Source organism: Piliocolobus tephrosceles, chromosome 11 (genome assembly GCF_002776525.5).
Source record: "Piliocolobus tephrosceles isolate RC106 chromosome 11, ASM277652v3, whole genome shotgun sequence".
In the NCBI taxonomy this organism is placed as follows: domain Eukaryota; kingdom Metazoa; phylum Chordata; class Mammalia; order Primates; family Cercopithecidae; genus Piliocolobus; species Piliocolobus tephrosceles.
The window spans coordinates 102,581,206-102,725,384 of NC_045444.1; the positions used below are offsets into that span (position 1 = coordinate 102,581,206).

Genomic DNA, 144,179 nt, shown 5'->3' on the forward strand with positions numbered 1-144,179 from the left:
GGCAAAACCTTACTCAGAGCTTTACTCCCTCAGACCTTTCTGAGTATAACCACAGACATGATCTTTGCTGTGCTGAGAAACTTGTGTCTTCCTGGCCTGCAGGGAGTGTAAACCAGATTAATCCAGATTAACAGACTCTGAACTTAAAAAAAAAAAAAAAAGAAAAAGAAAAAAAAGTCACTCCTAAGGGTGTCCTTCTAATTTCAAAATATCAACTCCTTAGAGGTCAGCAGAATTGGGAGATTTGGGTCCTTATAAGAATAGCTGGTGCTCTTTAGTTCATATCTCAAAACACAGCTGTTGAAAGAACTGCTGCGATGAATCAAACCACAGGAGTTGGTCATGCTCCCCACAGAGAGCCCAGGACATTTGCCTGATGTATGGTGCTGAGCTCCACCTTCAGAGGAACTCTCTCTTTTTTTTTTTAAATAATTATTATTAGCTTGACAAGAAAAAAAGTGCCCAACAGTTTTAATGTTAACTTTGGTGCTCTATGGTGCATTTGCAGAGATATGAACAATTAAAATGAAGACAAAGAAAATAAAAATAAAGTCTGATTATCATTTGCTCATTTTGTCTTTGAAGCTCTTCAAAATTGCTTTGAATGCTATGGCTTGCAGAAAAAGGGTGAGCATGATGGCTGTCCTATATGTATGTTATATATGTAATGATCTTAATATGAGTCCTCATGTTTGGACTCTTTCCATGCTTCACTAATTTTGGGGAATTCTATTTAGGTGGACTATTTTCACAAACCACACTAGAAACTTGCAACCACATTGGGGTTGGGGAAACCAAGGGGAAAAGCCAAAAAGTCATGATTAGGACACAGGTAAAGTGGCTGCGGTGCCATGGAAGAGTGTGGGATGTTGATGAGATCACACCCAAGAGATACCTAGATAAAGTTGACATGGCCTTCATCTAGCGGAAGAAATAGGCTCATCATCTAGTGGAAGAAATAGGCTTGTAAATTAAAATCATTTCAGAGGGGTTCTATAGAGGTATGTAAAAGCCTAGACTAGAGGAAGGAGAAACAGAACCAAACAGAACCAAAGTGTCTCATCTTTACTCTAAGCAAACACCACAGAGACCATTAGAGGAGAAACTGGAGAGTTCAATACCATATTTGAACAATTCTTTTGGCTCATAGTTACCTAATCCTCGTGGTGAATGCCAAGGAGGAGGACTCTATTTTCCAGTTGCTTAACAGCCATAATGTACTGAGCTCAATAAACCATGTCTGGCCCATAGGGTGACAATGATGTGTTTCCAAGTCATCTTGTCTATTGACATTAGGTAGCACCCTTCATTTCACTTCACATCCAAGAAGGATAAAACGCATGATTTTCTATAAAACAAGATTCTAAATCTTAAAAATAACAAATTTCAGATGATGTGAAAGTTTCATTTTGCCATTTCGGAATGGCTACCTGAAGCTTAATTTGTGCAATGCTGAAAAATATTAGTGGACATCTCACTGCTCACATCTGTTTGGGATACAAACTTTTTTTTTTTTTTGAGACGGAGTTTCACTCTTGTCTCCCAAGCTGGAGTGCAATGGTGTGATCTCTGCTCACTATAACCTCTGCTTCCTGGGTTCATGCGATTCTCCAGCAGCTGGGATTACAGGTGTGCCACCACCATGCCTGGCTAATTTTTGTATTTTCAGTAGAGATGGGGTTTCACCATGTTGGCCAGGCTGCTCTCAAACTCCTGACCTCAGGTGATCCACCTGCCTCAGCCTCCCAAAGTGCTGGGATTACAGGCATGAGCCACCATGGCGGCCAGGATATAAAATTTTATTTCATATCTGTACTCTGTTAATAGTCTACCTATTTTCTCAGTTACCCATATAACCATTGTAACAGCTCTCTGTCAGAGCAAAAAGCCTGTACATTTTAATTTTTTATAATGCTCACGAAGTCATTACTCATATAGTTCACTTTCAAGGTAATATCAAATGCAAACATATTCCAGCAACTTAAATTATAATTACAAAATAAAAATTTTATTTGCCTTTGTTAACTACCTGAAGGGAGCACATTGTCTACATTGTAGCAATAGTTCAAAAAAAAATCTCTGTTGTTTCAGTTATTTATTACTGCTGTAACACCTAAAACAAAATGGCTTAAAATAACAGCATGGTGTGCACCTGTGGTCCCAGCCCCTTGGGAGGCTGAGGTGGAAGGATGGCTTGAGCCCAGGAGGTGGAGGTTGCAGTGAGCTAAGATAGAGCTACTGCACTCCAGCCTGGGTGACAGAGTGAGATCCTGTCTCAAAACCAAAACCAAAAAAAAAAAAAAAAACCCACCAAAATAGCCATTTGATTCCTTTGCTCACAGTTCTGTAATTTGTGCAAAGCTTGGTGGAAACTACTAGTCTCTGCTCAATGTTTCTATTGCTGAGATTGCTTCCTAGGGAGGATCTTCTCCCTAGACAGCCTCACTTGCATGGCTGCCAAGTTGGTGCTGGGTGACATCTAGGTTACTCTTGGGGCTGTTGGTGCTCAGTGCTTGTAGTAGTCTGCTTGGGCTACCATAACAGACTTGGGTTGTCATAACAGATAATACCATGGACTAGGTAGCTTAAATGATAGAAATTAATTTTCTCACAGTTCTAGAGGCTGGGGGGATCTCTTCTTGGGTTGCAAGTGGCTGTCTTCTCATTCTGTGTTCACATGACCTCTCTGTGTGCATGGGGAGAGAGGCAGAGGCAGAGAGAGAGAGAGAGAGCACGAGAAAGAGTTCTAGCATCTCTTAGGCTCTTGTTTCTTTTCACAGAAGCACTAATTCCATCAGGAGGGCCACTCTCATGACCTAAATCTGATCATCTCCCAAAGGCCTCATCTCCAAATATCATCACAATGGGGGTTAGAATCTCAACATATGAATTCTGGGGAGACACACTCAGTCCATAATAGGGCTCCTTCCTGTGGCTATGTTGGGCTTTCACAGCATGGCAGACTTCATACATGGTATCTGGGTTCACCAGGGTACAAAAGACAAATCTGCCAGGTATTCTAAAGGCTTCAGCCCAGAACTGTCTACTGTCACTTCTGACACATTTTACTGGTTATACCAGGTCATAAGGCCTGTCCAGATTCAAGGGGAAGGAAATACATAAGGGTGTGAATGCTGGGAGGCATGGCTCACTGGGATCACCAAAATAACATTTTGTCATTCCCCATCTCTACTAAAAATACAAAAATTAGTCGGGCACAGTGGTGGGTGCCTGTAATCCCAGCTACTTGGGAGGCTGAGGCAGGAAAATTGCTTGAGCCTGGTGGGGGGTGGGAGCAGCAGAGGTTAGCAGTGAGCCGAGATCATGCCACTGCACTCTAGGCTGGGTGCAGAGTGAGACTCTGTCTCAAAGAAAAAAAATAAAAGAAAAAGAAAAAGAGGATATCAGGGTACATTATATCCAACTGTTGATAAGTTATTACATAAGTCCCACCAATTCACAATTTAATATCATATACTCTACACACTCACATTTTCAGTATTTCACAGGACATTAACAAAGTTATCAGGAAAATTGAACTAGCATAACCAAAGATGTTATAGAGTGCACCCAATTTTGACACGGATAGCAACGTGATCAAGGAATGGTTTTCTTCAGGAAACAATTCTAAACAACCATGAAAATAGAAGTTATTTAAAATTTTTTAAGACACATTAAATGCATGACTGTGGTTCTATATTGCCATTTAGTAGGCTTTGTACTATAGGAAATAAAATACGCTCTCCCTAGGGAATGTTAAACTGACTTCCAAGACAGTGAAAGCCTCCCATTATTCACTATTCCACTGTTTGCTAGTTGTACCAAACAACAAACAAGTGAATTATTTCACCTTTTAAAAGCTACACTTTAAAAATGGGATGAAGCAGGTGGGATTCCCTCCTTAAAAATGTTTCAGCCGGGCGCAGTGGCTCACGAGTGTAATCCCAGCACTTTGGGAGGTCGAGGTGGGCAGATCACCTGAGGTCGGGAGTTTGAGACCAGCCTGACCAACATGGAGAAACCCCATTTTTACTAAAAATACAAAATTAGTCGGGCATGGTGGCGCATGTCTGTAATCCCAGCTACTTGTGAGGCTGAGGCAGGAGAATCGCTTGAACCCGGGAGGCAGAGGTTGTGGTAAGCAGAATTCGAACCGCTGCACTCCAGCTTGGGCAACAAGAGTGAAACTCCTTTTCAAAAAAAACTGTTTCTAGGGCTACTAAAAAACTTGCATTTAAAAATAGTCGATAAAAATATTCCTTATCAAAATAGTTGATAAAAATATTTCTCTGAGGCCAAGTGCAGTTGCTCACACCTGTAATCCCAGCACTTTGGGGGGCTGAGGTGGGAGGATAGCTTGATCCCAGGAGTTCAAGACCAGGCTGGGCAACATAGGAAGTCCCCGCCTCCACACACACAAAAAACCCCACAAAAATTAGCTGGGCTTGGCGGCACACACCTGTGGTCCCAGTTACTTGGGAGACTGAAGTAAGTGAATCGCTTGAGTCCAGGGGTTTCTAGGCTGCAGTGAGCTACGACTGTGCTATTGGACTCCAGCCTGGGCAGAGTGAGACCCTGTCTCTTTCTTTTTCTCTCTCTCTCTAGCTCTGGATTGTACAAGAAGGGAGACAAGGACCACTGATAAGATATGGTATGTGATACTAATCAGATTCGGCTTCTTTCTGTCCTGCTTCTCCAGAGGCTGAACTCTCCTTGTTTTAGTTTCACCGTTTTCCACAGAGAAATATTTCATTTCCGTTAGCCACTTGGCCTGTTTGCCCTTTGCTCCCATTTTCCCTTGTTTGCTTGTCTGAAAATTTATGCTGTCCTGCTGCCTTCGTTGGGCTTCGTTTCCCCTTTTGCTGGAGCAGATTTAGCTGACAACGTCGCAGATCTTCACCGCCCCTTCTGCTGAGCTGACCTTTCTCTCAGGAATCTTACCCGCAGGGAAGGGCGAGTGTCCGTGCCTGCCTGCCTGCCGCAGCCGGTGTAAAGCTGAGCGGCCAGGGCACTGCTGTTCCTTAAAAGTATTATTCAAAATAATTATTTCAACTTTTAAATAACTCCTTGAGTTTGAATCAAAAGCTGGAAGAGCCGGGGCTCTATGTGCACGTCTGAAAATGTCTGACTCTACATTCTAGAGGTTTCAATATATTTATAATTTTGGCTCATGGATTCTCCACATCTTTTCAGCTTCGATTCTTGGTTTTCCCAGAAACAATTTTCAAGCAGGAGAGAATATTGATTGGACTTGATTTTCTCAGTTTGGGCAGAGGTTTGCAGACACTGCAGGTTGCCAGACCCTTCGTCCAGCCACCTGTCAGCCGGGTGTCATTTGGTACAGAAAGCAGTCATTTCTATGCAAGATACTGCTTCGGCCTGCCTCCCTCAAATGGGTAGGGGCTGCGGGCTGGACAGAGGGCTCCTAGTCAAGTAAAGCACTGTGATGACAGCTGCTATTTCTATAATATCTCCCTAGACTTGTCTCCTAAATGAAACCTCGACTCCTCCCTTTCAAGCTGCAGCCACTGCTACCTACAGAGAGAGCCTTAGCAGATAACGTTTCATGCCTCCAGGCGTTTGTGCATCCCATTTTCTCTGGAAGAATTTCCTTTTTACTTTTGTGCTCCTGGGGAAGTCCTAGTCTTCTTCCCCAGTTGGTTCTAAGTTTATCACATCGGTGAAGTGTTTCATTAGCACACATTTTAGAAGAAACTTTTCTGCATTCATACTCAAGAAAATGTAACTCCAAAATAACCAAAAATAAAATAAAAAGTAGAAAAGAACCCACAAATGATGAGAGAACAAAAAATCAAAAGTTAAAAAAATAAATGGGCCGGGAGCGGTGGCTCAAGCCTGTAATCCCAGCACTTTGGGAAGCCGAGACGGGCGGATCACGAGGTCAGGAGATCGAGACCATCTTGGCTAACACGGTGAAACCCCGTCTCTACTAAAAAATAAAAAAACGAGCCGGGCTAGGTGGCGGGCGCCTGTAGTCCCAGCTACTCGGGAGGCTGAGGCAGGAGAATGGCGTAAGCCCGGGAGGCGGAGCTTGCAGTGAGCTGAGATCCAGCCACTGCACTGCAGCCTGGGCCACAAAGCGAGACTCCGTCTCAAAAAAAAAAAACAATGAAAAAATGAAATTAAAAAAAGGAAAAAAGATTTTTTTAAAAAGTAGAAAAAAGAAAATCTAACTCCACAGCTCTGACACAAAATGCCGTAGGTGTTTTTCTCAGTGGGAGAAAAGGGAAGTGAATCTTTAAGTGATTAACCGTATCGTTAAGTAAATTTGTCGTACTAGCGTTTCAAAAGGCTCAAGGACCACACGCGCCCGAGTAGGCCGGAATGGAAGGAATCTGCGCATGCTCGGCGGGAACCTGCGCATACTCGGCGGGAATCTGCGCATGCTCGGCGGGAATCTGCGCAAGCTCGGGGGGAGTCTGCGCAAGCTCGGCGGGAATCTGCGCATGCTCAGAGCTGCGGGGCACGGTTTCCCCGCCCCTTTCAGGCCTAGCAGGAAGCGAAGCGGCTCTTCCCGCTATCGGCCGCTAGTCCACCGGAAGCGAGTTGGGAGACGGCAGGTTCCCGCCCGGAAGAAGCGACCAAAGCGCCTGAGGACCGGCAACATGGTGCGGTCGGGGAATAAGGTATAAAGAAAGCCATGGGCTTGGGCCTTACCCTTGCGGGGGGATCCGGAGAGGGTGGTTCGGAAGCGAGAATCGTGGGATCACGGCCATGCCAAAGAATGGGGCAAGAGAAGATCATGGTGGTGGGCTCAGTCAGGAGGGCCGGGACCGAGGGATGCGCTCTGAGAAAAACTGGGGATTTGGGGTTCCAAGACCTGAATTTGAGCCTTACTGACTCCACCTCTTACACTACCCACCCATCCCATCCCTTTTCTCCCTCTCTATCTGCTCTTTGTCTCACCTCCCTCCCCACCCGCCTCCCCTCTCTCTCCCTTTATCCCGTTCCACTCCTTAACCCCACTTCCTCTATTACTTCTGAGCCTGGGTTCTTAAGATCGCTATGAGAATGAAAATTAGCTGTGATAAAGCAACTATCCCACAGGGCTTGTTGTAAAACTTAAGAGAGGGACTATCAGTGACTAAAATAACTTAAAATGCAAAGTGTCGTATTATTACCTTTATAATAACGTAATATCCCGTATTTATTGAAAGCCTACTCTGTGAGGGACGGATGTAAACCTTTTATTCCTATCTCATTTAATCTTCACAACCCCTTGAAGTGAAAACTACCCCCATTTTGCAAGTGGGAAAATCGAGGAATAAAGAACTGTGGGCTTTTAGTGGTGAAATCCGGATTTGAATCGAAGCAGTCTGGTTTCAGGGCCCTGGAGAACCCCTGTGTTGCTAGAAATCTATGACCGTTGGCGTCCCAGATCAATAACAGAAATTACAATGAATTTTAAAGTGATTTTTTTTTTCAACATAAAAGAGTGGCAGTTGTCTCTGAAGGGTCACTAGAGGGAGATGTAGTTCCAGGGATTAATGAATTCATTCACTACAGATAAACAAGAAACGAGTTTGAGCACTCGTCATTGAGAAATGTTGATTAAAACGATCATGAGCTTTTAATAATGCCACTTACCTCCTTTGTTCCTCCTCTTTCAGCTCCTGAAAACTTTGTAGCTCTAGTGGAGGAGCTGTTTGTGGCAGATGGACTGGAAGTAAAATTCTAACAGCCTGTATTGCTTTGGTATAGAAATGAAGAGTTGCTATGCTGCCCAGTTTCTCTTTCTCAGTTTTCTTACTGCTGCCAGATAGGAACTCGGATATATAGACCATTCTGCTTCCAAACAAGAGGTTCCGTATTTGAAAACCTTTGATGGCATTTTCTGCATACCTAATTCATGACAAAGTGCTTTAGTCCGCTATAGAGTTTTCTGGTTTAAAAGTAGCTTTTCTGGATGTGTATCAAATAAGTGCAACAGCATATTTTGTGACTGAAGTTTTTTTAGGTTATTATGCCCCAGGCATTGAAACTGGGATGTACATTTTACTGTTCTCAAAGGAATTTTGTGGTTTATTAGCATCTTTTTTTTTTCAAATTATCTATTTTTACTTCAGAAATCTCTTAATATTAGTGCATTGTGTTGTTTGTAAACTAGTGAAAAATAATCTTTCCTTTTCATATGTTGCCTGAGATACAACAACATTTAAAATCATCTGTAACTTTCCTGAAAGAAATCCATTCGGGTTTTTAAAACATGTCTGGGGTTAAGAGGTCACTTAAAAAAGAGTAATTTATTTATTGATCACTTCTAAATGTTATTTTTTATCCCTTGTATGGAGTTGCACCAGTTTCCCTGTAACTTCCATCTGTTGATCCTGTTGTCTTTCTTGCAGACCAATCCTTTTATACAACAGCTGTCAAATATCTTGGGGGAGGCCAGACACGGTGGCCCATGCCTGTAATCCTAGCACTTTGGGAGGCAGAGGTGGGAGGATTGCTTAAGCCGAGGAATTCGAGACCAGCCTGGGCAACACAGTGAGACCCCATCTCTACTAAAAAGAAAAATTTAAGAATTAGGTGGGCATGGTGAGGTGAAACTGTGGTCCCAGCTATTTGGAAGGCTGAGGTAACAGGATCACTTGAGCCCTGGAGATGGAGGCAGCAGTGAGCCATGATCACGCCACTGGACACCAGCCTGGGTGACAGACCATGTCTCAAAAAAAAGGGAAAAAAATGATGGGGAGGAAGACTATTATGTTTCCTTTAATCTTCTCATCTGCCTTAAATATCTAGTTTTTTTTCCTACTGTTCTTTACATCATGTATTCTTCATATTCTTCCCTAACCTGCTCGTTTCATGTTCATTTGTAATTAATTTTCCTGGTAAGATGTTAGCCCAGAACTGCTCACAGTTTGTTTGATCGGTACAAAGCACTGCTGGGACTATCAGTGAGAGTCAAGGAATGTTAACTCCAGAAAGGACCTTAAACCTCATCTAGTCCAACAGTTTCCTACCTTTTAGTATTATTAACAGATTAAGTGACATTCCCAAGGACTCAGAACTAATGGGTAGTAGAGATGGGACTAGATGCCAGGTCTCCCGATTGCTATTATCTTTTTTCACAGGAAAACCCTTCTTTTCTCTTTTCGAATTCACTACACTGTTGATACAGACCAACGTATTTAGGCGATGAAGTAAGATAGGTGCGGGGAATGTGGTGCAAAAAACATTTCACATTGTTGATTGATTTTATAACTCACACTGAAATTGTGAGTTGCCATCAGTCCAGGTCTCTTCCAGCTTGTATTCAGGTAAACTTTGGAAGCCAGGTATAAATAACTTTACATGTATTGCATTTAGTTTATGTTTCTCTTGTTTTCTTAGTCTCCTACATACGTGATTGCTATGTAATGGCTTATGCCTTAGCTTATGTGATTCCCTCTGTCTGTAACTTCCTTGTTCACATGATTGACTCCTACTCATTAAGACTCACCAAAGGAAGTCCACATTCAGGAAGCCTTTTCTGCCCCCTTACCACTCTGGTAATCCCCTCCACCAGTCTTGAGTGGATGCTCCTCTTGTGTGTCTCAGTGCCCAGTGCATACTTCTATCATGGAACCTTGTTCTGGTATTATTTGTTGTCTGTCTGTGTCCTTTACTAGAATAGATTTGGTGTCTTTATTTTAGATCATGAGTTTACAAACTGACTCAAATTGTCAGGGTCTACCTCTTAGCATATATCTAGATTCTAGCAGTTACTTGTAACAAAAATGCTTCATAACAAATTATGCCCCAAATCAGTGACTTACAATGAAAACATCTGTTCTCATGTTTGTAGGTCTACAGATCAGCTTCAGTTTGTCTGATGCATACTGGGCATAACTGGGTTTAACTCTGGCCTGCAGGTTGGCGTCATATCTACTCATCATGGATTTATTCTGGGGCTCAGGCCAAAGGAGTGGCAGCTATCTGGAGCATGTTGCTCTCCGGGTAGAAACTTCTGTAGCTTTTAGAAAGTACCAGGACTATTTAAGCGTTTTCCGTAGTGAAAGTTTATATGTCTTACAAACATTCTTATGTAGAACATATCCCTTTCTCACATCTTTCCTAAATAGTGATACAGGTTCGTGAATACAATAAGCAAGGGACATTCTGACAGTCTTTTCTCATGACTTCTTTTCTCAAATACTCTTTGGAACTTTGTTTTCAGGCAGCTGTTGTGCTGTGTATGGACGTGGGCTTTACCATGAGTAACTCCATTCCTGGTGTAGAATCCCCATTTGAACAAGCAAAGAAGGTGATAACCATGTTTGTCCAGCGACAGGTAAGTTTCAGATTGACACTGAGCTTGTAACCCATATTTCAACTGCTTGTTGCCTCTACCTTACTAATGCAAGATACCAGCCTCCTTATAGTGTCCAGCCCTCTGTTTGGGGGAATCTGGGGAGTTTCCTTATGTGTTCTCACATACAAGTTCACCTCCCACTACAGTCTGATATTTTTTCTTCCCTCATTTTGGCCCCTTCACTATTACAGTTTTTATCAGAAACAAGAGGCAGTAAAAAGTAATGTTTAAATGCACAGTCCCTAGAGACAGATGACTTGGGTTTGAACCCTTGCTCTGCCATGTTATTTACTAACCTGAACTTGAACAAGTCCTTCAACTTCTTTGTGACTAGTTCAGTTATCTTTTGCTGTGTAATAAACTACCCCAAAATATAGTGTCTCACATTTTAAAAAATCATCATTCGTGATTCTGTGGGATGATTGGGTTGCTCAGTTGGGTGATTCTCTATTGAGGCCCCTTACGCAGTTGCAATCAGATGGCACCTGGGACTGGAGTCATCCAAAGGCTCAACTGGACGAGATGTCCAAAATGGCTCACTCACATGGCTGGAAGACGATGCTTTCTAGTGACTGCGAGCTCAGTTGGGGCTGTCCATTAGAACCTCTACATGTGGTTTCTGTATAGTTTGAATTCTCACATAAAGCAGCTGGTTCTAAGGAGTATCCGTTCTGTGAGACCCTGCCTATGTGGCTTCTTATGACCTATTTTTAAAAACCTCAGAAAGTCATTTGTTTTTTATTAGTCAAACAAAACACTAAGGCTAGGTCACATTTAAGGGAGGAGAATTAGACTCCCTTTATCAAAGAGTAGCCTGCAGATACAGGGAGAGAAAGAACGAATGCTGGCTGTCTTGGAGGTTAGCTATTACAGTGCCTCAGTGTCCCATTTGTAACATGAGAATAATAATACCTGTCACATAGGGTTGTTTTGAGGAATAAAAGAATCAATGTAGATAAAGTGCTTAGAACAGTGCTTGGAATTTTGTAAACACTATGTAAGTATCAGCTATTTTTATTTCTGCCCCTTCTACTTGGTATGACTGCCACTTTTGCTAAATCCATGAGTTTCTGCTGCTTTCACTATCTACTGCTGCTCCTCCTGGACACTTCTGTTCTTCTGTGTGTTTCCACTTCCGTTGGGCACTAGTACGTCCCAACTATCATTCCAGATTTTTAAAAATCTTGATAACCTGGAGTCCTTGAGGTGTTGTGTCGAGGAAGGTGCTCTAACCCTGTTCTTGGTTATAGTTGTATTGGTAGAATTCAGGTAGCGTGGCAGTACCCTAGTATGCTGTTAGAGAAGGTAGGTAGACATGAGCAGGGCAGGAGAGAGGGCCTCCGGGAATGTTGGGCATTTGTGAAACCATGGTTAGGCAATTAGAAATCTGTCCCTCTGAAGTGATGAGCAGGGCAAGGGAGGGGCCCCAAAGCTGTCAGGTTCTCATTGAGGGTAAGACAGGCGGGCATAAAATATCACTCTAAGGTAATAAGTGGCCATGATTGGCGCCAAGTATTTTAACAACAGACAGAAACACCTGGAGTTAGCAAGCCATAATCCCTAAGGTTTCGAGCATGCGCAGTAAAAGAGCAAACTGGTGCAATTTAACCAGTATAAAAGCTTCCTGTGGGGGCGCTCGACCAAAAAGGGCGAGTTGCCTCTACTGAGCATGCGCATGACTAGTAAACACACTACGCGTGCCGCCCACACCTAAGCAGGGCTAGTGCGCATGCGTTGATTAATTCGGCCTGCTCAAGGGAGGAACAAAGGAAACTGGAAGCTCGGGAAAAGATGGCGCCGGGGGCGGGGGGCGGGGCTGTCTAAAAACTAAACAAAGAAGGGCGCAGCGCGCTTGATATTTTATGTCGCCCTCTTGGTTCTCTTCCAAGCGTACTCTGCTTTCTCCAGTAAACTCTGACTTTGCTAAAAATAAATTTTTCCTCCTGCTTTAACTCTTGCCTGTGTCTGTCGTTTGAATTCTTTACTTCGAGAAGACCAAGAACCGAGATTACTGCAGAGTCGCCACTCCGCAGTTTCTCTGGATAACTGCCGACTCACACCCCAGTAACAAGAGTATAGGTGTTTTTTTGTTTGTTTCTGTTTTAAGGAGAAAGAATCAGGAAGTCAGAATCAGGAGCTTAGTGCCAGTCCCTTAGTACATTCTGAATTTTCTCCCCTCCCATGACAGATTTTCTCTAGGGCAAGATTCCCTTGCCTTAAGATGGATGCTTGTCTAGGCGGCAGATACCTGCTCAGCCATTATGCTAGACATGTTTGAATCCAGCAGCAGACACCTTTACTCCCATGTACAGCTGGGAATTGTAATTGTGTTATTTACAGACTAAACGATTAAACAGACTCTACAAAAATGAAGAATGACAGAATTCAATTATCTATTCATACAGCACTCTTCCCCATCAATGTAAAAAGGCCTATGTTAATAATTAGATGGGGACAGGCCTGTCTTTTGTATCAGATACTATTTTTGGTTTTTATATTTTATTATGAAGTATTTCATAAAAGAGGCAAATGCAGAGAGTATACAGGTAACCAATTTTTCCATTGTCTTATTGCTATAAATCTTAATGTTTTACCACATTTGTTGGATTTTTTTTTTTAAATAAAGTGTTACAGATAAACTTGAAGGCCCTTGCTAACCCTTTTTTTCTCTTCTCCTTTTCTCAGGATTTTGGTAGTTAGTACCATGTATATTTTATACTTGGACATGAGTATATACTCATAAGTACTTAGTATTGTATAAAGCTGTCAAAAGTGTATGTAAATAGTTTTATATGATACATGTAATTCTGTAGCATATCTTTTATCAACTTTTTTTTAGATCTTTTCATGTTGATATGTGTTGCACAAATTTATTCATTTTTACTGGAGTATGGTATTTTGTTGTATAAATATTCTGCAATGTATTTTTGCATTCTCCTGTTTATTCATAGTTTGCGTCCAGTTTTTGCCCCATTATAAACGGTGCAGAAGTGTAAACTTCCTATCTGTACATAATTTTTCTAGGGTATACTGTATATGCCTGCCAGTGAAATTGCTGGGATGCAGGCTATCCTGCATTTTTTTTTTTAACCTCTGGAAAATTTAAACCTTAGACATTCTATAAAGACATACTAAAATCTTTTCAAATTATTCATGATTGGTTCTCTAATTGAGAATTAGAGTTTGATTTGGCTGGAAGTCATCAAGAGCACTTAACCACCCTCCTATTTCCACACCCCAACTTCTGCTGAAATGAAGGGTGAGACTTATAGTCGATGAAAAAACCTGTTTAGAACCTAAGAATTGTCATTGTCCATGAGTCTCATGTTTCATCCCGCCCAATACTTTATGACCCCAGGGATCTGCCTTAGGGAGGTCTGGTTTTCCTGCTCCCTGAAGGGTAGGTATTTTATTGCTTCCAGGTGGTTCTAATATAGTTTTCTGCCATCTGACGTTTTTTTCTAGGTGTTTGCTGAGAACAAGGATGAGATTGCTTTAGTCCTGTTTGGTACGGATGGCACTGACAATCCCCTTTCTGGTGGGGATCAGTATCAGAACATCACAGTGCACAGACATCTGATGCTACCAGATTTTGATTTGCTGGAGGACATTGAAAGCAAAATCCAACCAGGTTCTCAACAGGCTGACTGTATCCTTTTTCTGCCAGAGAAGACTTTAAGAAATTTCCTTTATTCCGGGAATCGTAAAGCAGTTTGATGAGACACCCCCGGAGTTTCAGCTATGAGTATATGGGTATATTTTGCTCTGAGGAGGGGGAGGTAATGTGTTAATAGGGTTTAATGTGAAATTAATCAGTTTAAAACGGTGCCTGGGTTCCCAGCCCTCCACTCACTTCCCTGTTCTCTGCATGGGTGATGATATTGAGAGGTTGGGAGGCATAGGAAGAGGGAAGATCCTAGGGAGTACATGTGAGCATTGACTATATGCAGAGGGTTTTAGGGGTGCTCGTTAGAAATGTTTGGAGGTGGATAAAAGATATTTTTAAAAGAGCATCCTCCCAGTGTTCTCTACTTTTTTTCTGGGTGGAAGATGTTTTTGTGCCAGAAATCAGATTGATACCCAAAGTGAGATTTACAGGTCCCCTAATTTTAAGGGATCACTCTTGTTCTTTTTCTAATCAATTAGTAGTGCTATTCCTGATCACTGGGAAGTGCTGTTGTGTTAGGAGTGACTTGCAGATGCTACATTATAGTTTGCTTCGTATTTAAAAATGAACTGTGACCACCAAAAATGGGTTCTAGATACTATTAAATGACATAATTTTTGGTTAAATGAATGCAATATGTTAGGTTACCTTTTGTTTATATTTCTTGGTTGTTTTTGGCAGAATATGTACTTTGATATATAGAATGTATGAATATATGTTAGTGAACTTTGGAAGAAGGACATTCAGGCACGTACTTTTAAGTCATCACATAGTTCAGTGTCCACAATTTTCAGCACAGTGGACTTCATTGGAAAGAGTTGCGTGTTCATGGCATGAAGAGACTGTTTGGTGATATCCCTGTCCTTAACTAGCTGAGTCCTGGATGCACTAATCGTGAGCATGGATGTGATTCAACATGAAACAATGTAAGTGGTCCAAGGAAGAGAGCTGGAAGTGAATCTTTCTGCAAAAATTGTATGGGTTAATGTGTTGAATGTACTTTGATTCATTGTTAATCAAGCAACATGTTTGTGTGGCAAAAGAAACATTTTATAGAATTGAATGGTTCAGTCCAACCTCTGTTTTATAAGAGTTTTAAAAGAGGAAGGGCTATACTCGGTGAGTATTTCTCTGGGAGAAGTAAAACATTTGACTTATTTCAGTTTACTTCCTATTAGATTTAAGCTGATTACCAGGAATTTTTAAAAACACTAAGTGGTATAAGCCATATGTCGTTAAGTGCATAGTAACTCTGGCCAAATTCCCTTTTTTGTTGTGTGTGTATGTTGGTGTTTTTGTTTTTTTTTTTTGTTTGTTTGTTTGTTTTGGAGTTGGGGTCTTGTTCTGTCACCCAGGCTAGAGTGCAGTGGTGCCAATATAGCTCACAGCAACCTCAGCTTGATCTCTTGGGCTCAAGAGATCCTTGCATCTCAGCCTCCTGAGCAGCTGGGACTACAGGTGCATGCCACCAAGTCCAGCTAATTTTAGAATTTTTATTTTTGCAGAGATGGTCTCACTATTTTGCCTAGGTTTTCTCAAACTCCTGGCTTCAAGCAGTCCTCCCATCTTGGCCTCCTAAAGTATTAGGATTATAGGCATGAGCCTCTATGCCTGGCCTGCTTCCTAATTCATTATTTAATTATTGTGCCTTGAAAATGTAGCTCTGGAGACATACATGTACATATACACATACCTCTTGCCTGTCCGGAAAATGATTTGCACTAAAATCCCGGGCCTAAATTTGTATAATCATTTCTCAGTCTCTATATATCCTCTGCTGAATCTTGCCACACAAAATCTGCATGGAATCAGAGCAGGATATTTAGAAAGTGAACCTGAGCAAGGCTGAAGTTGTAGTATGCTGGGATAATTCTTTGTTTACATTCTGCCTGTGTGGAGCCTGGGAAGGGATATTTTTTCATCACATTTGAGTTAGGAATCCAGAAACATAATATTTCCATAATACTCAGAAATTTTGGCCAAGATGTTCAAAGTATAAAGTATATCAGGTTGATTATGAATTTAATAAGAACTTCATTGGACTACTAGAATGTAATCACATTTATTAACTTTATCCAGATCTGTTTCTAAGCTTCTGTCCTCAGTGACCAAGTATATTTGAATTTGTAGAAAAATAATAATTCAGGAGAATGATTTCTTAATGTAACTCTCTCTTTTAGAGGAAAGAAGTTTGAGAAGAGGCATATTGAAATATTCACTGACCTCAGCAGCCGATTCAGCAAAAGTCAGCTGGATATTATAATTCATAGCTTGAAGAAATGTGACATCTCCCTGCAATTCTTGTAAGAGCCTAAGAATAATGCATGTAGACAAATCCTGTGATTTCCTAATGCAGTGAATGGGACCTCTTTATAGAGTACTTGGTTTATGGGAATTTTCACTTTCTGCTCCAAGGCTGAATCTGTCAGATGACTGACTACTCAGCAAACATTTGCTGATTACTTTCTGTGTTCTAGGAACTGTTCTGAGTGGTGGTGACAAAAAGATGAAAGTCAGTGATCCAGAAGAGTTGAGCTTAGTGGCAGATCGTTGTTTAGTGTTGTTAGACTCAAAGAATTGAGGATTAGAAGAACCCTTTGAGGATATCCAGTTTGTCTCCTTCCTGCATAGAAGGCTTTACCCAAACAGCAGATTGATGGATTTTTTTTTTCTTTTTTTAAACAGCTCTAGAGAACTATGTCCTATAGAGAGTGGATGTTTTAGGGTAGACAGGAATGCCAACTTGGGAATCATTCTAAATACATAACATGTTTATATTTAATTCTTTACAGATCCAAAATATATAGACACATACATAAAATTTGATTTGCTTATGTTTATTCAGAGATGGAGTATAAAACTTAGGAGAAAAATATGTATTTCACAATTTGTTAGGGAGAGAATTCCTCCTTACACAGTAACTTGAATTTTCCCTCCAGGATTTACTTTCTCTGTGTTATATCCCTAACAAAAATTTCTTTTCACTACAGTAACCCTTCCTGCTGCATTTGGAACTATTTTTTCTTGTCCTATTTTTGGTGACAGTTGAGTGGTGGTATAGGATGTTGAATTATTAATCTTCTAGGAATACTTGTTTTTCAAATTGAGAGCTATGCCAAGAAGCCTGTAGCTTAGAGTGGTAAGCCTTTGGCTTCATAAAATGCCAGGGGACGTGAAGAACTTGTTTTGCGCGTATGAGTAGTCTTCTCTTAAAACTACTGAGTGACATCTCCTTTCTGTATGACTGGAAAAAGAGTTCAGAATAACCCATCAAACCAGTACTTGTTAAGATGGTACTTCAGAGAAATTAAGTGCTTTTAAGTGACACTTCTTATTGAGTTGAGGTTTTTCTCAGTACTTCAGAAGCCCAGCTCAGCTTCTGGTCCCTTTTCATAATCTTAGGATGCCTTTGCATGTTAGAAGCTTACTGCATTTCTGTGAATGTCATTCGAAAGAGTACCCATTTTTTTTGATGAGCAATACAGAAAGGTGTGCAGAAGAGAAAGCATAACCTTCTATCTGCTTTTTATTTGGTTGTATTTTTTTCTTGGTAATATGCTTTCTTCCTGTGCTACAAACCTCCAGCATACAAAGTAGAGTTCATAGTTTTACTGTTTGATGTATTCCATGTACAACTGATTGTTGTAATTGGACTAAAAAAAAATACCAGCAGCCCAGAGAAGCACTGTGTTCTGTTTTTAATTAATTAATTAATTTATTTATTTTTAGAGATGAAGTCACTGTAGCCTAAAACTCTTGGGTTCAAGTGAACCTCCTACCTGAGCCTTCTGTATAGCTGAGACTACAGATGCATGTTACCCCACCCAGCAGATTTTAGTTTTTTTGTTATTGTTGTTTGTTTGTTTTTGAGATGGAGTCTCACTCTGTTGCCCAGGTTGGAGTGCAGTGGCGTGATCTCGGCCCACGGCAACCTCTGCCTCCCAGGCTCAATCAGTTCTCCTGTCTCAGCCTCCCTAGTAGCTGGGATTTCAGATGTGTGCCACCATGCCCAGCTAATATTTGTATTTTTAGTAGAGATGGAGTTTTACCATGTTGGCCAGGCTGCTCTTGAACTCCTGACCTCAAGTAACCCACCTGCCTCGGCCTGCTAAAGTGCTTGGATTATAGGCGTGAGCCACTATGCCTGGCGTAGTTTTTAGTTCCTTCTGCTGACTACTGAGGAAGCTTATTTCTGATCTAATGCAGAATAGCTAGAACTGTTACTGTAATTTCTTTTTCCAGGATAACTTCTTTTCTCTTCGCTTTTATGACATTTGTCCTTTTCTGTTTGTTGCTTTGGAAACGGGAGTAACCTGATGCAAACCCTGTGTGTCACACTTTCCTCCCTGGAAACTTTTTACCTGATAAATAATGTGGGACATGCAAATTACATCATGCTGTGTTTGCTAAGTATATGAAGAAAAATTGCAAACAGAAAGTCCTATTTTAAGTGTAGCAAATAAAATGAGAAATCATGTTAAAAACAAATTTATTTCTCATAGTTCTGGAGGCCAGGAAGTCCAGGATCACAGCACTAACAGATTTGGTATCTGCTGAGAGATCTCTGCTCTCAAGATGGTGCCTTGTTGCTGTGTTGTCCCATGTCAAAAGGGCTAACACTGTTCTCACATGGTGGAAGGACATAAAAGGCAAAAATGGCAAAAAGCCTCTCCAACCATTTTTTTTTAGGTTCGCTAATTCCATTTATGAGTTCCCCACCCTTAGGATTTCATTACCTCTTGAAGGGCCTCTGTCTTAATGGTATCATATTGGTGATTAGGTTTCAAAATAATGATTTTGGGGGACACATATAGACCCTTACAATGTGGAAGAGGCCAGTCTGAGAGAGTGAAGCCAGCATAAAGGCAAATGAAGGTAAAACAGAGAGAGAGGGAGGGAAATCCTTGCCACAATTGAGACCCTGGGTCTGGACTTTCTAAGGCCTTGTGCCACCGTGCCCTTTCAATTACTTGGTTATGTAGTAGCCAATGATTTTCCCCTTTTACAAATCAAAGAGGTTTCAGTCACTTGAAACTGGGAGAATATTGGCTAAGGTAGTTAAGAGTCGTTTGACAGCTGAGAAATTCAAAACTTGGTAAGGTTGACTGATGTGCTCATTTTCTCATAGCTGATGAGTTACAGTTACAGCATTAGAACACTACTGTTGATCTTTCTTTAATAGCTTGCCTTTCTCACTTGGCATGGAAGATGGAAGTGGGGACAGAGGAGATGGCACCTTTCGCTTGGGTGGCCATGGGCCCTCCTTTCCACTAAAAGGAATTACCGAACAGCAAAAAGAAGGTCTTGAGATAGTGAAAATGGTGATGATATCTTTAGAAGGTGAAGATGGGTTGGATGAAATTTATTCATTCAGGTAAGAATTGAAAAAATTGATGGGAATTTTTAATTGTACCCTCATAAATTGCTGTTTTGATTAGAGGTCTCCCAAATGTTTCCTTTTTCTGGGCCACTCTTGAATTAGTCATTCCTTAATATTCTGAGTTTCATTAAATAAATAGTACACCCACCCTTAATCACCCTTTTTAAAGTTTGTGTTCTTGGCACGTGTTTCTCATTTATTTCCAGGACCTGTGTCAGCAAAGTTCAGGAATATATAGATACCATGAGAAATTAACAAGTCAAATTGCAAAAGATGAAATAGTAGATTTCTTCATTATGCCAAGCTTGGGATGCATTTCTTGGGCCCTTTCTTTTTACACATCTACAAAAAACATAATTATAGAACGTGGTCTCAGATCTGAGATAGTCACTATCTTCTTATCATCCATTTAAGGTTTTAGAAAGTAGCATACTATGGTTTAGTGAATTTTTAAAAAACTTTTGATCACAAAGCAGTTTGATTGAGTGAAAAAAAAAAAAAACCTACAATGTAAAGAGTTCATGGCCTACTTACTTTATATGAGCGTTGGAAAGGCAGAATGATTTAAGACAAGTGAATTCATTGAAGTACCATGTGACGATAAAGCAAACTGCTTTTTCAACCATCCAGCTAGAGACTATGGAAGAAACCATCTCCTTTCTCTTATTCTTGGTTGGAATTGGACATACATGCATTTTGAGCGAAGAACCTAAGAAGGATCGGTGGCATCTAGAATAGTGTGTGTCTGTGGGGTTCAATTTGGTAAAAGTGGCAATAGAGTACTTTACATAGCAGTATGGCTTGGGTGGTTCAAATCATCAGGGATAATACTGCTTGATATTCATGAATTATTTCCAACTTATCAGTCTGTACACAAAATACAGGCTGTTTAAGCACATTGAAGTAATGATTCAACAACTGGAATTTTTTTAAGTAGCTACAGTGTATATCTCCTTAATATTATTTCTCAATGACCCATTTTTAATATTTCTGATGAGCTATAATTGACAAAAACTATACTCTGATTTTCTAAATACAGACAGCCTTGAAAAATGATAGGTAAATGGAAATTTAGGAAACAGAATTGTAATTGCCCACAGGATTGCCCTAGGAATCAGTGAGGAATCCTGTGAGGTGAAGTTTCTTGGCATAATGTGTTCTTGTCACAATATGTTTGGATATGTGTTCCTAAGTTGTTTCTCTTTCAAATTTGCGAATAAATGCCTTAAGCTAAACATATTACCCATGATATCATAAAGAAAAATCAGGCTGGACATTGTGGCTCATTCCTGTAATCCCAGCACTTTGGGAGGCAGATCACTTGAGGTCAGACGGAGTTTGAGACCAGCCTGGCCAACATGGCGAAACCCTGTCTCTACTAAAAATAGAAAATTAGCTGGGCATGGTGGTGCATGCCTGTAGTCCCAGCTACTCTGGAGGCTGAGGCAAGTGAATCACTTGAACCTAGGAGGTGGAGGTTGCGATAAGCCAAGATCATGCCACTGTACTCCAGCCTGGGTGACAGAGCGAGACTCTGTCTCAAAAAGAAAAGAAAAATTAGAGACCAATATAGATTATTCTTTAAAAAGTGTTTTTGTTTGTTTTTTAACTTTTTCTGTAGCATATCAGGTAGGGAAATTATTGACTATGCATTATTTTAGCATTTCGAAGCTTCTTTGATTTTAGGTCTGCAATGAAGTGTAGACCACAACTTTGCATCCAGTGCAGTAGCCATTAGCTATATGTGGCTATTTAAATTCAAGTTAGTTAAAATTAAATACATTTTAAAATTGAGTCCTTAGTCATAGTATCTGTGTTTAAAGTGTCTATTGGGCTAGCATGGTTAGAAATAGAACATTACCATCATTGCAGAGAGTTGTACTGGACAGCACTGGACTGGATCTATCTCCATATAGATCTTAGGAACAGAACTTGGCATCTACTTGAGGAGATTGAGCTCTACTGCAGAACTGAGTCAGTTGTTCTCAGATTTTTTTTTGAGACAGGGTCTTGCTCTGTCACCCAGGCTGGAAAGCAAGTGACGTGATCTCGGCTCACCACAACCTCTGCCTCCCGGGTTCAAGCAGTTCTCATGCCTCAGCCTCCCGAGTAGCTGGGATTACAGGCGTGTGCCACCACGCCCAGCTACTCAGATCTTATATATTGGATGCTGGTCTTTAGAATTTTCCCTGAAATAGAATCTAAACCTCATGGTGATTTTAGGCCATGAGGTTTATATTCTGTTTGACTAGTCATGTTGTATGAGACAGGTTAGACCTGGTTCAGACCCATTCATTCCTCAACAAATCCAGAGCCATTGTGCACCGTAGGCTTTGGAAGCTGGGTGTCAGGTAAGATACCTACTATTCGTTGTAAATTATTTCTGAAAATTGGAGTCTCTTGAGACCTCTCTGTCCATAACGCTGTGGGTAATGTAAAATAATTCTCTTTACCACTTTGTAGATCTGTTTTTTATCTATACCAAGGAGTTCAGCCAGAAAGTCTGGACTGTATGCTTTGAGTGTATTTTGTCATTAATTCCTTTGCTGCTGATTTTAGTGAATACCACAAATTCCACCTATGTCCTGTCATCTTCCCTGTCGTGTTTGATTAGGGGCCAGATGAAAATATGATTGATCTTCACTTTTGTTTAAATGAAGCAGCACCCCACAACACTGTTTACACCTCTCCCAGCCTTTCCCACCAGTAAGAAACCTAGAGTTAACCTGTTTTACCGTAAGACTAAATGTGAACTAAATTCCTTTATTCCTTGGAGAGTCTTTAACTCTCCCTATTATGTACATATAAAAACATATCTTTAATATTCAGAATTGGAATTAATGAATTATAGAGTTGTAAACAGTGATGTGGGGTGCTGCTTCATTTAAACAAAAGTGAATATTAGTCATGTGTTTCTTTTTTTTTTTTTCTTTTTTGTTTGTTTTTTTTTTTTGAGACAGAGTTTCATTCTTGTTGCCCAGGCTGGAGTGCGATGGCGTGATCTCAGCTCACCGCAACCTCCGCCTCCCAGGTTCAAGTGATTCTCCTACCTCAACCTCCACGAGTAGCTGGGATTATAGACATGTGCCGCCACACCTGGCTAATTTTGTAGTTTTAGTAGAGATGGGGTTTCTTCTCCATGTTGGTCAGTCTGGTCTTGAGCTCCTGACCTCAGGTGATCTGCCTGCCTTGGCCTCCCAAAGTGCTGGGATTACAGACGTAAGTCACCATGCCGGACCTGAGCAGAGGTTCTTATCCTCAGGTCCATGGTTTTCAGGGAGTTGGTGGTGAACCCTTTATATTGTGTGCAGACTCATTCATGAATGTGCTTTCATCACATCCTCAAAGATATGTCCTTGGTCCTGAAAAAATGTTAAGAACCTCTGGCAGAGTTGAAAGAAAATATTGAATAAGGGGAAGATAGGGCTGTTCATTTTCACCTGTTAGTGATGTAGCTCCTATTTCCTTCTAAGCCAACTCATTCATGCCCTGGCTATCTCCCAACTTGTGGTTGTTGTTTTCCTGCCATCCCCTGCTGTTTCTCTCTTTATAATTAACAACAGCTCGCTTCTCATTCTAGAAAATCAAATGCATCATCCAGAACAAGTTAACATTTAAAAATTGTTGCTTTCATTTTATATTTTTCTTTATTAAGTGAGAGTCTGAGAAAACTGTGTGTCTTCAAGAAAATTGAGAGGCATTCCATTCACTGGCCCTGCCGACTGACCATTGGCTCCAATTTGTCTATAAGGATTGCAGCCTATAAATCGGTAAGTGGCAGGTACACATTTTTAACAGAAATGTTAGCAGGCAGATAAATATGTGTATATAAGGAACAGACAATTCATGTGTGTATTACTCGGAACTATAATTGCTGCTTTTCTAGTTGTTCTCCCTGCTCATTTAATCTCTGTGTTTAGCTTTTTATGTAAAAGGCAGGCTAGGAGAGGAAGTTTAAAAAATTGCCTATAATAGAGTTTGATTCCCTCCTCTTTTACTTTCTCTCCATTGGTAATTGATTGTTAATCATAAGTTCTAGGCCTCTCTCTTTCTTTGAAAAGAAAGAAAGTGAAATGCGTTAAGCTGTGTTATTGTAGTATCATAGCAGAAATGTAGATGTAGATAATGCACCAAAGTTGAGTTCAGTTTTAGAGCTTCAGTCACACCTAATTCAGTTATGAATGATCTGATAGTAATAACATCTGTGAAATGTAAAAAAAGTTTTGTTACTGTAAAATTGCATTTTATAATATATGTACATTTATTTACAATAGCACACTTTAAAAAATGAATTGCTTTTGGTGATTATTTGATGAAATTCTAGTTTGAGTAGGAATCTGATTGGTGCCTTCATATGAGCCTCCTTGCCTTTTCACTTTAAGTGTTCAAAATACATAGGAACATTTTAGACATAAAATAAATATACAAAAACATGTTTTTATGTATTCAGTTTTTTTCTTTGTATATTGAAGAGTTTAATTCCAAAATACATGATATATCCTTGAGAACCTTGGGGTAGTTCTTTATTTATTTCAGCTTCCATCAAAGCTTAGAATAGTGTCCCTAGGAATGTGAATACAGTCTCCCCCCTTTCTTATTTTGGCCTCCTTTTCAAATTTCTTTGTTGATTTCTGACACAGATATATTGCTTCTTTTTTTTCTATTGAAAACTATGATAAAATGTGTAGTCCTCTTTTTATTAGACGGTCTGCCTGGGTGCAGTGGCTCATGCCTGTAATCCCAGCACTTTCAGAGGCTGAGGTGGGCAGGTCACTTTAGACCAGGAGTTTGAAACCAGCCTGGTCAACATGGCAAAATCCTGTCTCTACTAAAAATACAGAAATAGTCAGGCGTGGTGATGTGTATCTGTAGTCCCAGCTACTTGGGTTTCTGAGGCATGAGTATCGCTTAATCCCGGGAGGCGGAGGTTGCAGTGAGCCAAGATCACACCAGCCTGCACTCCAACCTGAGCGATAGAGCAAGACTCTGTCTCAACAAATAAAAGTTAAATAAATAGGCCGGGCACGGTGGCTCATACCTGTAAACTCAGCACTTTGGGAGGCCGAGGTGGGCGGATCACAAGGTCAGGAGGTCGAGACCATCCTGGCTAACACGGTGAAACCCCGTCTCTACTAAAAATACAAAAAATTACCCAGGCATGGTGGTGGGCACCTGTAGTCCCAGCTACTCCAGTGGCTGAGGCAGGAGAATGGCGTGAACCCGGGAGGCGGAGCTTGCAGTGAGCTGAGATTGTGCCACTGCACTCCAGCCTGGGCGACAGAGCGAGACTCCATCTCAAAAAATAATAATAATAAAATAAATAAATAAAAATATTAGACAGTGTGAGGTTTTGTATAGAAAGTGTGAATGTAAATATTTGTGGATTACCTTTGGGAGAAAATGAAATGTGGAGAAAGTTATCCAGTATATTTTGTTATGAAATAAACTAAAAATTTCATAATAGGCATGAGCAAACAAAATAATGTAGCTAGAGTAATTGTTCTGGATTTTTGTCTGTGCCAGAGGGTGTATTAGGTTTTTCATCTTCTATCAATCAGAATCCCAACTTCCCTTGCTTTCCCTTTGTGTTTTGGAATGTAAGATTCTACAGGAGAGAGTTAAAAAGACTTGGACAGTTGTGGATGCAAAAACCCTGAAAAAAGAAGATATTCAAAAAGAAACAGTTTATTGCTTAAATGATGATGATGAAACTGAAGTTTTAAAAGAGGATATTATTCAAGGTATGTCAGTAAGAAAGAGTTTTCACTGTTGCCTAAAAGACATTTTCTTTAACGTGATACGATGCCGGCTGGGGTTTGTATTATTATTTGTTTAAAGTTGTGTCTTTGAGTTATAGAGATACAACAGTTTGAAAGGATAATGAGACCCTAGGTCCTTTAGCTCATTTGTTGGGTCTTAGGCAGGTTGGTTCTCAGGAGTACGCTTGGGTGTTCCATCTCTGAGTTTTAAATGTCCTAAGTGATAGTACTCAATACTTGGCTTTATTTTAAAGTTTGAAACTCACTAGCTAGGAAAATGTTTAATATGGCTGAACTAAGGTTTTTTTATTTTATTTTTGACTTTCATGGTGATTATTCTTCTAAGTGCCAACTTCAGGTTTTATATCCTACCAGATATGCTTCCTTAATTTAGGGGCCAAAAATTATTTGCATTTATTATATTGCTTCACATTAAATAGGATTTTTTTAAAAGTTGTACTCCTTTATCATACCCATTTGGATTGAATAGTGTGTCTAGATGGCATCTTTATCCAGAGGACTTAGAAACTAGCTGAGGATATCTGTATGTTCAAGACCTAAAATTATTAAGATACCAAATGATAGTTCAGATAGAAACCAGAGTCCTTAAATAAATGTTTTGCCAGGCTATTCACTACCTAGTATAGTTTTGATTTGCAAGTCTTGAAAAGAATTCTTTTCCTCTGTGACACTGTATTTCATCTTACCGTGTATGTTTGTGTGTGTTGGAGGGAGGGGGTTATTTAAAAGTGGTAGTGATTATGATTCCTTCCTTTCTCCTGATGGATTATGTATAGAATGTAATTAATACCCTACAATTTCTACTAATTATTGAGTTCAGTTCTGTAGCGTAGAACATGAATTTTGGAATCAAATCTGGGTTAGAATCATGGTTCCATCATTGGTTAATCATTTGATCCTAGTATAATGACTGGCTCATAGTAGGAAGAATAGCATGATTAAAGGCACAAGACCAGGAAAGTAGGGGGACTTCTCAGAGATACTATGTAGTCCAGTTGGGTTGGTGTATTGAGCATGTACAGGTTAGTACTTGCGGGTAGCATCTGATGGACAGCCTGCATTTTCTCTTTTAATCATCAACGACCATCTTATAAAGCAGGCATTCTTTGTTATTTCCATTTTATAGATAAGGGAACTGAGGCTGAAATACACTCATTCACATATTCAAAGCCACACAGCTCTCAACTAGCATGACTTGGATCTAGGCCTGTACTGCTTCAGAGTCTGTGTCTGCATACTATTCTGATTTTGGACTGAGTAATGAAGGGCTTTGGATAATAGGCTAAGAGTTTATGCATAACCTTGAAAACAACGTGGAGCCACTTACTAGTTTTGAGAAACCATTGGGGCTATGTTTTAGGAAGATTAATATGACAACTGGTTGTAGGGTGGATTGGAAGGAGAAGGATCTAGCGATGAGGATGAATGCCAGTTCTTCTGGTTGTTAGCAAAGAAGGCATCCCTGGTTATCTTAAAGGAAATTTATTGCTGGGGCAATGGAGAGGGAAGAGTTAAAAACTGCTTGGGTTCAAAGAGCGTAGAAGTGAATCTTTTCTCCTGTACCTTTTTGCGGTTACCAGCTTACTTCCTTTGCCTATCCTCCAATTTCCAGCCCCTAATCAGCTAGCGGTTTTTTTTTGTGTGTGTGTGTGTTTTTTTTTTTTCTTGAGCTAAGGTACCAGTATACACATGTGTGCAAAGGAATATAGTTAAATGTTGTAGTCTGTTGTAAGTATACAGTGTACAAAAGTTGTAGTTATATGCCCTTTAAGTAAATGAACAAGAAAATATAAAACAGTTTTAGTTAGAACGTTCGTTACAAGTTACACAATTCACACGATTCAAGTAAGAAGATGACTGATGACAGAGATAAGTTAAGACAAACATTTGGTTTAGGTACCAGTGTTAATCATGTGCCATACATTTCCCTGTTAATTTTTGTTGGAATTTTTGGTTTTGTCACTAGCTTTTTAAAAAAGACATAAATGGAAATAAAAATGTGTTTCTTTTTTGAGATGGAGTCTTGCTCTGTCACCCAAGCTGGAGTGCAGTGGTGCGATCTCAGCTCACTGCAACCTCCACCTCCGGGGTTCAGGCAATTCCCCTGCTTCAGCCTCCTGAGTAGCTGGGACTACAGGCGTGTGCCACCATGTCTGGCTAATTTTTTTTGGATTTTTAGTAGAGACGGAGTTTCACTGTGTTAGCCAGGATGGTCTCGCTCCTGACCTTGTGATCCACCTGCCTTGGCCTCCTAAAGTGCTAGGATTACAGGTGTGAGCCACCGTGCCCGGCCTAAAAATGTGTTTCTTTTTAATAAAATAGATGTCATCAACAGACTAACACTAGATCACAGAATCTGTCCCTGGATATGAAAGTTTTATTGTGTCTTGGAGTAAAGATGCATGTGCTTTTCCTTTGCATTTATCCAAGGCCAGAATCCTTGGATTTTGATGCTCCTTCTTCCCACAAAACATATACTGTGTATTGAAAGGGCGTGATTTTCCATAGAATACAGGCTACAGAACAAAGTTGAACTTTTTTTTTCTTTTTTCTAAGAAGCCAAAAGCCTATATTTATGTAAATATCCTATGCAATTAAAAAGAAAAAAATACAATTAAATCTCAGAAATAAAAGAAATTTAAATATAGAAAAATATACAACTTATCAATTACATGTATCCAAACAGAAGAGTTTTAGCTTCTGTCAGGCATTGCATATCTCTAGCATGCGTTTTTGAGACCATTTTGTGCTGAAAATTTCCTGTTGGCATTTTTCTCTGTAGGTCTCTAGGTTTCTGAATAATGCGTTCTTATGTTTACAAGTCATGCTGTACTTCAGTCAACCACGGTTTATCTTGGGAGGATAACTAGTACGTTATGTTTGCCAGATGTTTTCTTTTAGGCTGGGTAATCATTAAGGTAACTAGACTGCGAAATATGCTACTTTAAAAAATGTAATTAGATTTTAATCATCTCTATATTGTATATGTGGTTTGTGTATCTGTTGCTGCTTTTTCACCGTTCATCACAAGGGGCAGTAATCTGATTCCAGGGAATAGAAGATGGAGGCTTGGTCTGGCATGTGCGTGTATTGTTAATGTATGCATAGAGCTAATTTCAGCTTGTAGAAAAGGAGGCCCCATATGCTTAACAGATGCTCTTCCCTTTTTCTCCAGGGTTCCGCTATGGAAGTGATATAGTTCCTTTCTCTAAAGTGGATGAGGAACAAATGAAATATAAATCAGAGGGGAAGTGCTTCTCTGTTTTGGGATTTTGTAAATCTTCTCAGGTACAGTTGTGAACAAAATGAATGAGCTTTTTCCTAGGTGTTACTTGAAATGGTGTGCTTTTGATTGGTCATTTTGTTTGTAAGGTATATTTATTTCACTTATTTTTTTTTTTTTTTGAGATGGAGTTTCGCTCTTGTTGCCCAGGCTGGAGTGCAATGGCATGATCTCAGCTCACCACAACCTCCGGCTCCCACGTTTAAGCGATTCTCCTGCTTTAGCCTCCCAAGTAGCTGGGATTACAGGCGTGTGCCACCACGCCTGGCTAATTTTGTATTTTTAATAGAGATGGGTTTCTTCATGTTGATCAGGCTAGTCTTGAACTCCTGACCTCAGGTGATCCAACTCAACCTCCCAAAGTAGCTGGGATTATAGGCGTGAGCCACTGTGCCCGGCCTTATTTCACTTTTAATCTTTCTGAAATGTAGTCTGGGGTTTAATGTTGCTGTGGTATGTATTTTATACATTAGGAAATTGAGGTTCAGAGCCATTAAGTAAATCTATATGAGCATAGTAAACTAAAAATATAGGATGGTTTTTGAATGGGGAATGGAAGTGGAGATGAAGGGTATTTGAATTATATGGGCCTAACCCTCATCCCTTTGAGACTCAGTCTTCTTGAGCTGGTATTATGGTGAAAGTGCTCATAATGTCTCAACTCTAGAGGTGAGAGGGCATAAAAGATACGTGAGAAACATTGCCCAATACAGCACATGGCATGTTCCTACAAATCAACCCCAGGCTCCAGATTTCATAGATGAGACAAAGTTCATCCTGGTAGATAAGTGCAGGTGGTTATGATTTTCAGAACTCTTTCAATACTCGTTTTCTAATCTGATATTAGTAGAGCTGTCTTGACCCCTCTTGATACTGTGCTAGATAAGTTAATTTAATTTAAGCGGGTGGGGGGAGAGACATGCAGTACTCATTTTCGATTTAATTTCTCTTTCAGCCCTTCCCCTCTAATTCTTCATTCAGGCCTCTGCTGTTCATCAGTGCCTCATTGCTACTCTTAGGAGGAAATGCAAACCACTTAGCTTTGTTCTTAGGAGACTTCATCATCTGATCTTTGCTAATCTCTCTAATCTAATTTTTCACCTTTCCCCTCACACAGTGGCCCTGTACTACTCCAAGAGCTATTCTCCAAGTGTACCATGCTTTTACAGCACTCCAGACTTCGATTCTTACTGTTTTCTCTGGAACGCTTGTGCCCAGACTTAGTTCCTTTTTGTCCTTTTAAATCTCGACTTACGTGTCACTATTTGCAGAAACCTTCCCTAATCCCTCATGACCAGGCTTATTGCCCTCCTTATGTGCTCTTATAGCACCATGTAACCTGGACTGTAATACTGCACTGCAGTTAATTTCATATTTATCTATCGAAGCGCCTCAAGGGCAAGATTATATTCTGTTCACTGTTGTGTTTATAGTACTCAATGTTGGATGTATGCTAGATGCTCAGATATTTGTTGTGTTGAATTGAATTAAAATTCAGGTAATAAGATGTTTTTAGTATCAATGTTTTTCAGTAAGAGGATTTTGAATGGAATTTCTTAGCAATGTGTGGCGTTATGGTTATACATGTTACTTATTTTGGATCAAAACCAATTCTTTTCCTCTCTTGTAGGTTCAGAGAAGATTCTTCATGGGAAATCAAGTTCTAAAGGTCTTTGCAGCAAGAGATGATGAGGTGAGTTGGCAGCAGGTCTTTGAGGTAGTGCTACAGAATTGAATTGTAAGTCTGTGAAAGCAAGTTGTTTGGGGCTTTTATAGTTTAAAATGACATGAATTCTTGCAATAGGAGTGGGAAAATCCAGTAATCTTTAACTGAAAATGGAGATATGGTAAATGAATTTGTGTTAGCATGGGCACAAGACCCAAGGACATGGAGACCAAGGAAGTATTAAAAACATTTTGAACAAGTGCATTTAGGTATGGGAATTTCACAGTCAATTGTTAAGGAGGGTTGGGGTCAGGTTGACATTTTGTGTTGTCATAAGCATCCTGGATGTGCACTTCAGTGACTCACTAGACTGCTTTCGTCATTGAGGAAATGTGTCTTTTCTCTATTCCTCTCTCAGCGCTCTTTTCCTGCCTCCCCAAGATACTTTGTTTTTAGGCTGGTTTTGCTCTCGCTAACAGCCCATGACCGCTGCATTCTGCACTCACATCTGTCCTTTCTGTAAATATTTTCTATTTGATCTCCAAGTCAGAACTAACTTTGTTGGAGATGTTGATTTTAACTGGAAGTTTGCAGTCTACTATCTGTTTAAGGCAGCTTAAGCAGGTTTCCAAGATCCTGAAGTATTTGCATTTGCAATTAATAAACTGGATGTAGAAGAATATTTTTTGTTGAGGTGGGGGTAGGGTGGTGGTATAACTAGCTTAGTTCTCTTTTTCTCCTCACCTCTAGAAGGTAGCTGATTGCTGATGTAGTGAATGAGTATGCCATTATTATCTAGGAACAGTTAAGGGAAGAAAATGTTTGGCTTCTACCCTGTTCTGAATGAATTATTAGAGCAGAATATTAACATACATAAATCTTCAAGTTTGAGAATCCTAGTTCATGGATTTCTCTTGAGTCAAATCCTGTTGGGAATCATGGAAGTCTGGTATATACTGTCAAACCACAACTTACTTAAGTTTTATTTTGTTTTGTTTTTTTAAGAGACACGGTCTCACTATGTTTCCCAGGCTGGCCTGGAACCCCTGGGCTCAAGCGATTCTCCTGCCTCTGTTTCCCAGATAGCTGGGACTGTAGGTGTGCGCCACCATTCCTGGCTTCTGCTGAAGTTTTAACTTCCACTTACTGTTTCATTACACAAAGAACATCTGATCACTTCATGAGACTTGCTGGGTATGCAGTGAGGAATCACAAAGCTGTGTTGACACACACATGTTGGGTAATTATGTAGACTTGCTAGCTAAGGGCAGCCTTGTGGATTGCATAATTTGAATCTGGCCTTATACAAACACTAATTTCTGTATATCATAGGATCACTTTGAGGTAACTCAAGAAAAAAAAATTTGTCTTCTAATGGCAAAGGGATACTGTCTAGTGTCAGTTTTTGATGTAGTAAAAAAATGAGAATATCTGATTGGAGCTTATCAGATAAGCAAGGGAGTAAGGAAACAATGTCATATGAGGACTTCCAGTTAAAAAAAAAATTGCCTGGAGGAGACTTGTGTAGGTAGGCAAGTGTAGGAGGGATGACAGACATAATAGCACTCTTCGTGCATTTGGAGAATTATCCTGTAGAATAGAAATTAAACTCTGCTTCATATCAGAGGGGTGAACTGGAAACAGCAGGTAATGGTTTTTGTTCAAGATGAAGAATTATTTTGTCAACAAGAATTACTATCCTCACTGGATTGTTTTCTTGTAAGATGGTCAGATCCCCATTTCTGTAAGTTTACAGGAAAAGTCTTTATCACTCAGATACACATGTGGGTTGCTAAACTAGATCAATACTGTTGTTTTTTAGCTCAAATATTCTGATTCTTTGGATAATTCCCTCTTACAGTTTTCTCTGGTCATTAGCATATAATTTTTTGTGTTGAGAATCTATACTTTTATGTGCTGATTTGCACTGTGTGTAGAAAACAAGGGGGGAAAAGAAAGGAAGGAAATGGAGCTTTAGTTGAGTTACACACAGGTGTAGTACTGTCTTACCATGTAGCAGTCATTCACAGCCCCATCCTTCCTTTTTTTTTTTTTTCTGATACGGAGTTTGGCTCTTTGTAGCCCAGGCTGGAGTACAGTGGGGTGATCTCGGCTCACTGCAACCTCTGCCTCCTGAGTTCAAGTGATTCTCCTGTCTCAGCCTCCCAAGTAGCTGGGATTACAGACGCCCGCCACCACGCCCGGCTACTTTTTATATTTATAATAGAGACGGGGTTTCACCATGTTGGCCAAGCTGGTCTTGAACTCCTGACCTCAGGCGATCCGCCCCCCTCGGCCTCCCAAAAAGTTGGGATTACAGGCATGAGCCACCATGCCTGGCCCCTTCCTTCTTTTAAACATCCTAATTGGTGTTATCAAAGACATATAAATAAAAAAACTTCAAACAAATTGAAAGTAATCTCTTCCTCAGATTCTCATTGTGTTTATCTAGCCCTTTCTTATGGGACTTAACTATTAGAACATACATGTTCCATATTTGCTACATACCTACATAGCTCATTTCTGCTAGTAAAGAATGTATTACTTAAGTGAGGTCAGGGACTCATCTTTGTTTTTTCACAGGGCTCAAGACAGTGCCTGGCAAAGAACAGGCACTGAGTAAAATAGCCTTTGAACTGAACTGAAAAAGTAATGATTCTGTTATGAAATCTGTACAGGATTCTAATGGCCAGGTCTTGGGGGTCATAGGTTTTTTGTTCGTTTGTTTTGTTTTTACAACAGCATGGCTGAGAGGTCATAGGTTTTTAACTTTGATAAGGTTAACCATGATAGTGAGAAAAGTACATAGTGTTTGGGGAGTTCTACAGAGAGAGAGAGAGAACTGACTAAGGTAAATCTGGAATGGAGAAGGTATCAATTTACTAAGCCTTGAGAAAAGGTTAGAAGCTGGAGAGCCAGAGATTAGTAAGGGGGCATTCTAACTAGAAGGAAATGATATGAGCAAAGGCCAAGTATGAGACCTGCCCCCAATCAGTGATAGCTTGGTAAGGCCAGAATAGAGGAACCACTGGAAGGGAGTGACGTGATGAACTCTGTGAACAGAGGAGGCTGTGAGGGAAGAGATAGATTTGAGAGACAGTGTAGATGTAGAATTGGTAGAGTTTCGTGAACACTTAAAAGGTGAGGGATGAGGCCCAGCAATTTGAGAGGCCGAGGCAGGTGAATCACTTGAGGTCAGGAGTTCGAGATCAACGTGGGCAACATGGCAAAACGTCATCTCTACTAAAAATACAAAGAGTTAGCTGGGCATGGTGGTGCATGCCTGTAATTCCAGCTACTCAGGAGGCTGAGGCACAAAAATTGCTTGAACGTGGGACATAGAAGCTGCAGTGAGCCGAGATAGTGCCACTGCAATCCAGCCTGGGGGACAGAGTGAGACTGTCTCAAAAAAAAAAAAAGTGAAAGATGAGAAGGGTGTGGTGGCATTATCAAAGACTGGGGTTTCCAGTTTGGTTGATTGGGCAATGACGTTAATGGAAATCGGGAATCCAGGAGGAGATTGAGGGGGAAAGATAGTAAGTTTAGGTTTTGTCTTGTCGTGGTGAATGTGAACCGTTCATACTGAACAATTTGAGATAACTGAGGATGCCGTGTGAAATATCCACCAGCTAGTAGGCAATCTAAGTCTAGATCTTAGGAGAATTTTAAAAATGAATATACAGGCCTGGCACGGTGGCTCATGCCTGTAATCCCAGCACTTTGGGAGGCCAAGGCGGGCAGATCTCCTGAGGTCAGGAGTTCGAGACCAGCCTGACCAAAATGGAGAAACCCCGTCTCTACAGAAAAAAAAAATTAGCCAGGTGTGGTGGTGGATACCTGTAATCCCAGCTACTTGGGAGGCTGAGGCAGGAAAATCGCTTGAACCTGGGAGGCGGAGGTTGCGGTGAGCCAAGGTCGCACCATTGCACTCCAGCCTGGGCAGCAAGCGCGAAACTTTGTCTCAAAAAAAAAAAAGGAATGTACAGATTTTTGATTCATCAACTTGTGGGACTGGATGAAATAATCCCCAAGTAGAGTTTTAGAGTGAGAGGAGGAGAGAAAGGCCTAAAGTAGAATTTACAAATTGGGGAAAAGAGAACAATCAGGAGAATGCTGTTTCTGAAGCCAAGGAAGGAGAAAGTATAGAGACAGCGGAATGGTGAGATGCTACTGTCAAACAAAAAAATCAGGAACCAAGGAGTTGGCAATTAGGAGGTGATGGGTGACTTCAGAGGATAATTTTAGTAAGGAAGTGGGGGCAGTAGCTGGACTAGACTGAAGAATAGTTATGCACTAAGCAGTGGAAACAGCGTGCCTATTATTTTATGAAATTTAGAGGTAAAGACAGGAAAGATACTGATAGCAATTTATGGAGTGGGAGGGACAAAAGATTTTGTTTAGGAGGGCTGAGACGAGTTTATTTTTAGGGTAAAGATAAATTTAGAGAAGGAAGGTTGGAGCAGTAAGATAGGATTTAGTTAATGAGGTTAGTCCCAGAAGAGCTGCAGTAAATGTAATCGAAAGCAAATGTGTGCAGTTCGTCCTTAAAGTAAGGGGGCACCTAAAAAATATAAAATGGAAGGAAAGCGTTAACAGTCGTAAAGTATTTAGTTCTGTTGTGAAAACTCTCACATGTTGAATATGTGTTAATACATCCATGTTTCTTACCAGGCAGCAGCAGTTGCACTTTCCTCCCTGATTCATGCTTTGGATGATTTAGACATGGTGGCCATAGTTCGATATGCTTATGACAAAAGAGCTAATCCTCAAGTTGGTGTGGCTTTTCCTCATATCAAGCATAACTATGAGGTAAAACCCAAAGTCTTAATGTTTTTTTTTTCTTCAGTTCCTTTAGTCTAAGCAGTGTTTCTCAGCTGCTAATGTTCATGGTAATTACTTGGGGGTCTTGTTAAAATGCAGATCCTGATTCTGTAGTTCTGGGGCAGGGCACCGATTCTCCGTTTCTCTCGAAAAGTGCTGATACTGGTTTGTGAACCACACTTTCAGTTGGAGGAAAAAGTATACATTATAAAGATAATATAAGAATCTTTTAATTATAAAGTATTATAAGAGTCTCTTTACTAAGTATTATGAAAATCTTTTTAGATTAAAATAATCTAATCCATAAAGGTTCACCATGGCCTTTTCTTGGTTCTCATCCTTCTTGACTTATTGGAACCAAATAGAAAGAGAAATTACCTCCATTTTTACAAATGAGAACTATGAATACAGGTTGAGGATGTGATTTTGTTGTGATCCTTGTGATACAGTTTATTTAGGGCTCTCTTGTGTAAAATACAGTTCTAAATTCCTGACTGTTTTCTCTGTCTCAGAGAATTTACTGTGGCAGAACTGGAAAGAGAAGGCACATGTCTTGACATCCAGGTCAATCTTCTGCACCCCAGTCTTCTCATTTGTTGTATTGGTCATGCAATTTATAGCAATCCTTTAGTAGTCTTTCTTTTATGCATTTCTCTTATGTTTAATATTCTTCATACTGTTTGCAATTGTGAACAGCCAATAGCAGAAGTCAAAACACTTCAATTTTCATGTGCCAGAATTGGGCTGTCTGATGTTTGAAATATTTCTGTTATGCTACTTTCACAGAATTTGGGATCAGTTTTATATTTTTTCATTACTTTGATCATTTCTGCATTGACCCCCTTTCTTTCTCATTAGTGTTTAGTATATGTGCAGCTGCCTTTCATGGAAGACTTGCGGCAATACATGTTTTCATCCTTGAAAAACAGTAAGAAATATGCTCCCACTGGTGAGTTTGTTTTCATTTAGATCACTCATTTACTCTACACACACTGTTCTTGGGAAATCACCTGTCTGCTAGTTATTGGTTGGGGCCAGGTATTTACAGGGTTCAGTTAGTTGGATTTCCAATCATACATTTACACACAGTAATGATGAAGGTGGTTTACTTGGTGTTTTTCCAATAGTAGGGATAGGTTTGCCCTAAACTCATCCAACACTGTCCAGTTTTTGCCTTGGAGCATGTATCTAGGGGAAAACTTGATGGTAATGGATGTCCATCTCTAGTTGTGAGCAGAGTTTGCCCCTGCTGAAGTGAATCTAAGTAGTATCAAACCTGTGATTTCAGTGTTCTATGTAAAGTCTGATGTAGCTTTGAAATGAAAAGTGACAGTGCTGAAGATTAACTTTTCTCTTTGCCCCGTTTTTGTAGTTTGCACCAACAGTCCACGTCTCATTTTTTCTTATTTCTGGCTTTTAGGAGTTACTTCAGACTTGGTATGAAAGGCCCTTATTGAGCATCTGGCTGCAAATGTCAGGGTCCTATACAGAATGATTCTTACAGCCACAGGTCCAGTCTTTCAGAGAGTCTATCATTTAAAACAGTTGTAATAAAATATAATAGGGGGCAGAAGTAGAAAACATACCAAAAAGAACAACAAATGATGCGTAGATGTTTTAGTTTACAAGTTTAAATATACTATCTCTGTCAGTGCAGGATTAGGGAATTGTGAGGTGGGTCTCGGAACTCAATTCTTGTTATTTTGGCTAGACCCTTTGGAAGTAGTGTGCTGTCAACAGGCCAAGAATCAGTTGCTTCCCTAGGGCCTGTATCTTTACCTTCCTTCTACAAATGAGTCTGTCTGCATCACGGTGGAGGCAGGCATGGACCTGATTGTATGGAAGTTGCCACTGTGTTACAGTATTACCCTGTCTCTACTTCTTGATAATTCCAAAACTTAAAATGAGTAGAATATTTAATTTAATTACTTACTTATTTGATACAGGGTCTCACTCTGTCACCTGGATGGAGGGCACTGGCATGATCCTAGCTGAAACTCCCTGTGCATTAGTTTGTTTTCACTCTGCTGATAAAGACATACTGGGAAGAAAAAGAGGCTGGGGAGGCCTCAGAATCTTGGCGGAAAGCAAAAGGCGAAAGGCACTTCTTACATGGTGGTGGCAAAAGAAAATGAGGAAGAAGCAAAAGTAGAAACCCCTGATAAACCCATCAGATCTGAAGTGAATAAATCTAGAGACTTATTCACTATCATCAGAATAGCATGAGAAAGATCAGCCCCTCTGATTTGTTTACCTCCCCCAGGTCTCTCCCACAACATGCGGGAATTCTGGGAGATACAATTCAAGTTGGGATTTGGGTGGGGGCACAGCCAGTTCTGGCTCCAGCAATCCTCCCTCCTCGGCCTCTCAAATAATTGGGACTACAGGTATGCACCACCGTGGCTGGCTAATTTTTAAAATTGTTTGTAGAGATGGAATCTCACTATGTTGTCAAAACTGGTCTTAAACTCTTGGGCTCAAACAGTCCTCACATGTCAGCCTCCCAAAGTGTTGGAATTATGGGCATGAGCCATCACTTCCAGCCCAGAATATTTTTAAAAACCCACTTTGTTAATAGTTTATTTCATCGACATAAATCACTCAGGATCTAAAACATTAAATATCTTCTGTTATCTATTTTCTGTGAGTTAGCATTTGTTTACATTTTCTCCATTGGAAAAATGGACCATTAAAGTTATTTCGTGTATTTCCCAGTAGATGTCTATGTAGGGATGCAATGCCAGGATGATCTGGCCTCCTACTACCTTGTAGTAGTAGGTGAAAAATCACTGAATGTTCACATACACACGCTCTGCCTCCTACCTGTTGCTGGTAGGGCCTTGAATTAGCAGGTTCAAGATGGTGTTGGCTGTGCCATTGCCTAAAACCTCCCCTGAAAAGTCCATAAACAGGTAGAAAAGAAATATCTCATGATAAATATCTGTATGCTCTTTTATTTTGTTGTAGCTGTACAAAAGGGATATTTGAAAAGGTGAAGCATAGAAGTATAATGTACTTTTTAGAAACTGCTTACTCTCTTCCACCGTTTGCCTGGTGACTGGATGTTCCAAAAATAGTGCCTCAGGTTCAACAGCTGAACTGCTGTATTAATCAGCAAAATGAAAGTTACACACAGTAGTTTAGGCAGAAGTATCTTTGGGAGCATTGCCTTTCATCCATATTGCTTTGGGCTGTGCCATTTTTATTGACTGAGTAGATTTTTATTGAGGAGCACTTATTTTCCATTAGTATTAGGAGAGACCTAAGGAAAGAGGATGTCATATTTCTGCTTTCATGGAGCTTGAGAGTTTGAATGGAGTAGGATAAGACATGTACACAGGTGTGATTAGTTTCATGGAGGCATTGAGAGAGGAGAGAGCTTATTCTGCCTTGGTAGATTGTGAAGGAATCAGCTCACCCTGATCCAGTGGTATCTTCCTGTTAAGGTACTGTACTCTGATAAAAGTTATATTAAAGTCCTTAAACTGCTTATGCTTCATTACCAGAGAGATTTTTTCTTTTTAATGTTTTTCTTCTTTAACTAATTACTAGTTTTTAAAATATTAGCTCAATGAATACTAAATATTTTGTTCCAATCTCCATATAGGGATTGGTTTTTATATGGCTGTATTCCTCTGAAACAAACTCTCTTGCTTTTGATCTGATACTCTGTTGTCAAAGGCTCACTGAATGGTAGAACTGGAACCTAATCAATCAATCACTCTAAATCGATCTTTTCATGGATAAGAAAACCAAGACTTGAGTTAAATGCGTGCATAGCTAGAGAATACTTTGTCAGGGCCAGGACTGTATAACCTACCGATATTGCTGTGGATAGCTCTACATAGAAAGCATTTGTTTTCATGGAGAATAATGAAAATAATACTTTTTCTTTCTGCTTCTCTATCTTTAAGAGGCACAGTTGAATGCTGTTGATGCTTTGATTGACTCCATGAGCTTGGCAAAGAAAGATGAGAAGACAGACACCCTTGAAGACTTGTTTCCAACCACCAAAATCCCAAATCCTCGATTTCAGAGATTATTTCAGGTGAGAGAGGAAGAATGAACAAGTCTTATTTCTTTTAAATGAAAGAGAGCTCAGTGCAAAGTTACAGTCATTGGCCAGTCCTAAGTAAATGTCTTTATTCTCTAAAGGCCCCATTTGCTCTATTTAATGGAAGAATAACATCTTCCTCTCTTACTTCAAAAGGTAAAAGTATTCTGAGCTCTTAAAAAGAAAAATAAAGTTAAAATGTTTACTTTCTTTTCTTTTTTCTGGAAAAAGGTTACTTAAACAAAAAAATACAGGAAGGCGGGTTGCCCATGCTGGAATGCAGTGTTGTGATCATAGCTCACTGTAGCCTCAAACTCCTGTGCTCAAGCACTCTTCCCACCTCAGTCTCCTGAACAGCTGGGATTGCAGGCACATGCCACCATGCCTTGCTAATTTTAAAAAATTTTTGTAAAGACAAGTTCTTGGCCGTTGTGCGGTGGTTCACTCCTGTAATCCCAGCACTTTGGGAAGCTGAGGCAGGCGCGTCACTTGAGGTCAGGAATTCAAGACCAGCCTGGCTAACATGGTGAAATCCTTTCTCTACCAAAAAATGCAAAAATTAGCTGGGCATGGTAGCACACGCCTGTAATCCCAGCTACTCAGGAGGTTGAGGTGGGAGAATTGCTTGAACCTGGGAGGCGGAGGTTGGCGTGAGCCGAGATCACGCCCCTGTACTCCAGCCTGGGCGACAGAGTGAGACCCTGTCTTTAAAAAAAAAAGAAAAAAAAAAGGTTCCTAGGGTGGTCTTTAACTCCTGGGCTCAAGCATTCCTCCCACCTCAGCCTTCTGAGTAGATGGGACTACAGGTGTGTACCGTTGCCCCCGCCAGATGCCTCTTTTATATTTTTTCAGGGTTTTCTCCTGTATTGTATGTAAATAACACTTTCTTCATTTTCTGTATCAAAATAGTAGGAGAGCTTGTGTGAACTCTATAATAACATTGTTAGAGAAGAAGTGTTCTAGTGCCACATTTCTCAAAAATTTCATAATTAAAGGGAGCATAGGGGTCAGATAAAGAGGTTATACTGTGAAATTAGTAAAGAATAATTAAAATACAGAAAATATAAAAAATGTACTTCTGAATCTTAGGCCAAAGGAATTGGAAGGCAGAGATTGGATTAAGGTAAATTGGGGAAGCTGACAAGAGAGCTGACTTATGCTGAGGAAGGTGAGGGCTAGACCATGGTTGAAGGAGAAAGGAATATTCCCGTCCTGGATTCAGTTGATGACAGCAGGACATAGGCTTCTCTGAGCCTCACAAAACTGAAAAAAAGATTATAAGCAGCTTTTTTAGGCAAGCTGTTGCTCACAGAGGAGTAGAGGGCCCTCTTCTGCAGCTTGGGAGTAACAGGGCGTGTGCTGGAGAGACCACAGATTCTCCCTTTTGACTCACTTCATGAAACATCTGTAACTAACTTAAGTTCGTATTGGGGCTTGCGATTTGAGGGATCCTCTACTTGAAAGAAACTGCCTGTATTTTTGATGCTTTTAATTCTTTTAAGTAGTGAAAAAAATCTTTTGTTCTAAAATTAGAAATGTGAGGCTTAACATGTGAAGACTTGACTCTGAATACTCATGCCCCTCAATTTATGATGGGGATACATGCCTGTAAACCCATCTAAATTGAGAATATAAGTTGAAAATGCATTTACTACACCTAACCTACCGATTGTTATAGCTTAGCCTCACCTACTTTAAATGTGCTCAGAACTCTTACATTAGCCTACAGTTGGGCACAATCATCTTGCAGCCTAATGCACTGTAAAGGTTGTCTACCCTTGGGAGCTGCAGCTTGATATCACTGCCCAGCATTGCGAGTGTCCTACTGAGTTCTACTGAATGAGTATCGCTTTCACACTATTGTAAAGTAGAAAAATTGTAAGTTGAACCATCATAAACCAGGGACCATCTGTACTGCGGCATGCTAAGTGTAATGAAGTATAAATTACAGATATAAAAATCCTTTGGTGTTTTTTGGCAAGTATACTTGAAGACCTAAAGCCTTGTGCCATTTGTAGGAAAGGTAGGAGCAGACCAGTTCAAAGCTTACCAAAATGGTTCACTATGGAGAAAAAGAGAAACTTCTATTAATACTATTTTGCACACTTATCTAGGGTAGGTTGTATTTATCTTTAATAAATGTTTCTTGGAATAACAGACAGATACAAGCCATAAATGTGGGCATTTTTATATTCCAAAGTGGCTGCAAGCACAAGTTTGATTTTTATTAGTTTGTTTTGTGGGGGAGAGCTTTTAATATGGCTTATCTGTATAAAAAGTATCTTTACTAGGACATATAAACTTAAAAAAACTTACTTATTGAGTACTAACAGTGGACCACATGCTAAAGATACTATAAGCTTACTTTTTTTTTTTTGAGACGGAGTCTCGCTCTGTCACCCAGTCTGGAGTGCAGTGGCTTGATCTTGGCTCACTGCAAGCTCTGCCTTCTGGGTTCACACCATTCTCCTGCCTCAGCCTCCGAGTAGCTGGGATTACAGGCGCCCACCACCATGCCCGGCTAATTTTTTTGGTTGTTTTTAGTAGAGACTGGTTTTCACCATGTTAGCCGGGATGGTCTTGATCTCCTGACCTTGTGATCCGTCCACCTCGGCCTCCCAAACTGTTGGGATTACAGGCGTGAGCCACCGCACCCAGCCAGGCTTACTTCTTTTATGGACCCCTCTAGAAGAATGAGAAAAGTATAGAGATAAAAAACCAGTAGTTAAAACAGTGGTTGGAAAACACCATGAGAATAAGAAGGAAAAGATTTTTGCAAGTGGGTGACTTAAGGAAGGCTTTGCTGAGGAATGAGCATTCAGACAGAGTTCTAAAAGAACAAAGGGGATGCATGTTGTAAGGAGAGCATGCCATGCAAAATAAATGATGTGGAAAAGCTTGAAAATAGGAAGAGCTAGGATGTGGATCCCTTTGGCTGCAGTATAAGTTCTGTATGGGAAAATAATGGAAAAGGTGACAGAGAAGGTAAGTTGTAGGTAGGTTGTGAGTACCTTATATGCCACATTCAGTCATTTGGATTTTACAGCAGTGGGTAATTATTAAAGAATTTTCAGTGGCCCACTTGAAGGCTTAAGAGTTAAAGCAGTGATGGAGAGAGTGGAGACGACAATCGATTCTTAAGGCATTTAGAAGGTATAGCTAGAACTTGAGTGATTGATGGAAAATAAAGAGGAATTGAAGATAACAGGATCCTAGCTTGGGTGACTGAAAAGATGATGTCACCATTCAATATGATAAGGAATACAGAATGAGCAGGTAGAAAAGATAATTCATTTGTTTTCACAAGAGTTAAATTTGAGAAAATCTATTGGATATCCTGGTATAGTCACTCAGTGGGAAGTTAGAAACGGTTGCAGAGCCCAGAAGACAAGTCAGGTCTAAACACACAGATTTGAGAGTCCTCCTCATTGAGGCAGAAAGACAAGTGAGTCAGATCATCTGAGAGAACACATTGGGTGAGAAGAGAGAGAACTAAGTAGAGAACCCCAACATATGAGTGAACAATTAGACATGTAAAAAAGGGCTGTTACAAAACAAAACCAAATGCTCCTACCTCCATCCCCCAACAAAAATCAGCAAGGTACAAAATTAGGAGAAATGCATCTTGGAAGGCACAGAAAGAGAAGAGTTGGAGAGGAAAGAATGCCAAGTCAGATGCACAGTGGCGAGTAGAGGTGAGCTTAGCAAAGGGTCTTTAGGAATTCATAGTCCAGTTTGAGGACTTTGGGGACACAGAATCAGTTGAGTAGTGATGTGCAAGCCAGGTTACAATGCCTAGATGAGAAAGACTTCCTGATGAAGGGAGAGAAAGAGAGGACACAGTAATCTGTAGGAGGTTGTAGGACCCAAGAAGGCTACTTTTTTCTTTTTGAATGAAATACCTACAGCTAAGGGTAAATGAGCTTGGAGAAGGTGAGAGAGATTAATAATCAATTTGTTATCAAGAGATTAATTCTAATTTTGGAAAGAAATGCTAAAGATATATAACGGTTAAAACCACCTTTTAAATAATTGATGCAGTGTTGCTAAAATCAGTATATTAGTAACTTCTGAGCTACTGTGGTCTGTAGGTTTTTCCTCTAATCTTTTTCAAATTGTAAAAATCACATCGAGTAACAGTTGTTTAAAAGAGAAATAAATAGGTCAAGAACTGTGATCTCAGCTTCCCAGCCACTCAGAAATGTCACTTTCTCATAATCTCTTTTTTAAAATGCATTGGGAATTTTTACCTGAATGAATTTTGTAAGTATCCCGCTTAGCTTAATTTGCCTAAAATGTGACCTTTCAGAAAATACAAGAGGGAGGTTGGTACTTAAGAACATCTCTTGTAGATCCTTTATTATTGATTTACGGATGATGACTCTGAAAAGATTGCCTGGAGTTTATGCTGAAAATCTGGAATGTTTTTCAGTAGGAAGGCTGGGTAGGATACTTGTCCATTGGTTGTTCTAGCCCTTTTCCAAGACATGTCAATTGGATATCACAGACAGAATCTTTAGAAGTTTATGAGAGGCAGTCCGCTATGTTGGGTGTTTGATTACTGCTTTACATCTTTAGGACATTCTAAGCTGTTGAGATATTTTAATGAACCAAGGGAGAACAGTATGAATAAAGGATTATGCATAATAAGAAGGTGGAGGGGGTAGATTCACAGAGTTTGGGATCGTTTGGATTTGCTTAAACAATTTTGGGATTATCTTGCTTTACATTGAATAGGCCTGATGTTATTGATGCTCGAGGGAAAGTCAAGTAATTAGGAAAGAAAGCAAGCATCAAACTCAGAGGAATGAATATGTACTATGGAGAAGGAAGAGCTATGGTTGGTGGTTGAAATGGGGAGAGAGCAGGGAGAAGCGCATGGAATTTCTGGAGGAAATTGGTACTTAATTCCTACCTCAGGGTTTTTGAAACTTACAGGACATTGACTCTTGGATGATACTCACTATTAAACCTAAGCATCTTTTATTTTTTTAGAATAGAAACTTTCAGCTTACATTTTCCTCAGTGTAGGAAAGGAGTCCATGGGATAGTATAAATCATATACTTTGTGATAGGAGTAGTATTTTGAAATTACAGGAGCTCTTCAGCTCCCTGGTGGTCTGTTTGTTTTTCTTAGAATTACAAATTTATAAGTTGTTTAAAAGTGGGAATAGTTATACTTTAATTTTGGAATTAATCTTTATCGAAGGAAGGAAAACATCAATCAATGGATAGTTTCATTTCTTTCTTTGTTTTTTAATGACATCTAATGTTACTGCTTACTTTTCTACACTCCTTTTAGAGCATTACCTTTGCTGGGCAGGCCAAGGCCTGGCATACTGCCAAGGCCTGGCCCAGTAGACTCGAGGCAGGATAGGTGGTTGAATGAGGTGGCATGCTGTGCAGAACTTCACTCATATGGGCAGTGGAGAACCTGCCCTGGCCTTGATCTTGGTGCCCCTCCCCCTTGGTGTTGCTTCTTGACACCACTGTCAACAACTAGAGCCCTGGAAAAGAGCACTTTATTCCTTCAGCCCTTATCTGCCAGGTGCTTATTATGTGCCAGGTAGTATTTTTGATGTTTAGAATTCATTCAGCAGTAAAGAAGAGAAGAGCCCTACTTGTAAGGAGGAGGGTTAGATAATAAACAAGTAAACTAGAAAATTGATAATTTTAGATAATGATAGAGGCTATAAAAATATAAAATAAGGAAAGTGACAGAAAATGACTAGGGTGGTAGGATGGGGTGGAGGGGCTACTTCATATAGAGTGTCAGGGAAGTCCTCTCTTTGGAGATAGTATCTCAGCAAAGACCAAAATGTTTTTTTTTTTTAAAAAAAGGGATGGGGGTGGGGCTAACTCCTTCGAGGTTTAGGGAAAGACAGAGGAAGCAGGGGTAGCGTTAGGTCCAGGCCCCAAAGGTAGGATGAGCTTAGTGTATGAGCGAAGCAGGAGGAGCCCAGCCTGTTGGGATTGTGAGTGAGGAGAACAAGTGGCTGGCGATGCAATCAAGGAGGCAAGCAGGGCTGTGTCACAGGACCGTAGGGTATAGTGAGCAGTTCATTCTCGTACCACCTCCAGTCAGACAGTGGAAGGAGAAGCCAGGAGACCAGTTAGAAGGTGACTGTGGTAGGCCAGGGATGAGGTGATGGGGCCCGGGCAAGAATGGTAGCAGTGGGGAAGGAGAAAGATGGATGGACTTGTGGAGAAAAGTGCAGACTCAGCACTCGGGCACAACTCAGTATTCTCATCTCTTTTGCAGGCTTCTCTCTGGGACTCACTGAGCATGGGCAGCTTCCCTGTAGTAACCTGTTTCATCCACCACATGGCATTCTCTGAGATGAAGTGAGAGAGAAAGCACAGCATGATTAAGAGAGATAAAAGGATTATAACAAGAAAGTTACAATCCCAGATTATCAGGTCTTGGAATTAGGTATTTTAGGGAATCTTACATATTCCCCAAGTAGTAAAAGCAACAGCTTTGATTTGTAAGGTGAGGCTCCTTTCCAGGAGGTCCAGAGCAGAACATACTGTTGCTAGGTTTGGACCCGTTTTTACAATTGGTTAGATATTGACCAATATCCTGCCAAGAAAGGTGGTTCTGGGTGAATCCTCTGTTGTTTTTTACATGTGGTATGAATCACTTAGCCCTCCCACACTAAAGATGGAGGATCCTTGATCAGAAAATATAAAGAAGCCATATATGTCTCCATCTATGTTTTAAAATCCTTACCTTTTCCAACAGTGTCTGCTGCACAGAGCTTTACATCCCCGGGAGCCTCTACCCCCAATTCAGCAGCATATTTGGAACATGCTGAATCCTCCCGCTGAGGTGACATCGAAAAGTCAGATTCCTCTCTCTAAAATAAAGACCCTTTTTCCTCTGATTGAAGCCAAGAAAAAGGATCAAGTAACTGCTCAGGACATTTTCCAAGACAAGTAAGTACTCGGTATAATTGCATTTAACATTGGGGTATGTAAGATTTGTGGTCATTTTGGAGTGGCTCTGGAGGTCTCACATAGGGGTCTATGGAATTAAAAAGGTGGGAAGAAGAAGCCTTTTGCTATTTGGCCCTTACATTGAAGTACTGATTTCTTACATCTGTCTGCTGTGATCATATTATATCCTTGCTGTTCACCTTGGATTTAGAGCTACCTTCTGGGCTGATGACTTTTTGATCAACATCAGATTCTTGGTGAATTATATATAATATATAATCAGATAAGTTTCTGAATATCTAAATCTAAAAATACTTTAGACTTTTTAAAGTAAAGTACTGAGAATGACTGTGTTGAAGATCATAGGTTTTTTTGGTTGGGAGGAGATTAGATGTTGGGGATATCAATGAGATTTTTTGGAGGAAAGGTGGGAATGAGAGTGAAAAACTATCAGTTCTGTAGCCATTCTATTAGTGTATCAGTGATATACTTGGTTGTGCTGCTATTGGGGAGGTATTTGTACTTTAAGGTTTGCAAAATGCTTTTCATATACCCTGAAATCAAGCTTACAACTGGCTATTAAGTTTTTTCCCTCTTCTGTTCACAATCTATGTCAGCTTCCATTCAAAACAAAACAAAAATAAAACGAGAAATTGTTGTTGCTTATCCAGAATTATTTGAGTATGTAAAATTGATTTTTACCGGGTTTAGGTCAACCAGTTATTGGTGACTTTTTTTTTCTCAAACCAGAATAATCTATACCTTTCTTTTGGCTGTATTTTGAGATCTGATTTTAAACCATGACTTTTTTTCCCTTTTTTGATTTTCTCTCCACAACTACCTTTATTGACAAAGCTTCTTATTTATAAATACTGCAGTGGAGAAGTTTTGATGAGTAATTTCCAGAAATCTTCACAGGTTTCTATAAATCATTGATTTAGAGAATTACTGTCTAAATTGAATAGAAAGCTTTGCACATTCTGTGACTTTCTAAAGATTAACATCCAAGCTTTGTGAGAATTGAAAAAAAAATCATACACTTGGTTTCTCCCTGCACACCGCCTGCCCCCTGTAAGACCATCTCTCAAGGAGATTGATTGTTTCTTGATAGATTTTTATGATGTGCATTCCTTACACATTCTGGAGAGGTTTTCGTTTCTGTTTAGTCTATCATCATTCTACACAAGAAGACTGTCCCTAAAAATTCACTTTCCCCCTGCTATCCTTATCTACCTTCTGGATTTGTATTTTAAAACAGTTCAATAAAAGTCTGCAGCCTTTTTTTTCTGTGACACCTTACTCTAGTCTTACTGCAATCACAGGGCTATTCTCTTTGTGTGTGTTAAAGCTCCAGTCCATGATCTTACTCTGGTGCTGTGGGAAAGAAGTGGGCCATTTTCTCCTCTTCCCTTTGATTAAAATGTAAATCAGCTGGTTAAAAAAGCACACCACACAGACCCAGAAGAATGCTGTTCTGTCATTTGATCCCTGCTGTGATCACACCTTTGGCTCTGGTCCCGCTAGGCACTCTTCTGGAAGCTTGGGTATGCTGAGCTTCTTGTTCTTTGCTCCCATAGTGGTTCGCAGCATAGCTAAGTTACTCTTGCAGGGGCCTGAGAAGTATCTTATTCACACACACTTGCTGACGCTCCTGTTCTCTTCTGAGAAAGCTTAGTTTTTAAGAATCGCAGAAATGATTCATTTAGCGAATATTGAATACCACCTGTATTCAATAAGAATGATTCAGTCCTTTCTACAAGGTTCTAAAACCCCTCAATTTTGATGATAAGCCTCCAGTCAGTTCTAGAGGTAATTTTTCCAAGGAAAGAAAAAATTGCCAACAGTTTGCAATGTCTTTGTATATATTCATCATCTCTGGATCCAGGGTACATATTTCCAGTGTACCTGGAGAGGGCCTAAGATCAGGAGTGGACAAATGTCTGTTCAGGATGTTTTAATCGTCTTAAGAGCTGAGAATCATTCCAGTTGTTTCACTCGATATGATTTTGGTGAAATAATTTTACCTTTATGAGATTTTCTTCACCTAAAGAAAAATCTCAAGAGAGATTATAACAATGAAATCACAGATATTAAAGCACTTTGAGCAACTGTCATCCTTCACTTAATGACAGGGATACATTCTGTGAACCCTGTCGTTAGGCGATTTCGTTGTGCGAATGTTACAGAGTGTACTTACACGAGCCCACATGGTGGAGTCTACTACATACCTAGGCTATGTGGTATGGCCTTTTGCCCCAAGGTACAAACCTGTGCAATGTGTTACTATGTTGAATACTGTAGGCATTTGTAACAAAGAGGTATTTGCATATATAAACATATCTAATAATAGATGCCTAGGGATACTGAGGTGGGCAGATGACCTGAGGTCGGGTGTTCGAGACAGTCTGGCCAACATTTTTAGTAGAGAATCCCCATCTCTACTAAAAATACAAAAATGAACGCATGCGCCTATAGTCCCAGCTACTTGGGAGGCTGAGGCAGGAGAATCTCTTGAACCTGGGAGGCAGAGGTTGCAGTGAGCTGAGATCACGCCACTGCACTCCAGCTTGGGCTCCAGAGTGAGACTCCGTCTTAATTTAAAAAGAGAAAAAAAAAGAAAAGGTAATGCCTTGTGCTGTGATGTCATGACAGCCCTGATGTCACAAGGCGATAGGACTTTTTCAGTTTCATTATAATCTTATGAGACCACCATGTATATGTGGCTCGTCAATGACCAAAACATCATTTTGTGGCCTATGAATGTATTTGGAGGGAAGCCAATAGTCAAAACCTAAAGCAATAATCATATCATTATCTATAAAAACATTGAATCTTTGAGAAGATCTGATGTTTGTCTTGGACTTGTTGAATACCTAGTGTTAGAAGTGATTTCTTCATTTCAAGAGGGTAAGAACACCATTTGACACTGTAGTCCCAAAATATACTAAATATTACCCTTATCATATAAAAGCATTGCTTCCCTTAATGTTGCTATACATCCTTGAAATGAAAATGTCATCTCTTGGACGGGGAACTTGCATGAGAATTCGGACATCTCAGGTCTAATCCTGCTTGTGCAGCTGATGTGTACGTGATCTTGATTTCTGTTTATCTCTATGCAGGTAGTCTGAAGCTTTCTGCTCTTTCCAGGTCCACGAAGACTCCTCACTTACTCTCAGCAGACATCCTCACTTGGTTAATGGTTAAGATTTCAGACTCCAGAGTCAGTCAATATGAGTCAGACCCCTTGCTCTTCAGTGTGGCCTTAGGCATAGGTTACTTATCCTCTCAAAGCCTTAGTTTCCTCATGGGTAGAATAGGGATAATAGGAGTATCTGTCTCATAGAGTTATCATGGGGGTTAATTGAGCAGTGTATGCTGTTCACTGTTGTATCCCTAGGACCCAGCGAAGTGCCTAGCAAATAGTAAGAACACAGTGTTTGGATTATTAATCGGTTAGGTTATAAATTATTAACCTATTAATTTTAGGATTTAAAAATCCTAGTCATGTGCCTGGCATGTTAGCAGTGACAATGACAGTAGAGGCCAATAGGTGGTGTATTAGTCTCTTCTCATGCTGCTATGAAGAAATACCCAAGACTGGGTAATTTCTAAAGGAAAGAGGTTTGATTGACTCACAGCACCACATAGCTGGGAAGGCCTCGGGAAACTTACAATCATGGCAGGAGAAGCAAAGGTGCATCTTACATGGCAGCAGGTGAGAACAAGTATGTATCAGCACAGGAGAAACTACCTTATGTAAAACCATCAGATCTCGTGCGAATTCACTCATTATCACAAGAATAGCATGAGGGAACTGCCCCCATAATCCAGTCACTTCCCACCAGGTCTCTCCCTCAACACTTGAGGATTACAATTCAAAATGAGATTTGGGGCTGGGCTCAGTGGCTCACGCCTGTAATCCCAGCACTTTGGGAGGCCGAGGCAGGTGGGTTGCTTGAGGTCAGGAGTTCCAGACCAGCCTGGCCAACATGGTGAAACCCTGTCTCCACACAAAAATTAGCTGGCTGTGGTGGCACAAGCCTGTAATCCAGCTACTCGGGAGGCTGAGGCACGAAAATTGCTTGAACCCAGGAGGTGGAGGTTTGCAGTGAGCTGAGATGACACCATTGCATGCCAGCCTAGGCAACAGAGTGAGACTCTGTCTTAAAAAAAAAAAAAAAAAAGGAAAAACTTGGGTGGGAACACAAAGCCTAACCAAAGCAGGTAGGAACTCCTCAGTTTTCTGGCCCATCTTATCTCAAAACATACGTGTTTTTGCATTTACCTTCCTTCTTTCCTGTCTCAGTGAAATAGGGTATTTATTTCATCCTGCCTAAGGTGAATTCCTTTACCTGTGCCCTGGATCCTTTCTTTTCTTTTTTTTTTAATTTTAGTTTTTGAGACAGGGTCTCTCTCTGTCACCCAGGCTGGAGTGCAGTGGCATGATCACAGCTCACTGCAACTTTGACCTCCTGGGCTCAAGTGATCTCCCAACTTGAGGATCCTCAGTAGCCTCCTGAGTAGCTCACGCCGGCTAATTGTTTTATATTTTGTCAAGATAGAGTCTTACTTTGTTTCCTAGGATGGATTCCTTTTTCTGCCTCATCTGGTACTTTAATCCACTAATAATTTCTTTTCTCTTTCTGTATTTTTAGCTTCTCCCTGTCTACCACCAGCTCCTTTCTTCTCTCATATTAAATTTCTTTCATTTAACACAAAATAAAATAATCCCCTAGCTGCTTCCCTCTAATTACTACCTGTTACTAATTATTAATCTAATTATTATCTTTCCTTACAGAAGCCAGGCTCTTAGAAGAATAGTCTACTCTGCAACCTTTCCCAGCTCTCATTCTCACCAGTCTCTGCCCCCACCACATCCTTGAAGCTCATCTTCCAAAAGACACTAACTGCTAAATTTACTTCGGCTTTGTGGTCCTTTGCTTTCTTGACCTCTTTGTAGCACTTGACACTGTCAATTATTCCTTCTCTCTTAAAACTCATATATCTGTCTTAACTTCAGCTTCTCCAGATTTTTTTCAGTCTTTGGCAACTCCCTCTCAGATTCCTGTGGGGGCTGCTTTTGTGTGTTTTTGTGTTGATATTCTGTAGGATTTGTCCTCAGAAACAGCAAACATTTATTGAACCTTATGCTGAAGATAATGGGAGGCCATTAAAGCAAGCGTTTTTAATCAGGGTTCCAAAGATGACATCAAGAAATCTGTGAACTACCTGAAATTATATTCAGACTTCAAAACTTAAGTGCTTTACATGATGCTAAATGTTTTACACACATTATCTGTTTGGACCCACTTTGCCATCCTATGAAATAGATTCTTTTATTGACCCCCAACTTAAAGTTCAGGATTAGAGCACAGGATTAGAGAAGATGAGAAACTTGCCCAAGATTGTAGTTGGTAGGTGTTGGAGTAAGGATTTAAGTGTAGGCATTCTGACTCCAGAGCTTGTACTTCAAACTGTAATGCCATTTTGCCTTAGCAGTGCATATCCCAAGACGTCTTTTTTATTTCAGAGCCTCAAAACTACTAAATATCTATCTTCAGTTCAGATTTCTATCCCATCCACTAAATAGCTTAGGTGCCTGTAGGCCCCTCAAGTTCAGTATGCCAGAAATGGCTTTGTTATCTGCTTTCTTCTTCCTGCTCCTTTCCAACCCCTCTTCATGCCATTATTCTCTTATTTCAGTGAATGACACCTAATTTCTTGGGAGTCTTCCTTTTCTTTTACATTCTATATGTAATTGGTTTACCAAGTTGTAGTACATTTACCTCAGATCTAACCCTTTTCACTTAAGGTTAGTCTGGTGGCTAATGGCGTTGGTTTTGGGGTCGAATTTGGAGCTAAACTCAAGCGTTTCCCCTTAAAAGCAGTTGAAATTGGCAAGTTACTCAGTGTCAAGTGGCAATAACAAATGCCTGCCGTCCCGGAGGTTGGATAGGGGAATGGATGAGTACAGGATTAGTTCTTTCCCCTTACTGTGTGCTTTAAACAAGGGATCAAACTTTCTTGAGGCTTGGTTTGCTCATCTGTGAAAGGATGCTGATCATCACTAACTCGTAGGGTTGTTGCAGTTTAACTGAGGTAATTTAAATGTGTTTAACATAGTGACTACCACATGGTAAGCATTAAAAAGGAATGTAAGCTCTTAATAGCATCGCCCACTGCCACTGCTTTTATGTAGGCCTTCTCATTTTAGCCTGCCTCGCTGAGATAACCTCTTCACTCATTTCCCTAATTTGTCTTACCCTTTCCAATCCATGCTGTTAGTGAGTTTAAAAAACAAATCTGATCCCATCACTCTCTTGCTTAAAATTATTATTATATATGTATTTTTTTGAGACAGAGTCTCGCTCTGTTGCCCAGGCTGCAGTGCAGTGGCGCCATCTCAGCTCACTGCAAGCTCCGCCTCCTGGGTTCACACCATTCTCCTGCCTCAGCCTCCCGAGTAGCTGAGACTACAGGCGCCCGCCACCACGCCTGGCTAATTTTTTGTATTTTTAGTAGAGACGGGGTTTCACCGTGTTAGCCAGGATGGTCTCGATCTCCTGACCTTGTGATCCAGCCGCCTTGGCCTCCCAAAGTGCTGGGATTACAGGCGTGAGCCACCATGCCCGGCCTAAAATTCTTAAAAGTAATGATTCTTAATCATATGTGAGAGACAGAGAGTGCAGTGGACTCACTTGATACAAAATCTATGAACCCTCTTCCCAGGAAAATGCTTTAACATACTAAGTTTTGAAGTTTGGTTATAATTTCTGGTAGTTCAGAGATTCTTTGATGTCATCTTTGGACCCCCAATTAAAAAACCCTTGCTTTAAAGGCCTCCCATTATCCTCAGCATAAGGTCAAACTTTTTTACACAAATGAGAGAATCCAGATAAGCAGAAAGAAAAGAGGCATCTATTCATAATCCAGTTATCTAGAGAAAGCCGTTTTCTTTTTGTAAAGCAAGTAAAAATGAACTTATTTAAAGAAACCATTTATCATTTCACAACACATCAATAACCAAGTAGGAAAAAATACATATATATTATATATATAATATATATAAAAGCCTGGGCAACACAGTAAGACCCCATCTCTACAAAAAATATAAAAATTAGTTGGGCATGATGGCACACACCTGTAGTCCCAGCTACTCTGGAGTCTGAGGCAGGAGGATCATTTGAGCCCAGGGTTCAAGGTTGCAGTGAGCCATGATTACACCTTTGAATAGCCACTGCACTCCAGCTTGGGCAACATAGTGAGACTCCCATCTCAAAAAAAAAAAAAATACAAGGAACTAATAATTAGGATATACAAAGACCTCTTGGAAAATCAAAAAATAATTTTTCAATTTTTCCATAGAAAAATAGGCAAAGATTATAAATAAGCAAATCACAGGAGCAGAAACTCAACTGGCTTACAAGTGTATGAAGAGATCTTCAGTCTCAATTAGTAATCAGAGAACTGTAAATCAAAGCAAAACAAACAAACATTGGCAAATATTTTTAAACATTAGATGAGACCAGTTGTTGGTGAGAATATGGGAGAAACAGGAACTTCTGTGTACTGCTAAAGGGGAATGTAAACTGAGTAGGACATTAGAAGCTACCAGTGAACTTGTCACTAGGGAAAATGGTCTGTAAACATGGTGGATCCATATCAAGGATTATGCTGCAAGTAACAACTACATCGACAGATCTCTAAGGTCACCACTGAGGAAAATTAAGAAAAAGAATGAGATCTATAATAGCACAAAATCATCTTGTAATTAGAAGGCACATACACAAAGCAGTACTGTGTAACTTATAAAGATATGTACATATCTAAGATACGTCTAATATATCGGTGGGTACAAGAGTGTAAGTGGGGTGCAGAGGGAGTGGGAAAATCACTATGAAGGGGAAAGATAGTAAAATACAATGAGAAGGGCCTTGCACAGCCCGTATTTGATAATGGGCTAAGAAGTGATAAGAAATTTTGAGTGACTGAATTCCCTATATCTGAGGTCCCTCTTTAAAAAGCTCACCCTTATAGATGAAGAAGCCAAGACTCTTACAGATGAAGAAGCCAGGTTACAATGAAATAAAGTAAACTACCAATGACAAAGTGCTCAGTCAACCTTCTGCCTTCTGTTTATAACGCTAACCTGCCCTAGTTATATCTAAAGAAAAATTTACTTTCATACAGATTTCACAGCTTCTCAACATCCAAATACCTGGGAAGATAACAACATTTGTATATCCTTCCATGTGAGTCCTTGTGATTGATTCAGGCCGTAGGTTAAGTTTCCTTTTAGTTATTCCAAGGAGAATCAGCATGACCAAGCAAAGCAGGTTCCAAAGGCAGGAAGCAGAAGTAATATGCTATGGAGGTACCTTTCTGAAACAGTCTCTTCTGCTGTTTTGGGGTCTTTGGGCAACCCTTCAATTTAAGTGCTTGGTAACAAGGCTGCCGAAATAGGCTGACCTTGTAGCTTTTGTAGTCTCTCGTACAGCACTGGTCAGATCTACGTAATCCTCATCAATGCTGGTGTATTCAATCACAGCAAAACGAGACTTCTTCCATCACTTCAACACTGCCTTCCCGGTACTTGGTGAGGTTAGCTTTCCCATGGTACTCACGAACTTGTGCCAGTAGAAGGCCTGAACGTAACTTCTTTGCATCATCTGCCTACGTATAGTGACCCCAAATGCACGAGCTTCATAACTCACTGCAATTATTCCACCACCCTTCCATGATTTGTACTGTACAACTGCACAAGTTTTATTCCTCAAATGAAGATTTTGCCACTGCTCCATTTGAACAAAAAAACAGTCCATGTCCATGAGAGCAACCACACGATCCTGTCCAGTAGCCATTTTTCAAGGTAACAGACACCTGGCCAGACTGCCAGCAGTGGGTGCTGCAAATGCTGGGCTCGGTGCCCACTGGAAGGAAGATGGAAGAAGGGCTTTTGAATATCTTTTTGCCTTTCTGGGAATGGGTCAGAGAGTTTCGAGAGAGATTTATTCCCCGTGATGACGGAGGAACAGAAAAGGGGTCGTGAAGGATCCTGCCCAGGCGACCGTCCCCACAGTTCAGCAGGGATCAGCTGAGAGCATTGTGCCCAGCAACAAAGCCACCAGACTGAGGACAGACAGCACACACACACTACGTAGAGAAAACCGTTTTCTTTCCTCACGTTTTTAAATGTTCCTAATTAATGTATTTTCTAGCTCCATCTCTCACTACTTCCCAGCTTGCACCTTATGCTTTAGCCCAATACAACTATTTTCTGTCTTCTGAAAGAGATAGGCTGCCTATCACAGTATTTTGTTAATTGTCTGTATGTATACTTAAGTTTTTATTTGGCTGAAGGTGTTGATAGTATATTAATTTTTGTATATTGAGAGTTTAGAGTCTAGCTTAGTGACTGATACATAGTACATATTCAGTTAGTATTAGCCTAAATAAGTGAGTTGCAAAATTTATACATGTTTGTGAAAGAAAATAAGAAAGGAAAAAGAACAAATTACCCATGGTCTCATTATCCAAATGCACCAACTACTGACATTTATATGTCTACTGTGATCTTGTGTGTATAAATTTCTACTTTTTAGAGCTTAGTTCCTTCATAGATAATTTAGGGAAGAGAGTCATTACCTTTTCCCACTTCACATAGACATTATTAATTTAGTATATGCAAAATTCCTAATAATGCTATTAAATGATTTGGCCTGGAGAATATTAACCATACTACATTTTACTATGTTCTACATATGACTGGGGTTACTTTTACTTGCCTGGTATGGGAAAATTGTATGTATGTCTGTTTACACTTCCTTCCCTAGAACCTCATTTTGGAGGGTTGAAGAAATTCTTCATGTGATTCAACTTCATATACCCACATGACTTAGCTTTTTATGTGTAATCCTTCTTAATACTACTATGTAAGCTAATCTGTATTTTTGGAACAGAATAGTTGATATACTGATGGTACTTTTCATCATAGTGCTTTCCTAAGGAGCAGACTGAAGCTCAGAGAGGTTAGTAGCTTACTAGACTCTAAACTCTAGATAGATAAAAATTAGTACACAGTGAACGCCATCAAGAAGGTGTAAGATTCCAGTGCTAGTCAGTGGCAAAATTGAGACTAGAATCCAGGTCTTTTGACTCCAGCTCTTCAGTAGTTTAATGTTGTTGACTTGTCTCTTGGGAAGAACTGGCAACGGTTAATTGAAATGACTGGCTCTGACCTTTTTTTTAAAACTATACTCAACTTCTAATGGAATTGCATCCTACCTTGGATTTCTGCTTTTTTTCTTTCATTTTTTCCATGAAGGCTTTGTTTATTTTTTATTCTATTTGCAAGAAAAGAGTTCTGGGTGACTTATCCCTTGTAATGTTTCCTGGTTCCCACCCTTCTGTCTTCTACTTAGCTCTTGCCTACTTCTCAAAGGGAAAACGTTGAGTGGTGAATGGGAAAGATGCCAGATAGTGAAAGTTTTAATTCATGGATGTATGGCTGTGATGATTACTTTAGTTCTTTTACCTTCCTCTAAGAGGAAATTCATTATTGAAATTGAGGAAGCCCATGTATGTTTTATTTATTCTTTGCTTCATTTTATGTTTAAAATTTATTTTTGCTTCATTTTTAAAATGACTTCATTTTCAAGCCTCATTGTCTGAAGGTTGGGGCTTTGAGCAAAAAAACACATTTAGAATACTAGTCTTGAAAATTGCTGAGAAATTTTAACTGTTCTCATAATAAAATGATAAGTAAATGAAATAATGCATACAATAATTAGCTTAATTTAGCTATTTCACAAATGCTTATTTTAAAACATTTTGTACGTGATAAATAGATGCAATTTTTATTTGTTAAAATAAATGAATTTTTAAAATTTCTAGATCTCGATTACTAATTTCTCTTATCATCTAGCCATTTCTGATGGCTGCTTTTGTCCCAGATTGCATCTTCATTTCTTAATGTTCAGCAGCTTAAGGGAGATTACAGGCAGAGTCTTTGGATTTGATTTTCTTCTCTTTTGCAATTAACTTGACCTCCTCTTGACTTTAAGACAGGCTGTTAAAGCCAGTATGTTACTTGAGGCAAGATGTTTGATACACTTTTCCTTAGCACACAGATGCTATTGGACTGTTAGCATATTGCACAAAACAGAATTAGGTTTATAAAAGAAGAAATTGAAAGTTTTTGGGAAAGTGGTTTTTTTTATAGTTTATGACTTCTTTAAGAGGGAAAGCTCTTGCATAGTTAATTAAGGATTGTCTAGTAAGTTTTGACAGTTGTAAACAGAAGCTTATAAAGCTCTAATATACATGATGGAGAAAATGGGTTGTTAGACACAAAGGTCTTCTGTGTACATGGAAAGCTAATAGCTGTCAATTCTGAGACAGGAACTAGAAAATAATATCTGAAGAGTAAATGGTTTTCTTACTTAAATGTTAAATTTCCGTTATCTGTGCTTGCAGTTTCATCTTTTGCAAGGACCTTATGATGTGATTGCTTAGTTCTGATTCTCATACTGCTGTGAAACAAAGCCAGGGGCTGCCTCAAGTTAGGCCCTTAGGAGTCCGGTGACTGGGAAAGGGAGGCAGCTTTCGTTTGTAAGAGGACTACATGTAGCTATTGTTTTTCTTTTCTTCTTTTTATTTATTTATTTATTTATTTATTTATTTATTTGGTGCTTGGAAAATAAGTTTCACAATAGCAATCTGGTTTTGTATTGTTTGTTCTGTTTTAAGAGAATTTTTTTTTTTTTTTTTTTTCCTTTTCTAGCCATGAAGATGGACCTACCGCTAAAAAATTAAAGACCGAGCAAGGGGGAGCCCACTTCAGTGTCTCCAGTCTGGCTGAAGGCAGTGTCACCTCTGTAAGCAAAGCTTTTCAAATGTGCTTCCCCCTTTGCAGGAAGGTTGGGGCTTGAGGAAGAGTGCATCAATTTTTGTTAGTCTGTTCTTATCACTTTCAAATAAGATCATGATCACTTTCTCTGGTCCTTGCTCTATAGAAGCCATAAAGACCCATTCCATACTTCTTTAAGTCATTATTATGAATTGCCTACAGAATTACCTATATGACATAAGGTATATAGAGCTCTTTATAATCTATAGAACATGGAACATCTCAGTGTTGAGATTTTGCTGTTGGCATTATTTCGCAGCTTTTCAGCTAGTCAAAATGATAGGATAAGTGGGGGTTAGTGATATGAGCCTTAATCTTCAAGTATGTACAATTTAAGTTAGTGTAACTTTCCTATTTTCTAACATGCAGCTTTAGGATTCACAAGTTTAGGATTTCCCCAAGAAAGTATCCTTTGATACATGAGATTTTTATTTAATGAGAAATTTTTTGGAACTTGAAAATACTACCTTATTTTATTTACTTATTTATTTTTATATCTTGCTCAGCCAGGAGGAAGAATATTTTATTTAATTTTAGAAATAGATTGTCACTGTCACCCAAGCTGGAGTACAGTAGTGTGATTTCAGCTCACTGCAGCCTTGAACTCCTGGGCTTAAGTGATACTCCTGCCTCAGCCTCTTGTGTAGCTGGGACTAAGGGCACATGCCATCACACCCAGCTATTTTTCATAGAGGTGGGTCTCAGTATGTTACTCTTGGGCTCAAGCAATCGCCCGCTTCAGCCTCCCGAAGCACTGGGATTATAGGCATGAGTCACCACACCCAGCCAAATAGTGCCTTCTTTTAAGCAGTATTAGTGTGAATCAACAGATCTTAAAAATTGGCCAATAACTTTTTAACAAAATATACTAGGAAGGATAGTCAGGGAATAAAGGGCATGCCTTTATTCTCACCTCAAACAGAAACTCAGAAAAATTGAATGTGTGAAAAATAATTTAGATTTCATTTAGATGTTTTATATATAATAGTAAAGGAAAATGTCATGATGTTGTTCTAAGAGCTTTTCTGCTTCCTATACCCTAGCAAACTGGAAGCTTTAGTATATTTTGGAACCCCATTGTTTTCTTTCTTATGAGCTGGGTGGTTCTTTGGCCCTGTGAGGGGTTGGGGCCAGCAGATGAAAAACAGAGGTATAATCAGAAAGTTCCATATAATATGGCAGGGTTTCGTCTTTCAAACTTCCTCACCCTGCACCGCAGTACATCTTTGTACATAATCTGCTTTTACTTTCTGAGGACGTGTTCAACCTGGATATGCTTGTATATTCTACCAAAACTTCAGTGCCAAAGGGTCAGCAGCAGTCCCACTAATGGGCACTTCAGTGAATCAGGCATTAAGCTGTATTTCTCATGTTATCTTAGTGGGGCAAGTATATTCGAAACCGACCCCACACTACAGAATCCTCCACTTTCTAATTGGTTGGGTGACAGGATATACAGGCAGTCTGTGCTACACAAAGCCTTCCAGCTGGGCTGGCTGGTGGCTTGAGCTGTAATACTTTTCCGACCCCTCTGGAAAGAAATCAGCTTGCATAAAGAAAGTTGAATGAAAGCACAGAGGGCAGCTGTTGGACCACTGAAATCTGCCGGCCCTGGAAATGAAAATGAATAGAAAAAGCCTTCTCTTTGTCTTTGGTTTTGTTTTATAAGAGCACACTTACTACATTAAGCCATCCTGTATTGCCTGGGGTACTGCTAAAAAGAAATAACCTGTGGGTTTATCATCTGTTGGTATATTCTAGGTTGGAAGTGTGAATCCTGCTGAAAACTTCCGTGTTCTAGTGAAACAAAAGAAGGCCAGCTTTGAGGAAGGTGAGTGGTTGGCTTTGCCTTTAGGAGAAGCTGTTTAGTTAATTAAACCAACTGATTTAAAGTCTAGATTAAGAACTGTAGCCTTTTGTTGTAACACTTTAGCATTTTTCTTTACTGGCGGATCTTTGTGGTTGTCCCTTGTTAGGGAGCTCACTGAGGCAACATTATGAGCACGTGAAAGTGAACTCAGCACAGATTTTCCCAAAAAGGAACTAACTTGTAGGTCTCTGTACTAAAAAAACTTTGGGCTAACACCTTGGCGCTTATAGCTCCACGTCATTGAAGTTTTTTAGGATTTTGTGGTGAGCTATAAATAAAACACTTTTATCTCACATCTTCCTATTTTATTTTCTTTCTTTTTTGTTTTCTTTTTTTCTTTTTCTTTTTTTTTTTTTGAGACAGTTTCTCTCTTGTTACCCAGGCTGGAGTGCGATGGCGCAATCTCAGCACACCGCAACCTCCGCCTCCCGGGTTCAAGCAATTCTCCTACCTCAGCCTCCCGAGTAGCTGGGATTACAGGCGTGTGCCACCATGCCCGGCTAATTTTGTTTAGACGGGGTTTCTTCATGTTGGTCAGGCTGGTCTTGAACTCCCAACCTCAGGTGATCTGTCTGCCTCATCCTCCCAAAGTGCTGGGATAACAGGCGTGAACCACCGTGCCCAGCCACATCTTCCTATATTTGGAGACACAATTCTTGTTCCAGTCCTGAGAGTTTGTGGCCCTTTTATAGTAGACGCAGAAAGACCTTTGGCCCTTTTATAGTAGACCCAGAAAGACCTTGATGCTGCCCCTAAGTTTAATTCTTCTCAAAATGACTACATGGTCACTTTTCCTTATCAGATAGTACCTAGAATCTCATTTAGGCTGTGGCTAACATAAAAATAGCTTTCAGGGATGCACAGAGGGCCTGGGACTAACATTCATTCACTTGATTGCATTCAAGTTTCTGTTCATTTACCCTTTAAATGATGGCAACTGGCAGTTGTTAATCCTGCAGCTTTATGTATAAACTATTATATTCATTATTGCTGGTCTAAGTCTGGCCTGTCTGCGAGCTGACTTCTATGTATGTGAGTGTTTATGTTTGTTCATGTGTGTATAGAACTTTCTCTTCCAACATCCTGCCAGGGGCACGGGAATGACTTTTTTTTGTTAGTGACAGGGTCTCGCTCTGTCACCCAGGCTGGAGTGCAGTGGCAGGATCATAGCTCACTGTAATGTTGGACCTCTGGGCTCAAGTGATCCTTCCTCCTCACCTCCTGAGTAGCCAGGACTAAAGGCGCATGTCACCATGCCTGGCTAATTTTTAAATTTTTTGTAGAGATGGGGTCTCACTATGTTGCCCAGGCTGGTTTAGAACTCCTAGCCTCAAGTGATCCTCCCACCTCAGCCTCCCAAAGCTCTGAGATTACATGTGTAAGTCACCATGCCTGGCCAAAAATTACTTCTTTTTCTTTTTCTCTTTTTGGGGGAGACAGAGTCTTGCTCTGTTGCCCAGACTGGAGTGTAGTGGTGAGATCTCAGCTCACTGCAACCTTTACCCTGAGTTCAAGCAATTCTCATGCCTCAGCCTCCCGAGTAGCTGGAACTACAGGTGCATACCACTATGCCTGGCTAATTTTTGTATTTTTAGCAGAGATGGGGTTTCGTTATGTTGGCCAGGCTGGTCTCAAACTCTTGACCTCAACTGATCCGCCCACCTTGGCCTTCCAAAGTGCTAGAATTACAGGCATGAGCCACCGTGCCCGGCCCAAAAATGAGAGTTAAATGCCTAGAAGCACTACTGCCTGCATTATGTCTAATGTACCTTACTACTTAGAGTCTAGGAATCCTGGCAAGATCCCCAGATCTACTGTGCTGTTGCCCAGAGGCAAGCATGAGCAGCTGAGCCTCAGAGAGAGCTTACAGGCTGCCAGGCTAAATCCTGTCAGCAGGAATGCCAAAGGCCAAACCCGTGAGAATCTCCAGAGGAAGAACAGCTTCGTTATCATAGTAATCTGCAGTCTCTTAAGTGGGGTGTATGTGTTTTCGGTTTTGAGATGGAAGAAGAGCTTTTTGTCCTGCTAAAAGTTGCCATATAGGAGAAAAACTTTGAGTTTTAGCACAAAACAAAACCTCATGTAAACAGAAGGAAATCTAAAGTTCTAAGTGACAGTTTTCTAGTACTGGTGAAAACAGTACTTCAGAATTTCTGTCTTTAATGTATTGAAGTGATCAAGAGACTTTCACAGTATTATACCTGTTGTCTGTTCAGCTATATATTGTTACAGGGTGTTTGGAAAGGGCTAGAGATGCTACTGTGACAAGTCAATGAACTCTTGTTTATCGAGACTGTTGTGTTTTTGAAGGAAAATTGAGACTTTCCTATCTTTCAGTTGTATGGTCATCAATTACCTCAGCCAAAGTCCAAGGTCCCCCTTTTGGAAGTGATTGGACTCTGTGGTTGGTGTAGGTATGGTCTTTTCAGGGACTGAACCTAGCTGTCATCACCATTATATGGCAGCCACTAGCGGTTTCATATTTACTATGTTCAAGGCATTGTGCTAGCACTTTATTATGTTATTTTAATTACCCTGCACTAGCAGTTCTGCAAAATCTCGTGAAGAAATGAAGAAAATGTTAGAGCTTTAACAGCTTTTGCCAGAATTTTTTGAGAGGATTGCTTTACTTGGGAAAATAACTTTGATAAGTGTTTAGGGTAGAGAATGAGTCTCCATCCCCAAACTTCTTTGGCCAGTCCATAGGCTTCAGAGGAAAGGGAAGCTCCTCAGCATCATATAAGTAACTGGAGCTAGTTTAGGAGAGGAGGGACTTAGAAGAAGAGGAAAGAGGCAGGGAGACAACGTGGGTGAATTTACGCACAGTCACGGCCTTCTACGATACGTTTCAAACTCATGACCACAAATTACTCAGTGTCAGTAAAACTCTGGAAATGCCAGGTTTAAGTGCTGTATTTGGGGAAACTGGCAGTTTGCATTGTTTCATGCAGAGCAGAGAAAGCGCCTGAGCACACACGAGGCCAGAGTCTGAAAAGACCAGGAGAGTCAGTTCCTGAGAATCTACTCACATCTTAGGAAAATATGTCTTACCCCTGGCCACGGAATTGGGGATTCACAGCAGTCTTGTGAAAATAGCAAGGGCAAGTGGACCCTAGATAGCATGTAAGTTACAATTAGTAACAGTATCAGTTATCTCCATTTTACTGATGGATAAACTGTAAAACTGAAGAAGATGCATTTTCCCAAAGATCACAGGAATTCAAACACATGTCTCTTTCAAATACTGGATTTTTTACTTAGCCATACTGTTTATTTTGATTCCTAATGCCTTCCTTTCCTGCGCTTTTTAAACAACATTTTAAGGTCATGTATCTGAAACCTTGTGCCTACTGATAGTACTTTTGATGAATAGACTGTCCTTTTATATTGAATGTGACTTTGAGACCCAGCATGTTGCTAGTATTTCGACAAAAGATGTCCCTCTGACCTCCGTCTAAGACTTGGTAAATCAGAGCCCTCTAGTGATGTCACAAAACCAGACTCTCCACAGAGCTGTTGGAAAATGGGACTGCTTCTTAGCAACTAGTTCTCCTCATGGTTCTAACTTGGCTTCCCTTTTATCCCTTTTGCCGTTCTTGGTGCCAGCTCCAAAAATTCTGTCTATTTGTTAATGTCCTGTTCTTTGTTTTGGGCATCTTGTTTGTTTGTTCTTCCCCTAGGGCATCTTTTTACTAAGGCCCTTTATAAGCAGAGACTCACTTCTCTTGTAAGCCCAAAGAGTTCTCCCTCCCTCGTAGTGATCTTCTTTTAGAGAGATTTCTATCCAGAGTGGGGAGACAAGAATCCCTTGCCCTTTTCTCCAGTAAATTTATTTTTTAAAATTCAGGTGTCAAAAGGGCGATCAGTGATAGATGGTTGGTAAGATTATTTGACCCTTAGGTAGAACTTGGCTGTTTTACCTATCATTATAAATTAAAATATGGACATAGTTACTTTTCTCAGGCCTAATAGTAGCATAGTCAAACTGAGAGTCTTGTGATTCTCTCCCCGACATCAGCAGTCGGCATTTTTCTATAGTAGGCAGCTGCACGTTTTCTTAACTTCTGATTTTCAGTGTGAGGGATGTATCTTGTTCTAAGCTTACTGGCACAGAGGAGAGAACCAATGCCCTGACTGCCTTCTTTCTGGCTGCCCTTTTCCCAGCCCCTTTCCTCCATTCTCCCTACCTATCACTACAGTGTTAGAATAGAAAACAGTTTTTTTTCTCTTTTCCTTTTTTGTGAGAGGGTCTCACTCTGTCGGCCAGACTGGAGTGCAGTAGCATGATCACGGCTCACTGCAGCCTCAACCTCCTGGGCTCAAGTGATTCTGCCACCTCAGCCCCCCGACCAAGTACCTGGAGCTGCAGGTGCATACTACCACACCAGGCTAATTTTTGTAGTTTTTGTAGAGTTGAGGTTTCACCATGTTACCCAGACTGGTTCTGAACTCATGAGCTCAAGCAATCCACCTGCCTTGGTCTCCCAAAGTGCTGGGATTACAGGTGTGAGCCACCAAGCCCAGCTGAGAAAAAATTTTGACCACAGCTGTATATATAATAATCATCTATCAGTTGTGAAAGTCGGGTTGTTTCCCTACATACGCTATTCATAAGCACATCATGCCATCATCTGGGATTTGTTATCTGTAGTTGTGGGTTTCACAGAGTCTCCAGGGGCTCTTTACATTGAGTTTATCCACTTGTTTGGACATCTTCCACCCAGCTAATCAACAGAGCTGCTAAGGAGGAATGCCATGATTTTCAACTCCTTGCCCTTTCCCAACTTAGGAAGAATGCTAAAATAAAATAATGAAATGTCGTAAGATAGACAGCAGGTTCGAGACGGAAAAGCCACATTACTTCTTTCCTCCAGACAATTCCTGTGCGATTATGTCTGAATTTATAAATTCCCACTGAGTATGGGAGATAATGTAAAATAGCTTCAGTGTTCTTGGTGTGTCAAAAACAGGTTTTTTGAGGACCTTAAGAGCCAGAAAGGATGGATATATGGGGACAGATAAAAGGATGGAATGTAACTTTATAATGAGATGATTCTCTCTTTCAGGGACCTTGTTTTTGCCACTGAGATTGTAGGTTCTGTATCAGGCTTGCGTGTAGTGACAGGGTGGCAGAGCTCCATGTTACCAAATTGAATTCACACGAGCATAACTGGTTTAAAAAAAAGTCTGTCAAGAGAAGACCTAAGTAGAACTAGTACAGGCCCCAAACAGCCTTAACATTTGACTTAGGTACAAGAGAGCAGTAATATGTACTTGTCCATTTGATTAGAAGGTGATCACTTCATTTTTTTTTTCCCCTTTCACTTTATTTGGATTACATCTCATCCTAGAGTCTTTTTGCCTTTGTTCTTCAACCTTCTTTAATCTCACTTACCAGAAACATCCTTTCATTTTTAAAAGATATTTCCTAAAATTCACTTTTCCAAGCAATTTCAGCACTAGATAGAATATGGTACAATTAGTAATAATATATTCATCAAAGCCAAATAGTTTTCAGTGTTGTTTTTGTGTGGTATAGCACTATGCCTTTGCATAGCTGTTTACTTACATACATTATGTGATTTTCTGCCAGGAGTCAAGCCCTAAATAATGAACCCTAGAGAGTTGTGATCTAGCAGAAATCTCTCTCGTGTTGGTGTGGGTTTGTGGGGGCGGGGGGGGGGTGTGATTTTTTTTTTTTTAATTGATCCTGATTTATGTAATCTTGGGTATGAATTATATAATCAATTATACTCTGCCCAGATAGATAAGAAGACAAAAATATGGCGTTTTTCTACACAGCGCTGGTAAATTTAAGAAAAATAAGCTCTTTCAAATACCTTGAGCATCTTAAAAGGAAAGATACTAAAATATATACAGTCACTAAAATTTTAGACATCTTTAGCCCTATACAAGTTTTTTTCCTTAAAGAATTTGATATACTTTTTTTTAGGCCTGTCTCCAAAGAGCATTGATACATCTAGTCATGAGAAATTCATGATTTAGGATTCTAGAGGTTTAGTCTGTACTTTGTATTTTTATTAAATATCTCAACTTGTTTTTCACTGGTTTTCTTCTTGACTCATTTTAAGTTGTTCAACCTCAGAACTTGATGATCCAGGGTTATTTTATGTCTCATTTATCAAGACAAGTGGTCTCATTGTAACACAAAAATCAGTCTGGAATTGTAGAGAATACCTGCTGAAAGGGTGTGTTATCTGACATAGTAATTATGCACCATTGGCCTTTAAAGTGTTGTTCATCTTCCATGTGGGCGGCCTGAGGCCCAGAGTAGTTAGGATGACTTTTCATGGATAATTGCAAATATGTGGAAGACTCTGGATCAAATTCCAGAGAGCCAGTTCTTGGCCTCTGTGACTTAAACCTTTTTAATGGTTGTGTATATTTCATTGGATGGCACAGCACCACCCTGAAATTTACATCTTAATATAATGAAACTCGGCAGCCAAATAATTAAATGGAATCATTGAAATAAAGATGAAAAGAAAAAATAAAAAAAACACATGACATAGAAACTAAAGACCATTATACACACATAATAATTTTAAGTATTTTCATTTTTCAGCGACTCTTCCTAAAAGGCTTTCATCTATTCTTACCCAGCTTTTAAAATTCTTTTAAGTTTCTGTTAATCTGTATCAGAATATCCCTAATTACAGGATATAGCTCTTGTAAAATGTAGCCTGGCTATCCATTAAGAAAGAGAAATGTCTGGTACCATAAAAATGAAAACATGTTTGCTGTAGTTACATTCTGTTACTGAAAAAAATCACAAGATCTATAAATTTAGAAAAAGAGAGCTTTATTTCTTATAAAGGGTTACAGCTTGCAAGGTGGAAATAGCAAGGCCAAGTGGACCCTAGATCACGTGTAAGTTACAGTAAGTATTAATACCCCCATTTTACTGATGGATAAACTAAAATTGGAGGAGACAATTTTCCCCCAAAGACCACATAGGAATTCAAACACTTGTCTCTTTCAAATACTGGATTTTTTACTTAGCCATACTGTTTCTTTTAATTCCTAATGCCTTCTTTTCCTACACTTGTTAAAACAACATTATAGGGCCATGTATCTGAAACCTTGTGCCTATTGATAGGACTTTTGATGAAAGACTGGGAAAGGCTAGTCCTAGTCTATTCAAAGGCTGGGAAACATGGCTTCCAGCCAAAGCCCAGAGACAGGCACTATGAAGGAGGGTTTGGGATAAGAACATTATTGCTGACCTGATTGACTATACATATTCAACAGGTTATAGGAGGAACTATGAATATTCATGAATGTGGTCCTGATGCATGAGTATTAAGCATGCATGTTACATAAGACCCATGTTCACCTTGCAGGGAAGACTTGACATTTAAATATTACAATTAGACCCTGTACATCAAAAGGTCTTTTCGGGACACAGCACACAAATGTGCCATCTTTGTAAAACCCACTAGAACCAGTCCATGGTTGGTGGTCTTCTTATCAGGAGAAAGTTACCAAAATTACTCTCTTGTCCAATCAAAGCTGTAGTTACGGCTGGTGGAACCAGTAAGTCAGCATCTGGTAGAGCTGCAAATTGTTTTGAAAACAATATTGCTTATCCCAAGGCCAGTACTTTTTTAGCTGCTAAAGAAAAAGAAAAACCTTTTGGCAGTTAGAACATAGTTTATTCTTTAAATGTAGGGCTGTGACTTAATGCTCGCCTGGCATGGCCTTAGGTCCTGTTTACTACACAGTTTGTTCTCTCAGTCTTATGATACCTACTTTAACATTAATGCTGGAAGATTGTGTCTAAACTGCCAAAAAGAAGGGTATAATGAAATGCACCTGGCCGGGCACAGTGGCTCACACCTGTAATCCCAGCACTTTGGGAGACTGATGGGGGCGGATCACAAGGTCAAGAGATTGAGACTATCCTGGCCAACATGGTGAAACGCCGTCTCTACCAAAAAAAAAATTAGCTGGGCATGGTGGCGTGCACCTGTAGCCCGGGAGGCAGAGGTTGCAGTGAGCCGTGAGCATCCAGCTTGCTGTTAGAGTTCACCCTTGCAGTAAGTGCTAATGAGTATGATTTGTGAGGCAGAGAGCAGTTCAAGTACTTATTCATGGCAATTTGGTTCTTTCTTCCCACCTTCTATAGATTCTGCAGTTCTTCTTTCTGTGGTAGATCATTGTCATATAGGGTATTGCACTTGGTTCTCTTTGAATTGGGCTCTCTTCAAGATTGCTCCATAAGCCCAGCTGGTTGAAAAAGGAAACTGATTTCAGATTGTGCTGATGTGCAAACTGTTTTAATCAATGACTTCAGGTGGTCTTTGGGGAAAATTGTCTCCTCCAATTTTAGTCGCAAACAACAGAAGCTCTTAACCAATTAAGATATTTAGGAAAGGATGTTAGGCTTTTGTTAAAATAGTCACTAATCAACTGAAATGTGTTAAGAGGAGCCAAGACACAGCTAAGAGTTCCACTTAAATGTAATAAAAGTGTTTGGGTCCTCCCCTTTCAAATTGCATGCCCAAGGCAAAAAATATGCTGACACAGAAAGAAGTGGCAAGTGTAATTTGGTACAGTTAGCCTGTCAGATCCATGCGTGTCTACATAAAACCTAGAAAAATGTCATGCTTGCTTCTTTGGCCAGAAAAGGGAAGGGAGTTTAATTCCTTTATAGAACAGTTTCAGCAGGGCTGGAGAATATTACCAGCTTAGATGTTTTTGGAAATTGGAGAAAATGTAACTTGTTTTTAGAGGTTCCTTATGGACAGTTGGAGAAAAAAATCTTCAGTTAATAGTTATAATTAAAGGTCCGTTTTCATTTTCCTGTGTCAGATTAAACTACTGAAATCTGTAGTTATCTGTTCATGTCTCTCAGTGGTAATGAGGCTCAGCCATAACACTCAGGATAATTACTGTATTTCATTGGTAGCCATTGAAGTCAGAGGAGCCATTGCTCATACAAGAACTACTTTTTTAAAATTCCCTTGCTCTTGGAATCCGATAATGTTTTCTTGGGGCATTGAGAGTAACTTATGCTAAGTTTTCATACTTATTCTGTGATAGAAACATCTAGTTTCTCTCTTCTGTCTATGATAAATCTCTACAAGTCTCTTAAATTGCACTTATTCTACTTTTTAAAATAGCTTTATTGAAGTAAAATTTTCTACATAAAATATACAGGTAAGTGTAATTTGATGATCTTTTGTAAATTATAGAATTGTAAAATTATCACCATAGTTCAAACAACATTTCCCTCACACCCAAAAATCCCTGGGACCTTTTCATAGTCAGTTTGGGTCGGGAGTGCACACAGGTGGGGGGAGGTTGCAAGGTGATGCCGCGCTACATGATTTGTTCTGATAATCTTGAGTTATTGCCCCATCTGTTGAATGGGCTAGCGCCGTCTTGGGCTTGACCAGTTAGTTTTAAATTAGCTGCAGCCTTCAAGTAATCGCCTGGTGGTGGAACATTCTACGAATACCTGGATTGTCTCTGGAACTTCTAAGCAAACAGAATTAGACAAGCTAGCAATGCAAGGGAGTGTCTGGTGGAAGGGAGGAGACTAAAGGTTGTTATTTCGTAACTAAAAAGTTAACACAAAGAGCCTAAGAAGGAAAAGTTTAAGAAAAAAGGACTAAAAAATAGAGTACTTAGATACACTCCAAGTTTGTTCTTTTCTAAAAATGTTTTAACTACTCTATGTCATTTGCATTTCCCATGTAAACTTTAGCATCAGCTTTTCTTTTCTTTTCTTTTCTTTTTTTTTGAGACAAAGTCTCACTCTGTCACCCAGGCTGGAGTGCAGTGGTATGATCCTGCCTCGCTGTAGCCTCCGCCTCCCGGGTTCAAGTGATTCTCGTGCCTCAGCCTCCTGAGTAGCTGGGATTACAGGCATGAGCCACTACGTCTGGCTAATTTTTGTATTTTTTTTAGTAGAGACGGAATTTCGCCATGTTGACCAGGCTGGTCAAGCTCTGACCTGAGGTGATCCACCTGCCTTGGCCTCCAAGTTTTGGGATTACAGGCGTGAGTTGCCGTGCCCAGCCCAGCTTTTCAATTTATATGAAAAAGCCCACTGGTATTTTGATAGGGATTTTATTGAGTCTATAGAAGAATTAAGGGAAAATTGCCATTTTAATAATACTGAGTTATCCATGAACATGGAATAGGTATTCATTTATTTAGATATTTTTCTCCATAATGTTTTATAGTTTTTAGTGTACAAGCCGTACACCTCTTTTATTAAATTTATTGCCAAGTATTCTTTTTGATGATGTTATAAATGGAATTGTTTTTTAATGTCATTTTTGGATTGTTTGTTGCCGGTATATAGAAATGAAATTATTTGTTTGTTTATTGATCTTATAGCTTGCAACCTTATTAAACTTATTAGTTCTTGTGGTTTTTTAAAATATACTTCTTAGGATTCTCTACATACAGGATCATGTCTGCAAATAAAGAAGGCTTTACTTCTTTTTTCACTTGTATGTTTTTCTTTTCTTTTCTTTTTAATTATTGTGCTGGGTGGAACTTCCGGCACAGTGTTGAATAGAAATAAGCGTGAACATCCTTGCTCTGTTCCTGATCTTAAGGAAAAAACTGTGTCTTTCACTGTTAGTATAATGTTAGTTGTAAGTTTTACCCAGATTTCCTTTGTCAGCTTGGGAAAGTTTCCTTCTATTTCTAATTGGTTGAAAGTTTTTATTATGAGTGGATGTTGGGTTTTGTTAGGTGCATTTTCAGCCTCTGTTAAGATGACTGTGATTTTTATTCTTCTGCTAATATATTAATTGACTTACAGTTGCTAAATCAACCTTGCTTTCCAAGTGTAAAATCCAGTCACTCTAAAAAATCCTTTTTATATATACTGAATTCATTTAGCTAATGCTGCAGTTTGAATAGTGTCCCCCAAAGTCAATGTGTTGGAAAGTTAATCCCCATTCTAACAGTGCTGAGAGGTGGGACCTTTAAGAAGTGATTACATCGTGGAGGCGTCATTCTCATGGAAGGATTCAGGCCCTTATCACCAGAGTGGGTTAGTTGTAAAAAGGATGAGTTTGGCCTCATTTCTTCTCTGTCTCTGGCTTGCTTCTACCTTCTGATGTGGGGTGACCTCCTCCAGCTGCTGGTGCCATGCTCTTAGACTTCCCAGCCTCCAGAACTGTGAGCTAAATAAGTATCTGTTCTTTATAAATTACCCAGTCTTGGGTATTCTGTTACAGCAGCACAAAATAGACTAAGACAGCTTATATTTTGTTGGGATATTGTTTGTAGTTTTCTTGTTTTGTGTTGTGATGTGTTTGTCTGGCTTTGGTGACAGGAAAATACTGGGCTCATAATGAGTTAGGAAGTTTCCTTCTCTTCAAGATTTCTATTATTTATTCTTTGCATATTTCATTTAATTTACCAGTGAAGCCATCTGAGTTCTTTGTGGGGAGCTTTTGTTTTGTTTTGTTTTTTGAATTTTGAGATTGTTTCATTTGAAGGTCACCTCTTAATGCTCTTAAATTCACAAATATGCTAATTTAAATACCAAATCTTGTGTATCTAAAACACACATTGCAAACATACAAATATCTCTTCTCTTCACATGTCAGTGCCCATTCATGTCATGGTTTGGAAATCTACATTCCCCTTAAGCTGCAAGTCAGCATATGTTTCTTTATAATTAACTTTAGCAAAATTTATACAAAATAGTAATTAACAATAATCTTCTTTACTTGTTAATTCAAAAGAAAATACCTTCAAAACTGCAATTTATTAAACTTTCTGTACTAAAATAAAGAAAAACTACACAAATACTGAAAAGTTTAAAATTCCTTAATTTTTTTATTCCTGGTATCACTACCACAATTTATAGGGCGATATACTTGACGTAATGAAGAAGAAACAGAAAAAACTACAGCAGATAAAAGAACTCCGGAATGTACATCTAATTGACATTATATTGCATTCATTAATAGCTATACTTTAGCAAACTGGCTATGACAGTCCTGCACAAGAAGGGATTTCTGTTTAAGCTGCAATAACTTTTCTGACTATGGATCATCTTTCCTTCTGCGGCAGATTTTTATAGTTCCTCTAATGCATTTGGGATGACTATCTCAAATAACCTGCAACTTTTCTGACAACTCCTTGTTCTTTCTCCTGCTAAGAAATGTAGCCCCTCTCTGCTGTTTTTGGAACCTTCTGCTACCATATCCATCACGTCTACCGCCAGATCCATAACCACCACAGCAGGAACTACCCGAGCTTCTTCCACCAAAACTGCACCCTTTAATGGATTCATAATTTGATGGTTTTTGTCTACTAAAATTTCCAGAATCATTATAGTTCCCACCACCACAATAGTTGCCACTGCCAAAATTTTCTCCTTCATTGTAACCATCATATCCTTCACCACTATCACCATACCCGCCATCGTGGTTTTCATATCTTGGTCCACAGTCTCCATAGCCTCCACTACTGCTGTAGGCAGGCCTACCACTGTTGTTGCCACCATCACCTCCACATCCATTATATCCACCATTATATCCTCCGTAACCACCTCTGCTGCCACCACCTCTACCTCCACCAGCAGAGCCTCCTCTTCCACCAAAGTTTCCACCACAGCCAAAATTACTTGCACCACTTCCAGAGTTTCCTCCGCAACCCATAAAGTTGTCAGATCCACCTCCATCACCTCTGTGATCCGGCAGACTGCATCTCTTGTTTAGAAAGGGTCCTTTTCACTTTACAGTTGTGCTTGTTAATAGTGTGGTGTTTCCAAACAACAGTTTTATCAATTGTATCATGATCATCAAAAGTTAAAAGTGTACATTCTTTTTCCACTCTGCCTGTCATCCATAACTTGTATAGTTTCAGTCTTGCTATAGTTTTCAGAGTAGTTTCTCAAACTGTATCTCCTTTAATACTACCAACAAAAATTTTCTTCACTGTCAGATGGGCACTGGGCTTTACAGAATCCTCTCTAGAAACAACTGTCTTTGGTTCCACTCCACACCCATCAACCTTGTGTGGTCAAGCACACATTGCTGTATCTACCTCTTCAACACAAGAGTAAGCCACAAAACCAAAGCCCCTGGAATGTTTGCTTGGGGTTCTCTCATTACCACACAATCTGTGAGCGTGCCACCTTTCTCAAAATGTTCTCTTAACCCATCTGTAGTTTTAAAACTCAGACCACCGATAAAAAATTTTCTCAACCGCACTGGGTTCCTTTGGATCATGGCCTCCCTCCTCTTGGTGGCAGCAGCAGTGACAATGGCCGAAGCCAGCCTAGGGGCGACCGGGTAGTGGTTTTACCTGCATTTTAAGACTAGACTTGCCTCCTCCAACTCAAGTTCAGTATGGAACTGTAAGGAAGAGGTTGTGGGAAGCTTTTTATTACTAATTCAATTTTTTTTTCTTTTTTTGGATACGGGGTCTCACTCTTGTCACCCAGGCTGGAGTGCAGTGGCGTGATCTTGGCTCACTGTAACCTCCGTTTCCCAGGTTCAAGCCATTCTCCTGCCTCAGCCTCCCAAGCAGCTGGGATGACAGGCACCTGCCACCACACCCAGCAAATTTTTGTATTTTTAGTGGAGACGAGATTTCACCATGTTGGCTAGGCTAGTCTCGAACTCCTGACCTCAAGTGATACACTTACCTTGGCCTCCCAAAGTGCTGGGATTACAGGCGTGAGCCACTGCTCCGGGCCCAATTTTTCAACTAATAAATCTGGTCAGTTTTAAAATTTCTTCCTGAATCAGTTTTAGTAATATGTCTTTATAAGAATTTTTCCTTTCGTCTAATTTGTTAGTATAACATTGATTATTATTCCCTTACAATAATATTTTTTAGATCTGTTCTTTATTTCTGATTTGGGGATTTTGTATCTTCTTCTTGGTCAGTCTAGGTAAAGGCTTATGGATATTATCTTTTTAAGATCCCAGCTTTTAATTGGTTTTATTGATTTCTCCGTTCTCATTTAATTAATTTCTGCTCTGATCTTTATTATTCCATTCCTTCTTCTTAGTTTGGCTGTAGTTCGCTTTTCTTTTTCTTATTTCTTAAGGTGGAGGGAAGCTTAGATTATTGATTTGAAACCTCTTTTCTAATATAGGCATTTAAAGCTATACATTTCCTGCTAAGCAGTTTTCTAGTTGCACACCATAAATTGCGATGTGTTATGTTTTTGTTTTCATTCAGGTTAAATATATTCTGATGTCTTTCATGATTGTTTCTTTGACTCTTAGGTTATTTAAATGTGTTCTTAAATTCCAAATATTGAAAATTTCCCAGTTTCTTCCTGTTGTTGATGTTTAATTCTATTGTGATTGGAAATCATACTTTGAGTGGCTTCAGTCCTTCTGAATTTATTCAGACTTGTTCTTATGTGGTCTCACATATAGTCTGTTCTGACAGTTGTTCCCTGTGGCCTTAAAAAGTATGTGTATTCTCCTGTTACTCGGTGAAGTGTGCTGGAAATGTCAGGGCAATTTGGTTGATAGTTTGTTCAAATCTGTCTTTTGATTCTCTAATTGTTTTCTGTGATGTTTTGAGTATTGTAAGTTATTCACCTTGAGACCTTGTGTGCTAGTGAGACCTTTATGATTTTTGTCTCACCTAGCTAAACCAGCTTAGGTCATGAGATCCTAGTGAATTTTTACAGGGTAACACTAAAGAAAACATTGTCAGTACAGGTAATAGAGTATATTTTAAATACAGGTCTTCAGGTATTGGCGTTTTAAGAAAAATAAACTTAGCTATGTGTGCTGCAAGTTTGTGTGTGTTTCTGAATCCTTTGCTTCAAGGAAAAATTAATTTATATTAGTAGAGGATAAGTTTACTCAGTACTGGAAAAATTGTGTAGATTTTAGGTACTTGTTGGAGCAGAAGAGTGATTAGTTGTGAGAAATGAAAGTCAATTTTAGTGGCAACTGGTATATCAAGTACATCAAGTCTTAGATCGATGTTTATAGATTTTGAAAATTTATAGGTTCATTATTCCTTTCATTTGTTTGTTCTTTTGTCCCATTTTTGTCAAGCATGTATTTATTTTGTTTGACTCCTTTTTTGTCTCATGGACTGAGAAGAAAATACAACTAAGGTTGGATTATTCCCACAATTTGCCCTGTGTCTGATTATTCTTAGGTGGATTGTAATGAAGCCAGCAAGACGTATACATAGGAATTTTAAATGTATGGGATTGTAAGGAGGGTAGAAGCCACAAACCGAAGATAAGATACGCCTGCAGACCTGCTTCAAATTTCCTGAGGACAGTAGATGAAATTATTTCTAAGGGCCTTTTTTTACCACTGCTCTTTAAGTGTATGAGTAATAAATGAAAAGAACAAAGTATTTGGTTCAGAAAGAATAAAACAAAAAAAGAAAGAAAAGCATCAGTGAAATAGAAGTATCCTAAGTGTCACCCCATGAAAATTGTCTTCCTGTTGAGAGCTCACTAGAAATAGAAACAATTGTTTATTGTCTCCTTGTATGACAATCTATTAACTGTTTCGAGATGATTTACTTGCTCCTTAGGCTTCTCATTAAGAATAAGTACATGCTTATATGAGGGAAAAGGCAAATAGTAATATAATAGCATATAAAGTTAAAAAGTGGACATCTTCTTTATTGTCTCCCTCCCTTTGAAACTCTGCCAATACCCACATTCTCTCTCTTCATAGGAATAGCCCCCTTCATCCCTACTAATGCCCTGTATTGTGATCAAGATGGTTGATTGTTTTGGGGTTTAATAAATTGGGGATATAATCAGAGACAGTACATCTTGGGAGAACTCTCCATTCCCGGTGGCATCAAGCAGCTTGAGCTAAGAAAAGAAAAAGGTGTACACCAAGATGAGATGAGGCTTACTTAGTAAGCAACAATAAAAAGCCAAGATGTCTTCGTGCATATAATCATGATAATGTTGGATGTGATATCTCATCCCTGTACATCTGCATATATCTCTTACATAGCCTGTTACTCTTTCTGCATTTCCCCCTTCAGTAGAGCTTTATTGTAACTATTTCCATCTCTGTAAAATTAAGGGTGGGGAGGGGATAAAAGAGAGTGCTAGACTGTCTACTCCCCTAAGGGGCAGCCAGTACTAAATACACAGCCTACAGGTTTAAATTGAACAAACAACAAAAAGACATGTTCATTCCTTAGGCTTTTAGAGGAGTAAACCTGTGAGGCCTACACCATTTGTTCATCCCTTCAACAGTTATTTGTTGAATGCCTACTGTGTGCCAGGCATACCAAGATACAGACAGTAAACAAATAAGAAAATATATGTCAAATGGTGATAAGCGCTTGTGTTAGTGCCCTAGTGCTGCAGTAATGGAGTACCACAAACTGAGTGCCTTAAAGCAGTAGAAGTTTATCCTTGCAGTTCTGGAGACTAAAGTCCAAAATCACAGGACTGCTTCCTTCTGAGAGGTGTGAGGGAGAATCTGTTCAGTGCTCTCTCGTAGCCTTTGGTGACAGGTGGCAATTCTTGCATCCCTTGGCTTGTAGGTACATTACTCTTATCTCTGCTTCTCTCTTAACTGGGAGTTCTTGTATGTCTGTATCCAAATTTGCCTCTTATAAGGATGTCAGTCCTGTTGGATTAGGGCCTTTCCTAGTGACCTCATCTTAATTTGATCACACATCTGCAAGGACCCTCTTTCCAAATAAGGTCACGTGAGGTTTTGGAAAGGACAGGAATGTGGGGACGGGGTGGGGATACTGTTCAACCCGTGACAGCACTATAGAGAAAAGTTAAAGCAGGATAGTGGAATAGGGAATGCTGGGTTGAAATGGGCTTATAATTTTATGTAGAGGATCAGGGAAGTCCTCACTGTTGAACTGAGAATTGAGGATAGTGAGAGAGCGAACCTAGTGGATATCTGTGGGGAGAGCTTTGCAGACAGAGGGAGCAGCATGTTCTTGAAAAGCTCAAGATGAGGGTGCTTGGCTAGAAGCATCAGGGAGGCCTGTGTGGCTAGAGCAAAGAAAGTAGGAGCTGAGATCAGAGAGCTGGCTGGGGTACATAATCACATAAGGCCTCCTAGACCTTTTGCTTTTCTCTGAGTGAAATATGAAACCATTGAAGAGTTTGAAGTAGCGGATGATCTGATTTTATATTTCTACCATGTTGAGGAAAAGGGCAAGGTTAAGGTAGGCAGATGAGTTAGAAGGCTTTGGCGTTATTCCACGCGACAGGAGGTAGTAAGAAGAGATCCGATTTTTTATCTGTTTTGATAGTAAAATTGTCAAGTTTTGCTGATCATTTGAATGTAGAGTGTGTGAGAGAGAAAGAGGTTAAAAATAACTTCCAAGATTTTTAGTCTCAGCAACTGGACGAATTGCCATTTGCAGAGAAGGGGAAGATGGTCACACAGGTCTGGACTTCAGGAAAAAGGGCTGAGTTGTATGTATAAATCATGGAGAAGGCGCCATAGAGACTATAAGACATGAGACTGGAAGAAATCCTTGAGTAGCGGAGAGGCATGGAATCTAGGGCACAGGGGGAAGGGGTAACTTAGATAACACACAGTTCAGCAAAGGCAATAGGACAGAAGGCAGAATATATGGGTGCAAATGCGGGTAGGTGACTCCTTTGAAGAAGAATTCGTGGAGGGACCGGGTACAGTGGTTCACACCTGTAATCCCAGCACTTTGGCATACCAAGGCGGGTGGATCACTTGAAGCCAAGAATTCAAGACCAGCCTAGCCAACATGGCAAAACACCATCTCTACTGAAAATACAAAAATTAGCCAGGCATGATGGCGTGGGCCTGTAGTCCCAGCTACTCGGGAGGCTGAGGCACAAGAATTGCTTAAACCTGGAAGGTGGGAGGTTGTGGTGAGCTGACATCATGCCAGTGCACTCCAGCCTAGGCAACAGAGCAAGACTCTGTCTTAAAAATAATTCCTGGAGGAGGTTGGCATAACCTGGTCCATTATGGTACAGGTGGATAGGAGAGGGCCCAAAGAAGGGCATTCTAAGGAAGGCAGCCACCTAAGCGATGGCGTGTCCTGATGCTATTAATGAGACTTTCTAGAAATAAGCAGTGTTGTTGCTGTTGTTTTGCCCCTGGAGTATCTTTTTTTTTTTTTTTTTTTTTTTTTTTGTGCCAGAGTTTCACTCTCGTTGCCCAGACTGGAGTGCAATGGCGTGATCTCGGCGCACCGCAACCTCCACCTCCCAGGTTCAAACAATCCTCCTGCCTCGGCCTTTCTGAGTAACTGGGATTACAGGCATGCACCACCACACCCGGCTAATTTTGTATTTTTAGTAGAGACAGGGTTTCTCTGTGTTGGTCAGGCTGGTCTCGAACTCTCGACCTCAGATCATCTGCCCGCCTCAGCCTCCCAAAGTGCTGGGATTACAGGCATCAGCCACCATGGCTGGCCTTGAGTTTAATGAGCATTTCTGACAACTTTGTATCCATTTCTCTTCTGCTTTCTAATTGTCTTCTAATTTACTTCTCAGGTCTGTCTCTTCCTTGCCATCCTATCACTATCCTAATTCAGGCTTTCATTATTTTGTCATTGGACAGTTCCAGCATCCTTCATTAATAACCTTCAAAGTTCTCCTTCATTCCTGCCCATATGTTTGTACAGATTTAACTTCTTATAGCACAGATTTTATTCTGCGTCAACCATTATTAATTACTCCCATTCAGTCCCCCATTCAAGACTTGCCACAATCTGGTCCCATTCTGCCTCTCCTGACCCATTCTTATACAGATTCCCTCTATGAACCTTGTATTCAAACCATATTCCTGCTAATGCCCTTGCAGCATCGGCTTTCTAAAGCTGATTAACTCTTTATTAAACATGACCGTTCTTGTATTTACCCCCAAATCCTACTCTAAAGAGATATCTGTGATTTGAGAACCAGTATATCTTTGGATCCCAATGCCGTGTTGTATTTTTATTGTAGTATGATTCATTATCTTAGATACTGCTGGTGCTCTACCATCAGTGAGACAAAATGACCTTCATCTGGCTTTTTTGTTTTCCGTTGCCAACTTTAATAAAACAGTGCTTGGGAGTAATAATGATTTGAATTTTTGAATTGTAGCAGATTTACTTCTCTGGTTCTTTGGATCAGTTCCTAAGTCTTAGCCCCATCAAAGAAGAAGTAGAGAATCTAATATGTCTGTATTTTGACCTCTAGAATATTGTAACACTTCCTTCATAAAATCAGAAAGGATAGAGGGGGGAAAATGAAAAGAAAGAAGAATCTGAGAGGTCCCTAAGGAAAGATACCATATAAACACAAGACATTATTTATCAGTTTTTAGAAGGAGTTTTCAGATAGAATACTGTCTTTCTAAAATTTCTGGTACCTAGTATTTCCTTTCAAAAAAGACTGAAATTCTTGAGGCATCCTAGAAGACTTGTGTGCTGCCTCCCCATTGTCCAACTTCCCCAAAAGCACATTCAACAATGGCTACCTGTTTCTCTCCTTGGTGAGGAGTCTGACTCAGCACTCACTCTGTCTCTTCAACTGATACTTGTGTTTCAGTTCCGTTCAATTACCAACTTTTAATTGGATCCCATTGCCAGATTGGTTTTGCGTTCCTGTTTCCTCTTGGCTGCACTGTTACTATGACTACTTGGTGTCTTCTACTTACTTCCTATATTAGTTTGATGACATTTACTCAGGTTTGAAGCTAGATAGATACTATAAATTTGCTACAGTACCTATCACTATTATCTTGCATTTTTCCTTTCCCCTACTGCTCATTTGGAATGGAATCAAGCATGGTGATAAGGTTCTTAATTCTTCTCTATCAATTCTAGTAAGCATTGCCAAGTTTTAGAATTCTAGGACCTTGGAAAATTGTGGAGACCCTCTTTCTCTGCCTTCCCTAGCCTTCACTCCCCACCACAACACATTCCTTCAGGCATGTGACATATATATTTCCTAAAAAGCTGAAAGGTATTTCCTCATTTAATGAGAAAGTCTTCCTTTAGTTTCTTTCTTATGTTAGCATAATGTCTCAATATTCTACTTTAAGTGCACTGCTTTGTAGAATTGGGGAAAATTAGTTGCACTAGGCAGTGCATGTTCTTTGGTCTTTAGTTAACTGTTGTATGCCCTGTAAATATTAATTGATGACCTTCAGGATTTGTGGGATATGTTTAGTGTTTTTTTAATGGTTAAACTGAATATTTTTAATAAAAAATTACAAGACTGTAGAATGCCACAGAACCATTCCACTTACCAGGAAACTTAAAATTTGCCAGCTGACCTGGTAACAGATCTGGTCATAACCCAGGCTATTTAAGATGAGAACTATTATTCATCACAATAAAAATGTTATATCGTAATGCTGTCTTACATAAAATGAGCTTACAGGCAGTGGGCTAACGATATCATTTTTCTAGTTTCTCATTAGCTCCCACTACCATATTTGTTATACAGAGTGAGCTAAGGCCAAGAGACCTTCCATATCATTCTTCCTGTGGCTACAAAGTAGGATTCACAGCTAGCTCAAATAAAAACAGAAATAAAAGGAGAGAGATCTCATAGTCTGCAGGAATGGATTCTGACAATAAAGACCTTGCATTTACTCTGTTCCTTGTGCCTGGGGTTTTAATTTAACACATCAATGAAAAGGCAGCATTTAAAAAGGGGGGAATACACCCAGCCGGACTTACTTTTATTACTGCAATTTGTAAGAAATTACTGCACTTAATGAGAAAATCGTTAAGCATGAAAAAATGGGCTCTGACTGAACTTATGGAACTTAAATGGTGAGGTTTTAATTGAGTTTTTTAGTTATTGGTAAGAATAGTAATAATAATTTAAAAATACAGGACTGCATCTGTGTGTTGAGGTGGTCAGCACTTTGCATACCTTAGTCCAATTTCCTGTGCCACTGGTCACGCATAATATTATGTCTGTGGTGTTTTCTCTGTCGTATCTACCGATTTTTCTGTTCTGAAGGGAGGCAGGGAACTTCTTTTTTGTTAGATTGAGGAAGTATGGGGCAAAGAGCTTACAGAATAGTTTCTAGAAGGTGGAAGAAGGGCAGGCTAAGGCAAAGAGCAGAGCTATGTCTGCTTCTTAGTCCAGCTGCTTAAAAAAGATGACAGATTTCAGGGCCGGGCGCGGTGGCTCAAGCCTGTAATCCCAGCACTTTGGGAGGCCGAGACGGGCGGATCACGAGGTCAGGAGATCGAGACCATCCTGGCGAACACGGTGAAACCCCGTCTCTACTAAAAAATACAAAAAAAACTAGCCGGGCGAGGTGGCGGGCGCCTGTAGTCCCAGCTACTCGGGAGGCTGAGGCAGGAGAATGGCGAGAACCCGGGAGGCGGAGCTTGCAGTGAGCTGAGATCCGGCCACTGCACTCCAGCCTGGGCGACAGAGCAAGACTCCGTCTCAAAAAAAAAAAAAAAAAGATGACAGATTTCAATGTCATTTTCAGGTTACTCAAGCTTATGCTTTTTTCCTAGTTCTCTTTTGTTGCCATCCAGTGATTTATTTTTCCTTAATAAGAATATTTCATTAAAGACCATACAACTAAAAAACAAAGAATACGAAGAGCAAAGAGCACTCTTCAGTCCGAACTCTTTAGAAGTGGAAGCGGAAAGAAGGGTGTTTAAGAAATAAGTCAGCATTTTGTGTCTGTGTGTGTGTGATTTAGAGAAAAAATATTTAAGATACCTTTTTTTTGTACTTAAAATTTCAGAAGTACATTTGATTTCTGAGAGGACCAGAATGCCATGGGAAATGCTCAGTTGCATCCAGTACCTCTTGTTTATTGTCATGGTCCACACAGTTGCATATCACAACCATGTTAGACCCAAAGGAAAGGAAATGTATGTAGCTCTAAAGATGTTTCAAGTAGAAGTGAAAACAATTTTTTTTTACGGAATTTGTTTTTTACAGAAATACAGCTTTTTAAAAAAAATTAAAATGGCTGGGAAAAGCTTTAAATATGCTTTTGAACTTCTTCAGTAACTTTTAATTGAATTTCATTGTATCCTACCTTGCTAGAAAGAAAGAAACCTGCAAATTTTAGCTTCCCTTATAATTTAAATGATGCCTTGCTAATTTCTGTGTTTTTGAAATGGAGTCTCACTCTGTCGCCCAGGCTGGAGTACAGTGGTGAGATCTTGGCCCACTGCAACCTCTGCCTCCCAGGCTTAGATGATTCTCCTGCCTCAGCCTCCTGAGTAGCTGGGATTACAGGCATGCGCCACCACACCCAGCTAATTTTTATATTTTTAGTAGAGACAGAGTTTCACCATATTGGCCAGGCTGGTCTTGAACTCCTGACCTCAGGTGATCCACCCGACTTGGCCTCCCAAAGTGCTGGGATTACAGGCGTGAGCCACTGGGCCCAGCCTGATCCCTTGCATTTCTGTCTCCTGGAAATATCCAGTTCATAAAACAGGCCATCCTCTTGTGAGTTCATAACACACTGTGCCCTTAGATCCCCTCCTCCCCCTCCCTTCTTCTGTATGCCCTGCATCTGAGGGAGATGTGGGCAGAGCTGGCTCCTGTAGGTTGCATTTTCCAGGCTCCCGTGTCTAAAGACTTCGTACTGGGTTCAGCATGAGAGATACTGGTGGGAAGTAGGGAGGGAGAAACCAGGGTATCTCTTCCTCCCTTTCTGTGTTGGGTAGCATCTTTGGTCCTCAGAGCTCTATTTATACCCTTTCTTTTCTATTTCCTGTGTACCAAGGGATGCTAAGGGTTTCTTGCTGTTACCAATCCCTGGGTTACAGCACCATTTTCAGTTGGCTTTAACACACTTCATAACCTGAGAAACAATTGCCTGTCTTAAATCTCCTGTGTTAAATATTTGGAATGATTTATATTGTTTGTGTTGGACCCTGACGGATGTACATACTGCCTCTACCCACAGTGGCCAATTTATATCCGATAGTAAAGATGCATAAAGAAAGCCTGTTTTTGATATGTTTCTTAAATTGCCTGTGTTAAAACAGGCTTTCTTTCTTATCAGGCAAATATCTTGTATAAGTTTCTGGCTTAAACAATGATTATAATTTACATGTGGATTTAATTTATGGTAGACTGGACTGCTTGCTTGGAGTTTTATTTGCTGATGGGCGTTACTCCTTTTTATTCTCTTAATAATGAATTACCTGTCCTTATACTTATTTTGATTTAAGTGCTTGATTTTTATTGTCACTTTTAATTTTGTGTTATAAAGATGCGATTGTCATTGGCTATATAAATTTGTTTTTTTCTTTCCTTCCTTCTTTTTTTTTTGAGATGGAATCTCACTCTGTTGCCCACGTTGGAGTGCAGTGGCATGATCTCGGCTCACTGCAACCTCCGCCTCCTGGGTTCAAGCGGTTTCCAGCTAATTTTTGTATTTTTAGTAGAGACAGGGTTTCACGATGTTGGCCAGGCTGGTCTTGAACTTCTGATCTCAAGTGATCCATCCTCCTTGGCCTCCCAAAGTGCTAGGGTTACAGACTTGAGCCATTGCGACCAGCCATAAATTTGTTCTTAACATTTAAAAGTTATTTAACTGCTGACATTTGCAAAATGTACAGCATTTCAATAAGTAACATTTACATGAGGCATTGAGAAAGTGAGAAGAATTAAATTGGGAAATATCCTAAATGATGGCTGAGTTCAGCCAAATTGTTTGAGGTGTCTTCACAGTCTTTTATATATAATCTGTGACAGATGAGGGAACCTACTGCTTTTTGAGCTCTCTCAGATGGAGGAGAAAATCCCACAATAAATGACTTCCTTTCACTTTGCTGGAAACATCTTTGCAAAGAACAGAGGTAGTGAGTAAATGTAAAGTCAGAGGCAGACATGCACATGGCCCTGGGTGTTTTGACCTTGGTGACTGCAATGAGAAGGGAGGTGTAGTCCATTTTATGGGACTTTGGGTGGTGGTGAATGTTTTCAGTAGTGAAGAAGAATGTGTATTTCAGATTAAACAAGAAAACTTTGCCATTTTCCTCTTCTGTAACATTTCTAAATCTGGATAACATTTTGAATATGATACTAAAGTATTGAGATTAATTTTGGTTATCAACATCTGTACTCATGTGAGATACTGGGTTAGTATATGATGCCCATATCTAAAACCTCAAAATCCAAAACAGACATTTGAAGTAATCCTGGAAATAAATAACAGCCATTTGCCTGACTTAGTATCCTAAGATGGATGGCCCTGCCAATGGCCATTTTTTATTTTAGCTACTAATGAGTATTATTGAGTCACTGACTAATTTTGAAGAACATCTTGGTGAATTATAATTGAGGCTGTGATTTACTGAATTTGAAGACTGATAAGCTGTTCCTTAGCCCTGTAATTGATGTAGAAGCAGAGAAAAGCATCCTGATGATCAGCGTTTCCTTTATGTGGGGCAGGCGAGTCAGAAGCGTAATCCAGCCAGAGTAGAATATTATTTTTGTTAGCCATTTCTGCATTTTACTTTTAGTAAAAATGGCAGGGAAATGTGAACTGCCACAAAACTTTGGACGGGAAGTCTCTTGTCTACATCCCTTTTGATACTCAGTATATTCAAACATCATCCATCACAGCTATTCCCTGGTGTTAAATGGTTCGTCATAGTCAGTGATCCACAGAAGTAGTCTGGGTAGCGGGACAGAATTTAGAATCATGGACCAGACTTACAAGCCATGTAACTGAGTATTCCTAGAAGGCCAAAATCTGGTTCTTTGTATTCACTGGGTTTATTGGAAGTTTGGATATGTTTATCCATCTGTGTTTCTGAACCCTCTGGAGGAAGGAGCAGAAAAGTCTAACGTGTAAATAAGAAAAACTAAATCCAAATAGGCCCACAGATACATTAGGACTTCATTTTTTTACAAAGAAACTGGGTATTGAGACTCCTGCTACTGCCTTTTACAAAGAAGTTACAGCAGACTGGACTACCTTCTTTCCTGTATCATTGCAAATGGATTGTTGGCTTGGGTATTTGCTTTATTTTTGTTTCTTTTGAATATTTTTCTCTGTAAGATAGTGTGTGTGTACGTGCGTGTGTGTGTGTGTGTGTTCTATCATAGTTCAGGATAAAATGAGTCAGGAAGCTGGTTGTTTGTTTTGTTTTTTTGTTTTGCTTTGGTTTTTTGCAAAGCAGTTTAGTACCTGTGTAGTCACTTCATGGGCTGCAAGCTCTTAGGATTCCCCATGTTTTTATCGTTAATTACCTATGCTCTTTATATTCTTTTCCTTGTAGTCTTTTTGCAATAGTTTGGACACAGCAGACAACTCTTTCCTTTGAGTAATCTCTTCTCTTAGTATCTGTGATGCCATGAACTCCTCTCTCTCTCTCTCTCTCTCTCTCTCTCTCTCTCTCTCCCCCCCCCCCCCCCAATTCTTCTTAGCCGCCTTCTTCAGCTCCCTTTCCACTATCCAACCACTAAAATTTCTTATTTCTTCTATACTTTCTAAGGAGCCAAGCTCTACCCCCTACTTCAGGACTCTCACATATACTCTGTCTTCTTGGAACTCCCTTTCCTCCAGCCATTTTCTGTCTAGTCCTCACTCTTTTTTCTTCCCCTATTTCTGTCCATGTGTGAGACCATTTGCTTTTCTCCACACACACCTTGTGTTTTCTTCTTCATACTTAGGCTGATTCTGCTTCCTGCTGTGTAATTGCCAGATTCTGTTTTTCATTGCCTAACTAAAAAGCCATATTGATTTGTGAAACTTTCTGTAATCACCAAAGATTTTTTAAAAATTCAAACCAATTAATATAATTCCTGAAAACTCATAGCTCTCTTCACATTATTTCCCAGTGTTAATTTTATGTTAATGCATTATATCTATTCAACTTCAAACTCCTCAAAGGCAAGGGCCTTATCTTCAGCTTAATTCTGTCTCCCACAGAACATAACATAGTAGTCATACAATAAGTATATACTATCAAACAAAGTGAAACGTTTACATTATAGCTTCCTAAGATTTACTATTCTCATTTCAAAAGAAACGGAGAATTTAGAGTCTCTGAGATTATTGTCCTTGGCCTGTAAGGGTTTTTATTTGTGCCCAGATATGTAACTTCGAGTGAACTTTCTATCACATGATCTGGGAAAGTACACCGCTTTCTGTTATCGAACATTTCTGTTATTTTGCTTTTCAAGCTGAAAAGGGGAGATAACTTCTGTTTGCTTTGAGCTTTTGTTGATGGTTTTCTGCTCTGCCTACTAATCAGGGTTGTATTATTTACCTTATTTAAAAAGATTCATCTGAACATTCTCTACTTTGAATTGTAGTTGGATATTAATTCCCTGCTGCGGGATACGTTGGTAAAGATTTCTGAAATTGCAGGGAAATGTTTCTTTAATCCCTCAAGTTTGTTAAGTGCTTTCTTATAATGGAGATCATAATCTCCGAGTTGGTAGAAGGGATGAAACGGTTACTGGGGATATTTTTCCCTTGCTGGAAAATTGCTGTATTAAAAAATACTTCATCCAGTTTTGTAATCATTTCTATATGCTGTGTGGTCCTTAGGAAATAAGTAGATTCTTAGCACCGATTTCATGTTTTTAATAAGGAAGGCGTTGAATAATGTTCAGGTCACTGTGATTCACAGAGTTAGTGGCCTGGGGTCTTTATTGGTAAAGCTTGAAAGTAGTTTTCTTTAGCACTGTGCACACACACCTAGCTGCTAGAATGCTCACAGGAGGCTGTGATTTGGGGAAACATGCAGTCATAGAATATCTTGAACATTCAGCATAAATTGTCAAACAGCCACAGCTAGTGAATGGTTTGAGGGGACACAGGAGAGGGAGCCTTTAGGCATGAATACCCACATCTCCCTGATTTGTTCTTCCACACAGATCTTAAGGGTCAGTTTTGATCTGCACAGCAAATTAAGCTTCCTCATGACTTTTAGATTTCCGTTTTCCTCTGCTTTTCATACTGAATAATGTTTTGTTTCTTTATAAGTTGTAACCTACTTTGAAATGATAACACTGTGAATGCATTTTCTCCTGTAGCATTTATGACATTGCTTGCTGATAGTTACTGTTTATTAAGCATTTGTGACTTTTGGAATGGTGAGCAATAGGGAGAATATTCAGGTCCAGCTAAGGGCATAAGATAGATAGTAATGATTTCTCATTCAAAAGGGATATTTTGTTAAGACTGGGGCTGATCTTTCCTAAGTTAACCTTGGATTGGTAGAAGATGGGGTGTCCCTGGCTCGTTATTTTTCACTGCCCAGCACTGTTCGACAGTTATCCTGAGTAGAATTAGGGGAGGGACTAGAGGATCTGTTTTCTGTGAATACGATAGGAAAGGCAGTTTTGAATTATCCAAATGGCCCCTAAATTCTGGGGGAAAAATAAAATAACAACAACAACAATTTTAAAAACATCTACAACCTAGGTTCTGACATCCCAAAAAGGAGTATTTCAACTGTAATTCTCGGCATTTTAGAAATTAATTTATTGACAAATATCGATAGGTATTATTCAGACTTCTCAAATACAGAGTTTTGAAATCAGGATTTTGCATCTCCTCTCTCTCCTAAAAGAAGTGTGGCAATTGTACTTGCTGACCATGAGTCTTGTGAACTATAATACATGCTTATAGGCACAAACACAGAAGCATACCCTCTCTCAAGCATCACTCAAATCTAAGAAAATGTGTTGTCTTATGTTTTAGCGAGTAACCAGCTCATAAATCACATCGAACAGTTTTTGGATACTAACGAAACACCGTATTTTATGAAGAGCATGGACTGCATCCGAGCCTTCCGGGAAGAAGCCATTAAGGTATTGTTATCCTTGCATCTCTTTTCTTCCTAAACAGTTGGCCACTATCACAGGGAAAGAGGCATACAGCGTCCCAGAAATGAGCCTGGGCCATGGAAATTATCATTCTCAATGTGAATAGCAGTGTATGCCAATGGAACTAGAAATGACTTAAACTCATATTACTATCACTGTCATTTCTGAGGTGGAATAAAGATGAGTAGGTAGGATGTTTTATCCCTGAAAGTTGGCTTTTTATTATACTGAAGCCCTGGCCTTTGCTTTCTGTTCCTATTTAGGGAGCCAAGGAAATTTCCATTATAACCTCTGGTGGCCTGCTCATTATTGTAAAGAAAAGGGTATTTTAGGGAAATTGATGGAAAATATATATTAATATAATTATTGAGAAAGATTTTATGAAGACAGGAGTAGGGATCTAAATGTCAGGAAAAAAAAGAACACTGAGCGTTAAGTTCCTGCCATGCCTTTTGTGTGGGTTTTGTCTGTTTGATTGTTTTATTAGGAATTTTTAGAGAATATTTCTAAACATTTTCCAAATTTTATATAGGCTTTTGTATATCTAGGTAAGAAGTGAGCAAGTTTAAATTAGAAAGTATATTTTTAAAGTGGGCACAGTTGTAGTGTATGTTCTTGTGTGGGTACTTATTAAATATTTGCTGAACGTATGAATGAATTAATGCTTACATAATTTAGATGTTTACAAAGAGTGACAAGAAAATAGAAAATTCATTCAAATTAGATTACAATAAAAGATTCAGAAGTAGATAACCTGAATACTCTTCAGATAAAGACAAATTTTGGAAAAGTAGAGTCAGGACAAGCCTGCAGATGATTCCGTTGGGTAGAGAAAGATTTGGTTAGATGGAGAGAGATAGTAAAAGTGTATTGTTTTTTTAAAGCTCTACCCAGGCTAGATGGGGTGTCTTACAACATCTCTGTGCATGGTTGCCACCCAGTGTCCTTAAAAATACCAGGTCACATTGTATTTCTTAAAAAAAATAAGAGAGAAGAGGAGCGGAAGAGACTTCAGTGACATATCATTCAATCTTAATGGAGAGATTATTATTTTTTCTTTTTGTCTTGTCTTTTTTTTTTTTTTCTTGAGACGGAATCTGGCTCTTGTCGCCCAGTCTGGTGTGCAGTGATGGATCTTGGCTCACTGCAACCTCTGCTTCCCAGTCTCTGTGATTCTCCTGCCTCAGTGATTCTCCTGCCTCAGCCTCCCGGGTAGCTGGGATTACAGGCGCTTGCCACCACGCCCAGCTAATTTTTGTATTTTTAGTAGAGACGGGGTTTCACCATGTTGGCCAGGCCAGTCTTTAACTCCTGACCGCAGGTTATCCGTCCACCTTGTCCTCCCAGAGTGCCAGGATTACAGGCATGAACCACCATGCCCAGCTTGAGTTGATAATTATTGAAGCTGGGTTATGAGTGTGTGAGCACTCACAAAATTGTTCTCTGTTTTTGTTTGAGATTTTCTACATTGAATGTTAAGAACAAAGGGCTAGGCCACCACAAAAAAACTGACTCTGGGAAGCTCTGTACCTTCCACAGATGGAAGGATTTCTGGTCCCCAGTGAACACACCTCAGTTTGGAATGCCAGCTTCCCATGTACCAAAGAAAAACATTTTATTTTTTTGTAATAAGTAAGATGATTCAGAATATGCAGTACTTTGTTTGGTCTGGGGCTGAATTTGTTTTTGTGTTTGCTCTGACTTGCCGCCTCCTCTACCCCAACTTGCTACCACAGTTTTCAGAAGAGCAACGCTTTAACAACTTCCTGAAAGCCCTTCGAGAGAAAGTGGAAATTAAACAGTTAAATCATTTCTGGGAAATTGTTGTTCAGGGTAAGTTGTCATTTGTCTTTTTCTGCAAATACTTAGGCTATTTTATTCTAAATATACATATAAATTCTAAATATAAACTATATTGTATAATGAGTTACGTGGGAAACATGATGACTTTCTACACGGCTTTGGGAAATGCTCAGTGTTTGGTGAACTCAAACTCTTCCTTAATAAGCATAAATACAAAGTGATAAATAATAAATAAACATGTAAGTTCCATCTTAGACTCTTTACTCAGTGTGACCTATTTTAGGGCTGTGCCTGTTTGTTGAATGGAGCAGCTGCGTGGGTGAACATTATCCCGTTTCTCAGATCCTTAGGCCATTTCACTCCTGCTGGATCCACAGCCCTTTGGTTGACCTCACCCACATTTTATCTCCCTGCTACTTTTCAGTTACCGTGTTCTTGGACTTTCCATTTCAGCGAACCAGCATCTTCATGCACCAAAACCATTCAGTTCCTCACTTGCACAGCAACTAATGCAAATTAAACCCAGAAAGAAGAACAGCATACATTCTTTCAATGTTAAGCTTGATCTTTGCTTTTTTTCATGCCCTTTGCCCTACCTTTTTTAGAACATGACCTGATTTTCTTTTAGAACCCAAGTATAAGATATTTCTTGTTTAAAATACATATTATGAATATGATGATGTTTATGAGACAGAAACTTTTCACTTATACTAGAGATGCAAAATTTGTTTCAGTCTCTCTTTGTGTGCAAATTCTGTATAAAAAGAGTTGCATACCTATCTGTCCACCTTCTAATGGGTAACTCTTCATCACACAGGTAACCGTTTTTCTGACAGTTAATTTTTCAGCCCTTTCACTTCTGCACTGGAGAACAAAAGGAATTGGAATGGGTAGTGAAGGGTGCTTACTCAGATCACTTTTGTGTCTCTGCTGTTGACCCAGTAAATGAAGGAGATTGGTTTTGGTATTTATTGAATGCCTAGAGCATATTTGCTGAAAAGAAACTTACAGGACATATGCAAAATCCATATTTTCTGATAGCTTATATGCCACTGACAGAATACAGATGACCAAGGCCATTCATAGGTACAAATGGATGTTAAATGCATATGCTTTTCAGACAGCATGTCAGGTATCAGCCATTTGATGTAGGAAAATATCTTTAAGAAGAAGAGCAAACTAAAGAGTAGATTTTCTACCCTTGATTTGCTCTTACTGAGCTCAAATTGAGGAACTATCCTAAATGATAGACATGCCCCTTGGTGAAGACCATGTTTTCTTCCTCCCCAGTCCTCTGGCCACTCTATCAATAGCCAGTAACGTGGCCACAAGACAAAATGTATGCATAGTTCCATATTGGGCGCCTGATGGTTTGAACAAAAGCATACAATCATTTAATTATCATTTATTTATTGAACTTCTGCTATGTGCTACAGTAAGTCCTCCCTTAACATTGTCCATAGGTTCTTGAAAATTCTGACTTTAAGCAAAATGACACATAATGAAACCATTTTTTTTCTCATCAATGTTTTAATGAAACAACATTATTCAAGGACCTACTTTTGTTCCTTGGGAGGATCACTTGAGCCCAGGAGTTGGAGACCAGCCTGGGCAACATAGTGGGACCCTGTCTCTATTTAAAAAAAAAGAAATCTCCAACTCAAAGGTGGGAGGAGGTGTGGAAAGGAAAATGAGATTGGGGTTGTTTCTTTGAGTTTAGATGTTACTCTGAATTACTTTTTAGATGGAATTACTCTGATCACCAAAGAGGAAGCCTCTGGAAGTTCCGTCACAGCTGACGAAGCCAAAAAGGTACTGAGGGGTAACTCTTTGCCTTCAGTTGAATTATTATAGTGGACTTTATTTTCTTGATGCCCTCGAAGAAGTTAAATTTTATGGGTAACTAAATGAATGTACTCATTTTGTATTCAGTATGTAAATTGCTTCAATCACAGCATCCTCATGGGATAAATTATAATCTTCCTCAGTTTCCTGTAGGCTGTGGTTATATTTCTGGAACTCATCTGTAATCCCAGCTTCAGTACCTCTACAGCATGCTGTTGAACTCCATAGTGCACAAACTTAGCCTCAGCCCTGGTAAAGGCTATGAAATCCACAGTGATTCCCACCCAGGCCACACATTAGTCACTTGGTGAGCCTTCCTTCCCTCCCTCCCTCTTTTTGTTGCTGTTTTTGTTAATACTGATTAAAAATTAGAATTACTCTAGACGTTCTGTTAGTCTGAGATGGGTCTTGAGCACAGCTGGTTTGTTTGCATTTTAAAACTCCTCCGGTAATTGTATTATAAGTGACTAGAGAAACACTAGTATTCCAGCCTAAGGGACGTCCAGGTATTTTCAGTAAAAGACCCCGTGCAATCCCCATGAACTTTTTATTCACACACATTGTTAGGTGTGTATTGAATCTGATTCAGCCATGAGTCAAATAAATACATGTAGTTATTTAGTTTAGTAATCCTTCATTGTACCTCAAGATTGTGATGAAATTTTAATGAATTAAGTTGAATAGCTCAGAAGTATGTACTTCATAACATTCAGTTTCAGTTACAGTCACTGACTGATATAGTCCTGCTGGCACTCACAGCTCTCAGTTACTAAGCTTCTACAATGCGCTAGGCACTGTGCTGGATGATAAGACAGCACCCCTGTCCTCTAGAAGCTCAGGCAGTTAAAATGGAGCGAGGGAAACAACGGAGACTCAGAAAATAACTATACACACTAAGGGAGAGCTTGGTCTGTGGCTGGTGAATAGGAATCTGTTAGGGAAGTGACAGACGCACAGCTGGAAATGTTAATCGGACGCTAAATTCAGGCCAAAATTTAAATATCTTCAATTTTCAACTAAGTAAGGCATTTGGCAGAAACCATAGTATGATTTGAAAGATAAATTAAAATATATAGAAATTTTTATTAAGCACTTTGCCTAGCAAAAGATTTTTGTTAAAAAAAAAACAAAAACAAAAACAGATGTCATCCCTACTTTCAGGCAGTAGGATCCTGGAATTTTCAAAGCATACTGTAAGGTAGTGATTATATCTCAGAAGGGATTCCATAGTGTCTGTACCCTCTGCCACAGTCAGTACTGAGCACCATGGGCTTGAGTATGCCATTTAACTGTTTGGTTTTATTTCTGTTTGTCACTTTATACAGTGTTTGATAATATCTCCTCCTTGAACTGGGCTGTTTCAGTCAAGGTTCTCCAGAGAAATAGAACCAAGAGAACATACATGTGTGCGTGTGTGTGTGCACATACACACACACACACACATAGAGAGAGAGAGAGATTTATTAGCTGAATTTAAGAAATTGGCTCGTGTGATTGTAGGGTTGGCAAGTCTGAAATTTGTAGGACCAGGCTAGCAGGCTGGAAACTCAGGCAGGATTTCTATGTTACAGTCCTGAAGCAGAAACCTCAGCTTTTGCTCTTAAGGCCTTCACTTGATTGGATGAGACCTACAAATATCATTAAGAGTAATCTTTGCTTAAAATCAGCTAATTGTAAATGTTAATCACATCTACAAAATACCCTCACAGCAACATCTAGCGTAGTGTTTGATGGAACAACTGGGGACCATACCCTAGCCAAGTTGACACATAATATTAATTGTCACATGGCATGAAGACCTATCAATTTTTGCTAAACAAGTAAATCAGGAAAAATATTTTTTGTTGTTATTACATTAAGAAAATTTGTTATCCAGGTGACAATTGGGTACATATTAGAGTTTTTGGAAGAAGTGAGGAGCCGTGACCTAAAAAAGCTTGTGTTTCCTCCCAACAGCACATCTTAGCCAAAGTTAACCCAGAGTATTAGACAGGAAAGAAATCTGAAAATGGATGATGCACTTGCAAATTGTGCAAGGCTTATTCTATAATGCAAATAGGATGTCTTCCTTGAAATGTAAAGGCACTGAGCCTAAGCATGAGGAATTTTAATGTCTGATGATGAAGCTATAGAGAGAAATTTCAGTTAATGACCGGGTAGGTATAAGATGGTGTCCTTAGATAATTCTGGTATCACCAGAACTGATGTCAGTTGTAGTTTAAGACAGCTCTTCTGGAGCAGGAGAATCGCTTGAACCCGGGAGGCGGAGGTTGGGTAAACCGAGATCGTGCTATTGCACTCCAGCCTGGGCAACAAGAGCAAAACTCAGTCTCCAAAAAAGAAAAAAAAAAAAACTCTCAAAACGTCACCATCTTTGAATAGAGAGAACATCATAAAAAACAAGTGGAGAGAATCTCTTCTACTTCAGCCATGGGTTGCCTGGCTCTGACTGGCCTCTTCTTTCTTTAGAGCATAGTGTTTCGATAGTCAAGGCACAGAGAGTATGCTTCCAGTACTACCAGCAAAACTGAACTTCACTGTCATGGCAGATAAGAAGTTAGGAAATTCAACAGAAATGTATTGAGTACCAGCTCTGTGCTAAGCACTTAGATATATATTATCTCATAGCCTCCAAAAGAAGTACATTGCACATTCACCTAGCAGACTCTCTCTCACATCTAGAAAATGCCATTTCCTTTTTTTTTCCCCCCCACATTTATCAGTGTTTCAGCCAATGTAGTATGTATGCCAGGTATTTATATAACTCTTTCACTTCTAAAGAACTGTTTTTGTATGGTGTGTACCTAGAACACTACATACATCATATCTAGATAATGGTAGAAAATAAGAGTAGTAGAATTTTACTTTTATTCAATTCCCGAATCAAAGAGCCCAGTATTATCTCTGTGATCCTCACAGTTATCTGCTAAGAATTACCAAGAGTAGGAACTACCATCCCTGTTACCACTGGGGAGCCAAGCCCCAGAAAGGTAAAGGTTACACTTTGAGCTCACGGAGGTAGCAAGAGGATTAAAATGCATGTTCCTGTGCACCACACCAGACCTTCATTTTCAAGTGGATTAAGTTTTATAAGTGGAACCTTGGACCAGTCATTTCTAAAATACAGTAGTCCCTGTCTGCTTTATTTCAACAGATGACTTTTTGGGCCTAGAACCAGGTAGTGGTTAGAATAACCTGGAAAGTCAAAGAGTAGACCCTGTAATTTTGGCTCACCTTCAGTGTGCACTGTATTATGTCTGTCAGTTCTTGTTAGTGTAGTGGTGAGTACCCCCCCCCCCCCCCCGTCACTCTATCGTGCCTGACTGTGAGATTATGCTTTTGTGTCTGCTTTAATATCACATGAACCCTTTATTTTGTTTTACAGAGTGAAAACTTGATCTTTTGTATTAAAAATGCTTTTATTTATTTATTTAGAGACAGAGTCTCGCTCTGTTGCCCAAGCTGGAGTGTAGTGGCATGGTCTCAGCTCGCTGCAACCTCTGCCTCCCGGGTTCAAGCAGTTGTGCCTCAGCCTCCCGAGTAGCTGGTGCTCACCACCCTACCTGGCTAATTTTTGTATTTTTAGTAGAGACGGGGTTTTACCATGTTGGCAAGGCTGTTCTCAAACTCTTGACCTCAAGTGATCTGCCCACCTTGGCTTCCCAAAGTGCTGGGATTACAGGCATGTAATACCAGCCATTCCTGGCCTGAAAATGCGTTTAAATGGCATCTGTTGATTTTGGGAGAGAAGTGTAGAAAAAAGAGTATACATGTAGATGATAATGGGGAGAATGCGGAGGAAGATGCTGGCTCAAGGAAGCTGATTCCTTGTGGTTTTAATAGAAGAGACATGCTTTAGCTATTTCTCTTAGCCAAGTGAGAGAAGTACAGTCCCTTTTGACCATGCACTGAAATATTCATTTATATTGCCTTCAAATGTTCAATTTGGTCACTTCCCAAATAATCATTTAAGGAAACTTGACTATAATCAGTGAGGTTAAAGAACAATCCTCACAGTCCATTTAAATTCTTTTGAGGTATTTCCCGTAAGTTATTTAAAGTTAGCAAGCTGTCAAATTCTTGCTATTAAATGTTGACATTTGAAAGGAAGTAATTATCCAGGGATGTTCATTTTAAGTGAAAATTAAATTACAACTTTACGTTTGTATAACATCTTAAGAGCTGTTACCCTCCAGTGTGTTCTAGAAATATGTGGATTGTATGATCCTTTGAGAAATAGAAGGAAGTCAGCTCTGCTACAGAAATAGAAAGTTTTTCCATGGCATAAGTTTAGACAGTCACTTTCTTTTAAGTTTCCTGGTACTTCTCGTTTCATTTTGAAACCTAGGCATAAATATTATCATTCTTTAATGTTCATTTTTATTATCGTTATAAGCTGTCAGTTCATCCACTTTTTCTGTTTCTAGTTTGTATGATGAGATACGGCATTAGCATTTGCTGTTTGGTAGAATCTTTGTATAGCCTTTGTATGCCCTTCATCTGTCAGTTCTCCCGTCTCTGTAGTGGGTAGAAGAGGTCGAGTGGTGTGTCTGAGAGCTCACAGTAAGTCACTGGCCTGGAATCTAGTTCTAGCACTGCCCTAGTCCTTCATTATCCTTTAGTATTGAGAAAGCAGTGAAGAAAGAGGATTTATTTATCTCCATGGCATTGGGATCTTTTTTTTTTTTTTACCAGATTCCAAGAGGCTGAGCTATGTCTAAATAATTATTTGATGTAAGCTATATGATAGCTCTATGAAAAAAAATTATTATTATTTTAGCACTTGTTTTTCTTGTAACTGCCTAATTTATCCTTCTTTATTGTTGACATTTATGGATTTTCCACCTTAGTATCACAGACATTAAAAGATAGCAGTGTGGCCGTTTGACCAACACCCCTGTCTAGGAGGTGAAGTTTTCTGGCTCAGTGCCTCACAGCAAGCTAGTGGCCAGCAGAATTGACTGGAATCCAGACCCCCAGATGCCCGCTACAGTCACCTTATCACCACACCAGGGTGCCAGCTCTTCACGCCTTCAACTTATAATGCCACTGACCACATCTACCTAGAGAAAGGATGCCCATGCTCCCTCTGTCAAGAGTGCATCCAGTTCTGTGTGTGAGAGTGCACAGGAATTCTCCAAAGCTTAGTGAAGGATTGAAGACAAAGGTTAAGAATCATTTCTTGAGAGCAGTTTTGTCAAACTACTGGCCCCTGTTGGACCCTATGACATTTTTCTTTGCTCTTTTCTGCTTTCCTTTTCTGCCTTAATTCTCTGGTGTAGTTTGCTAGTACAAGAAAAGTAGTAATGAAAATATCACAGTGTTACCCATTATTTATTTAAGACTTGATACATTTAAGATATGATACTGAATTTTTTATTGAGGTAGAACATGTGTATAGTAAATGCACAGATCTTAACTGTGCAACTTGATGAATTCTTACACATTCATATACCTGGGTGCTCACCACCCAGATCAAAATAATAGAACATTTCCATCACCCCATAAGGCTCCCTGGTACCTTCCCAGTCAGAAGCCCCATCCCTCGAGGGAACCACTGTTCTGACTTCTGTCACTTGAGAGTCGCCTGGCCTGTTTTTGACCTTCATATAATTGGAATCATACCTTTTTTCATCAATTATGTGATTATAGCTATGTAGTGTCCCTTTTATGGTTTTACCACAATTTATTCATCCATTCTCCTAATGATGGACATTTGCTTGTTTATCCTTTGGCTTTATGAATAAAGATGCTGTGGATATTCTTGTACATATCACTTGGTGGACATATGTTAAGTGTATTCCTAGGAATTAGAACATAAAACTTACAACACCGTAAATACTTTTTTCATACTTTATTTTATCTGAGACTCATACAACCCCTAAGATAGGTATGGTAAGTAGTAGTAGTCACATTTTATTTTTGAGGGAAATTAGTTATGAAAAGGTCGGGTGGCCTGGCCTGCCTGGGGTTCCTGAGAAACTGACAGGGTTGTGTTCCCCACACTAGGCTACAGGATTTCCCTCTTGCACCATATTAGTGTTTATAGCATCCATGAAGCTACCAGTGTTATTAATGAAACCCAAATATATGTCATTTTAGGCAAAGTACATGCAAACTGACTTTTGATGCTTTTTTACACATCTAGATTGTGAGTAATCCTTTGGGATCACGTGATGGTGTTGGAAACAACCCAGTGGAAGTCATGTGTTTTTACTTTGGGGGTTGGTAAGGGTCTGAGCACAAGATGATGGTTAGTTTTTTAGTCTTACGGGGGGATAGGACTGGCAGTTTCTATATAGAGGTTACTGATTTCATTTTTCTGCTTGTGGCCAGGATTATATTTCAGTGTACTTGAAAAGTAGTAGGTTATCCATTTCATAAAGTTCTCCAGGTAAGGAGGCACTCTAATGGTAACCCCAGGTAAGTGATGGTGGTTTGAGGAAGAAGGAATATGTCACACACGTGCCCTTTCTATCTGTTCTCTACTTTCTCAGCATGTTGCAGAGGGAAGGAACACATGAAAAAAGATGAGAGTTGACTCCTACCCCTTTCTGCAGAAGAGATTCTGAGAATCTCTTGCTTTTATTAAGAAAGCAGGCCAGTCATTGAGTTCTCTGCTCTATCTTGCTTCCCTGTCACTACATTGGCTGGAATTACTTACAGTTGCAAACACTGATGATGAGGAGTGATATGTGAAAGAGATCAGCCTTGCCTGGGGCATTGGGAAGGATAATGGATGGCAGCCCAGCTTTTAAACATAATTTACTTCCACAGACATGTGAAGCAGATCTGTTAGGCAAATCAGTTGCAGACGATACTTAGCACTTGATGAAAATGTGGGATTTTTGCTGCTGCTCCTTTCTTCCTAGGAATTTGGCCGAGTCTCAGAGATATACCATTTGTGCTTAAGTATATCTACCGTGGTCATACTGTGCCAACAGTCCTATGTTAACTTATTCTTAAATTGCAGTGTGAAGGGGGCTTTGCAGGTTGGTAGGGAGTGGGAATTTGAGATTTTAGAATCGCAAATTCTAAATTTGGCTGAGTGCCAGAACACATCAGGGATTTTCTAGATTCATCAATAAGTCCTTAAGTAAGGGGTCATACAAGGTGTAGTGGACTACAGAACCATTGAGCCCATGGAGTTTTTCAGATGTTTGGAAGATACTGGTCGTTTGTGGCCCCACAGAGATTTATGGCCGGATGCAGCTCTGCTTTTTATTCTCTTGCCTCAACTGGATAAGTCTTATCCTGTAGCCATATAGTCCTGATATCACAAAAATCCTGCAGAGGTTAATGATAATGAATAGGAGAGGAGAGGTACAACATAAAAAGTATGATAATAACCCAGAAAACCCCAAATTAAAACCAATTTCAGTATCTAGGATAAAGTACAGTTTATTTAACCTTTACACATAAATCATATGCCAGTGAATGTATAGATTTTTTATTCATTTATCTGTATTTGGCTCTCAGATATCTTTATTCATAATCACCCAGAATAAATAGAATGAGTGAAACAGAAGCTTCCTTACAGATTGTCTGCCCCCATTGCTGGGATTTTCTGTCCCTTACATCATTGATTCTCAGTCTTGCACATGGCCCAGTTTAGGGTCAACAAAGGACTATGGAAAGATCCACAAATGTCCTTAAAAGAAGATAAATTCCTTATTCGCTCAGTCAAAAAAGAAGTTAATGAATAGTGAGGTAGTTTTAACTGAGGGAAAACAAAGTCCAAGAGAGTGGTTGAGTCAACAAACAATTATGTCCATGGTGCTGACGAAGGCCCTGTACCTTAAGGCAGATATGACCTCCATTGTTACCACTTGGTTACCTGTGTGTGTTTTTGTATATGAGGAATGGAAGGACAGGCAGAGCTTTCTTGCTTCCTGGAACTTGCTGCATGCAGCCTCATATTTCATGGTTGACTTTGGTTTGAATTTTTAGAGAGACATATTTTAGTTTATTTATAGGTCTTAGGTTTCAGAGGTCATGATTGTGTCCATTGTACCATAAAAATAACAGGAATGTAGAGAATGGCAGTTCTTACCATTTTTTCATGTTGAGAGAGTGAGGAAAGTATAACTATACTTTTTCCTCTTGGGTGGAAGCAACTACAGGAGAGCATGAGTGGGCTGGAAGGTTCGCTTACCGGGTGCCTGCTCCATGCACTCTCACCCTGAGGAATGCCAGAATGCCTCTCGGGGCCAGCCAGTTGTGGTACCATAACTGACTCTATTTACTGTGTCTGGCCCCCAAATGAAACGTAGACGTGCCCCACCTTCCACTGCCCCCTCTAAAACACTCACTCCTACAGGCAGGCATGCTACCAGAAGATCACCTTCTCGTGTTGGGATAGATACGCATTGCTAGAACCCAGTTCTTAGAGGCAGCTGCCACATGCCTTGAAGGAAAAGGCTCCCCACTGCTATCCCTTGGAGGGACAGGATGGAAAAAGAGTGTTCAGATAAGTTTCAAGGGCACTCACCTGACTACCCTTTTAAAATCTGAGTGTCATTCTAGATCCTCACAGACTTCACTTCCTGGACTTTGCTGTTTTATTATGTATCTGCCTTTCGGAAGCTCCACATCTTGAACAGTGATGCTGAATGGTTTTCTCATCCATTTCTCATAAGAAGTCCCCCTTGTACTGCTTTTGTCCACAGTGGAATTTAAGAATAGATTATTCTAATTTTTTTTTTTCCCCTGATTCTTCATCATTCAACTTGAGATTATTCTAATTTTGACTTGATTCTCATGCTCCTTTCAAAAGAGCATACTAGTTTGGGATGGTTGGTTATTTTCTTAACCTTAGCAAGCCAACTTATTTCCTGTGGAAGCAGAACTGGAAATAGCAGATGTCCACCATGCTTGTACAGGACCCTACACATAGTCACTGTCTTGACAAGCCATGTCATTTCCTCCCTCTTCATGAGCACTTTCTCTAGTGATAAGTTAGTATCGACTACTTGAACCTCAAAACTGGGCCTCTCACCCAAAGCCAAATAAAGGAACGTACACCAGGATGATGTTTCTTTTGGGCGGTTTGCATTGAGACTTTGCTAAGCAGGCTGCCTTAGGTTTCCCTGTGGCAATGCTAGCAGATTGTTCCCTCCTTCAAAGGGGCAAAAATACCATTTTGGTATGATAACTGACTTTCTATTTACAGTTCCTGGCCCCCAAAGACAAACCAAGTGGAGACACAGCAGCTGTGTTTGAAGAAGGTGGTGATGTGGACGATTTAGTAAGTACTTTTAATACGCACCTGGTGTTCTGTGATCAAAGTCGCCTGAGCTGTAAATACAGCCACAAAGGCTGATTGTTATAGACTTATTGCTTATTTGTGTTTTAATTTTCAATACACCAGAAGCTCCCTACACCATTATTAATTGCCATTATATATTTAATCAGATAGGTAATTTCGCAATGGAAATTCCTGTGTTTCATGGTGTCAGCTATATTGTTCATTCAGATTAATCCTCTCCCTTGAAGGGCTGAAAAAGAACTAGGGAGGCTATTCCATTAGTAGCAAAATGTTGTAATTCATTGAAATTGCTCTTAGCCAAAAATAAGTAATACAACATGCAGTTTGTGTGGGTTGACAAATAAAAACAGCCTTTAAAAAGGCTACTTCTTAAATGTTCTCAATTAACTTAATGTAAACAAAATAGACCGATAGGCAGTTGAGGATTTCTGGACCCCGTTAACACCATGTTATTGATGCCTGAGAAGCTGTGCAGTAAATATTGTCTTTTATATCTATCCTTAATGTTTAGAAACTTCCCACCTTTAGGCTTCATATGACAACTGTCCAACAAACACTACATACTATGATGTCAACCTTTTTTAGAGATATTCTCATTACTAAAATGAGTGGATACCTGGGTGTTTAACTCCTAAAATAGTGAGCGGTGAATAAATGAGCAAGTACATGCATGTCTTCCAATGTAGAGAGTCATTTTCATTAAACCCTCTCTCACCAGAGAAGCAGTGGTATGAAATTGTCCTGGTTCCTTTCTGAGTGTGTTGTTCTTGTTTACAGTTGGACATGATATAGGTCGTGGATGTATGGGGAATCTAAGAGAGCTGCCATCGCTGTGATGCTGGGAGTTCTAACAAAACAAGTTGGATGCAGCCATTCAAGGGGAGCCAGAAGCTCAAGAAATTCCCAGCAGGTTACCCGAAGGCGGATCACCTAATTCTCTGTGGAATGAATACACACATATATATTACAAGGGATAATTTAGACCCCCATACAAGTTTATAAAGAGTCATTGTTATTTTCTGGTTGGTGTATTATTTCTTCTATGGTCTTACTGATCTTTGTATATTACATACATGCTTTGAAGTTTCTGGAAAGTAGTTATCTTCTTGACCTAGTATATTGGTGACAATTGCAGCCCTTGTGATGTGATTAGTGTCTCATGTGGAACCATGGCACCGTTATTGATGAGTTTCTTAACCCTTTCCAGAGTCCTCCTTTGCCTGAACCTCCAACAGCTGTCACAACTGATGTTAAGCAAGCAATAGCATTTGCTTCCTCCCAACAAGCAGCTGGGTTAGGAAAACCATGGGTAACGACAGACTCACTTCTCTTTTTAGTTGAGGCCTCTTAGTTACCACATTACTCTGGCTCTATATATAGGTGGTTTTCTTAAAGTGGGGTGGGAAGGGGAGCACAATTTCCCTTCATACTCCTTTTAAGCAGTGAGTTATGATGGCGGTCTCATGAAGAAAAGACCTTCTTTTGGCCCAGTCTCTGCCATATCAGTAAACCTTTAAAAACTCAAAAACTGAGAAATTTACTACAATAGTTAGAATTATATCACTTTACGATTCTCTACTTGCAAGCCTCAAAGAGAGAAAGTTTCGTTATATTAAAACACTTAGGTAACTTTTTAATCTTTCCCATTTCTACGTAAGTCAGCTTTCATCTTTCTGGATGATGTCTCCTTTACTAAATAAGAAAATAACAAAGCCCTTATTCTCTTTTTTTCTTGTCCTCATTCTTGCCTTGAGTTCCAGTTCCTCTTTGCTTGGCGTACAGACTACTTGGTGCCCAATCACCTCTGTCTTCAGCACCCTCTTAAGTGGTCGCTAATACACTATTTTGTACATGTAACATTAAAGGCATAAATGACTCATTTCTCTGAATTGCTGCTAATTATTGTCTGCAAAAGACTTCTTCAGTGCTCTGCTGAGAATTGAACACCCTTATCCATTGATTGAAAATAGATCTGCAAGGTAGAACATCATTCATTTAGCTGAGGAGAGAAAGGAGTGCTTTACTTTGGGCTTGTAGGCCATCCTGCCAATACTATACACACTTGCATCAAACTTCACATACAGGTGCCCATTTAAAGTAACCCCAACAGAGGATGACATCATAGTTTCTCGTTAGATAGTTAAAGCCTAGGGGTTGTTTGTGACTTGGACAAAACTGAGACATTCTTAGAACCACAGAGTAGAAACTTTGATCTCTGAAATCTTCATTACTCTCATCAGATCCTCCCAGCAATATGAATCAGCTCAGTAAGTATGGCTCTGTCAGCAGGCCCTGTCTTTGGCAGTTTGGGGAATTTCTTTTTGGAAACATCTGTCTTTTTGTCATGCCAGGAAAAGTTTAAATCAACTTGGTCCGTTAGGTCTTCTGATACTTTTTTACTTGGTTTGAATGTAGCAGGATTATTTGTGCTTCTCTAACCCTGTTTCACCTAAATCTGAATACCTCAAGGAAAAAATTAGTTTCTCAGGCTAAGGAGAGAAAGAACTAAATGAGTCATGTACTTTACAAATCTGTTTCATACAGGCACAGTATATGTGCTATGTAGACTTCATCAGAGCATACTGTTTTGAGGAGGGACAGCATGTTTTGCATGAACACATGAAAGTCCTGTCCCTGAAATGAGATTGGCAGATCTACAGAACTCCCAGGTGTTCGGCTGAGTGTAGCCTTGGAGGACAGCAAGTGCGGTATTGTCCTCAATCTGCCATGCGCTGACCCTCAGAAGCCCAATAATCCCACAAATGATAGGCTTGTCTGTAATTGCAAGTCACTGACTATGCTCCCTGTCACCTTTTTCTTCTATGTCACTAAAATTTGTTGACTTGAAAAGGAGTCATCTTTGTGACCCCCCCCCCACCCAAGTCATAACTCAGATGACATGCATTTCCAAGTGCCCCCTTGACGGTATGTGCTGTCCCTCATTAAGTATCACTATTTTAAATGTTGGGTTTTAATCCTTTGCCAGTTAATTTACATAAAAGATTTAGAATCTTGGAAAACTAATTGGAAAATCATGTTGGGATTAGGCAGCATTTTTTCCCCCCAAGTCCAGGATGACTTTGAAGATAAATAGACACAGATCTCTCCTCCTGTTTTGATGATGTGCAGTGCTAATGACTAGCTTTGCGGTTAATTTTGATTCAGGCAACAGATGTTCTCTTTGGTTCCCTGTCTCCCGTGGGTGTCATTTCATGTTGTCCCCTGCCTTCCCCCAGATATTCTAAGTTCAGGACACAAGCTTGTGGCCCATGCAGAGCAGATGCCATGAGGGGACACAGCATGAGTCCAGGAGGAAACACTGGGCTAACCCAGATACTGGACTTGAGTCCTGCCTCTGCTGCTTGCTGCATGGCTTCTGTCACGGCGCTAAACCTGTGACCTGCCTCACAGGCTTAGTAAGAGCATGCCCATAGAAGTACTGTAACCTAAAATGCTTTCCACAAATGAGATGGTTTCATGAAAACTCCAAATCCAGGGCCTGGGCAGAATATAACTTGTTTTTTTTTTTTTTTTTTTGAGACAGAGTATCACTCTGTCACCAAGGCTGGAGTGCAAGTGGCTCGATCTTGGCTCACTACAACCTCCACTGACCAGGTTCAAGCGATTCTCCTCCCAAGTAGCTGGGATTACAGGCATGCTCTGCCAAGCCTGGCTAATTTTTGTATTTTTAGTAGAGACGGGGTTTCTCCATGTTGGCCAGGCTGGATTCAAACTCCTGGCCTTAAATGACCTGCCCATCTCGGCCTCCCCAAGTGCTTGGATCATAGGCAAGAGCCTCTGCACCCAGCCACATAACTTTTAAATAGATCTGCTGCTGTTTTTTTGTTTTAACCTTATTTCTTCTAAGACCTTGAGTATTCCAGTGCTGTTTTCTTTGTAATCATCTATTGTTATTAGACTTAGGTTTTCTTAGTTATACATAAAAATTAAAGTCTCCATGTGATCAAAGGTAAGAGTAGGACCCAGGATAGGTTTTCTTTCTTTTAACATGGTGACCATGCATTCCAGCTTACGGAGGATGGATTGTTGACCTAGCATAATTAATAGTGCTCTTTTTCACTCAAAATTGTCCTGGTATGGATTATAGATTATATGGTCACCCTAGGTTTTGATTATATTAAGTTAGTATCACAACGAGGGCCCAAGAAATGGCCATATCCTGCCTTGCCACCCACCCCTCTCCTATTAACTCCCTCCTGGAGCTAAATGCACAAGGAGCAGACAGCAAAATGGAAATCAACATACTGCTTTGTATTAGCTTATTTCAGAGATCTTTGGAACAGCTAGGTTGTGGCTCATGGCTTAGGTTTGTCATCTGCCTCCTACATCCAGATCTTACCACCAACTGACTGCCAAGCCTGAGACAGGGAAGAACGGCTCATTGGGCCTGCTTGGAAAGAGTGGGCCCTTGGGCGCGGTGACTCATGCCTGTAATCCCAGCACTTTGGGAGGCAGAGGTGGGTGGATCACTAGAGGTCAGGAGTTCAAGAACAGCCTGGCCAACATGGCGAAACCCCATCTCTACTAAAAATACAAAAAATTAGCTGGGCATGGTGGCAGGCACCTGTAATACCTGCTATTCAGGAGGCTGAGGCAGGAGAATCACTTGACCCTGGGAGGCAGAGGTTGCAGTGAGCCGATATCATGCCACTGTACTCCAGCCTGGGCAAGAGAGCAAGACACCCGTCTCAATAAAAAGGTAGGCCGTGGTGCTTATGCCTGGTTGACAGCATGGAGCAGGAAGTGGAAATGTATATGATGTTTAAACAACCTATTAGGGATTTTAACGACCTGTAATAAATCTAGCTCAGTCTCCAGCCATTTTTGTAAGTCCTACCTATAGCAGGCAGGGGAATATTAGGAGGGCGATGGGGAAATAGGGCTTCCCCCCCCCCCCGCAGTTTTACCCCATATAGGTCAGTTCCCCGATCAGAAGTAGAATTGCTAATCCCTGCTTAGATAGTTGGCTTTCTGCAGTCAATTTGGAAAGGAAAGAAATGCTCCTTCATTTAAACATAACCCAGGACTAGACTTCCTTTCAAGAGGCATAATGACATAGTGCTTTAAATAGCCACCTGGATGTTAGATACTTTTAGGTTTATTAAATCCAGATGTCAATAGCATTTAACAGTTATGTGACCTTCGCAAGTCCCTTAACCTTTGTAAGCAACAAAATAAATCACTTGCATTTTATCTGTGGGCAGGGTGGCCCAGGAGAAGACAGGACGTTCTCAGCCAAAGGGAACTCACAGGAGCTGCTTGAATATGCGAACGAGTACTGCTTGGAGTGTTGAGAAAGCAGCTCCAGACCCAGGCCCTGTGCACAGCCTTCCATTTTACATTGCCCAGGGCCACTCACCTTTGCACTGCAGCTTGTGTTGTGGGTAAGGACCCTGGCAGACCTGGAATGGGGATCTTAGCATGGATAAGTCTGAATTTCTCTACACCCCTCCCTGTTACCTTTTCAGTATGCTGGGAATTAAAACAGCTTACAGGGTTATTGTTAAGATTAATGAGCACATACTGCTAACAGCATATATTAATAGCTTGGCAAAATAGGATGAAAACTAAAATTTATTTTGCAGCAGAATTTCCCTTAGGAACAGATCTGGTTTGTTGGATAAATACGTTGATGAACTACTTGAGGGATTGCAGTGGCACCAAGATAGAGGAAAGCAGAAGGAAGATGGCACTCTCTGGGGGAACTTGGTGGTAGGGGAGATGTTCTGGCTGCTTACTGGCTTTGGTGTTGATAAAGATTATCTTTAAATAAGGGGAGAATTTTAGAGATGGAAGTGGGTGAAGACAACAGCGATGGACAGCTGCAGGGGAGGGCAGCTTTAGGGGCTTGGGGAAGCACAAATGTCCATAGGCATCCTAGTCTTAAGTTATCCTGTGTGGGTTGAGTGAATTTTCATCTCCCCACTGAGTATTCAGTGCAACATGCATTTCACTAATGTGCTTGGAGTTGGTATTTTTAGGGGATACATATAAGTGCTGTGAATGTGACCTGTTTCAAGGAGGGCAAGGGTAAAAACAGGCTGCCCAGAGAGTCTGGTCATCTCTGGATTATGTGCATGCCTTGCTGTTTTGACCTGAAATCATCAAATGTAGGTGATAGCAAACTCTGCTCCTCCTCAGGTTGAACCTCCATGCCTCCCCTGTGGCCAAAATCAAGCTTCGTGTCATTCCCCATTCAGAAGTAAGAACAAAAATGAACTCTATTCTTGAAAACAACTGCGCATAATAGCTTGACCAGGAAAGCACTAAAGGTAGCATGTGTGAGACATTTGCCATTGCCCAGAATTTTAAAATTGCATTCCAAGCTGTTGGATTTGAGTTCGATTAAGTGAGGCCAAACTGGGGCAAGATCAAATGCACTGTCAAATAATTAAACACATATCCAGGTGGCCACATCACTTTTGTTGTTTGTTTCAAGGGTGCTGTGTCTGTTACTGGGGTTAAGACTCTTCTTGGCTGAGGGATCTGCTCTGGAGATGTTGAAAACGGGAAACGATTTCTCTCTCCTTTCTCTGGTATCTTCCGACTCGCATTAGAAACAGTCTTGCTCAGAGGCCGAGGGTGAATCCCTGGCAGATCTTGACAATCTTACGTCATATGTGCATGACTTTTCTCTGTCTCTGCCATAGTAAGAATGCTAGGCTGAAAAATAGGTTCCCTTTCTTATCAGTTTGTGTTGACAGAAGTTGGCAGATGGTAGGAGTAAAAGGGAGTCTTAGGGCATTTCTGAAGCCAGATGGTACAATACCCCAGCTCCACCTGGGAATGTCTGATAGGAGCTGAAAAAAAAACAAAACAAAAACAGCAGAAGCTCTCCTGAGTCCTTCCTGTCATTTCGGCAGCTTTAGCAACACCAAGAACCATCTTTGTCAACACTAAATTCCTGTGGCTTGTGTTCTAGAGGAGATGAATAGAATAGAATGTGCTCACCTCTGAGATTAGAGTCTACCTTGTACCGGAAAAAGCTGAGGAGTGAGACCCATGCACAGTAATAGAGAAACATAGCAATCCACTCCTGATGTTCTTTTGTGGAAAAAGGAGAAATAATCCCATACCATTGTATCAAGTGGGCAGAAGTGAGATGGGCAGAGTCTCTTCCTGCCACTGCGTGAGGGAGAAATCTCCACTTGCAGAGCATCCAAAGTTGATGAACGGCATGGCAGTTTGAAGCTCCTTCACTTACTGTGGAAACTCGGAGAAATTGCTTCACCCTCATAGACTTCAGTTTTACCATATATGTGGTAATTGGTGTGTGTGTTTGAGATTTAAAATCAGTTCATTTAAGTAACACTCACAATGAAGTAAGCCATGTTAACTTTTTAATATCACAAATCCGTAAGTTTGGAAAAGGAGAGAGGAAACTATTACTTCTTAAGAGTTACAGCCTGTCAGGTTATCTTGCAAGCTGGAAAGCACAGCCTCCTCCAGCAGAAGCCCAGAGACAGGCACTTCAAAGGAGGAGGGATTGGGTTAGGAGCTTTATGCTGAACAAGTTGTCTAAATATACGTACTCAGTAGGTTACAGGAGGAGCTGTGAATGTTCATGGAGGTGGAACTGATGCATGCATATTTAACAAGCATGTTACATGTGACCCATGTTCATCTCAGGGAAGACTTGACATTTAAATATTACAGTCAGACCCAGTACATCAAAAGGTTTTTCAGGACAGGAAGGCACTGAAGTACGCAATCTCTGTAAACCCACTAGAACCAGTCCATGGTCAGTGGGCTTCTTAACAGGAGAAAGTTACTGAAATCACTCTCTTGTCCAGTCAAAGCTGTAGTTACGGCTGGTAGAGTTCAGTCAGTCAGCATCTGGTGGGGCTGCAAGCGTTTTAGTAGTGTTGATGGTGAGGACATTGCTTGTTTAGCTGCTAGAGAGAAAGAAACCTTGTGGCAGTTAGAACCTAGTTTATTCTCTAAGCATAGGGGTGCTTAACTTAACCCTTGCCTCGCATGAGTCAAACATTGGGGTACATAACCCTTGCCTGGCATGATAATTTGTTATGTTGTTGCCACAAAGAATCTGTTCTGTCAATCTTAGGATCTCTATTTTAACTTTAATGCGCGTCAATTGTCTGTAAACCAAAAAAGGGAAGGGAGTATAACAAGGCGTGTCTAACCTCCTGTCCTGTCATGGCTGGGACAGGACATGTCATAACCTCCTGTCCTGTCATAACCTCCTGTCCTGTTACTGCACTCCAGCCTGGGCAACAGAGCGAGACTCCGTCTCAAAAAGAGGTCAATGGATAACTTTTTAAGAATGTTCTGGGTCCCCTTGGCCAACAGGGGGTCCATTCAATCTGTAGGGGAGGAGTCTTTGGATTTTATTTTTAATTGACATTCTCCCCTTTTAGCCAAGATGTGCCAGAGGCAACATTGATGACCAAACATTTATTTTGTCTCATGTCACTGCCGGGGTGGTGTGGTTACCTGCCCCAGGCTCATTCTGTTCTTTGGTGGGATCCCTATGGCCAAGGGACTTGGAACCAAAAGACTTATAACTAATTAAACATTGGAGGCCAGATGAGGATGGAGGTTCACAGGCACTCATTAAACCTTAAAAACCTTTTGAGCAACGTACGAACCAAAAAGCAGTGTTACAAAAGTGACTTGTCTATAAGTTCCATGTGTTGAGCCATGAACTGTTTGGTAATCTGTATGCCCATCTTTAATTTGGAGGGTCTGAACTAATTTTATCCCTTGAAACTGGCCCTTACAATCTCATTGCCACCCCTTCTGTGATAGTCCGTGGGCCTACTGGGAGGGTGCTTGATACTGTATTGTGCTTTAGCAGCAGTGCCTTGGCAGTGGAAAGCAGATTGGCCTAGGGGGATTGAATAGTTTTCAAATTCTAGAGATACTAGGTAGAGAGAAATGTAATCTTCATTGTTTTACCCAATTTCTGTAAGCTGTAAATAGTTTAAAAGAAAAAAGATTTTATTGATTCTGAAAAGCAAAACATGAAGAATTAGCAATGTTTATTTGATTTTGAGGACATTTGTTAAAGATGTTCAGGGGCTCAAAACATTTGATCAAAATGGAATTACAGATCATTGTAATAGTTATTCATCTAACCAAGAGTAATAATCAAAAGACTTTAAATGCAATATAGAAAGTCACATGGATGTAAAAACCTTAACCCTTTTAAAGCTCAGTTTTCCTAAGTAATCAAAAATCTAATAAAGAAAACATGGGAATTATCTTGATAAAATGTAAAATCTTTGGTTCTTAGGCCAGTTACCAAAAAGGCAAAGAAAAACCTACAGTGTGGTTGCTTCTCCTATGAGAAGCCCATTTAGATAACTTGGAAATCAAACTGGTAAAAGTTACTTGAATTAATCAAACACAGGAAGAGTGTGTCTGGGCTCATGAATGAACTCTGTATTACAGAGGAAACAGGAAACTAGAAAACTGTACCTTGAACAGGGGAATACATGACTCTTAGTAACAGCATGGGAAGTTTTCTGGTTATGTGGAACAATTCAGACATCAGGAAAAGCCAAGAATACAGAATCAAGTTATACTGTAGGGAAACATTGCTCTTCTAGACCTTCAAGATAAAACATTTTAGCATCTGGCCACAATGTCTGTTAGAACCCAAGGAAAAAAGTTACAGGAGCTGGCAAAACAGTTGAAGGGGAAAGTTATCATCTCAGGCTTTCTCAAAGGGGGAAAAAAGCAAAGTAGCAAGACAGTGAAAGTTGAACTTCCAAGATACGAATCTGAGAAGTTTTCAACAAGAAACAGGTTTAGAATTAAAAATCAAAATCTCTTTTAATTAAGAGTAAATCAATATTTTAAGACAACTTTCTTTTAAAATAAGGGACCAAAATTTAGAAAGACTTTCAGAATAATTTAATTACAGCCAACTTAATCCCACACAAAATGCTTTTCATAAGTATTCTTTGAGTGGCCGGGCACGGTGGCTCACACCTGTAATCCCAGCACTTTAGGAGGCCAAGGTGGGCGAATCACGAGGTCAGGAGATCGAGACCATCCTGGCTAACACAGTAAAACCCCGTCTCTACTAAAAATACGAAAAACTAGCCAGGAGTGGTGGTGGGCGCCTGTAGTCTCAGTTACTCGGGAGGCTGAGGCAGGAGAATGGCGTGAACGCAGGAGGCGGAGCTTGCAGTGAGCCGAGATCGCACCACTGCACTCCAGCCTGGGCAACAGAGCGAGACTACGTCTCAAAAAAAAAAAAAACACTTTTGAGCAACATAAAAGCCAAAAAGCAAGGTTACAACAGTGACTTATCTGTAAGTTCTGTGTGACAAGTCATCAGCTGTTTAGTAGCCTGTATGCCCTGTTAACCATTTTTGTAGCCTGTGAATATCAGATGTTCATGTAAGTTAAGAACCTTAAACTTGTGGATATTTTTGCCAACAATTCAGAAGCTAACAAAACAGCTAACAACTTAGCTGTTTTCATTGAACCAACAATATTAAATTAGTCTTGTCAAAAAAAAGCACACAAAGATCATTCTCTTTTTGACTGGGTTTATAGTCTTATAAACTTTTGTACCAAACCCTGATACCTTAAAACATCTAGCAGAGGCAAATATAAAATAGTCAGTAAACCCAGACCAAAAAAAGTATGCTGACAATTCTGAAGACATTTCTAGTTTTATTTTACCAATAATTTTAAAACCATTTTTATTTACCAGATTACTAAGTTCACAAGAATCTAAAAAGTAATTGGTTTATAAGTGTAATTTACTTACAAGCCAGATTGGTACCATGCTAGACACAACACAACATGATACATGTACAAACATTTAAACACATACACACAAAGATCTTAACAGCTTTTACTTTGGAACCTTAGCCACGAGATAGTAACACAAACTCACCACTTTACAAAAGACAGCTGGATCCAAATTATTTCTGATAAAATTGGGACCTGTTCACATGGCTAAACTTTGTCCCAGTAGGTAATCCAGTGAAGGCTATGCACCAAAGTCTTGGGAAAAGTAGTTTTCATGGCAGTTTTATTTTTAAAAACCTTTTACCCTTTTTTTTTTCCTGAAGTTTCAAATGAGTTTTCAGTGTTTGCATTTTAGCTACAACGGGCTGAGCTGTATAAGAACAAATCTCCAAGTAGCATTGAATTAGTAATATCATAAACAGTGAGTTTATCTTAACAGCAGTAGCTTAATAACAGCAAATTCAAAGCCGGCTGAAAAGAAAAAAGAAATAGATAGCTTTAGCAAACTCTACATTTTAATTGTATAGTTGCAGATTGGGCATTTGAGCTCTGAATTTTCCTTGCTGTAATTTGCCCTTTGAGTTTAAAAATGTGCACAAGAACAGGCCATATGTAGCTAGCTGAAGTGCTAGAAAACCTGGCATGCCTTTGAACTTCTGCAGGAGTTCCTGCCCCTAGTGGGTAAGTTACCCATTGCACTGACTTTATGAAGACAAATCTTGCAGTGCCCTTAGTGTGAGCATCCCCACAAACCTTCTGGACCAGTTGAGTCCAACCTGAATGCCTCTCCATAAGCCCGGAGCCCACAAAGGCATTTTCTCCAGGGCCCTTGCATGGAGGGAATCAGGAAGGCATCCTCCAAACCCAAGGCCAGGAGAGATGTTCCCTCTGGGGTCCATGGATGGAAGGAACCAGAAGGGACTGAAAGAACTAGGAATGCCCTCCCAAACCCAAGGCCAGCAGGAGGGTCTCCTCCGGAGTTTCACAGATGGAGGGGGCCTAAGAGAAGAAATCAAGTCTGCAACCTAAAAGTGGGAGATCTTGGGATTCTGATAGCACTTACCCAGATCCTTTCCCAGCATGGTCAGGAACAACTGGACTTTTTCAAAGTGACCTTGGCTGTACCTGGTGTCCTGGGTGACACAGGAAAAGGAATTCATGGGCTGCTTCAGAATCCCATCTTTGCCAGATATGTTAACTTAAAAAAAATCATAAGATATTAATTTAGAAAAATGGAGACTATTTCTTAAGGGTGACTGCCTGCCAGGTGGCCATCCTGCAGGCTGGGAAGCACAGCCTTCTCCAGCAGAAGCCCAAAGACAGGCACTTCCAAGGAGGAGGGGTTGGGATACGAGCTTTATGCTTTTATGCTGAATGGGTTGGCTGGACACATATTCAACAGGTTACAGGAGGAGCTATGAATATTCATGAAAGTGGCCCTGATGCATGTATATTAAACATGCATGTTACATATGACCCATGTTCACCTTGGGGTGGAGACTTAATATTTAAATATTACAATCAGGCCCTATACGTCAAAAGGTCTTTTCAGGACATGAAGGCACTCAAGTGTGCAATCTCTGTAAACCCACTAGAACCAGTCATGGTCAGTGGGCTTCTTACCAGGAGGAAGTTACCGAAATCACTCTTGTCCAATCAAAGCTGTTGTTATGGCTGGTGGAGTTCAGCTAGTCAGCACCTGGTGGAGCTGCAAGTGTTTTAGTATTGTTTATTTAGAGGCCAGTGCTTATTTAGCTGCTAGAGAAAAGGAAAAACCTTGTGGCAGTTAGAACATAGTTTATTACTTAAGTGTAGGGCTGCATGGCTTAACCCTTGCCTGGCATGGCCTTTGGTCCTGTTTATAATTTGGTATCTTGTTGCCACAAAGAGTGTTTGGTCAGTCTTACGACCTCTATTTTGACATTAATACTGGTCAATTGTGTCTAAACCATAAAAGGGAGGAGAGTATAACAAGGCGTGTCTGACCTGTCCTGTCATGGCTGGGAACTCAGTTTCTAAGGTTTTTCTGGGGTCCTCTTGGCCAAGAGGGTTTCTATTCCGGTTGGTGGAGGGTGCCTAGGATTTTATTTTTAGTTTGCAGTCAGTGTCAGTACATTTCAGTCGCCCCCAGCCCTCCTGATCCTCCTGTCTTTCCTCACATCTTGTCATTGCCAGAGATTTTACAGATATAGATCTGGATCATTTCCTGCCATCTCTTCTAACACACAGGCCTCCCCAATCTTTCTAACCTAGGACCTACTTGGAAAGGCATGCTGGGTCTCTTCCACAGCCTTTAAGCTCTCTCTACACCAGAATTGAGGTGAGTGCTTTGAGGACATGAAGCTATTCCTCCCACCACCAGTAGCCTTGGGCTGGCCCACGCTTGCCAACTGTGGAGCGGGAGCGGGAGGGAGGAGTACAGACACGGAATTTTAAATCTGTAATCCAGGGCTTCAGTTATGTACAACATCCATGCCGTTTGATGATTCCACAACTCCTTTTCCATCCCTCCCGGAAGCCTGCTTTTTAATGCCCACTCAATATTATCAGAGCTCACTCAGCCTGGAATCAAACTGCGTTTTTCAAAATCTGCCTCTATATCCTGGCTTTGTGACCTCAGCCAAGTTGCTTGACCATTCTCAGTCTCAGTTTCTGCAACTGTCAACAGGACTTATTAACTTTCAGGGCTATCAGGATTAAATGAGTATGAACAACATAAAATGTTTGGTGTATAGTAAGTGTACAGTAAGTATTTCCATTAGCAGTCCTTCCGATTCTATTTTTCTTCCTTCCTTCTCTACACAGCCCCCCCCCCCCCCCGGCTTTAAAATATCCTGCTCTGCTTTTTAGGAGTGGATACCCCCAGCCCTATGTGGTTTAGCAAATAAGTAATGACACTCAGACAGTTTCGTCTTTGTCCGTAACTTGCTCTGTGATCCAGTGTGCATCACTCAAACAGACTGTATTTTCTCCTACAAAACAGAGAGCTGCCTCTCAGAGAATGTTGGAGGAATGGGAAGCCCACTAAGAGAACAAAACTCAAACAGTTGGGTTCTAGATGGGAGGAGGAGTGCAAGCGCATGTATGTTTGTGTTTCAGGTCTTGGAATTTCAGCAGGTCAGTCACACTGCGGTATGTCGCTTCACCTGGCTCCTTTGTTTAAAGATTTTCTTTCCCTCTTTCCAATTTCCTGGGCCCTGGATCCTCCAGCAGTGTCAGGGTTATATGCCTTTTATGGGCCACTTGCATTAGTGTCCTGATAGAGGCTTAGTCACTGCTCAGAAACTGCCTTCTGCCCACTGGCAAAGGGAGGCAGGGGAAATACACGATTCTAATTAATAGTCCAAGCAGAGAGGACACTCAGAACTTGAGGACTGAAGAGTGTGTGTGTGTGTGTGTGTGTGTGTGTGTGTGTGTGTGTGTGATGGTAAATGCCAAAATCATCCCTTGGCTTCCCATGCATATGGCATGGGCACACAGACTCAAACCTTCTCTCACACACATACACATATACACTGTTATTCCACACACAAGGCATAATCCCAGCGCCTAGCGCTCATGCATACACGCACACATTCCCCTCCTAGGCCACTGTACTGGTTTCCTAGGGCATCTTATAAGGACACCAGTGGTATGAGGTGCCCACCCCACTCATCTGAGCTTATCAACCAATTACATTAGGAAAGACTGTATTTCCTAATAAGGTCACATTCAGAAGCACTGAGGGTTGGGACTTCAACACAGCTTTTTGGGGGATCATAATTCAACCCATAACAGCCACTGAGATTATTATGTCTCCAGAGCACAAATGTGTGGAGTTAAAAGGAAGATACGTGTGGTACGAGGGGTGGGAAGGCAAGGGTAAAAGGGTAGGGAGGGGATTGAACTAGACACACACAGACACATGAGCAGGACTTTGGGGAGTGTGTTTTATATCAGATACCTAGAACAGCACCTGAAATACGGGGCTCAACCATTTTAGTCCCCTTCTTTCTATAAATGTGTTTGTGTGCATGTGTGCTAGATGTTCTTGCTGTGTTAGGAGGTGATAAACATTTGTCCATGTTATATAGGTGGAAAGGGTCAGACTACTAAATTGTGAAGACATAATCTCTCTGCATTTATTGAGAATGTGAATATGAAACAAGCTGCAAGTATTCTATAAATGTTTGCTGTTATTAGATATTATGTGTCTTTGTGTCCTTTTATTCATGAATTCTTGCGCGTTATGAAGAAAGAGTCCATGTGATCGGTGTCTTACCCGGTATAGGGTAAATGCACCTGATAGCAATAACTTAAGCACACCTTTATAATGACCCTGTATGGCAGATGCACCTGAATGTGTGTTTCGAGCTAGAAAATCTGGGAGTGGCCAACTGGAGATTCGTTTCTTATCTATAATAAACATCTGAGCCCCTGGCCTATCCCATGAAACCCAGGCTGTAGAGAGGATTGAGGCCTTAAGTTTTGGGTTAAATGACAGTTGCCAGGTGTCGGTCATTAGGGAAAGGGGGTTAAGTGAAAATGCTGTATAAACTGCATGATGTTTGCAGGCAGGTGCGGTTTTCCTGCCCAGCCTGCCACCACTGGGCCATGCCGATATGTTATCCAGCCCAACACTACAGGACCACTTCTGTATGTAAGGCAGTTCTGTCCAGCCCACCACCTCTGGACTCACTCCCCTGTATGTAAGCCCTCAATAAAACCCCATGTCTCTTTTGCTGGCTCTGGGTCTCTTCTTTGGCTTCTTGAACCTTATGCCTTCCCTATTGAGTTTAATAGGGGTTCAGCACAACACCGGGTCCCAGGCATGCGGCCTTGTCTTTTTATGTTTGTCCTCACGGGCATTACATGGGTCACAGGGATCTTACCCAACACCATGCCTAGCAGGAAGAGATGCTTCTCTATTGATATTCCAGCTGCCCCACAAGCAGGTATGTGCCTACTCATTCTCTGACATGTGTCCTGGGTGTCTTGACTATAAAATTCCATTTAATAAATAATGTATTGAGCACCTATATGCAAAGCTCTCCTGGGCACTCTGGAAGACTAGAGTTTGAAGAACACACATTCGTTGTCTCCCAGAAGTTCATGGTCCAGTAGAGAGAGGAGGTCGCAAACAACCAGAATCTACATGTGAGAAGGGCTATAAAAGAGCTGAGAAGAGTTTCAGAGCCACTGAGAAGAGATTCATGCTTTCTGGAGTTGGTGGCATTTAAGATGAACCACGAATGGAGCAAGAATTTAATGGAGAGGAAAGGACCAGGACGTTCAAACAGAGGATACAGCAGAGTTCAGACCAGATGCAGGAAGGCTGGTTTGGTTTGCTGGGAGGTCAGGTGCATGATGGAAAATGGTGAGCAGTTAGATGACAAAGATAGGTTAGGGCAGTTATGCTGGGAGAAACCCTGTTTTTGGAGACAGATACAATCAGATGGGCACTTCAGCAGCATCATTCTGACAGCAATGTGCAGATAGGATGGAGAGGCACTGAAGAGGCAGGATGCAAGGAGAACAATTCAGATGCAGTTGACATCGCTTGGGAGAGAATGAGGTACTAGCCAGGGCAGCCCCAAGAGAGTGGAGAGCCCTGTCCTGAGATTCTGGGGAAAAGGTGCCCCAGTATCAATAGCATGTGCCCATATGCTCCCTCGGCCCACATGTCAGACTGGGTCAGCTTGTCCCCCACCCCAGCCCTCCCCTCTCCTCTCAGAGCAAGCCACCTGCCCTACTCACTGCTCCACCGTGACACACCTGTCCTGCCTCAGCCACGTCCCCCTCTGACCATTTCCCCCTTTTCAGGAAAGTGCTTGCAGTTTGCTTAGTCACCGCTTCTTTGCAACCTACTTCCGCAAAGCTCTCACCTTGTGTCATCTTTACCTGTGTGCCCTATGGAGGAGGCAAACAAAGTAAGCACTGTCTTCCCAGTGCTGCGGGCATGCTGGCCCCCACCTTCATGCACTCGGAACACTGACTGAGCATCCTGCAATTCTATCCTGTCCCTAGAAGCCACGCTTTGTGAGAAGTGGGGTAAGCATCATGGAAGCTGATCACTGGCAGGCTCACGCAGGGCTGCAGACCTGCTCCTGGTGTAATCTTTGCTGCACATTCACCTCGCCTGAGGACCTGTGAAAACTCCCAGCATCCGGTCACAGGCCCTGCAAATTAAATCAGAATGTAGGAGCCAGGCAACAATAAATATTGTTGAACTATCCCCAGCTGATTCCAGTATATGGCCAAATTTGGGAACCATGTCCTGGTGTTTCCCTCCTACGCTTGCAATATGTAGCTCTAAATATCTGTGTGGAGTGAGACTGGCAGAAAGGCTGTCTGGATGCTCCTTCCTATATAGCTTGGAGGCAAGTGGACTGTATACAGCTCAGGGTTCAAGAGGACAAGGCAGAAATTCTTCCTTTAGTCTCTCCCTTGAACTCTTTAGTCATCTCTTGGTGTGAGTCAGTGTCCTACAGGGATGACCCCAATGTCCTGCCTGCCCTATCCTCTCTTAGCTATACTTGTGTCATACTCCTGCAGCCTGACTCCTCCCATTTTTGTCTGAGTCATTTCCTCTTTCCTTCATGGTACCAAAAAGCACAATCACCTAGCAGAAGCACAACAGCCTAACTAGAATATGCACATGAGTTAATTCAAGGTCCTACTTAATCCAAGACATCTCCATCTTCATTGCTATGATTATGAGTCTCACGTGACCAGCCCAGCCAGAGGAGGAATGCAGCACCTCACTTTCCTCCTGGTGATAACGTGGTGAAATCATGCTAACTTCGATAAGAGGTAGTATTAGGGATACAGAAAAAGAGGACTGGCTAACATGAAAGGTCATTTCTAGGAGGTCCCAAAGACTGCAAAGCTCCCTTCCTTCACTCATTGTTCTAAAACTGCACCTATCTCATTCCCATAGCTCAAGGCTTTGATCCTTGTTAATATAGAGATGCTCCTTGGCCATATGTGGGTGCTAATGCCTGTAATCCCAGCACTTTGGGAGGCTGAGGCAGGTAGATTGCTTGAGCCCAGAAGTTTGAGACCAGCCTTGGCAACACAGCAAAACCCCATCTCTACAAAAAATAGAAAAATTAACCAGGTATGTGGGCTGCTCACCTGTAGTCCCAGATACCCAGGAGGCTGAGGTGGGAGGATCACTTGAGCCCTGGAGGTCAAGGCTGCTGTGAGCTGAGATCACACCACTGCACTCCAGCCTGGTCAACAGGGCGAGATGCTGTCTTAGAAAAGGAGAAGAGGCAATGCTCCTAATAAGAGTAATAGTTTAACTGTAATCAGCTATTTATATCTCGGGGTGAATGATGGATCAGGGTTACATTTTGTTTCAAGTGTAGTAGAAGAGTGTGGGGACTGAGATGGGCAGAAGAAGTGATATAGAAACAGACACAGAATTTGTTTAGACCAAAGGCAAACCTGACAGCTTTTTTTGGGTTGTGAGGGCACAAAAAAGTACCTAATCATTTCCTGTGACTTCATTCCAGTGAGACATCCATGTTGGAACTCACTGTGATGTGCCAGGAGCTGTGGGCTGCACAAAAAAGAAGTGTGGTGCCTCTCCTGTGTGTTTCCAGAGGTGGCAGGGTTTATTCCCAGAGTCTGAGTCCTTCTTTCCCCTCTGTGTTCTCACTACAGAGATAAGCAAACCATGATCATAGCCAGTGGAGGACCGAAACCACAACCTTATTTATGGCCAGGAAATCCCCTAGCTTCTCCCAAATGCAGGGCTTCTGGTTCTATGGGCTGAAGAGCACTGCTTGGGCCTGAGGCCTTACCTAGCAGCCTTGCAGCTCACTGGCAGAACTCAGAGAGAGTGATGGGAACATCACTATATCAAGACTGTGATGGTTAATTATATATCCATAATTATTGACTGGGTTAAGTGATGCCCGGTTAGCTATAAAGGTTTCTCAGAGTATCTGTGAGAGTGTGTGGAAGAGATGAGCATTTGAATCAGTAGTAATGAAGATCTACCCTCACCCATGTAGGTGGCCGTCATCCAATCAGTTGAGAGCCTGGATAGAACAAAAGGCAGAGGAAGGGTGAATTTGATCTCTCTCCTGTTGGAGCTGAGACATCCATCTTCTGCCCTCAGACATTGGCACTCCTGGTTCTCAGGCTTTCAGATAATTACACCACTGGCTTTCCAGGTTCTCCAACTTGCAGATAACAAATCATGGGCCTTCTCAGCCTCCATAATCATGTGAGCTAGTTCCTATAATTAATATATGTTATATATGTGTGTGTGTGTGTGTGTGTGTGTGTATATATATATATCCTATTGGTTCTGTTTTCTGGGGAAACCTGACAAATACAAATATGTAAAATGATGAGTTTGCTTTTCACAAGAGTCAAGAAAACAGAGTGAAACCCTCTTTTGAATCCCAATACTCGCCACTCCTGGGAGGAGTTGAAAGCCCTAAGAGGAGGATCCTCCTGCCCCACTTAGAGGATCTGAGGATCCGGTTTCCACCAATCTGTCTCTGCTTCATTAGGGTGGGCTTGCCTGGGGCAGGAGACTCTACAAGAAATATAAAGTAAGGAGGCCAGGTGTGGCGGTGATTTGAGCTCTTTTTTGGTTCCATATTAATTTTAGAGATGGTTTTTCTATTTCTGTGAAAAATGGCATCCCTGTAATCCCCGCACTTTGGGAAGCCAAGGTAGGTGGATTGCTTGAGCCCAGGAGTTGGAGACCAGCCTGGACAACATGGCGAGATCCTGTCTCTACAATAATAATAATAATACGAAAATGAGCTACACAATGGTGGTGCACACTTGTAGTCCCAACTACTCAGGAGGCTGAGTTGGGAGGATTGATTGAGCCCAGGAGGTTCAGATTGCAGTGAGCCATGACCGCTCCACTGTACTACAGCCTGGGCAACAGAGTGAGACTCTATCTTAAAAACAAACAAACAAACAAAAGGAGAGTAAGCCAATGAGACTGAAACTGACTCACATAGACCTTGCTCTCTGTCATTGGTCATTCTAGAATCCAACAGAAATAATAGTCTGGATGACGCTCAAATTAATTGCTTTCCGACCCTGAGATGGTACCTCCATCGCCAAAGTTTTAATTAATCATGCCAGCAGATGGGCTGTCATGGGCCCCAGCAGCCTGGTAATGAACTCATTTATTATCAGGCTCTGTCAGTGGGAGGTTGTCCAGGCATCTGGGAAAAGAAGAAAGACTCCTGATGCCAGAGCCCAGGATACATATGGTTTGGAAAAATCTCTGGAAATACCTTGACTTTACACCTTTCATAGGGAAGGTGTGGAAAAAGATTGTGGCTCAGGCTGGAAGAAGAGGTCTTGATATCACAGTTTCTTAGATGGTGCTAGAGATAGCCTGACTCTCTGGTACCCCTGGCACTCACCTGACCCATGAAGTTAGGGTAACACATGGCATGTATTATTATTATTATTTTTTTTTTTTGAGACAGAGTCTCACTCTCTCCCCCAGGCTGGAGTGCAGTGGTGCAATTTCAGCTCACTGCAACCTCCACTTCCCGAATTCAAGCAATTCTCTGCCCCAGCCTCCTGAGTAGCTGAGATTACAGGTGCTCACCACCACACCTGGCTAGTTTTTTTGTATTTTTAGTCGAGATGGGGTTTCACCACCTTGGCCAGGCTGGTCTTGAACTCCTGACCTTGTGATCCACCCACCTTGGCCTCCCAAAGTCCTGGGATTACAGGCGTGAGCCACCGCGCCCAGCCCATAGCATGTATTCTTAAAGCAGGTGCATGGCAAGATGCTTGGACTCATCAGCTCATAGAGGTCATGCGTTGTCCCCTATGCAAAGTTGTTGATTTTAAAAATTGATATGATATTTTATGTGTTTATGGGGTACACTTGTTTTGTTACATGCATAGAGTGTAGAATGATCAAGTCAGGATATTTAGGGTATCCATCACCTTGAGTATTTATCAAGTCTTCTCTTTACTCTGTTGTTTCCTTTGTTATGCATAAGCTTTTTTCTTTCTTTCTAACCACTAGATGATATGGAATGCAGAAGATAGCTTTTTAATTTGTTGAGCCCAATTTGTGTATTTTTCTTGTCTGCTTTTGAGGTCTTAGTCATAAATTCTTTGCCTAGACCAATAGCCTGCAATGTTTTCCCTGTTTTCTTCTAGTAGTTTTATAGTTTGGGGTCTTACATTTAAGTCTTTAATTCATCTCAAGTTTTGTATATGGGGAGACATTGGGATCCATTTTCATTTTTCTGCATATGGATATCCAATTTTCCCAGCACTATTTATTGAAGAGAGTATCCTTTCCCCAATGTATGTTCTTGATGCCTTTGTCAAAAATCATTTAGCTGTAAATATGTGGATTTATTTCTGGATTCTCTACTCTGTTCCTTTGGTCTATGTGTCTGTTTCTACACCAATACAATACTGGTTTGGTTACAATAGCCTTGTAATATATTTTGAAGTGAGATAGTGTGGTACCTTCAGCTTTGCTTTTTTTTTTTTTTTCAGGATTGCTTTGGTTATGTGGGATCTTTTTTGGTTCCATATTAATTTTAAAGATGGTTTTTCTATTTCTTTGGAAAATAGCATTAATATTTTGTTAGGGATTGCATTGAATCTGTATTGTTTTGAGTAGAATAGTCATTTAAATAATATTCTTCTGATCCATAAGCATGGGATATCTTTCCATTTGTTTGTGTCCTCTTCTATTTATTTCATCAGTGTTTTTATGATTTTTCCATGTAGAGATCTTTCACCTCCTTGGTAAATTTATTCTTAGATTTTTTTTGGTAGCTACTTAAATGGAATTGCCTTCTTGATATCTTTCTCAGCTAGCTCATTATTGGCATATTGAAGTGATAATAATTTTTGTAAGTTGATTTTGCATCCTGCAACTTCACTGAATTTATTTTTCAGATCTAAGAGTTTGTGTGGGCTGTGTGTGTGTGTGTGTGTGTGTGTGTGTGAAGCCTTTAGGTGTTTCTAGATATAAGATAATAACATAAGTAAAAAGGGACTTTTTTTTCCTTTTCTTTTTATTTTTTTGTTTAGATTCCTTTTATTTCTTTCTCTTGCCTGGCTCCTCTGGCTAGGAATGGGAGTGGTGAAAGCAGGCATCCTTGTTCAAATTCTTAGAGGCTTTCAGCATTTCCTCATTCAGTGTGATGCTAACTGCGGGTTTGTCATTTAGAGCCTTTATTATGCTGAGGTATGTTCCTTTTATACCCTAGTTTGTTGAGACTTTTTATTATGAAGTGATGTTGGAGTTTATCAAATGCTTTTTCTGTGTCTATCGAGATGATCATATGGTTTTTCCCTTTCATTCTGTCAATGTGATGTATTATGTTTATTGTGTATCCCTTGCATCCCTGTGATAAATCCCACTTGGTCATGGCGGTTTGTTTGTTTATTTGTTTGTTTGTTTGTTTGTTTTGCTGTTGGATTTGGTTTGCTAATGTTTTGTTGAGGACTTTTGCATCTATGTTTATCAAGACAATTAGCCTGTCATTTTCTTTTTTGTTGTTGTGTCCACATCTAGTTTTGATAGCAAGGTAATACTGGCCTCATGGAATGAGTTAGGAAGAAGTTCCTCCTCCTCAGTTTTTGGAATAATTTGAGGAGAATTGGTGTTAGTTCTTCTTTGAAAGTTTGGTAGAATTTGGCAGAAAAGCCGTCTAGTCCTGCACTTTTCTTTGTTGGGAGACTTTATTACTGATTCAGTTTCATTACTTGTTATTGGCCTGTTCAGGCCTTCTGTTTCTTCTTGCTTCAATGTTAGTGGTTGTATGTGTCCAGGAATGTATCTGTTTCCTCTAGGTTTTCCAGTTTGTTTCCAGCACATTATGAACAACTATTTATAATAGTTCCTGGTGTTCTTTTATATTTCTATGATGTCAGTCATAATGTCTTATTTTTCATTTCTGGTTTTATTTGGGTTTTTCTCTTTTTTTCTTGGTTAGTAAGTGATTTATCAATTTTATCTATCTTTTAAAAAAACTTTTCATATCATTGATCTTTGTATTTTTTTAGCCTCTATTTCATTTAGTTCTGCTGTAATCTTATATGTTTCTTTCCTTCAACAAATTTTGTTTGGTTTGTTCTTGCTTTCTCAGTTCCTTCAGATGCATTGCTAAGATTGTTTACTTGAAATCTTTCTACTTTATTGATGTAAGCATTTATTGCTATAAACTTCCCTCTTAGCACTGCTTTTTCTGTATCCCATAGGTTTTGGTATATCATGTCCCCATTTTCATTTGTTTCAAGAAATGTTTTTAATTTCCTCCTTAAATTTCTTTCTTAACCCAATGGTCATTCAAAAGAAGGTATTTTAATTTCCATGTATTTGTGTAGTTTCCAAAGTTTTATTCCATTGTGGCCTGAGAAGACATTTGATATGACTTCAATTTTAAAAAAAAAATTTGAGACTTGTTTTGTATCCTAACGTGTGGTCTATCCTAGAGAATGTTCTATGTGCTGATGAGACAAATACATATTCTGCAGCTGTTGGATAAAATGGTCTGTAAATATCTATTAGGTTCATTTGGTCTAATGTAGAGTTTAAATCCGACATTTCTTTGTTAATTTTCTGCCTAGATGATCTGTCTAATGATGAGAGATGAAGTCCCCAATTATTATTTTATTAGAATCTGTCTCTCCCTTTAGATCTAATAACATTTGCTTTAAATACCTGGATACTCCAGTGTTGAGTGCATATATATTTCATATTTTTATGTCCTCTTACTGAATCGATTCCTTTATCATTGCAGAATGACTTTCTTCTCTTTTTACTATTTTTGACTTAAAATCTGTTTGCCTGATGTAAAGGTAGCTACTCCTGCTTGCTTTTAGTTTTTGTTTGCATGGAATATCTTTTGCTATCCCTTTACTTTCAGTCTATATGTGTCTTTACAGGTGAGACAAGTTTCTTGTAAGTGGCATATATATGGGCCATGCCTTATGTGTTTTTTAATTTTTATTTTTTGTATGTATTCAACCAGTCTATATCTTTTAAGTGGAAAGTTTAATCCATTTACATTCGAGGTTTTTATTGATACGTGAGGCTTATTCCTCTCATTTCATTAATTGACTTCTGATTGCTTTGCATGTCTTTTATTCTTTCCATTATTATTATTATTGCTATTATTATTATTATTATTTTGAGACTGGGTCACACTCTATCACTTAGGCTGGAGTGCAGTGGCGTGATCTTGGCTCACTGCAATCTGCGCCTCCCAGGTTGGAGCAATTATCCTGCCTCAGCCTCCCTAGTAGCTGGGACTATAGGTGCCCGCCACCGGACCCAGCTAATTTTTATATTTTGAGTAGAGACAGGGTTTCATCATGTTGGCTAGGCTGGTCTCGAGCTCCTGACCTTAGGTGATCTGCTCACCTCAACCTCCCAAAGTGCTGGGATTACAGGTGTGAGCTACTGTGTCTGGCCTGTTCTTTCTTTATCTTATTGCTTAATAAAAGAAATAATTAAGCAATAATATTATTGCTTAATAAGAGAAAGAAAGTGGTTTGGTGGTTTTCTGTAGTGGTAACATTTGAGTCTGGTCTTTTTCTTGTTTGTATATTTCCTCTACCAGAGGCTTTTATATTTTTGTGTATTTTCATAATAGTAGATGTTGTTCTTTTACTTCTGGGTATAAGACTCCCTTAAGCATTTCTTTTAGGGACAGTTTAGTGGAGATGAATTCTCTCAGCTTTTGCTTGTCTGTGAAATACTTTCTGTTTTGTTTATGAAGGATAACTTTGCTGGGTATAGTATTCTTGGATGACAGGTTTTTGTTTGTTTTTCTTTCAGCACTTTGAATGTAGTATTTCATTCTCTCCTGGCCTATAAGGTTTCTGTTGAGAAATCCACTGTTAGTCCAGTGGGGTTTCCTGGATAAGTGACTAGGTTACTAGCTGTTTTTAGAATTCTCTCTTTGCCTTTGATATTTTATATTTTAACTATAATGTGCTGTGGAGAAGACCTTTTTGAATTGTCTCTGTTTGGGAATCTCTGGGACTCCTGTGTCTGGATGTCTAAATTTCCTGCTATACTTTGGAATTTTGTTTTGTTTTGTTTTGTTTTGCTTTTTGAGATGTAGTCTGTCACCCAGGCTGGAATGCAGTGGCATGATCTCCACTCACTGCAACCTCCGCCTCCTAGGTTCAAGTGATTCTCCTGCCTCAGCCTCCCAAGTAGCTGGGATTACAGGCACCTGCCACCATACCTGGCTAATTTTTTTGTATTTTTAGTAGAGGTGGGATTTCACTATGTTGGCCAGGCTTGTCTTCAACTCCTGACCTCGTGATCCTCCCGCCTTGGCCTCCCAAAGCGGTGGGATTACAGGCGTGAGCCACCGTGCCAGCCTACTTGGGAAGTTTTTATCTGTTATTTCATTAAATAGGTTTTCTAGCCCTTTCATTCTCTCTTTGCCCTCTGGGACATCAAAAATTCAAAAATTTGGTTGCTTTATGGTGTTTCATATGTCATTGTAGGCTTTGTTTATTCCTTTTTTGTTCTTTTTATTTTATTTTTGTCTGCATTTTTCAAAAGACCTGTCTTCAAGTTCTGAGATCCTTTCTTCTGCTTGATCTAGTTAGTCTATTGCTGGAGCTTTCAAATGCATTTTATATTTCATTCAATAAGTTCTTCAGTTTAGAATTGCTGTCTAGTTCTTTTTTTATGATATTTGTCTTTGGCAAACTTCTCATTCATATCCTGAATTGTTTTTCTGATGTCTTTGTATTATTTTTCAGTATTCTTTTGTATTTTCCTGAACTTCTTTAATATCGGTATTTTTAAAATTCTTTTTCTGGGCTTTCACAAATTTATTTTTGATTGGGATCTGTTATTGAAGACTTACTGTGTTACTTTGGAGGTGTTTTTATTTCCTTCCTTTTTCATATATCCTGTGTCCTTACACTGATATCTGCACAACTGATGTAACAGTCACTCTTCCCATTTTTTGAATTTGCTATTGTAGGGGAAGACTTTTTTGTGAAGATGTAACTATGGTATTGACTGGGAAGGGCACTTTGCCTTTGATTTTGGGTACAAGCAGCAGTGTAGTCTCCATATGTTTTCTTTTTTTTTTTTTTTTTGAGACGGAGTCTCACTCTGTCGCCAGGGCTGGAGTGCAGTGGCCGGATCTCAGCTCACTGCAAGCTCCGCCTCCCGGGTTCACGCCATTCTCCTGCCTCAGCCTCCCGAGTAGCTGGGACTACAGGCGCCAGCCACCTTGCTCGGCTAGCTTTTTGTATTTTTTTAGTAGAGACGGGGTTTCACCATGTTAGCCAGGATGGTCTCGAACTCCTGACCTCGTGATCCGCCCGTCTTGGCCTCCCAAAGTGCTGGGATTACAGGCTTGAGCCACCGCGCCCGGCCCATATGTTTTCTTTAGCTAAAAATAGCATTAGTGGTGCTGTGATTTCCTTGGTGGCTTAGGGTGTGATTTTTAGTAGATGCTGTGGTGAAATTTTGCTGGGGATTGGGATGCCTGGTAGGCCAGTCTTCAGGCCCCAGTGGTGCCAGCAGTGGATGAACATGCCTGTCCTTGAGTCCCAGAGTGTCATACACTGGCACCAGTGTGAGCAGGTTCAGGCAGGTCAATTCTTGGGTCTGAGATGGCTTGCTCAGGTGCAGGAATGGCAGCAGTGGGCTAGGTGAGTTGGCAGTTCTTGATCTCCTGAGAAGCAGGTATGGTATGGATGATGGCAATAGCAGTGGTGGAGCAGCCCTTTGAGACCCAAGCAGTCCAAACTGATGTTGTCACTGGCCGTGACAGGCAGGGCCTGCCAGGCCCCAGGCCTGCATTACAAGTGGTGCATGGGGGTGGGTGCCATGGTAGTGGCAGGTCAGGTGGACCTAACCTCAGACCCTGGAAGGAATGCTCAGGTGCTAACAGCAGTGGACTAGGCTGAGTGATTCCTAGCCTCCTAGGCAGCATGCTCAGGTACTGGGGGAGGGCAAAGCTGGGCTAGGTGGTCTTGCTCTCAGGACCCCCAGTGGTGCATGCAGGCACTGGCTGTGGTAGGTGGGGGCAGGGTGATCTCCAGGCGACCAAGAAAATGCTTAGGCTGGGGAGCAGTGGCTGTGCTATAGCCTTGCTACTGGAGAGCATGGGGTTACTTTCAGTGGGAGTAACCATAGGTAGGTGTCTGGGGGGACATTAACTTTGCTCATGCCTTCGCCTCACAGCAACTCGCTGTGGTGGTTGTGGGCAATGGAATTTGTCCTCAGAACCCCCTCTGTTGGGGGGATGGTCACTGCTAGTGGCTCCTGCCTCGGCCCTGGAGGCTGCCATTACAGGCAGGGAGTGTCAGTAGGGCTCCAGTGAGGATGTGGAGATGCAGGGGCTTTGGGGCCCCAGGGCAGGATGCAGCCTGTTGAAGGGTGGGCTCTTAAAATGGTGCCGGGCTGCAACTGCTTGGGACTCAGGGGGTTATGGGATTCAATGTGAGCTCCCTCCATGGAGTAATGCCATTGCGGGGTCTCCAGGCAGCTCCCTATTTAGTCACAGGGCCTGTGAGGGTTGAGGGGCTCTCCAGTGGCTAGGATTGTAGAAGCCCATGATGAGAATGTGGACCACTGAAGGTGTCTCATCTACTGTTTCCCTGCATTAGGGAGACTCCAGCCTCCCTACCAATCCTGGCTGAGCAGGCTGCCTCGCCTCTCTCTTTCTTTGCTTTTGGTGCCTCCCATCACTTGTCTGCTGAATTTCAGTGTTCTCTCTTAGATGATCTATTCAAAGTGTGATTTTCTACGCACTATTTTGGTTCCTCTCTGTGGAAGAGGCAAGTACCAGATGCATCTAGTCAGCCATCTTGAAGCCCCTCTCCAGAGCCAAGTTGCTGGATTTTATGTTCCTGGGTTGTCTCATTCATTCTCCCCAGAGCCAACACCATGTTCTGTGTGATACGTGTTTCATAAATGTTGCTCAGTGAAAGAATGGATGAATGAATGCATAAGTATGAATGCCCAGCATGGAAGCCATCACTGTGAATCAAAAAGCTTTTATTGAGCCCAATTTGGGGCTGAGATTCTAAGCAGCATCTGATATAGGAACCTAGATCTTGTTATCGACAAAATCCTTGCTTTGGGGGATGCACTATGCCTCTGACAGCACTGAGTTCTTCCTTTGGAGGATTGCAGTATGTCTCTAACAGCACTGGGACAAACGGAACCTATCACAAGCATGGTCATTCAAGTATGAGGCAGGCAATGGCCAAAGGGCATCACAGCTAGAAGAGACTGTGGAGGATATCTGATCCTGTCCTCTCCTTGAGGATTCTGAGGGTCAGCAGGGTGAAGGCCTTGCCTAAGGCTACTCAGCTGGTCGGTAGCACAGGTGGACCTGAGGCCAAGGCCTCCTGTTCAGTCCATGTCTCCAAGCTGCCTAAAACCCTGTCTACATCCTGCTCACCCAGGTCCCTCAAAGCAGCCTCCCCTGTGTCCAGTTGGCCTTGCTCCCCTGCTGCACCAGTCCCATCCTTTGGGTTGGCATTTGAATTTCCTTCCACACAGCAGAATCCCTCTTTTTCCCTTCTATAGATGCGGGGAGGATGGAAAGAATATCTTTGCCCAGACCCCCATCTCCTGCTGTAGCATGAGCTACAGGCTGTAATTGGGCTTGGAGCCAGGCTGCCCACTTGAAATGTGTTCACACAAGGGAGGAGGCTTAGGCCTCCTCATGTGTGAAAAGTTGTAGATGACTGCTCTCCTCTGTGGTACACATCTCCCTCTTTGTTGAAGAGCAGGCAGAGTAAACAGGGGCTGTTTTGTTGGGCCTAATTTCCTGGTAACATATCATCATGAATATTTACTGGTGTAGAAAAGTGACAAGGTTCCCTTAGTTCCTGCTATGAAATGAGAAACTCTCTAAGACAAGAAGTATGTTTCATAGTTGACACTCTGTACCCATAGTACTAAGAGAGAAAATAGGCAATTTTTCTGCCTACTATGGGCCAGTGAGATGACCTGCTGAAAACTTGGTTTGTCTTTTCATAAGAATAATAGCCATCACTTAAATAGCACTAACTGTGCCAAATACTATCATAAGTACCTTATACAGCTGTCTCTTGGTATGTGCAGGGGATTGGCTCCCAGACCTCTGTGTATGTATACCCAAATTGCCACGTACTCAAGTCCCACAGTAGGCCATGTGGAACCTGCAGAAATGGAACCTGTGGATTCAAAAGGTAGCCCTCTATATATACAGGTTTCACATCCAGTGAATACTGTGTTTGGTTGAAAAAATCTGCATAGAAGTGGACCCACACAGTTCAAACTCATATTGTTCAAGGTCAGCTCTATAGATTAGCATTCCCATTTGGGAAAATGAAGCGCACAGAGACACCAAGTAACTTTTCCAAGTTCACACGAGTAGTGGGTGGTAGAAGCCAGATTTATATGCTTAGTCTGGCTTCCAAATCTGTACACTTAGCCGCTTCACTTCATGGTCTCTTTAGAAAGACAGCTTGTCAGTGAGGTGTGATTGATGTTTCCCCAAGCCTTAGCAAAGGTAAAATGGACCCCCTGGCATTTTTAAGGTTTGCCTCCTTAAAAGCGCATTCACACACTTAAACTGTGTTGTTGGAGAACAGAACGAATGCTTAAGGTTTCAAAGGTTCTCAAGAACTGAAAAGAGGCACAGAGGCTGCAGGATCTGCAGGATGGGTGCCCAAACCTGCTGTGGTGCAAAGATGGATCTTCAGAGGAGAAGGACTGTGTGTTTGGCTGAAGGAGTGGACCCTGAGCACTGGGCAGGCCTTTCGAGGTGCCAAGTAAGTGGAGTAAAGCTGCTGGCCTCAAGGAAATACACAGCCTGACTGTGTGTGGTCTGACTTCAGGAGACATGAATACAGAGACATAGGTCTCTGCAACGAAAAGCAATGGCACACATGTGATGATAGACAGAAACTGTATTATTTATTTATTTATTTATTTATTTATTTCACACATGTGATGATAGACAGAAACTGTATTATTTATTTATTTATTTATTTATTTATTTATTTATTTATTTATTTATTTTGAGATGGAGTCTCACTCTGTCACCCAGGCTGGATTGCAGTGGCCCAATCTCGGCTCACTGCAACTTCCGCCTCCTGGGTTCAAGCGATTCTTGTGCCTCGGCCTCCCGAGTAGCTGGGACTACAGGCATGTGCCACCACACCCTGCTAATTTTTGTATTTTTGGTAGAGACAGGGTTTCACTGTGTTAGTCAGGCTCATCTTGAACTCTTGAGCTCAAATGATCCGCCCACCTTGGCCTCCCAAAGTGCTGGGATTACAGGCGTGAGCCACTCACCTGGCCAGAAACTGTAAGCTTTAGTGCCCAGGACGCAGTGGGGTGGAGGACTGTGGCCAACTTTAGCTTGTGCCCCCTCTAGAAGAGACAACTGCTATTCAGTGCCAGCTTTTGGTAGCCATGTGGGAATATGCATTTAATGTCATCAGATTTAAAAAAATGTTTTTTGTAGGCCAGGCACGGTGGTCCATGCCTGTAGTTCCAGCACTTTGGAAGGCCAAGGTGGTGAATCAGTTGAGCCCAGAAGTTTGAGACCAGCCTGGGCAACACAGCAAAACCCTATCTCTACAAAAAAATATGAATTAAAACAATTAGCCGATGTGGTGGTGTGTGCCTGTAGTCTGACCTACTTGGGAACTTGAGGTGGGAAGACCACTTAAGCTCCTGAGAGGTGGAGGCTGCAGTGACTCATGATCACACCATGGCACTGCAGCCTGGGCGACAGAATGTGACCATGTCTCAAATAAATTTTTCTTTAGAGAAACCATACATTCAGATTTCACGTGAAATGTCCCTTTTTTAAAAACTGTGGGCTCAATAGCTCAATATTTTAGATTTGATTTGGGGTAGCTTGAAGAACCCACTGTGGGAGGATGGTGTCCTGTGGTTTTACTTCCAGTCGACTTCAGTGTGAACCAACAGCTCTAGCTGGGAGAGGCCCAGTACCCTACATGACCCTACATGGCACACAGGAACAGTGGCAGGTGGTCATGGAGTCAGGCAGATGTGTGTGTGTGTGTGTGTGTGTGTGTGTGTGTGTGTGTGTGTGTATGTGTGTGACAGAGTCTCGCCCCATCACCCAGGCTGGAGTGCAGTGGTGTGATCTGCAACCTCCACCTCCCAGGTTGAAGTGATTCTCCTGTCTCAGCCTCCCAAGTAGCTGGGATTACAGGCACGCACCACCACGCCAGGCTAATTTTTTGTATCTTTAGTAGAGACGGGGTTTCACCATGTTGGTCAGGCTGGTCTTGAACTTCTGATCTTGTGATTCACCCTCCTTGGCCTCCCAAAGTGCTGGGACTACAGTCATGAGCCACTGTGCCTGGCCAGGCAGATGTTTTTTTAAGACCCTGTAAGTCCCAAGGACAAGGAGGACCACAAACATGTGACATTGAACTTCCTGCCGATTTGCTTATGGGCAGCTTTAACCTAAATAGGAAGAAATAAAGGGATGTGACCATTCCTGGCTTTCTAGGTGAGGTAAAGAATTCATTCCATTTACAAGTTTCGTCTTATCCCTCGCCACAGCCTTGTGAGCTAAAAGCAACCACGTGCTATTAACAGATTCAGATGGGCTGACTTGCCCAAAGGGGCACCATAAACAGGATGGTAAATACATGCCCAAGTGCATGGAATCAGGCAAACCGGATTCCTTGGCTCACCAACTCAGCCGCCATATGGTCTGGAGCTGCTTAGAGCTTCTAGGCCTCTGTTTCCTCATCTCATAAAATAAGTGTAAAAGCAACGCCTATTAGATGTGTTGTAGGTTAAAATTAGTTAATGTCTGAAAAGTGCTTAGAGTAATGCCTCTCTCCTAATGAACACTCCCATAAATGTTAGCCATAACAACTGTTATCCAGGTCCCTGCTTAAGCCTAGGTAGCTATTATTTGAGTGCCGTGCCTTCACTGCTCCTCACCTTCGTCATTATCATTCGGCCTTTCAAACAGCCTCACTCATCAACACCATTCCCACTAGGAAATGTTCAGGAGTGATGTCGTCCAATACAATCGCCACTAGCTGCTTTGACTACCCAGCACTCAGTGCGGGGCCGGAATTGAGATGTGCTGTAAGTTGTATTACTGAAATGCACACTGGATTTCAAAGTCTTGGTATAAACAAGGGAGCATATGATATCTTACTGGTACTTTATATATTGATTACACAATGAAATGATAATATTTTGGATATATTGGATTAAATTAAAATATCATTAAAATTAATTTCACCTGTTTTACTTTTTAAATGTGGCCACTAGAAAGTTTAAAATTACAGCCGGGCACTATGGCTCACACCTGCAATTCAAGCATTTTGAGAGGCCATAGTGGGAGGATTGCTTGAGCCTGGGGGTTCGAGACCAACCTGGGCAATATAGGTACTCGGGAGACTGAGACAGGAGGATATCTTGAGCCCAGGAGGTCGATGCTGCAATAAGCCATGATTGTACCACTGCACTCCAGCCTGGGTGAAGGAGCAAGACCCTGCATCAAAAAAAAAAAAAAAAAAAGTAAGTAAGTTTAAAAGTACTTATGCGGCTTGCATTAAATTTCTATTGGACAGCACTTATCTAGAATCTAGAGCATTGCCTGACACAGAGTAGGCCTTCCAGAAACATACGTTGAATAAGTGAATGAATAGCTAGAAGGATATTGAATGCTCTCAATACAAAGAAATAATAAATGTTTGAGAGGATGGACATGCTAATTAGCCTGTTCTGATCACTATACCTTACATGTATGGTATATTAGTCTGTTTTCACACTGCTGAAAAAGACATACCCAAGACTGGGCAATTTACAAAAGAAAGAGGTTTATTGGACTTACACTTCCACATGGCTGGGGAGGCCTCACAATCATGGTAGAAGGTGAAAGGCACATCTCACATGGCAGCAGACGAGAAGAGAGCTTGTGCAAGGAAACTCCCGCTTTTAAAACCATCAGATCTCATGAGATTTATTCACCATAATTAGAACAGCACAGGAAAGACCCACCCCCATAATTCAATCACCTGCTGCTGGATTCCTTCCACAACACGTGGGAATTCAAGATGAGATTTGGGTGGGGACACAGCCAAACCATATCATATGGCAACATTACTACGTACCTCACTAATATGTACAATTAGTATGTGTCAGTTTGAAAATATTTTAACATAAATAAATAAGTACATTAATTAATAAAGACTTCCATGGAGTTCTCAGGCCTTTGTCTTCTCACTTAAGCTACATGCCCTCCCTCTGGCTCTCCCACCCCTGCAATGAATGACCACCATAGAATCTCAGTTGTCATTCACCACTAGACAACTCTCAGTCCCATAGTCCACAGAATAGAGAATGGAGCCTCAAGAGATGGAGGGCCTTGAGAAGATCACACATCTGTAAATGACAGAGCAGAGGGTAGAACCAGAATGCCTTTTCCAAGGCCTACGCACTTAAACACTACCTTGTTTTGCCAGTGTGGTCCTAGATTTCTATAAACACGTCTTCATAAGGGCAGGTGGAAACTCTCAGGGTAAGGCTGAGTACGTGGTCACATGGGTACCAGTCACAAAATGAGCTCCCAGGAGATCCTGCCATCCCTCCCTCTGAAACTTTGACCTCAAAATTAAGATTAAGCCTAATCCCAACCACTCATCTTGTAGGAGGCATTGAGGTTGCAGCTCTTGAAGACAGAAACTGATAGTACTCTCATTTGGGTCATTCTGTTATGTATTTAAGTAAAAGGGCCTTGGGTGTCCTTGTAATAGTGATAATAGTATTGAAAAAACACAAAAGAATTGGCAATAGCTCCTTGGAAGTCTCTGAAATAGTTAATATTATTGATCCAGAGAGGCTGCCAGTTGGCACTTGCTGAGTTGCTTTCTTTCTCTCAGTTCCACTCACACACATACACACACACAGGCACACACACATACACACACACCATCACCACTACCACACAAGTGCAGAGTCTGTGCCCAGGGAGCCATGCGCTAGTCGGTAAAAGATTTTGGAACAATACACTTAGAGTCAATTAAATCCAAATGTGAGGCAGTTACACAATGTCATAAAAACTTGCAAGGAGAAGGAGCAAGAAAGGCACATGACAGAGCCAAATAAGAAGAACCAAGGTCCGTAAGAGTGGTGATAATACATTTTTAAAATGTTAGGCTATCAATGTTGTTTAAAATGTTAAAGTGTTGATTACTTTCTAAAAACAGCCATGGGTCTCTTTGTCCTATCTGTTTGTAGAATCTCAGACTTTCTAGGTCACACTCATTGCATCCAAACCCAGATAATGCAGTAGGTGAGCAGAAGCTGGTTTTTCCATTGAGTGGGCAGGGACAAGTGCTGGCCTAAAACTCACAGCATAGCTAAGATAGAACTAGAAGCCAAGCCTTGCAAGTCAGAGACACACGTCACTTGACTACACAATGGTGACAGGCCATTCCCCCAGAGACTTGGAGGCCTGAAAAGAGGGAGGAGGCTCCATTCTCATTATTTTTATTTTTATTTTTAAAAATGTGTTTGTTTTTTCAAATGGCTCATCTGTCAACTTGATTCATTCTCATTCTTGAGGGTCTGACAGTCTAGTGAGGAAGATAGAACAAAACACCTAATTTTCTAAAGAACTCAGACCAAAACAAAGTCAACAATTAGCCACAACCTGATGGGACTGTAGATATAAGTAACAGAGAATGCTGGAAACACTCATCCTAGCAGAAAGTAGAACTGAATTTTAAAGGCAAAAGGGAGCCCAGATGCGGTGGCTCATGCCTGTAATCCCAGCACTTTGGGAGACCAAGGTGGGTGGATCACAAGGTCAGGAAATCGAGACCATCCTGGCTAACATGGTGAAACCCCGTCTCTACTAAAAAAAAACAATAAAAATACATTACAAAAAATTAGCCGGTCGTGGTGGTGGGTGCCTGTAGTCCCAGCTACTTGGGAGGTTGAGGCAGGAGAATGGCATGAACCCAGGAGGCGGAGCTTGAGCCAAGATTGCACCACAGCACTCCAGCCTGCAGCCTGGGTGACCGAACGAGACTCCGTCTCAAAAAAAAAAAAAAAAAAAGGTGGAAGGGGATATCATTTGACCAGAAAGAATGGAGCTTTTGATTTGGGGATAAGCATCTGAGGATGGGAGGCATGGTGTGAGCAGATGGATAAGCTGATTGTCCTTGCTGGTGACCCAACAAGGATGCTACAGGATCAGAGAGCACCTGGATGGTGAACATCCCTGAAACTGCTGTTTAGACTTAGTCTTTATGCAAGATGGTAACAGAAAGGCCAGAAAAAGGAAGCAGTTTGGACCAGAAATCATCCTTTCAGTCATGGCTGTTGGTTGCTCTGCCATCTTGCTCAATCAACAGTGTTTTTCAATGAAACTGTATTTACTGTTTTTTCTCAGAGCTCCCTCTGCACAATGTTTTCCCAGAGCCAGGGCGCTGAGATGTGGGAACTAGGTTTGGCCAGCTCCCTGAAAACTTCCACCTGCTGAGAGCTCCAGTTGTCTCCCTGCCATCGCGATGAACGTGCTGCAGAGCGCAAAAGTGGGGCAAGTGAAAAAATGAATTGAAATAGGGAAGCAACCTGTAAAAAACCAGCAAACAAGACTAAATCAGCAATGAAAGTCAATGAGGCAAACACCATCTGCCCTGAAAATGAATGGAGCACAAAAGGAGGCCTTGCCTCCTGGGGATTCCTGCTCCAACCAGGCAGAGTTACATTCATGCCCGCCTGACACCAGCCTGGGTTGGCAGCAAGTGCTGATGTGTTTTTGTAGAGCAGGATGTTTGGGACAGGTGCTTATTTCCCTTAACAATGTATCGGGATATGAAACTCTAACAGGAATGAGTTATGAGTTTCATCAAGACACAGAGCAGAATTCACGATTTGAATACAATGGAACTGTCCCTGAAAGAGGTACAGCTGGTTCGCATCTGACCACTTGCATTTACTCATTCATTCCTTCACTCACCCATCCTTCCATTCATCCATCCCTTTCTTCCTCTCCCTTTCCACCACCACTGATCTAGCCCACTCCACAGCACATCATTCCAAATGCTTGCTAGGTCCTCATCTCTGGCCTGCCTTCTTCTGAGCCCTCCTCTACATGCCTCCAGAGCCTATTTTCCAAGCCCAAACCTGCTTCACTTTCCTGATGTTAGCCCTTTCATGTCCCTCCACTGCTCACACGCAATGCCTACCATAGCCAAGCTGCTGCCAATCGGCCAACCTCATCTCCTGCCGCGTTGCCCCTCCCCTCACTCCATTCATGCAGAATTACTTCCAGGTCCATTAATGAGCTATATTGACTCATGCTTTGGTGTGTTTTCTAATGCAGATCCCTCATCCTGGAATGTTTCCTTTTTGTCTTCTCCCACATTTTCTCACCTATATGCCCGCTGATATATACTTAAATATAAAGACCAAGTGTAGTGGTCATGAAAGTGTGCCACTCAGATCACTTGCTGCAGAAAGCATAACTGCCAGTGCCTCCAGTTGTTGGCCTTCTGGTTCTGCTGCCATGTTCACACCAAGGCTGTGGTGCCAGTGGGCTGCTCCCAGCCAATGGCTGAGTACAACGGGGTACTAAGGCAGCCCCATCCAACAAGACATGAGATTCCTCCAGGGGGAGACTTTGGCTCAAGGGTTCTCCATTGGTCTAGCCAAATCTTACCTGGAACTGCTTCTCTGCAAACTGAGACTTCGCCAACCCTATCCTCCTTTATCCCTCTCTTCCTCAATAGGAATCAGGCCTGCATTATGGTCTGAAGGCTCTCCCTGCCTTTTGTTCCCTCCCTCATTGAATCTCTTGTATGTAACCCTCTGTCTTAGTCCATTTTGTGCTACTGTAACAAAATACCACAGGCTGGGTAATTTATAAAGAACGGAAATTTATTTTCTTACAGTTCTGGAGGCTGGGAATTCCAAGATCTAGGTACAAGCATCTGGTAAGGGCCTTCTTGCCACACCATAACATGGCAGAAAGCATCACATGGGTGAGAGATGGGGAAGGGTGAAGTCATCTTTTTAATAAGGAACCCACCTCTGAGATAACAAGCCTAAGATAATGGCTGGCATTAAACCAGTCACGAGGGCAATGCCCCAATGACCCAAAACCTTCCTTTTAGGTGCCATATCCCAACACCACTGCAGCATTGAGATCAAGTTTCCAACACATGAACTTTGGAGGGCACATTCAAACAATAGCACCCTCTCTTTGCATCTGCTTTTCTGTGAACCCGAACTAATGTACCAAGTTAACATCACTTCTTTCTTAAAACCCTTCTTAACCTCCCTCAAGTAGAATTGAACTCTCTCTCTTTCACACTGTCCCCTCGACCTTGCGTGTACTTTCATGATTATACCAATGGTTCTTTACTGTAATTATCTGCTTATATGGCTGTCCCTATCACCCAAACTGCAGACTCCATGGGGCTAAGAAGTTTACCGTCTTATTTGTCTTATTAACATCGCTGCCTAGTACAGTGCCTGTTATATTCAGATGCCCCATTAATGTTTATGAAATGGATGAATAATGGATCTATTTATTCATTTATCAGTTCTCATCGCCATATACTATGTGTCAGGTACTGAGAATAGGGAGATTAATGAACCAGAATCCCTGACTTTAATATACTCTTAGGCTGATCAATGGGATTAGCATGTAGATAATGACATTAAAAGTGAGAATGTTATAGCTTCTTTCAAAATGGTATAAGCAAAATGAAATAAGAAACCAGAGGAAGGTATAATTGCTCTCACTGGGAATGGAGGGTGGAGGAGGAATCAGCGAAAGCTTCCTAGAGAAAGTATTTGGATTGGGCCATGTGGGACCTGTAAGATTTATACAAGGGGTGTAGGAGAGGAAGGGCTTTCCAGGTCAGAGAAACTACATAAACAAGGGCACCAAAGGGTGTTGTGACGAGGGCCATTTTGTTAATTTCTATCATGGCAATTTTCAAATACACACGCAAAAAGAAGGTGATGCATTTGTTTTACCTTCTTGTTTTGTTGTTTTAGCTAAATGAGGCTTTATTTATTTATTTTTGAGACAGAGTCTCGCTCTATTGCCCAGGCTGGAGTTCAGTGGTGCAATCTCGGCTAACTGTGATCTCCACCTCACAGGTTCAAGTGATTCTCCTGCCTCAGCCTCCTGAGTAGCTGGGATTACAGGCACCTGCCACCACACCTGATTAATATTTGTATTTTTAGTAGAGATAGGTTTCACTATGTTGGTCAGGTTGGTCTTGAACTCCTGACCTCAAGCAATCCACCTGCCTCAGCCTCCCAAAGTGCTAGGATTACAGGGACTTTATTTATTTGATGTTTGTTTACTCTGTCTGATTCCCTAGGGTCTCCATCTGCCTTGGAACTCAGAAAGCAGCCTTCACCTTGTTTGTTTCGGTAGCTCCATATTGTCAATCTCCTTGACTGACTTTCCCAAGTCACATCTGGCAGGCTTTGGGGCCAGGATTGATGTCTGTGAGGCTTCAGGCATTTGGCTGGACAAGTAGAAACCTTCAGTGAATATCCCCAGTCAGTCCCTGGGCAGAGGACTGACTGGCTCCTGAGGACTGGAACCTGGAGTGGGCACGGGGCATCATACACCTTGTCTGCCATCATCTACTGTTGGAAGGAAAACCCTGGCCTAGGAAGGATTTGGAAGGTGGGAAAAAAGACTTAGAGGAGAGAAGGAAAAGAACCAACTGCCTGCAGTCTGGACGATCCTGCTTCTATACTTGCCAGTTGCTTGCAGCTTCTATTGGGCACAAAGGGAGTTGGATTAGCAGGCAGTCACTCTCAAAGATGCCTGGCTGCATCTGTGTGCGGTGCCTCTCAGCCAAGTGGACTCCTCTCAACTGCATGCTGGCAGCAAAAACTCCAGATCTCTGGTTGCTCCAAAGGCTATTCTAGAAAAACCTCTGGTCTGGATGACCAAGGCCTAACTGAAGGTAGGGGAGGCCACTCCTGCTGTCCAACCCAAGGTCTCTTCCCCGCCCCTGCCCTTCATTAAATGACCAAATAAAGTCTGAAGTGCAGATTTCCTTGCTCTCAAACTTTCCTTATCACAGAACCATAGAAACACAGACAGTGGGAAGCCTCAGGAGTCCTCTACCCTAAACCCCTCAGGGCCCACCCTGCTACAAGTTCTCAGGAAAGGTGACCCAGGACTTCATCCAAATACAAGGTACCTATTTTCTAAAAAAGATTTGACTCATCATCGTTGTTGTTTGAGACAGTCTTGCTCTGTCACCCAGGCTGGAGTGCAGTGGCACAATCTCAGCTCACTCCAGCCTCCACCTTCCAGGTTGAAGCAATTCTCATGCCTCAACCTCCTGAGTAGCTGGGATCACAGGTGTGCATCACCACGCCTGGCTAATTTTTGTATTTTCAGTAGAGATGGGGGTTTCTCCAAGTTGGCCAGGCTGGTCTTGAACTCCTGACCTCAGGTGATCCACCCGCCTTGGCCTCCCAAATTGCTGGGATTACAGGCATGAGCCACCGTGCCCGGCCTACTCATTGTTTTTAATAATTACTTAATATTCTACTGTATATATGCACCATAATTTAAAACATTACACAAATATCACATGAATTCACTTTTATAATTAAAATGCAAACAATATAAGCAGAAAGGAAGTTCCCCCTTCACATTCCTCAACTTCATCCTCTCCCCAAAAAAATCGCTCTAATCAGTTTGGTGGTATCGTTCCATATTGTTTTGGACATGGCATCTTAACATATGAGATGTAGGTGTGGTTTTGTTGTTGTTGTTCTCCAAGTACGTGATCATTGTGCATCTTGTCCTGCAGGTTTCATTTTTCAATTAACGATACGATTTTGAGACCTTTCCCTGTCAGTCCTTCCATGCCTATGACATTCTCTGATGCTGATGGCATCCCATGGTTTCAATATCTCATACTCCATCACTCCCACGTGACAGACATTTAGGTTCTTTCCAATCTGTCTCATTATTACGCTCATGTTGCTCTCATTTACCAAGCTCTTTGCGAATGCAACATCTGCTACTCTCTCTCTAGGAGAGTTCCAAGAAATGGAATCCCTGCATTGAAGAACATGTATATTTAAAATTCAATAGAATGCTACCAAATAGCCCTCGAAAACAGTCTACTAATTTATCCTCCTACCCTCAGGGTGGGGCAGATGCCCCCAGCTGGCCTACCCAGCATCCAGTTCCATCTCCTTTTTCTTGGTGCATTCCATAGTAGTAGCTGGTAAATAAATAAAAAAGGGTAAATAATCACTTTCCTAGCCCGCCCCTCCAGCAGCTAAGTGTGGCTATAAAACACATTTTTTTGGCCACAATACTAGCCGTGGAAGCATCTAGGAGTAGAAACATAGTTCTTTACCTTTTCAGTTTTTTTGTTTGTTTTTTGAGACAGAGTTTTGCTCATGTTGCCCAGGCTGGAGTGCAATGGCATGATTTCAGCTCACTGCAACCTTCATTCCCTGAGTTCAAGTGATTCTCCTGCCTCAGCCTCCTGAGTAGTTGGGATTACAGGAGCATGCCACCATGCCTGGCTATTTTTTTTTGTAATTTTAGTAGAGACGGGGTTTCACCATATTGGCCAGGCTGGTCTTGAACTCCTGACCTCAGGTGATACACCCACCTCAGGCTCCCAAAGTGCTGAGATTACAGGCATGAGCCACCGTGCCAGGCCAGCTTTTCTTGACATAAAGGAGAAATGTGACTGGGGCCACCCCTTCTCTTGTCTTATCTCATCTGAAGATGAGCTATCATCTTGAGACTATGAGGTTAGAGTCACAGGTGACAAATCAACATTTTAAGGGTGCCAGAGCAGATGATAGAAAGAGCCTGAGTTGCTAGTGGCATCACCAAGCAACGGGACTGATGCCAGCAGCCATGTACACTGGACATCTTATTACAAAAGGAAAACACACCCTTAATTGTTTAAACTCCTGCTAGTTGGGTATGTTACTTGTAACTGAAGAAAAACTTAAATGGGACAGAGTGCTGATTCCGGGTACCCATTTTGCTTTGATTCAACCTTGCTTTTTTAAAAAAAATGTTGTGGGTGCATAATAGGCATATGTATTTATGGGGTACATAAGATATTTTGATACAGTCATACAATGCATAATAATAACATCAGGGTAAATGGGGTATCCATCACCTCAAGCATTTATCTTTTTTTGTGTTACAAACCATCCAACTATACACCCTTTTGGTTATTTTTAAATGTACAATAAGTTATTGTTGACTGTAGTCACCCTGTTGTACTATCAAATACTAGACTTTATTCATTCTATCTAACCACATTTTTGTACTCATTAATCATCCCCACTTTCCCCCTGTCCCACTACCCTTTCCAGCCTTACCATCTTTCTGTTCTCTATCTCCATGAGTTCAATTTTTAAAATTTTTAGCTCCCACAAATAAATGAGAACATGCGAAATTTGTCTTTCCTTGCCTGGCCTATTTCACTTAATGTCCTCCAGTTCCATCCATGTCATTGCAATGACAGGATCTCATTCTTTTTTATGGCTCAATAGTACTCCATTGTATATGATGTACCACATTTTCTTTATCCATTCATCTGTTGATGGACATTTAGGTTGCTTCCAAATCTTTGCTATTGTGAATATTACTGAAATAAACGTGAGAGTACAGATATCTCTTCAATATACTGATTTCCTTTCTTTAGGGTATATGCTTAGTGGTGATTGAAGAGGATACAAAAAAAAAAGGAAAGATATTCCATGTTCATGAATAGGAAAGTCAATATTATTAAAATGTCCATACTACTCAAAGCAATCTACAGATTCAATGCAATCCCTATCAAAATACCAGTGATATTTTTCACAGAAATAGAAAAAAAAAATCATAAAATGTATATGAAATCACAAAAGGCCCAGAATAGCCAAAGCTATTCTGACCAAAAATAACTGAACTGGAAGAATAACATTATCTAACTTCAAATTATGCTACAGAGCTATAATAAACAAAACAACATGGTACTGGCATAAAAACTGACACATAGACCACTGGAACAGAACAGAAAACACAGAAATAATTCTATCCATCTACAGTGAACTCATTTTTGACAAAGATCCCAAGAACATACATTGGGGAAAGGGTAGTATCTTCAATAAATGGCACTGGGGAAAACTGGATATCCATATACAGAAGAATGAAACTAGACCCCAATTTCTCACCATTAAAAAATCAAATCAAAATGGGTTAAAGACTTAAATCTAAGAACCCAGACTTTGAAACTACTATGTATTAGTCCATTTTCACATGCTATAAAGAAATACCTGGGACTTGGTAATTTACAAAGGAAAGAAGTTTAATTGACTTACAGTTCTGCATGGCTAGGAAGGCCTCAGAAAACTTACAATCATGGCAGAAGGAGAAGCAGTCACATCTTACATGGTGGTAGGTGAGAGACGGTGTAAACGAGGAACCATCAAACACTTATAAAACCCTCAGATCTCACTCACTATCACAAAAGTAGCATGGGAGAAACTGCTCCCAAGATCCAATCACCTCCCACCAGGTCCCTGCCTTGACAAATGGGAATTGTGGGAATTCCAATTCGAGATGAGATTTGGGTGGGGACACACAGCCAAACCCTATCACACTACAAGAAAGCATTGGAGAAACACTCTAGGACATTGGTCTGGGCAAAGATTTCTTGACTAATACCCCTGCATGCACAGGCAACCAAAGCAAAAATGGGCAAATGGGATTACATCAAGTTAAAAAGCTTCAGGAAACAATAAACAAAGTAAAGAGACGGCCCACAGAATGGGAAAAAATATTTGCAAACTATACATCTGACAGGGAACTAATAACCAGAATATATAAAGAGCTCAAACAATTCAATAGGAAAATATCTAATAATTCCATTAAAAATGGGCAAAAGATCTGAATAGACATTTTTCAAAAGAAGACATACAAGTGGCAAACAGGTATATGAAAAGGTGCTCAACATCATTGATTATCAGAGAAATACAAATCAAAACTATAATGAGTTATCATCTCACTCTCGTTAAAATGACTTTTATCCAAAAGACAGGCAATAACAAATGCAGGCAAGGATGCAGAGAAAAGGAAACCATTGTACACTGTTGGTAGGAATGTAAATTAGTACAAACCACTATGGAGAACAGTTTGGAGGCTCCTTGAAAAACTAAAAATAGAACTAACCCCATAAGATTCATCAATCTCACTACCAGATATATACCCCAAAGAAATGTAACCTTGCTTTTTATATGCTATGGTAATGGTACAAATTTCCTATTACTCTGTTGAACAATAAAAATGATAATGGCAATTATTTATTTACTGCCTACTTTATATGCATATCTCTGACATTACAAAGGTCCTCAGAGGCCAATTATCTTTATTTTAAAGATGAGGAAACCAGAGACCGAAAAAGCTAAGATACTTGCCCGTGTTCACAAAGGATTCTGACCTGGTTCTGACTGCTTCCATAGGTCCCCATTTTTAAAGTCAGACACCCATGGTAGCTTATTTAATCCAGGAAAAATGGTAATAGTAGCAGTAAGGTGGCACGTGTTGGGGGGCCATGCCATAGTCAATGCCAGGGGTAATGGAGAACCCCTTTGATTGTGGCCAGTGGATCAAGGTCTTGCTCTGTGCCTTGCCTCTTATCTTCCATTCTGAATCCTGGTGTCCTGAAGGCCTCATAACTGGATCCTGCCCCTTCCAAAGCCTTTAGATCAGAGTTCTGATCATAAGTCTGCCTATTTTTCACTTTAGGTCCCTTCTTTGTCTCCCCAGTGTAATCTAAAGAAATGTCTTAAGAGAAAACTCTCTACATGTATGTATGTGCATATTGTCTTTCTATTTTTATCATTTGACAACTGAACAGATTCACAAAGAGAATTAAGGAAGGCCGAGTGTAGAGGATTATGCCTGTAATCCCACACTTTGGGAGGCCAAGGCGAGTGGTTCACCTGAGATCAGGAGTTCCAGACAAGCCTGGGCAACGTGGACAAACCCCATCTCTATTAAAAATACAAAAATTAGTCAAGCGTGGTGTCGCGTGTCTGTTGTCCCAGC

At 40.7% G+C, this 144,179-nt stretch overlaps 2 protein-coding genes across 6 annotated transcripts in view; both read left to right on the forward strand.

Annotated features, from left to right (window-relative positions):
* Positions 1-571, forward strand: part of TMEM169 (transmembrane protein 169) — a 20,308-nt gene extending 19,737 nt beyond the window's left edge. For all 5 annotated transcript variants that reach the window (XM_023220607.2, XM_023220598.3, XM_023220616.2 and 2 more), the window contains one exon: positions 1-571. This exon is cut by the window's left edge and continues 2,291 nt beyond it. The gene's annotated coding sequence lies outside the window, so the exon portion shown is untranslated.
* A 5,900-nt stretch (positions 572-6,471) lies between these two features.
* XRCC5 (X-ray repair cross complementing 5) lies at positions 6,472-102,239 on the forward strand. The gene is made up of 21 exons (XM_023220586.3): positions 6,472-6,647; positions 10,184-10,297; positions 13,784-13,967; positions 14,863-14,911; positions 16,166-16,288; positions 19,168-19,359; positions 23,021-23,135; positions 24,968-25,106; positions 28,321-28,433; positions 30,059-30,121; positions 34,766-34,903; positions 35,774-35,864; positions 38,830-38,963; positions 45,715-45,908; positions 57,694-57,787; positions 59,581-59,650; positions 87,319-87,428; positions 89,180-89,276; positions 90,991-91,058; positions 100,264-100,338; positions 101,137-102,239. The coding sequence occupies exons 1-21, from the start codon at positions 6,627-6,629 to the stop codon at positions 101,149-101,151; spliced, it is 2,199 nt and encodes a 732-aa protein (XP_023076354.1). The 5' UTR covers positions 6,472-6,626; the 3' UTR covers positions 101,152-102,239.
* The last annotated feature ends 41,940 nt before the right edge of the window (positions 102,240-144,179 follow it).

What these genes read in the sequence shown, in the direction of transcription:
- XRCC5 (XM_023220586.3), top strand. Translation starts at nt 6,627, where the DNA reads ATGGTGCGGTCGGGGAATAAG. An exon ending in CAGGACATTTTCCAAGACAA is followed by an intron (nt 45,909 to 57,693) that starts GTAAGTACTCGG and finishes TTCCTTTTCTAG; the next exon opens with CCATGAAGATGGACCTACCG. An exon ending in CTGAAGGCAGTGTCACCTCT is followed by an intron (nt 57,788 to 59,580) that starts GTAAGCAAAGCT and finishes GGTATATTCTAG; the next exon opens with GTTGGAAGTGTGAATCCTGC.